Here is a 144,179-nt window from a genome sequence, read left to right as displayed (position 1 = left end):
AATCTAATGTTATATACAAGTTGACTGACTGCAATGCCCTTCGATTTCAATCTTTCAGAAAATTCAGAAAATTGTAAACAGTCTGAGTTTGGGCGCCATTAAATACAAATAAAAGCATAAATATTTTTAATAAATTGTGATTCAGCATGTATACACAACGTGACCGCCTTTCAAAGCTTAACAACAGAACAGAACAATTACTTCAGACGAAAAAAAGCTACAAAGGGAAGATCTTTGAATCCCACAAAATCAACTTTATTATATTTTAAAGAAAGTGTATTCAATTAATAACCGAGATGACATTTATGTTTTTTTTTATCAATATACTTTGAAAAGACTGAATACTGTATTATACTTAAAATATGAACTAATTTTAATGGACAACCTTTCTTATTTAGACATATTGGAACCTTTTTTGTAAGAAATAATACAGAAAGAGGGTTGCCAAAAATAATATTAAGAAGGAAAATGATATCTGGATACACAAAATGGTATGACTTTCAAGAGCATTACAAATCCAAAATCAAATTAAAGAAGTAAAAAACATTAAGTTCAGCCGGGCCGAACTTTCACTACCATCCACCATTAAGAAACCAGTAAGGAAAGCTCAAAGCTAAACAGCTATTCCTGTGCTCCATCTAATACCTGGTACCAAATATCACGGTTGTGGAGTGAATATTACGAATGTAAGGGACTAAAACACTAAATCGGATGAAACATATATATGGTTGCTATATCTATATCTGAACCGATTTTCACTAAATTTGATATACTTGCTTCTAGGTTGAATTTGGTCCGATGTACTAAAATTCAGTCCATTAGGACTTATATCGGCCATTTGGTGCACAATTAACCCGAAATCGGATGAAGATATATATGGGAGCTATATCCAAATCTGAACCGATTTCGATAAAATTACAAACAGCTATTTCTGGGCTGTATCTTTTATCTGGTACCAAATATCATTCTTGTGGAGTGCATATTACGAATGTGAGAGGCTTAAACACCAAATCGGATAAAACATATATATGGTAGCTATAGCTGTTTCTGAACCGATTCTCTCCAAATTTGTTGTATTTGCTTTAAGGCTAATCTCGGTCACATGTGCCAAAATTCGGGCCATTTGGGCTGATATTGGTCATTTGGTGGTCTATTAACCCGAAATCGGATGAAGATATATATGGAAGCTATATCCAAATCTGAACCGATTTCGATAAAATTTAAAACAGCTATTTCTGTGCTCCATCTAATACCTGGTACCAAATATCACGGTTGTGGAGTGCATAGTAGGAATGTGACGGACTTAAAGATCAAATCGGATGAAAGATATATATGGGAGCTATAGCTATATCTGAACCGATTATCTCCAAATTTGATATACTGGCTTCTAGGCCGAACTTGGTTGGGTGTGCCAAAATTCAGGTAATTTGGACTGATAGTGGACATTTGGTGCACATTTAACCCGAAATCGGCTGAAGATATATATGGGAGCTATATCTAAATTTTGACCGATTATCTCCAATTTCAATAGGGTTCGTCCTTGGGCCAAACAAATGATCTGTTGAAAATTTCATCTCAATCGGATAATAAATGCGACCTGCATTTTGTTCACAAGAATACATGGACGGACGGACAGATGGACTGACATGCATAAATCAAATCAGAAAGTGATTCTATGCAGATCATCAAAAGGAACTATGGGTCTATCTCGTTTCCTTCTCCATGTTACAAACAAATGCACAAAGACATAATACCCTTACCACTATTTGGTATAGGGTATAAAAAACAAAAAAAAAAAAAAAAAAAAAAAAAAAAACTACTTATACAGACTCTATTCAACCACTAGAGGTAAAACTCCTTATAAACTATTAATACCAAATTTGAAAGAATTCCGTTGGAAAAAGGGACAAAAGTCATCAAAATATTTTTAGGTTTTATTCTTTTCTGTTAAGAGGCCATTCCGAATTAATTAGTCAGTCCATTATCAGTTTCATTTACAAATATATTATACCTATTTTGCTATATATCTGATATCATGGTTATCTGCATCACTCTAAAGGTCTGAAGTGCCCTTCCAATGTATTTGGGACTTCGCTGGGATAAAAACTATTAGCGGTTTAGTGGAAATATTTTTTACATAAAAGTTATGATTTATTTTATCCGCTGAATATTGTCAGATGACCTATTTTGTTTGGTACGCTTCTGCTTAACCATAAACCCTATCTAAATTCCGCGTTGGTTGGTCTATAATTGGAACTGCAAATGCAAGAAATGTTTCTGTTTTAGGTCCTTTTCAACCTATTTTGCGCTATAGGCTTCTATTTTGGCATTAACTACACCACCATGCAAAATTTCTTAAGGATTCATAATTGTGAACGAATGGACACACATAGCTAAACAGTCTCAGCTAAATAGGAAGATTCATACATTACATCCGATATCCAGGACCAATATTTCGAGGTGGTACATAATTTTTGTCTCAACACATAGTGTTGTAGGTTATTAACATAGATTTTCAAAATTATATTTTCAAATTAAAACCAGTAAAGAAAGTCTTAAAGTCTACTTTATGATACCCTACACCACTTTGCTAATTTAGTAGAGCTCCGCATAACAATCATACATGCTATGATAATAATTTAAAGTCCAAAGGACTACATATGCCGAAGCATTTATTTTTTTTTTAAATTCGGACTTGTATTGCCCATTTGGTGCACAATTAATTTGAAATCGGATAAAGATATATATGGGAGCTATATCCAAATCGGAACTGATCTCGATAAAATTTGGCAAAGATATTTCTGAGCTGTATTTGATCAATTTCCCTGAATATCATTGTTACGGAGTGCATATTACGGCTGTGGGTAACAAATATAACAAATCGGATGAACAGTATATATGGGAGCTATAGCTTTATCTGAACCGATCTTCAACAAATTTGACATACTAGCTTTTAGCTTTAATTCGGTCGTAAGTGCTAAATTCCATCCCATTTGGGCAAACATTAGACGTTTGGTGCACAAAAAAAGCTAAATCGGACGAAGTTATATATGGGAGCTATATCTAAATTTTGACCGATTTTCTCCAATTTCAATAGAGTTCGTCCTTGGGCCAAACAAATGATTTGTGCAAAATTTCATCTGGATAGGGCAGTAAATGCGAACTGTATTTTGTTTACAAAAATACATGGACAGACGGACAGACAGACGGACGGACGGACATGCATAAGTCGACTCAGAATGTGATTCTATGCACATCATCAAAAGAAGCTATGGGTCTATCTCGTTTCCTATTGCCTGTTACAAACAAATGCACAAATACATAATGTCCTGACCACATTACAATATGTAAGATATTATTCGATTTGGAAAAAGTATCCATATATATAGAAAAGGAAAGAAAATATGAATACTATCAATAGCAATTCTCTATTTTTTCCGTTCTTAAGATTTTAAATTTTTTCCCAAAGCCGTTCACTTATTAGTCTTTTAAAATTCTTTTAATTGTTTTGAATTTGATCTGGATCTCGAACGATAATCAGAAAAATGATCCTCCTGTAAGACAAACCAATGCCGCACCACATTTATTCATATGTTTTATTCGCCACCATACATAGTATGGAGGGTATATGAAGTTCATCATACCGTATGTAACTCACCGAAATAATAATTAAGGATCCTACATATAATCTTGATCAGCGTAAAATTCTAAGACAATTTAGCCCTGTCCGTTTGACCGCCTGTTGAAATCACGCTAGAGTCAAAACGAATTATGATAGGAAGCTTACATTTTGGTAAGAGGTAAGTTAGTTTTGTCTGCAGGCAGGTCAAGTTCGATATCATATAGCCCCCATATAACGGTGCCGCCGATATTCGGTATTTTCGTGATGTTAGCGACATTATTCACCGAAATTGTTCCAAATTTCGTATTTGAAGTTCCCAATTCACTGGAATTATTTCAAATTTGGTATTTGAAATTCGTAATGGATACTATAGGCTATGACAGAAAATTGTCTGTGCAGGTCCAGATCTTCGTATAGCCCCCATATAATAGTACCTCCCCATATTAGGTATTTTGATTAGGTATTGTTTTAAATTTTGCATTTGAAGTTCCTAATGCGTACTACAGCTTGTGACAGAAAATTGTCGATTCAGGTCCAGGTTTTTGTGTAGAGAGAAAGTTCCTTCTGAGTTCTTTACCTCCTGGAATAGTATTCTCTATATAGGTTCAAGATATCGTATAGCCCCCATATAACGGTACCTCCCCTTATTCGGTATTTTGTTGACTTTATCGAAATTATTCACCGAAATTGTTTCAAATTTCGTATACGAAGTTCCTAATGTACTCATTATTACAGCCTGTGACAGAAAAATGTCTATGCAGGTCCAGGTTTTCGTATAGCCCCTATATAACGGTACCTCCCGGTATTCGGTATTTTGATGATTGTAGCCAAAATTTTCAATTAGGTTGTCTGAAAATCCACACAGGGGTTCTTTCTGAGTTCTTTACCCCCTGGAATAGTATTGTCTATATAGGTTCACGTTATCGTATTTTTATGATTTTAACGGCATTATTCACCGGTTTTTTTCAAGTTTCGTCTTTCAATATTGTAATAGCCTATGACAAAAGTTGCTTATGCTCGTCCACGTCCCCAAATATAAAAGCTACTTCTTATATTCGGTATTTTTAAGATTTTAAGAGAATTTTTAACGAATTTTATTATTTTGAAAATGTCCAAATGGTGGAGGGTATTAAAAATTCGGCACAGCCGAACTTACTGTTTTTATGCCCTACAACACTATGTGTTGGGGGTATTATAAGTTTGATTGGGCCAGAATTTATGTAACACCTCGAAATATTGGTTTCCCATATAGGAAAGTATATATGGATCTTCCTAGCACGCCGAGCTGAGTCGATCTAGCTATGTATGTCCGTCCGTCAGTCTGTCCGTCTGTCCATGTTAATTTGTAATCACTCTACAGGTCGCAATTATGGCCCGATCCTAACGAAGGTGGAGTAAGGGTCAGAATAGAAGCCTATTTCTTTTGGAGATGATCGCCATATGTTTAGGTGTTGAAATGGACCAAATACTGAAAAAATGTTGGATTTTGCAGTAGCTATACAGGTCGCAATTATAGACCAATCGACGCGGAATTTCGCATGTAGCTAGAGTTTAGGGCGGGGAAGAAGTCTACCAATTTGGGTGGTCATCGGATAATATTTAGCGGGTAAAATAGACCATATCTTTTTTGTTGAAAAAATTCAAAATTTTTCATTAAACCGCGAATATTTTAAATCCCGGCGAAATCCAAAGCCATGACAAGGTTACTTTTGATCTTCACATTGATGTTAAGATCAAACAAATCGGAGATATAGCAAAATATGAGCGATATATATGTCTATCAAAGAAGATATGCTTCAAAGATCTCATATATGTCGAGAACGGCTGAACTGATTTCGACAGTTCTCATTAATTCAGAATGGCCTCTCGGCAGGAAAGAAAAAACTTCTAAAAAATCGCTTAAAAATATCTCTCTAAAGATGAAAATATTGATTTTGTAATATTTTCTCATATTTTTTCAACTTTGTCATATTTTTGGCATATTTTCATTTTGAATTAAACATTTGGTAATATTTCTACAGCTAACAAAACTAAGTAGTTAGGATATCAGGATATCATATACAGATCGCATTTATGGCCCGATCCTTACGAAATTTTACATGGGGATAAGATTAGGGTCAGAATAGAAGCCTACTCTTTTTGGAGATGATCGCCCTATATTTAGGGGTTGAAATGGACCAAAAAACTGCAAAATTGTCAGCAGGTCGTAATTATCGCCCGATCCTCACGCACATTTGAATGGGGGTTACCGGACATTGCAAAAGCCAAGCAGTTTTGGATGGCCATCCAAAAATATTCAATGTGTGAAGGAGTTTGCCAACTTTTGTAGACAAAATACGAAAATGTCCATTCCAGTGACTTTTTGGAGAATTCACAAATACAGGAAAGGCGCACTTCTGACAATTTCGTTAACGCTGATTTCGTTGAAGAATATAGTCATATGTCTGTATCTCATATAGATGCGTTTCAGTCAAAAACCAATAACAAATGTTAATCTTTTGCCACTTCTGAGAGATTATAGGTCTTTGGGAAATATTGGTTCCAGATCTAGGAAGACCATTTAGTGCAACATCTACCAATAAATTAGAAATGAGCAAATTAGTTTAAGTTGCTATTATTCGAAAATTAGAGAACGAAACCTGATGGTTTTCTTTTATTATTTGTCACAATATCTTGTGGAATTCTTTCGAGTATCTCGCCTATATAAACTGTGTCGTTTATTATAGTGTTGTAGGGTATTCAACGGTCGGCCCCGCTCGACTGTAGCCTTTGCTTACTTGTTTTACTTGTTATACCTAACTATGTTGAAAAAGGTGTCTTTAGTTCATATATTAACCTTATTAGGAATTGTGTCATTTTTATGAGTTCAGTAACCTGGTTTCACAATAATTTTTTTTCAGTGTCACACGGAGTATGCGATCATGGCTTATTAATATCGCAAAAGTTAATTGGATAGTTTAATTAAATTTCGATCAACCATTGCGTGGTATTACTGAATCAAAATCATATCCCGGGTCAATTATTTGTTATATGCCACATACTATCCCATTTCAGACATTTTGAGGATTCTAACAGGATTAGCCACTAATATGTGTTTTGAGTACCCACTAGTACAACTTAATACCCCTCACATAATCATACCACGTCTTTTTTGGGGATTATAAAATGATTGCCTTAGTTACAAGCCACTACTATATCTTTCAGGAAAAATCGTGTCAGTCCGTTCATTTTTGTAATGTGTATTTCGTGGTAGAGACAGAAACATTTCTGCCGGACGAACTCCGTTTCCTTATATGCCTTATTTTAATTTTGTGGACAATTTAAGTGAAATTACCAAAAATATACCTCATATCCTAACTGCTCACATTTCAAAGTATTAGTTTCAAGTCTTACGAAAACACATAACTTTGCAGTCCATTCCGAAAAACATCGTCGGAGGGCAAATGTCAAAGTGTATAAAAACTATAAATTGGTTTAGTGCATCGGCATAATTTAAAACTACGCTTAAATCTGTTTTATCACACGTTGCTGGGCATAATGGCATGTACAGTACTTGACACCAGCTGTCACTCTGCAGTATACCTTAATTCCCCAGTAGCCCCAAAGCTGATGAGAGAATAAGTTTTCATATGTATGTGAGTGGTTGTACACGAACTAAAGGTATCCCGATGCTCTCCCCCTTCCTGGGTCATTAATGACGTAGATGTCCTGTGTCGAACGTTGCACTGGATGCTTTAGTCAATCGTTCATATTAATTCAAAATAAATTGATGTGTACTTGTAAATGACTTACAGCACTATGGCCGACCCTACAACACGATTACAAACGCAGGGACAATTATTTTGCTGTGGCTGGCATACATGAAAGATTGTTTCTGAAATGTTGACCACGTACATAAATAGCAACCCCTACAACAACATATTCATCTAAAGTAAAAATGTGTCATAGCACTGTGTGCATATGAAGGAAAATTATAGGGGGAAGGATTACACTGTGTTTACAAGCTGTAGGTCTATCAATACAACTTAGAATTATAACATTATTCTGGCTAGTGAAACAATTTCACATTATGGATCATTTCAACAGATCAGATTCAAAACAAATATCAATATTACTGAAAATATAGATATAATCGCAATCCTGACTTCATAAGGAAGAAAATTAATTATTGCCTACATTCCAATTTGAATGTGGAAATCCCTGAAGTATGAATTCTAGGTAGCAGATCGAAAATAAAGATGTCTTCCCTCTTCTCCTCTAAGAATATTAACGAGCCTAAAAATTGCCACTTAAGATCCCATTGACGATATTTAACTTTGACTTAATTGACACATTGATTTCCACTGAAGACGTATCATTGCCTAATCTGTTGATTAGCTTCGATTATATTAACGTGTTTGCTCATAGCCGTAGGCTCGTGGAGCGCATTAACTCATTTTGTTCGTGCAAACGCCTACTACAATTCTATGGAAGACAAATAATTTAATCAGTCAATATATCAATCAATATTGACAAATTAGTGGTTTGTGAGCAGCAGAACACACTTTTGTTGGGTTTGCAGGCGTTGTTGTTTCGAATGTTGACAACAATCCGTGGTTAAGTCGATGTTGGTTTTGCATCACCAATCAAATGTGCCCAAGGTTGTAATTAGGCATCGCACACAAATGACAGGATGGTGGGTGTGAAATCGAATACAAACAATATAAACGTAGATATTTTGATATTCGATACATTTTAATTTCCAACGGAAATTTGTTAAAACCCAAAGGACAGTAAGGTACTATTATTACTATTGAAGAAATAAACCGCAACCTTGATCCAAATGCGTAATGAATTTTACGATAACACACTATTGATAGGATTTTTTGTTACATCAGTACTGCTTAGAAACGGGTCCTCACTGTGTACAGTTATTTATGATTTAAAATTTAGTAGTAGTAGTAGTACTAGTAAGCATTTGGTGGAGGGAACAAAAATTTCGGTCGATTGAATTTAACTTCGCTTTGATATCCTCCATGATACTGGGGGTATATTAACTTTTATATTTCGGTTTTATAGACCAATCGACGCGAACAAAACTAAGTAGTTAGGATATCAGGATATCATATACAGATCGCATTTATGGCCCGATCCTTACGAAATTTAGCATGGGGATAATATGAGGGTCAGAATAGATGTCTACTCTTTTTCCAGATGATCGCTATATATTTAGGGGTTGAAATGGACCAAAAAACTGCAAAGTTGTCAGCAGGTCGTGATTATCGCCCGATCCTCATGCACATTTGAATGGGGGTTACCGGACATTACAAAAGCCAAGCAGTTTTGGATGGCAATCCAAAAATATTCAATATGTAAAATAGTTTGCCAACTTTTGTAGACAAAATATATAATATATATATATATAATATATATATATAATATAATATCCAGTGACTTTTTGGAGAATTCACAAATACAGGAAAGACGCACTTCTGACTATTTCGTTAACGCTGATTTCGCTGAAGAATATATGTATCTTATATAGATGCGTTTCAGTCAAAAACCAATAATAAATGTTAATCTTTTGCCACTTCTGAGAGATTATAGGTCTTTGGGAAATATTGGTTCCAGATCTAGGAAGACCATTTAGTGCAACATCTACCAATAAATTGGAAATGAGCAAATTAGTTTAAGTTGCTATTTTTTCAAAATTAGAGAACGAAACCTGATGGTTTTCTTTTATTATTTGTCACAACATCTTGTGGAATTCTTTCGAGTATCTCGCCTATATAAACTGTATCGTTTGTTATAGTGTTGTAGGGTATTCAACGGTCGGCCCCGCTCGACTGTAGCCTTTGCTTACTTGTTAACTACTCGAATTAATTACGTGAAACTCTACAAAATATATACATATATTCCTGATCAGTGTATAATGTTATTTAGAGATTCCCGCCTGGCTGCATGATTATTCGTCAGTCTATTGTAATCACTCTACAGGGTGGGATAAAAAAACTCCAACAAAGTCAAACTCCATAATATTTACATATTTTTAATTTTACTGAATGAAAGCAAAAAATTTCGGAAATAGCATCAAATTTTAGAATAAGCTTAGATTTGTTCGAATTGGTCACCTTTGGCACGAATTATGGCCTTCAAACGGCTAATGAAACCGTCACACGCTGCCCGAATTTTGCTCTGCGGTATTTTGTCCATTCCCGGCGAAGTGCTTGCTTGAGGTGACCGGCACTTTGGTATGTTTTAGCACACACATTTTCAGCTGTTCTCTTTGACAAGTAAACACGACCATTTTGTTTGTTTAAAAACAGGTGGACAACGAATGTTCTCTCATCGGAGAAAGCCAAATTCACCACTTACGGCCAAGCGAAGAAACCCTTAAGCTCTTCTGAGTCTATTTTCTTTCTGTTGCGGTGTAAGTTCTTGCACTTTTTGAAATTTCAATGGCTTTACCCCAAGCTGATTTTTAAATATTTGCCAAGTGGAATATTGCGATATGTTCAGCTCACGAGCAATTTTTCGGCCACTGCGACGCGGGTATCGATAAAGTCGCTTCATTACTTTTCGAACCATTTCTGCTGATGTTGCTGTTTTATTCCGTCCACTTCCTTGACGTCGGGCTACGCTTTTTTTCTGGAAAATTCTCTCCAAAATGCTTTTGTACGCTTGTGTCTATGATGGTTCTTATTGAAAATGAGATGTGTCGGCTCACGTTTTGGGATAGCCCCCATTTAACGATACTTCCCGATATTCGGTGTTTTAATCGTTTTAGCCAAATATTACCACCAATTTGTCTTAAAATTGATATTTGAAGTTCATTATGTATTTTTCTCTAGTTGCGGAACATTGTACATATAGGCCCGATATTCGGTATTATGATGATTTTTGCCACATTTTTCCACGGGTTTGTCTAAAAAATGGTATTTGTTGCTTGTAATGGGTTTCAGCTTCGGTGACAGAACATTGGTTACATAGGTCCACGTTTTCGTATAGCCCCCATATAAGGGTACCTCCCGATATTCACTATTTTGATGGTTTTACTAACATTTTCCACGGATTTATCTATTGTCGGGAAATTCCTGCAAACAATCTCGGACCTAATGCAAGGAGCTCTAGTCACCCTATCACGGTGGGCGCGTCGCAATGGACTAGGCGTGAACCCATCAAAGACAGAGCTCGTCCTTTTCACTAAAAAACGTAAATATCCTTCATTCACACCACCGAGACTAAATGGAGTCACTTTAAACCTCTCACCAGAAGCCAAGTACCTTGGCACAATCCTTGACCGCCAATTAAGTTGGAAGTGGAACACTGAACCCATAACAACCCAACTTTCCGCGGCATAGCTGTTTATACCGACGGTTCAAAGATGGAGTGTGGTACGGGAGCTGGTGTCTTCTGTGATACCCTTAATTTTTGTGAATCCTACAAGTTTGGAAACAACTGTAGCGTATTTCAGGTGGAAATCTTGCGGTCAAAAAGGCCACAGACCTGCTGGTCACGAGGAACACTTAGTCAGCGGTCCTGTTACTATATATGTCGATAGTCAAGCGGCACTGAAGGCCTTAAATTCCTTTACTACCAAGTCTAGGGCTGTTTTGAACTGTAGGAAAGCCTTGGAAAACACTCGGTTGTCCATCAAGCTCTGTTGGGTTCCTGGCCACTATAACATCCCAGGTAACGAGACTGCAGACGAATTGGCCAGGTTAAACCACCACTGTGCCATTTCTTACAGATCATTCACAGACATTACTATGAGAGAATCAAACAAAATTGGCTGGACGAAATGGGATGTACTATCTCCAAAAGAATCTGGCCCACACTCTCAGAAAAGAGAACAAGGTCGCTGATGTCATTGTCAAAACCTGATTTGAAACTTGTGGTGGGTATCATCACAGGTCATTGTAAGGTGAGGGCTATGACCTCGAAATGGGACAGCGACGACATTGACTACTGTAGGATCTGTCAAGATGAAGAAGAAATCGATACAGTTTAACACTTGCTCTGCCACTGCCCAGCACTCATTTATGTGAGACACAGACTTGTGGGAGAACTAGGGTCACATGATCTGTCTTTTTATTCTAACACTGATCCTATAGCCAGACGATTCAAGTGGCTAAAGACGACACGGCAAACTCCTCAGCTCTATAACTCTATCTGTTATCTTCATCTCTTCTACCAACCACTTTTTCCTCTTTTCTTTACACTCTTCTAGGATGAACACAATGGACCTATAGGTCTCCGAGTGGAGCAGTTGCCATATGGTAACCGCGCATCCTTTAACCTAACCTACGGATTTAACTAAAAATTGGTATTTGTGGCTCGTAATGGGTTCTAGCTCCGGTGGCAGAACATTGAATATCTAGGTCCACGTTTTCCTATAGTGCACATACAACTGTTCCATAGGATATTCGATATTTTTACGATTTAAGCCACATTTTCCAATAAATTTGTGTGAAATATGGTATTTGTACTTTATGATGGGTTCTACAACCGGCATCAAAACATTTTCCATATTGGTCTTAGTCATTCTAGTCACATTTACCCACGAAATTATGTAAAATTTGGTATTTAATAAAACTCGCAACAGATTACAATCGTTGTAGTATAAAATTGTCTATATAGGCTCGCGTTTTAGTATGGCCCCCATATAACGACTCCAACCATTCTCCTGTGGTTTCTCCAGTGGAATACGGTTGAATCCAGATACTTTTGCATAAAAGTATTTCCTTTACCCAATGATTGAGGGTATAGAAGTCCAGGCCGAACTTTTTTTTTAATTTGCCATTTACTTATGTTATCAAAAAATAAAAACTCTGAAGAAAACAATTTTGGCATCTTTAAAATATATATAAGATAGTAACTAAAATATACAGTCGGATGGAACAGCACATGCGCTACCCTATAAATATACACATGTTGAAACATACGTGTTGAAATTTTCAATTTAGCCAAATGCACAGTATTTCATAAAGTATTTGCCCATTGCCACGAGTACATGCCTCCTAGCGTGATAATGGATGTTCCCAACAACTTCGTGGAGTCTGGTATATACTTTGCTATAATAAGTTCCTTCCATATATAAGAGCGGATTTACAAAATTCTGTGAAATTCGACTTATAATTATTTGTATTTGTATTATATTAGAATCGACTTCGGAGCTACAAACCCATGCAACCCGTCGTGACAATTTTTATCTATTTGCGGCCATTTATATAATAATAATTTACATATGATGGGGCTTCAATATTCGACCATGGAGACATCTTCATCCTTGAAACCAGATCGTAGAAAAGAAAAACAAGTAAGCAAAGGCTATAGTCGTGCGTGGCCGACTATGTTACACCCTACAACACTACAATATGTTAGAAGCCCCCTTATGTCCAACTCCATATTGGAAGATTTCGCTTTTGAAATTAGGATTTTGACTAGAGACATTTGCCCAATATTTATGCACTCCGTCGGGCTGTTAGTTGTTGTGGTCTACTTTACAGCTAAATATAATCCAATGGTCATCCAAAATGCTAGAATTTTTCCCTGTCTTTAACTCTCTTCACAGACGTGTCGATTGGCTTCAATTGTGTGATCGGGAAAACATTTCTGTTTTTGTTTAATTTGAACCACTAAATATTTTGCAATCATCTCCAAAAGCAAGAAGCCCCTCTGTATCTCCAAATTTAGACTCATCTATATGATTTGCTTGTCTACGATATTTAACTACATTCGTTAATGAAATCAGCATAAAAAACAGAATTTCGCCTTTTGTGTACTTCGGATATCGCCTGTAAGTAATGCTGGCATTTTTTCACACAAAATTAGTGGTCCATTCTACCCGCTGTTCTGAACTCTAACTTTATGCGATATTTCGTGTCCTTTGGTTTCTATTTGTGACCTATATAACGGCTGCAAAATCAGGAACATTTTTAGTTGTTGGTCCATTTCAATCCTAATATATTGTGGGCATCTTTGAAACCAATAGGCCTAGCCCTTCTGAGCCCAACCCTACACTTGTGAAAATTTTCGTGAGGATCGGACGATATTTGCAATACTTATATAATATCCCCAACCTGAAAAAATAAAAAAATTTCACAAAATATTATAAAATCTATATTTACATCATTATTGGCATATTTTTATGCGATTTTTTTTAGATTTTATACTTTTATGTCAAGAGGGCATTCTGAATTGACAAAATTTGTCAAAATCGGTCCAGCCATTCTTGAGATATAAGCATTCTAACTAACATCCCCTTCCTTTGTATATACACTTTTTGTATATTTTGCTATATACCCTATATATTTACTATCGGCATCTACGTAACGGTCAGAATAGACCTGTTCGTCTATTTGTGATTTCGCCGGTATTAAAAATATTCGCGGTTTAATGAAAAATTGGACTTTTATTTAACACAAATGTTATGGTCTTTTTTACCCACTAAATATTACCCGATGACCATCAAAATTGGAAGTCTTCTGCCCAGCCTTAAGATCTAGGGTTCTATTCTGACCCTAGCTCCAACTCCATTCTAAATTTCGTGAAGATCGGACCATAATTGCGACCTGTAGAGTGATTACAAATTAACTTGGACCGACGGACGGACGGACATACATAGCTAGATCGACTCAGTTCGGCGAGATAGGAAGATCCATATATACTTTTCTATGTGGGAAACCAATATTTCCTGGTGTTACAAAATTTTTGGCCCAATCAAACTTATAATACCCCCAACACATAGTGTTGTAGGGTATAAAAATAGGAAGGTTCGGCCGGGCCGAAGTTTTAATACCCTCCACTATTAGGAAGAAACTTGAAAAATTTCAAAAATCTTGCAAAAACTACCACTTAAATGAAAACTGTTATATGGAGACTATACGAAGACGTGGATCTGCTTACGAAATTTTTGTCATAGGCTGTAGTACCCATTACGAACTTCAAATGCCAAATTTGTAACAATTCCGGTTAATAATGTCGCTAAAATCATCAAAATACCGTTATATGGTGGATATACGAAAACGTGAATCTATATACGAATTTTTTTGTCATAGACTGTAGTACCCATTACGAAATTTAAAAACGTGAAAATACCGAGTATCGGGAGGTACCATCATATGGGGGCTGTACGAAGACGTGGAGCTGCATACAAAATTTTTCTCATAGGCTGAAATAATTGAAATAATTCCGGTACATAATGTCGCTAAAATCATGAAAATACCGAATATCGGGAGGTACCGTCATACAAAAATTGCATTCATAAGCTGTAGCACCCATTACAAACTTTAAATAAAATACCGAATGTCGGGAGGTACCGTTATAAAGGGGATACACAAAAACATACACGAACTTAACCTTCCTACTAGTAAACTATGCATGTGTGCAAAATTTTAGCCTTCTATCTCAATTCGTTCGAAAGATAGCATGATTATAAAAGATGGACATCGCTAAATCGTCTTAGAATTTTACGCTAATCCAGAATATATATACTTTCTAGGGTCTAATATAAATATTTCAAGGAGATACAAACGAAATGACATTGTTCATATGCCCTCCATAGAATGGTGGAGGGTATATTGTAGCTCTGCTCGTTTTGGCATGGCCCCATAAAATATGCCAGAGAAAGATGACATTAAGCTGCAGATATATTAGCTGTCGTTAGGAACTCTGTATTAAGATGTGTTTGTTGCTGTGATGGCTGCTTCACCTGCATCTGTATTGGGTGAATATAAATAATAGCCGTTAGAGCCCTCGTATATGTAGTTGTCAATTGCCCCGCTGATGTATTGGAAACACATTCGGTCCTACGAATTGCTGCCATAGCCAATATTGATATTCTTGTATACTTGAAAATTATATTGTACATATATGTATATGTGTCATTAGTAACTCTAGTATTAGGCTGACAAACGATTAGAAAAAAACGGGCTTAGTTAGAGAACCGTATTCGTATTCCTCTAAAACAAAACCTTTTATTATTGTAGATGAAACAATGCCACATGATTTTACATTTCGTAATATAGGCTTTTTCTAAGTTGAAAACGTTCACGTTCAATTGAAAACGTTCACTTTTGCAGGCCAAAACTTTGTACACCCTCAACCATGCGAAAACTTGAAATAATTTTGCCTTTATTAAACAGGTCTGGCAGGACGTTTCCTACTATTTAGGCTTTAACAAGTAAAAAAGCTGTAAGTTCGGCCGCCGAACTTTGAATACCCTCCACCATTTGGAACGAATTTGGCAATTCTCAAAAACAACAACATTTTTTAAAAATTCTGTTAAAATCTTAAAAATACCGAATGTAGCTGTTACATTAGTGTCTATACGACGACATGGACCTGCATAGGTTACTTTTGTCATAAGCCATTACAATATTCAAACGCGAAACTTAAAAAAAATCGGTGAATAATGTAGCTAAAATCATCAAAATACCGAATATCGGTAGGTACCGTTATATGGGGGCTATAAGAAGACGTAGACCTGCATAGACAATTTTCTGACATAGGCTGTAGTATTTCATTTCAAACTTCAAACACCAAATTTGAAACAATTCCGGTGAATAATATCGCTAAAATCATCAACATATCGAATATCGGGGGGTACCGTTATATGGGGGCTATACCAAAACGTGGACCTAGATGGCCCATTGTCAATATCAATAGTCCTCACTATGTAGATCATACCTAACATGGATATTATGACTTTATAGAAGTTGTAATTTGAAATCAAGGGGAACTAATAAATTTCACGTAAATCCGACTCTGAATCGATTTCTACAAAATTTTAAAAAGGTATTTGTATTTCTTGTCTTTAATAACCTTTAAATTAAAACATATATATTTACAGCTACATCTGATCCGATTCTTCAAGTCTGAACTGATCTATATAAAATTTAGCAGACATATTTCTATCTGATAGCTGGCAAAAAATATCGTTGTTGCTGAGTGCTTTTTAAGGGAGGGGCTTAAATATACAATCGGATGAAATATAATTTCGGTCTGATATCAACCATTTTCTGCACAATGAACTTATAATTGCAAGAAGATATATATGGGAGTTATATCAAAATTTGGACTGATTGTTACCAATTTTGGGTTCGTTCTTGAGCCAAACAAATGATTTGTGGAAAATTTCATCTCGATAGGGCAATAAATTCGACTTTGTGTAAATGTGTATTTTGTTTACGAAAACACATGGACAGACGCACGTTTCGCTGTCAACATCTTCGGTTTGAACTATGATATAACCCTGAATCTATCGTGTTAAAAACGAACATTGCTTGCAAATTAGTGAATTATATAATCAAAATGTGTGCTCTGTTAAGAAAGATTATTATCGAAAATGTGTAGAAATACTCTTTCCAAATTAGCTATATTGCAACTTCAGAATTTTTAGCATCTTACAGATGGATGTCAAATTTTGACAACAATATTTGGGCATACCTTCTAGATTTATGATCTGATAACCAAGATCCGTCGACCAGACCTATCAAATATATAACTAGTATTGATTTGACTTATATTGTGGCCTCATAGATACATAGTTAAAGTGGATACTAAATAGACTGATAGAGAAACTGAGTTTGATTGAGAGATTGATTATAAATTCAGAGACTAGTCTATCAGTATAATAAAATAAATGTCCGGGATCAAAAAAATCCTGATTCTTGTAATTATACCTACCACCTTGGAAAGGAGGGTATATTAACTTTGTCATTCGGTATGTAACATCCTTAAATATTCGTCGTAGACCCCATAAAGTATATATATTCATAATCAGCATAAAATTCTAAGTCGATTTAACGATGTCCGTCTGTCTGTCTGTACGTCTGTCTGTTGAAATCACGATATAGCCCACATTATTTGACGTAGAGCGCCAAATTTTAGGAGAGCTATTTGCATTGTGTCTAGGATGGTTGGTATTGAAAATTAGATATATCGGTTCACGTTTTGGTGTAGCCCCAATGTAACGGTACCTCCCGATATTCGGTATTTTGATGGTTTTTGCCACATTTTTTCACGGTTTTGTCTGAAAATTGGTATTTGTTGGTCATAATGGGTTCCAGCTTCGGTGGCGAAACATTGCATGCATGGGTCCATGATTTGATATAGCCCCCATATAACGGTACCTCCCGACATTCGATATTTTGATGGTTTTTGCCACATGGTTTTCACTGATTTGTCTAAAAATTGGTATTTGTGGGTCATAATGGGTCCTAGTTCGTGTGGCGAAACATTGTAATTATAGGTCCACGTTTTGATATAGCCCCCATATAACGGTATAAAGGCAGTAAAGGTTTATTATTCAGTAACCATTTGGTAATTTTCATGCAGAAGTTATCAGTTCATATAATTACCACATTCAGTTATCAGTTTACCACAGTTATCCATAATTACCACATTCAAACAACTATCAAGTCTTAATTTCATTATTAATGTCATTTACTTTTGAAATTTAAAAAGATAACGAGTAAAAAACAGCTAAATTCGGCCGGGCGAAGGAATTTTGGAAGGGATTTTAAAAATTTTAACAAATTCCGAAAGATACCGTTTAAATGATGAGATTTACGCGGGGGCTTTACGAAGACGCGAACCTGCAGAAGTAATTTTTTGTCTTAGTGTGTATGTAGTGCCCATTAAGATCTTCAAATGCGAAATTTTATACAATTCCGGCGTATAATGTCGCTAAAATCATCAAAATACCGAATAAAGGGAGGTACCGTTATGTGGGATCTATACGAAGACGTGGAACTGCATACGAATTTTTTCGTCATAGGCTGTACTAAACGTTACGAACTTTGAATATGAAATTTGAAACAATTTCGATAAATAATGCCGATAAAATCATCAAAGATGTACCGTTATATGGGGGCTATACGAAAACGTGGACTGACATGGTCCATTTGCAAACTTAACCTGCCACTGGGTAAATACAATACACCAATACAAAGCTAATACAACACGTATTTAATGGTTAACTATAGAGAATGCATATAACAGATATAATTGTGGGCCCTATTTAGAAAAAAATCAGTCTCCAAGCCATTACAAATCTGTATTTATGAATACGTATGTAAACATGTTTTTTGTTGTATGTGTGAATGTGTGTTTGCAATAATGTTATTTATGCATAAATACAATACTTAAGAGCTTTTTACACTTATTCATACTCTTTATTTCCACAAAATGGATGATTTGCTACCGCATCTGCTTCTGTCCCATTTTAATTGCCGCAAATTGTTCATTTAATTAAACACCACACGATTCATTATAAATCAAAAGTTTTAAAGAAGCAACCATTACATGAAATATCATATGTGAAAGCGAGAGACCGCACCGGATACCGAATCGCTGCGTTACACCATATCCTGCTTTTTGTGGTGCAAAAAACTGGAAGTGAAAAATGGTTAGCGCTTTCAATGCAATACTTTTAATTAATGGTACACCATGGCTATTGAAACGCGTATTTGGCACATATGGGAATTGTACTCACTTAAATGACTGTAAATAATGAAAGATTAAAACGAGAACAGTTATCGAAAGTGTTAATTATTCAATCTGCAGATATGTAACTTATGGCTATAAGTACATTTTCAAATAGTCATGGTAGCTTAATAACTTACTCTGCAATAAAATTTAACACGTGTATGTTTTTGAAGGTTATATCAAAATAGAGAACAGAAACTTTAGAACTTAACACGATCTTACAAAAAGGACACCTTTGACCTTCACAAACATACGTTTACATATATACTCATATATCGAAGATAAAGAAACATTGGATACACGCCATAGTGCCTGCTCGTTTAAGTGTCCTGTACAGGGTGAGAAAACAAAACTGCAACAAAGTCAAACGCCATAATTTTTACATGTTTTTTAAATTTTATTGAATGAAAGGAAAAATTGTCCGAAATAGTATCAAATTTTACAATAAGTTTTGATTTGTTCGAATTGGTCAACTTTGGCCCGAATATTGGCCTTCAACCGGCAAATGAAACCGTCACACCCTGCCCGAATGTTGTTCTGCTTTCCAAAATACTCCAGACACAATAGTCCAACGGATTGGTATCCGGAGATTTTGGTGGCGATTGTGCGCGGGAAATGAAGCTAGAAACCTCATTTTGTAATCATTCTTGGGTGGCGCGTGTTGAGTGCCATGGTGCTGAGTCCTGTTGGAATGTCCAAGGTCTGCGGTCAAAATATTTGCGTGCGAAAATAATCGGAATTTATTCTGATGCTACGGTCGATTAATACGAGCGGAGAGCGACGATCGGCTGCTATGGCGGCCCACACCATCATCATGGCTGGCGCTTGAGTTCTGGTGGCCAACCGAAGGTGCACATTTTAAGCTGACCTCTTTTACAAGTAAACACGAACATTTTGTTTGTTTACAAACTGCTGGACAACGAATGTTTTCTCATCGCAGAAAACCAAATTCGCCACTTTCGGCCAAGCGAAGCAACTCGTTGGCACTTTTGAGTCTGTTTTCTTTCTGTTGCGGTATAAGTTCTTGCACTTCAATGGCTTTGCCCCGAGCTCAATTTTCAATGTTTGCCGAATGGGATATTGCGATATGTTCAGCTCACGAGCCATTTTTCGGCCGCTGCGACGCGGGTTTCGATCAAGTCGTTTCTTTATTTTTCGAACTATTTCTGCTGATGATGCTGTTTTCTTCCGTCCACTTCCTTGACGTCGGAGCATGGTAACGAGCGATGGTACGAGACACAAATTATTTGTTCACATTTGAATGCTAAAGTGCTCTAACGATAGCCAATTGTGGTTTTCCAGCCAAATATAAAGAAATCACGAATAGCCTTTTTCTGGAAAATTCTCACCAAAATGCTTTTGTAAGCTTGTAATGAGCTGTCACTGGAATAATTTTAACAGCTGTCGGACGAGTGGCTTAGAAATGACAACAGTCTGAAGTTGGTTGCTTCATCTTACCCTATATTACAAAAATCTCGTCGAATACTGAAATTATCTTGTTGCATTTTATCTATTCTTACCATTATACCTAACGCCATACAATGATACACGGTCTTCGTGCATTTGTTTGAAATAAACGAAATAGGCTCATAATTACCTTTGATGACCTTCATAGAATCACATTTTGAATCGATTTATGAATGTCCGTCCGTCTGTTTATGTATTTTTGAAAGCAAAGTGCAGGACGCATTTATTGTCAGATTGAGATGAAAGATTTGGATATAGCTCCAATAATATTTTCGTATGATTTCAATTTTATTTGTCGTCGCATTTGGGATGAGGAAAACGAGTGATTCATGAGAAGCAAATGTGGTGTAGGTCTGGAGCAATCATTGGACTCTACCCTTCACCCTGGAAAGGGATCCAGGAGTTCATAAAGTAATTTTTATTTGTTGAAACTGAAAGAGAAAGACATTGGTTTGAGTTTGATATTACCTTTTTATTACGAGAGATACTTATACTATGTTTATAATACGGTAAATAAAAATTATGCTAAACATCTTCGGTCCGGGATTGGAAGTGGTTCTTCAAGTCGAGACCTAGGTAAGCACTCGAGAAACGTACAAGGACACAGAGTTTGGGTGCTCAGGATTCGGGATGGATTCAGTGCGAGAGTCTGCATAAGTACACAAACAGGCTACAGGATATTCAAGGATATGGTAGCAAAAGACCTTAATATGTACTCAAACACTATAAGGTTCTAGGATACGGTTGCAAGAGACCTTAAGAAGTACTCAAGCACTACAAGCATATTCAACGATGATTAAAGGACTCACAAAGGATGTCTAAGGACTCCCACAGGATCCTTCAAGGACGTCGTCAGGATGGGTAAGGATATTTTCAGGATGCACAGGAATGTCAGAGGCTTCGATGCAATGTTGGTTTACTTACCGAGGTCGATGTTGTCACTTTCAAGGTCTGGCACTGACTGTCCCGATTCTGCCATTTACTGCCCTTTTATACCCGACTCCACCACGAGTTCACGGTGGAGTAACGGGAACTTGTTTACTAAAAATTTAGCTATCACAACAACATTATATGTGCTCATCACAGCCTATGGAGGTGATGTGGGATGATGTCTGTTGTTGTGATAACGGGTAACCTGAATTGAGTTAGAATAAAATGCAGCTCTTCATATGCTTTTATCACACTTATTTGTTGCAAATTTTGTACATTGGTGTAGGCAAAAATGACGAAGGATTTTTCGCCGTCACAGTATATATATTCATGATCGTCTGTCTGTCTCTCCGCCTGTCTGTTGAAATCACGATACAGCTCACATTATTTGACGTAGAGCCTTGAAATTTGGAACAGTAGTTTGCATTGTGTCAAGGATGGTTGGTATTGATAAATGAGATATATCGGTCCACGTTTTCATATAGCCCCCACATAACGATATCTCCCGAAATTAAGTATTTTTATGGCTTTGGTCACATTGTTCAAGGGATTTCCCTAAATTTGGTATATGTAGTTCGTTATGAATTCTAGCTACGGTGGAGGAACATTGTTTATAAAGGACCACGTTACCGTATAGGTCCCTATATAAAGGTATTTAGTATTTTGATAATTTTTGCCACATTTTTTAACGGTTTTGTTTAAAACAAGGTACTTGTAGTTGGGTTCCAATTGAGGAACATTGTATATATAGGTCCACGTTTTCGTATAGCCCCCTTATAACGGTATATCCCGATATTCGGTATTTTGATGGGTTTACCCATCTTTTTCCACGGATTTGTCTAATATTGGTATTTGGAGTTCGTAAGGGGTTCTAGCTCCGATGGCAGAACATATAATATCTAGATCCACGTTTTCCTATAGCGCACATATAAAGTTCGGATATTCGGTATTTTGACGATATAAGCCACATTTTCTAATATATTGGTGTGAAATTTGGTATTTGGACTTCATAACGGGTACTACAACCGGTGTCAAAACATTGTCCATATTGGTCCTAGTCATCCTAGTCACATTTACCCACGAAATTATGTCAAATTTGGCATTTAAGACTCGCAATAGAAAGTTTTCTATATAGCTCCAACAATTCTCCTACCGATCTTACTGTAATTTGTAGTTTAAAATGGAACACGGTAAAATCCAGATACTTTAGCATATAAATGTTTTTTTTTTTTTACCCAATGGTGGTAGGGTCTTAGAATTTCGGCCCGTCAAACTTAATGTCCTTTTACTTGTTTTTTATACCCTACACCACAAGGTGGTCAGGGTATTATGTCTTTGTGCATTTGTTTGTAACAGGCAAAAGGAAACGAGATAGACCCATAGTTCCTTCCGTCTGTCCATGTATTTTTGTGAACAAAGTACAGTTCGCATTTATTACCCCAACCAGATGAAATTTTTCACAAATCATTTGTTTGGCCCAAGGACGAACCCTATTGAAATTGGAGATAATCGGCAAAAATTTAGATATAGCTCCCATATATATCTTCGTCCGATTTGCCTTTTATTGTGCACCAAACCTGTAATATCAGCCCGAATAGTATGGAACTTGCTACATTTTATCGATATCGGTTCGGATTTGGATATTTCTCCCATATATAACTTCGTCCTATTTACCTTTTATTGTGCACCAAACGTCTAATATTTGTCCAAATGGGATGAAATTGGCACTTACGACCAAATTGAGTCTAGAAGCTAGTATGTCAAATTTGGTAAAGATCGGTTCAGATATAGCTTTAGCTTCCATATATATTGTTCATCTGATTTGTTATATTTGTTACCCACAGCCGTAATATACACTCCGTAACAACGATATTCAGGGAAATACATGAAATACAACTCAGAAATATCTTTGCCAAATTTTATCAAGATCGGTTCAGATTTGGATATAGCTCCCATATATATCAAATGGGCAATACAATAGAATTTTGAATGAAAAGTTGAACGCTAATATGTCGCAGGGATTACTGCTACTAATGTACCATAAAATATGAAACTTATCAATCGAATTTACATATTTTAAAGAATTTCGGATAATGTAAAATAATTTGTTTTTTCGACGTCTTCCATTCCTTCCGTCTCTCCGTCTAGTCCGGTCCTACCGTGACGAAATGTTGAGTCGGATTAGAAGCCTAAAATTATGATTTTTTTCTGCGTTTGCAGTTAGTCTACGGATTAGAAACTTAAAATTGTTAATTGAATGGGTCGATCTATCCCAACGTCACACCAGATCTTGTGTTGGTATAATTATTGGAACGTGGCAAGTTAGAAGTGAATCGTACTCTCTTTTCACAATTTTTAAGCGTTCATTAAAAATTATGACCCTTTGTGGGATGTGTAGTCCAATATTGTAAAATTTATTACCAGAATTTAAACATATAAATATTGGTAGAAGTTCAAGTAAAATCGAATGATCCAGTTTCTCTCTATGAGATAAATAAATTATTTGAGAATGTTGACATTTTGTGGGGTAGGGAAGAAGTGGACTGATATTGCCCATCTCACAACTTCATCTAAGTTTTACAATAATATTACGATGTACCAAGTTAGACCAAATCGGAGACTCCCGTCGAGACAGACCAACACCCCTAGATCGACTTTAAATGTCGTAAAACGGATAAACAAAGAGACTTGGGGTCTAAAACCGATATTTCGATATATTTGCCCGCATCAAACCATATACGCCCTGTGTATCCATATGCCTGAGGGTATAAAAATATTTATACGACACTCTTAATTCTAAAAAATATACAGGGTGAGATTATGAACTGCAACAAAGTCAAACGCCATAATTAATAACATAAAAGGTTTGCGTGCCCAAGGCTTTAATACACCCTCCAGAATATATTCGCAATAATATTCGCAATAATATTCGCAATTTATTCTGATGCCACGGCCGATTAATACGAGCGGAGAGCGATCATCGGCAGTTAGTGTTTTTTTTTCGTCCACTTCCTTAAAATCTGGCTACGCTACCGGTATCACGGCTACGAGCGATGGTACAAGACACAAAAGATTTATTCACATTAAAGTGCTGGAGTGCTCTAACGATAGCCACTTGTGGTTTTCGCTCGAATTCCATTACGAATAACTTTTTTCTGTAAAATTCTCACCAAAATGCTTTTGTACACTTGTAAACAATATAATGAGCTGTCACTGGAATAAATTTTAGCTGCTGTCGGACGAGTGGCTTAGAAATGACGGGAGTCTGAAGTTGGTTGCAGTTTTTTCATCTCACCCTGTATAATAAACCGTAGAATTCAAAACATAGAAATGTGAAATGCGATATGTTACTTTTTACGCTGCAACAGGACCAGTTGCAATGTCAATGATTTACCTTTGTGATTTTATGGGAGTGTGGGTTTCTAAATATTATTTGTTTAATATTATTTAAATTTATCCGAACGGAGGATCGTAACAATAATATCCGACATTAAGTTGAAATTTAGTGTGATATTTAGAACACACAAAAACTAGAATCCGACTTTGAAATTCGGAATTCAGTTATTCACCCAATTGTCTGTAAAGAATTTGTTCATTCTAATTCCGATCTGCAGAAAATTCACCTCAAAGTGGTTGCGTAAAGTATCACACGACCGACTCAGTCTGACTTGTTTTAATGTGAGATTTATTATTATAAGGTTTGCAACACATATACATTGTATTGGGTTTATTTCCAACTTCACAGAAAATTGTTAGCGAGTGCCTCTGGCGAAGTCTGTCTATTAAAATGATGATTACATTTAGTTCACACCTCATAAAACCTCTTAACAACTCTGAATGGTCGTTTTAACAACTGTTTCGAGTAGCATCTAGTGTAATTTTATGTTTGGCAAGGAATTGCAATGGAAAACACAAACAAACAATATTTAACTCCCTAGTCACGATGTTGGCAATGCATCACACGTACATCCTCTCACTCTATGCCACATTAGTTGTGTTCCAGTACTTTTTTAGTAGTAAAACTAGCAGAAGAGAGAACAGTTCGAAATGTCATTCTCATTTAGGTTTGCTCAAAAAATAAGGGAACGGAAAATTAGCAGAAATGCGATAAAATGTCAAAATTCAAAGTTCCAAAAGTAAACAGCCTAAACCGGACTGGTGAAACCTTACTGAAAAGGGCGCCAACATTTAAAAAAATGAGTATTGAAGACGATAAGTTAAAATTAATAATTTATAATAATAATTAATAATCTGATTCCTCATTCAGCCAGTCCTCTTCACTGCTGGAATCATCCAAAAGTGAATACATCAGTTGCTCCATATTTTCTCTTTTTGTTTTTTTGCACGACAAATATTAGTTTTTCCTTTAGTTTTCAAGTTGATCATTTTCTTTATTGAAATGTATCAATACATTTTTCAACCTTGTTAGCCCTGCCAATTAAATGTCAAATTTACAATATGCACATTTCTGCTCGGCCAAATTCATGTAGCTAAAACAAGCAGAAATGTGCACCACTCAGCGCCATTTTTTTCTCGAGAGAGCTGCAAGTTTTGCTAGTTTTTGGAGTACGGGAACGCGTTGTAGCAGAATTAGTGCTAATTAGTACTAATTTGCAGGTTCTGGAACACAACTATTGTTTCAATTGACATGAGTTTGAAAGCAGTCTTGAGAACAGAACTGTTGAACTGCATTGTTGGGAAAGAACTTATGTCTACCTACATGTGTGCCAAAAAAATAAAAATAACAATATTTTGAGCACATTTTAACAAGTTGGTTAGTAAGAAATTATATGCTTTCCTAGAAAAATATTTTCAATGCGTGAGGTATTTACAAATCGGTATCACCTTAAGATTTTTTTTAAGTTACCAGCTCCAAAATATAACAAAAACAAGTTAGCAAAGGCCATGTGATACCCTACAACACTCCAATATGTTAGAAATACCCTAATGACCAATCCATTTTGGAAGATTTCGCTTTTGAATTTATGTCATAGAGCACTGCCCAGATATTACCCTTACCTTTTTGACCACGGACATTTGCCAAATATATACGCACTCCGTCGTGCTGCTAGTTGTTGTGGTCTATTTTACCTCTAAATATAATCCAATGATCATCCAAAATGCTAGACTTCTTCCCTGTCCTTAACTCTGTCCTCATGCAAAATTCCGTGTCGATTGGTATCAATTGTGTGATCTGGAAAATTTTTCTTTTTTGGTTCATTTGAACCCCTGAAAACTTTGCGATCATCTCCAAAACCAAGAGGCCCCTCTGTATCTCTTACTTTAGACTAATCTATATGATTTACTTCTCGACGTTATTTGGCTATATTCGTCAATGAAATCAGTTCAGAATTCACCTTATGCGTATTTGGATTTCGCCTGTAAGTTATTTTTAAGCGTTTTGGTAGAATGGTCCATTCTACCCGCTGAACTAAACTCTTACTTCATGTAAGATTTTCTGTCCTGTGTTTTCTGTGACCTTTATAATGGCTTCAAAATCAGGACATTTTTTAGTTGTTGATCTATTTCACGCCTAATTATATTGCGAACATCTTTGAAAACAATAAGCCCAGCCTTTCTACGTCTAACCCTACCCTTGTGAAAATTTTGTGAGGATCGGACGATAATTGCAATCTGTATATAATAACCCCAACCTGTGTTGTAAAGTAATCTATATTAACACGATTATTGTAATCTTTTTATGCGATTTTTTTAGATTTTATTCCCTTTTGCCAAGTGGGCATTCTGATTTGACAAAATTTGTGAAAATCGATTTATCCATTCTTGAGATATATAGCATTCTAGCTAACATCCCCTTAATTTGTATGTATACATTGTATATATTTTGCTATAAATATCCGATATATTTACTATCGGCATCTACGTAACGGTCAGAATTTACATTTTCGTCTATTTGTGACTTCGCTGGGATTAAAAATATTCGCAATTTAATGGAAAATTTGGCTTTTACTTAACACAAATGTTATGGTCTATTCCTCCTCCATTCTAAATTTCGTAAAGATCAAGCCATAATTGCGACCTGTAGCATGATTGACAGACGGACGGACATACATAGCTAGATCGACTCAGCTCGGCGAGATAGGAAGATCCATATATACCTTCCTATATGGGAAACCAATATTTCGAGGTGTTATATAATTTTTCTGTTTTTGGTTCATTTGAAGCCCTAAATATTATGCGATAATCTCCAAAAGGCTTCTATTCTGACCATAACCCCAATATTTCGAGGTGTTACATAATTTTTGGCCCAATCAAACTTATAATTCCCCCAACACATAGTGTTGTAGGGTATAACAAAAAAATACGGAAGGGTGTAAACTACATTATACGGGCTATACTTGCAATTAATATTTAGCGGTGTGGGCTCACACGTGATTTAAAGAGATGGATATGTTTTTAAGTACATAATAATCTACAAATCTTTCACATATATATTTTAATACAATTGCTTTTTTCTTTGAAAAAGCTTAAATTTTCCTAAAAAATATTGGTTTGCAACTGCAGTCAATATGTAAAGTTTAGTAGCTGAACTTTCACATATTGGAGTCTAGATGATATCTTGAGTACATCTGTAAAAAATATATTTTGTATTTTATTTAACACAATATTGGTACCGACCGATTTTATGTACCTTCAACCGAATTACCACTAATTGGTATTTTAGGGTCTCAATGGATAAAAAACTTTCTACATCAAATAATTCAATAATTCATGGTACCACACAATCCGAAGATTTCTGAGGTTCTTAGAATGGATGTACCCTCATCAGTAGTATATATTTGCGGTATTTTCTGGTTTTCCATTCTCCGTTTATGAATTAGGTTCATGTTTCGGTATATGATAAGTAGTTTAATGGTCCTAATGACATTGCCACTCACAATTCTAGAATTCTAATGGGTATGACATGTCCACGTCACGGCCCAACAATTAAAATTGTAAAGGTCTTAGATAAGTTATATGCAATTTGAATTTTTAATATGTTAGACGAACATCCTGCAAGCTATTCAGTTTTGTGCCCCTCATTATTGACTTTGTCATTCTGTTTGTAAAACCTTGCTTAATGTTAACCTTAAGATTTTTTATATCGATCCAAATTTTGACATGCGTGCAGTGTAGCGGTGAAAACGTGGTATATTAGTGGTTTTAGTCGCATTTTCCAGTAGATTTGTAGTAAATATTTTTTAATTATAATACAAATGTCGTTCGTTGGTAATTGAATCAGTTTATAATGGCTGGACCGATGTTAATACAATACAATAGATTCACTTTCAAGTAATTGTTAATACACTTGTAGTTCGAATTTGTACAAACCTCCGTCACACCAACATTGACAGACATGCTAAATTACAATATCCTAGCTTCACCTGCTCTGACCCTAATTTAACTCTATTTTTATACCCTACACCACAAAGTGGTAAGAGTTTTATGTCTTTGTGCAATTGTTTGTAACATGGAGAAGGAAACGAGATAGACCCATCCGATTTGGTGATTAAATCTCCAACTTTCGGAATATGCACTCTGCCATAATCATATCAGATATCTCATAGAGCTCAGAAATGTCCAATATAAACCTTTCTTTTACGAGAGCTCTGCTAAACCTGCATAGTGATGTAGGTATCATAAAGCTTTCCTTTCTGGTTTCAAAATACATGTTTCGAAACTATTGCACTTAAATGGCTGCAACTCATGAATCAGCGATAACCGCAAAAATTCTCGCCTTTTTTTATATTTCTACATTTCCACTAAGAATTTTCAATTTTTCCATTTGAAACACTATTTCGGAACAATTCCACAAAAGATTCCAAACAAATTTCCGACATTCCAATCTTCCAATTTTCCGACATTTCACAAAATTGTCGTTCGAAGAATGAATGAAGAATACAAATTTTGAGTCAGATTTGAGTTCAGTTACTCTCAACTGATGTTATCACCAACAAATAGATATTTAGGATTGGAGGGACAGTGTCTCATAGATTAATTTTCAAATCGATATCTTTATTAATTTGGAAAATGTAAGGATTTTAGATTAATCGAAAAAGTGGACATGGTAAATATTTATTTCCATTAAATATGGCAAAAATATTTATTAAAATTACTTATTTTATTAAAATCGGTCAAGCCGTTCCTAACTCATTCCCAATTTAGTTGCTTATATCAATAGGCATCTTTACGACAAATACCAATACGCTGTGCAATACTGTGCTGATTTTCACTACGCCCCATGCTTTTATAACTTAATGTCACACACAAATTATGAGTTCAATCTTAGTTTTAATACATTTCACAAGACCCACATACTCTTAGTGTAGAAAATGTAATTCGGCCAAAATGATCCACATAACCATTATAAAGTGTCCAACATTTTCAATAAAACCACAAATTTCCGTAATGTCGATAATTATAATGTGAATGGCAGCCATAAAATTTAAACGCTTCTCTAATGCTGCTAGGCATGGTTGTTAGAAATGTTTGTGAAACTATTTCAGTAATTGTTTTTGGTCTTTACTAAATGCCAGAATAACAATCTATCAATGGTTATACCCATTAATTAATAACTTTATTCTGAATACCAGAACTTTACATTCCAATGATTGGTCATGGAATCCAAATTATTTAATATGGAAGGGTAGAAGACATTGTGGTAGGGTATGCCATTAATGGATTACACAAAATTACAAATTACTCAGTCTGCATCATTTTACATTGATGACAAATTGCGCTGGACAACATGTGTCTCATTGTTTGATGGCAGTTGGTGAAATTTTACTCAATTTATTTAAAGACAAAGTAAGTTTTGTTTTTTTTTCTATGTTTAAATGCTCTAGGATTTTAGCTTAAATTATATTTCGCTAAAGGTTTTCTACAAATTAGCGAAAAGCAATTGGTACAACAACTTGTAGTAGAATAATGCTATGTTTTTTTGGTACTCCTATTCTGTTAAAACATATACACATATGTCGTGTATATGAACAAAACTAATTTACATATCAGTTGTTTAACATGGGAAATAAATTTTGGAATTTTTCGATGAAACAATATTTTTTTGCTATCATGAATTGATTTTGGTTTACCTAAATTAGTGAAAATTGAAAATATGCAAAAAAAAATTGTATCATGATTTAAACACTTATGTGACAGAACAAAAGTCTACTAGAGCATTGCATTTTTATATCCTCCACCATACTATGAAATTTGTCATTTCGTTAGTAACTCCTTCAAATAGAACAACCATATTTTCTAATAGCCCCATACAACTGTACCTCCCGATATTCAGTATCTTGACGATTTACATCACATTTTCTAACAGAATTGTTTAAAATTCGGTACTTAGAGTTTGAAACGGATTCTACCTCCTTCGGCACACCATTGTCTATATAGGTCCAAATTTTGCTACAGCCCGCCATGTTTCAGTACTGTCCTATATTTGGTATTGTGATAATTTTAGCCACATGTGTAGAGTTTGTAATGGATTCTGTTGTCTGTGGCAGAATGCTGCTGTAGAATGTTCGTTAAATCTTTTGTTATTCATAAGGCGGTATCTCCGAACATTTAGTATTTTGGTTTTTACGTCTTTGTGCATTTGTATGTAACAGGCAAAAGGAAACGAGAAAGATCAATAGTTCCTTTTCAAGATCTGCTTAGAATCACATTCTGAGTCGATTTATGCATGTCCGTCCGTCTGTCTGTCCATGTATTTTTGTAAACAAAGTACAGTTCTCATTTATTGGCCGATCCAGATGAAATTGTTCACAAATCATTTGTTTTACCCAAGGACGATCCCTATTGATCTTCTTCGTCTATCTATCTTCGTCCGATTTGCCTTTTTTGTGCACCAAACGTGTAATATCAGCCCAAATAGTATGGAATTTTGCACATACAACAGAATTAGGCCTGCTAATAAGTATGCCAATTTTTATCGAAATCGGTTCAGATATAGCTACAGCTCCCAAATATATTATTCATCAGATTTGTTATTTTTGTCCTCCGCAGCCGTAATATGCACTCTGTAACAACAATATTTGGGGAAATATATCAAGTACAGCTCAGAAATATCTTTGCCAAATTTTATCGACATCGGTTCAAATTTGGATATAGCTCTTATATATATCACCAAATGGGCAATACAAGTCCGAATTTAAAAGATAAAAATGCTTCGGCATATTTAGTCCTTTGAACTTTAAATTATAATTATAATCATAGCGTGTATGATTTAATTCTCCCATAAAAACTTTTAATTGTTACGTGGAACTCTACTAAATTAGCAAAGTGGTGTAGGGTATCATAAAGTCGACACGCCCGACTTTAAGACTTTCTTTATTGGTTTTTAGTTGGTATTTTACACTTTGACATCCACTAACTTCCTGATGGTGCAGTGGGTTACATTATCACCCATTTAATGTTAATGGCTTATATCAATAATGAGACAAGCTAAAATAGTCATGTTTTTCTTTAATTAGAAATTGTGGTTTTGATGTTGTCATGGTTTAATATTTTAGTGCGCGGTCCCCTTTCTTAATATACTATCATTGAACATTATGGGCTACCTTCCGTCCCCGAACTTTGTCCAAAAATGTATACAATTTTGCATAAGCATTAAGGGAATGCAATTTCAGAATAACGTTCTTCCTCCATTTAATCATGTTTAAAATGTCGTGCTATGCAGAGACCTTTGAAGCACAGCACACAAAAACACACATTTTTTCCCAAAAAAAGGAAAATAGATGGGAACATTCAGACTACCTTTATTCTAATGTGTATTGGGTCTTTTTTACTTTTTGTACACAATTTTCTTGATTGCATTTCAAACTGTAATAATAATTCCCTCACACTCTGAATGACGAGAGGTAGCAAAGCGTGCAACGTTACAAAGTCAACCAAAGAGGATTCCCTCTTCGTTGCCATTCCCTTATAAGTTATACTTTCCACTAATGCATACAAAAACTATTCTAGAATGTGGATGGCGTTTGGCTGTGCGTGTATGTGTGTGTGGGTTCACGTACAATATATGAGCAGAAAATGTGAATAATTTATAAGTAATTTTCTCGGTAAATTTCGTTATTCCGTTCTTGGTTTTGAAAATTGCAATTTTTCTCTGTTTTTATGCTTTACGTATAAAACTTCTTAATTCAATGTATGCACACAAACCTAATGGGACTGAAGTGAAAAAAGCGAAAAACGAGAACTAAGGCTGTAAAAGAAAAATCCCAAATTACATTATAATTTACGCGTACTAAAACTTATTTTAAGAACATCAGAATTGGTGTCGTCGTGGTTTGCCAATATAAGCAAATTAATATTTTATGAAAGAATACACAATTTAAATTCGAAATATTGAATGAAATTGTGAACACGTTAAATATGGTTAACATCTTCAAGTTACCTCCTGATTTTGAGTATTTGTGCTGAATTTCGAGTTTTGTATCCATAACTTATAACTTATTATTACATATGGCATACTTACATACATGGTACAATACTTACAAAGTATGGCTGATTGATTCATTTTCAAAAACATAACCCTGTAACTAGAATCTTGTAACTTCAAATTTACGAATAACAAACCCAACATGTTGTTTTGTTTATCTGATTCTTTTCTCACAATATTTTAATCGTGAAGTAAAGTACCGGTTCCTTTAACATTGCGAATAAAATGAAATTCTGAAAATGGAAAGCCAGGTGAGATTGTCATTGTACCTCTATCTTCCATAAACAAACGAAACATTTGTAGCCTCATGGTTACATAGGGTATGTCGGTGTCTCATATAAAATGAAAAGAGTACCCGATATAGTCAAAACTCGGTCTGTGGTAATATTTATACCAAACTTGGGCTAGGAGTGGTAAAAATGTTGAATAATATTAACTGTAGTAAAGGTGTAATCAGAGTCTGTTTTTCTTCAAACTTACCATATCATACATAAAATGCGAAATGATTTCCCAGTTCTCTTCAAACTAGGTTCGGATATGCAGGTCCGAAAAGGTTATACATAAACAAGTGGTGAAATGTAGAGTCATATATCTGTCGGAACACTGACAAACTTGATTTAAACTGGTTCGAGATAGTAGAAAATATTAATAAATTGTTAATTTAGGTCCACTATCATCAAACCCCCTTAATTTTGAGTATCTCAAAGAATTCTAAAACATTCCCAACCAAATTGGCTGCTGTTCGGTGATCCGTACTCTTAGCTTGGCGAGCTTTTACTTTCCTTTAGTTACATCTCATGTCTGAATAATGAAGTTAATATAAATTTTTATTTTCCAAGGAATGAATAGAATTTTTTGGATGTTTGGGTCTTCAATTGCTGGGTAACTGTAAAGATCACCCACATTAGATATGCATCGACTGTGAAAATCCTGTTTCAAAATATGTGCATTCAATGTATGTAGGCGTGAAGTTACATATCGATTTATTACATGTCCGTCTGTTGCAAGGAATTGAAGTAGTTGGAAAAGGTTTAACACATATGTATATTTTGCCACACATAGGTCAAGATGAATTATGTGCACGATAATTGGGTCTACGTTTTGATGTGTCCCTCATATAACATCACGGCAGAATTTAATACATTTTATATTTCATGTTTCGTCGAAACTGCCAAGAATTTGGCTTATGACAAAAATATTTTTTCCGCTTGACATCGCTATTTTGAAGACTTGATCCACATTCTCCTGTCTTGGAACTTACCCTCCACCTTGTAGAGGAGGTTATATTAACTGTTTCATTCCGTCTGTAACATCCCTAAATATTAGTCGTAGACCCAATAATATATATATATATATATATATATATATATATATTCATGATCAGCCAAAATTCTAAGTCGATTTAAAGATGTCTGTCTGTCCGTCTGAAATCACGATACAGCCCACATTATATGACGTATACTACAAAATAGTATATGTGTTTAGGATGGTTGGTATTGAAAATGAGATATATCAGTCCAGTTTTGGTATGGTCGCCATATAACGGGACCATCTGATATTCGGTATTTTGAATGATCTCGCCACATTTTTTTTACGGATTTGTCTAAGAATTGGTAGTTGTAGGTCATAATGGGCTCTAGCTTCGGTGGCGGAACATTTTAGGTATAGGTGTTCGTTTTCGTATAGCCCCCATATAACGGTACCTCCCGACATTCGGTATTTTGATTATTTTTGGCAAATTTTTCCACAGATTTGTCGAAAAATTGGTATTTGTAGTTCTTAATGGTTATCGCTCAGGTGGCGGAACATTGTGATAAAGGCCCACCGATATCCGGTATTTTCAGAAACCTAGTCACATTTACAAATAAAATCTATATTCATATCTAAAATATTTTCTTACGACGAGTGCAGATTTAAACAAAAAATATTAAATATTCTTTTTTTCGGTAATCCTTGGCACATAAATACAGTTATACGTTCCATATCTTTGAAATACCAAGTTTATTTATTTATCTGTTCTTGGTCTTAAACGTATAAAGACAAAGGAAACGTTTTCTGTGATTTTAATTCTTGTGTAGGCCTCGAATGAGGGTTTACTTTACCCGCCTTAAGGGTTAAATCCTCAGAATTATCAACTGAAAATGTTTCCAAGTTCTTTACAATATCTGTTGTATAAATTCTGTACTCAAACAAAAACTAATGTTGACAATCTCTTGTGACGAAGTTAATACCAATGTGACTAAAAATGAGGCATGACAATCTTTTAACAGTACTTTGGCAAACAAGTAGTGATATTGTCTTCATACTTCTCCTAAGCGAAACCAAATTGAACCATTCCATAATTGAATCTTACATGACTTATCAGACGAATATTTTAATTTTCTTCCTTGATTTTTTACCCTGTAAAAGGCGAGAAATTTCCAAAAAATTTGGTCTGAAATAAATTAAAAATTCTTTTCAGCTTTACGCCCACATTTAAGTAAGAACTACAAAATATAAATTGACGATGAAGGGACATGAAATAAGAAAACTTCGTATGATAGCATGAAATTACGTGGGTAATTGTGCTATATTTTTACTAGGGACATTCCCATCTCCTTTGTAATATACATTCTTATACAAATAGGACTTTCTCTTAATTGGATGTAATAAAATCTAATCGAAGCGGTACCATCCATCCCGTTCCATTTTATAAAATGTATGTTAGACATTTGTATGAGAAGAAGTTTGGACAGAAAACTTGGATATCAAATAAATGATTGTCATTTGTGATAAACTAAGCATTTATTATTAAATGCGATCGATTTGATTGATGTTAAATATTGTATTTTCGACATTTTCCATTTATTCACTAAAATGGAATTTCCCGTTAATGATAATGGACATTGTAGAAGTCTGAACTTTCAATTTATCATTGTTCCTGACTGATTTTTTTCTTTTATGGCATTGAAGAAACTTGGAATGACCGACATTTCCTATTTATCATAACTGTTGAAGTATTAGCTTTGAACGAATGTCTAACAACAACAATGTTTTTTTTTTTTTGTTGTTGTCATTACTAAACTTTGACATACAAAACTTAAATATTGACCAAACTATTTCTCTAAGGAAAACATGTTTTTTGTTTTAAGTAATAAATAGCCTACACCATTTGCTAGCTAGGGGGGAGTTTGAGAGTCATTATATCTAGTGGTCGCCATTAAAACCCTAGCACGGGGGCAAACTTAAGCAAATCAGCGACAGTGTTTTTAATAAAACACTTTTTGTGCTAACCACCCTTCCCGAACGGTGTACTTTTACAGTTACACACAAACATAATCACATAAATTGCTTACGGATTACTTTCTACTACATACTATGTCCTGGCATTCTAGCACTCACTTCTACCACCGAGTATACTGAATAAACTCAAGGCGTGTTTGGAATACACATTACAAGAGTTTTGTATGTGTCAGATACACTGAAAATTTAATGGTTAAAGCATACAAATTATTCCTTCTTTGCATGATTTTTTCTATTTTGATGAAAATAATCTGAGCTACGTAGTTCATGTTGCAATGAAGGGAAAAATAATCTATATATAAAAGAAAGAACTCAAGAATCGCTGGTCTGATTTTAACGATTCATACAAATTCGGAATTGTCTCTTGGCAGAAAAGAATGAAATCCAAATCGCTAAAATGGGTGAAATTTGAATATTTTTATTTTTGACTTTTGGAATGAACAATAGCAATGTTTTATTTTGCATGACTTTTTTCATTTTGACTTACTATTTTCGAATGTACACTTATAATGTTTTTATACCCTACACCATAAGGTGGTCAGGGTACTATGTATTTGTGCATTTGTTTGTAACAGGCAAAAGGAAACGAGATAGACCCATAGTTCCTTTTGATGATCTGCATAGAAGCACATTCTGAGTCGATTTATGCATGACCGTCCGTCCGTCTGTCTGTCAGTCCATGTATTTTTGTAAACAAAATACAGTTCGCATTTATTGCCCTATCCAGAGGAAATCATTTGTTTGGCCCAAGGGCGAACCTCCCATATATATCTTCGTCCGATTTGCATTTATTGTGCACCAAACGTGTAATATCAACCCGAATAGTATGGAATTTTGCACATACAACCAAATTAGGCCTGAAAATAAGTATGCGAAATTTGATCGAAATCAGTTCTGATATAGCTATAGCTCCCATATATATTGTCCATCAGGTTTGTTAATTTTGTCCTCCGCAGCCGTAATATGCACTCTATAACAACAATATTTGGGGAAATATATCAAATAGAGCTCAGAAATACATTTGCTAAAATTTATTGAGATCGATTCAGATTTGGATATAGCTGTCATATATAACTTCGTCCGATTTCCTTTTTATTGTGCACCAAACGTCTAATATTTGTCCAAATGGGATGGATTTTGGCACTTACGACCGAATTAAAGCTAGAAGCTAGTATGTCAAATTTGGTGAAGATCGGTTCAGATATAGCTATAGCTCCCATATATACTGTTCATCCGATTTGTTATATTTGTTACCCACAGCCGTAATATGCACTCCGTAACAACGATATTCAGGGAAATAGATCAAATACTGCTCAGAAATATTTTTGCCAAATTTTATGGAGATCGGTTCAGACTTGGATATAGCTCCAATATATATCTTTATACCATATTATTAAATGCGGAGCTCTACTAAATTAGAAAAGTGGTGTAGGGTATCATAAAGTCGGCCCCGCCCTAATATGATGTGTAGTATTTTTGAAGAGTATAAAGCGACAAAGGACAAAATTGTTATTTGCAGATTTTATGTATTTATTGGGTAAGTGGAACTATACGAATAAAATAATTTCAGATAAGGGGAAAAGCTATGAACAAAAAAAGTAAGCAAAGGCTGTAGTCGTGCGGGGCCGATCATGTGATACCCTACAAAACTACAATATTAAAGAAATCCCCTTATGTCCAAATCCATTCCGTGTCGATTGGTTTCAATTGTGTGATCAGGAAATTTTTCTGTTTTTGGTTCATTTGAACCACTAAATATTTTGCGGCCATCCCCAAATGCAATGGGCCCCTCTGCATCTCCAAATTAAGACTCATCTATATGATTTGCTTGTCTACGATATTTGGCTATATTCCTCAACGAAATCAGTATAAAAAAGCCAGGAGTTCGCCTTTTTTGCATTTGGATAGTGGTCCATTCAACTCGCTGCCCTAAAGTTTGGTTTCTATTTGTCACCTTTATAACGGTTGCAAAATCGGGAACATCTTTAGTTGTTGGTCCACTTGAACCCCTAAATATATATGCGAACATCTTTAAAAACAATAGGTCTAACCCTTCTAAGCCAAACCTTAACCTTATTAAAATTCTCGTAAGAATTGGACGATAATTGTAATCTTTAATGCATAGTTTTTAAAGCACAATAATTCACAAATCTGGCTCACATAAGTAGTACAATTTTTAGTAAAAATGATGACTCGATTAAATAGAAATAAATACGTCTTTCAAAAAAGCTGATCCTATTTTTCTAAATAATATAGCATATATATTAAAAATATACATTAATTGTTTATAATAGGCCCACATTTTAAGTCAAATCGATTCGAAAATATAATCAAAACCAAATTTTTCTTAACATAAATAAATGTATAAAATCTCTTCCCAAATTTTATTTACAAAGGTTGCTTTGCTGCCATTGTTAAAAGCTATTAGATCGTTTGTATTTAAAGAATCCAATAGGGCTTGACCCCTTTTATTAGTATTAGAGCTATCCCGCGCAATGTGGTGTGAGTTTGCGTCGCTACCTACTAGTACTTCGTTTCCTGTTTTTGTTGCTTTGCTCATCAACCCCTGTAGTAGCAGGGGTTTGCATGCGCGGCCATATTAAAGAACATTTTATAGTTCTTAATGCTGCTGCTCATGATAATAATTGGATCACAGCCTTCCAGAATGTGGTCCAAAATTGTATTGCTGACCATTTCCACTATGGTTTCCAAGTGGTCTTTCGGTAAATAACCTGAACCATCATTGGTGTCGATCAATGCGTAGTGCGTTTCGTCCCTATAATATTTTTGGCTGTTTCGTCGTAAAGTTGTGGCTTCTTACCCGTTTCCTCATCCGCTTCCTCTTCTGTCAGGTCCGGGATTTCTTCTAAAAATCCCCAGGCTTTGCAGTCGATTTCGAGGCCGAACTCACCTTATAAATATTGGAAATAACTTTGCCCCCCTCTTTCGAAGAATTCTTGGGACAGATTCCTTTGCGAGGTCCTTGACTGGGCTTTCTAAGAGCATCTGAAGATGGGAAGCTCTTTTCCTTTAAATTCGCGATAAACTATAATAAATACATAAACTATAACAATTCGCGATTTTAAAACGATTAATCGGCGCCTTCGACTAAGTTAATAAAAAATCATCTCCCTATGTGTATACAGAATTTGCTTGAGTTCTATTCTAAAATAAATAAAAGCTCATTTATATCCGTCAAAAGATTTCGAAATTAAACATACTAATGCATTCATAGTATCACCCACTAATGAGTATAAATGCGGCCGTAATAAATCTTTCATTGGTTTTAAGCAATTTTTCATTTGCTAAATGACATTCACACATACACTAATAATCTTTTTTTAGACATTTGGTCGACTTTTCCCATCACTGTCATTAACGTTCACGACGTCATCATTCGTGTCATATGCGTACACAAAGTGAGAGTGATATCAATTATGATCCGAAGACTAGTCGGTTTCGGGGGAAGAGATGGGTGTATGAGAAATCCAAACAATTATCCATTCATTCGAATAGAATTGTTTACACACGGATATTGTTATTGTGACAGTGTGCTCCGATTTATTCATTGTTCTCTGTCGTTTCTGCTGGTTCTCATTATTGTTTCTTTCTATATATGTTTGTTTAATATATGTATGTGAAGAGTTCCACGAGTACTTATTTCCATCGCTCAAGTATTGAGAGAGAGATGAAGAAAGTCTTGAAATCTTTAATGTTTTCATTTATTTATTACTAGCTGGCCCGGTCCGCGTTGCCGGCCCGTAGTTTTTGTCTATTATGCATATTTTCCCAAGCATAATTATTCACAGATATGACTGATATAAGTGTTCACGTACTGGTCGATTAAAAGTGTTTTGAAATACCTGTGCCCATTTTTAAGCCGTGGGCTTTCATATTTAAACCGAGGGCTTCAAATGTGTGGATGTACAAATCTATTAAAAAGTATATATTAATCGTATCCCCATGTAAGGGATTAAATTAATTTTTAGTGTGGTAAAAATCGTAGCAAAATTTTCCAGTCAAATGAGCAGTAATTTGGAATTTACTGTATTTTCTACACCTCATAACTGAGGGCCGAACGATTTAAGAATAGCCAAAGTTAATTACTTTTTTAAACCCAGTAACACCTTACATTGTGCATTAGAGTCCTCATAAGTCCCACTAACTATGTCTGTCTGTTTTTCCGCCAAAAGGTGAACTTGAGGGGGTACTATTACATGGAGAAAATTCTAAAATTTTGTAGATATCTTGAAATTTTTGTGTAAGATTTTCACCCCGCAAATACACATTTTTAGCCAAATTCTTAGAAATATGGTAAAATCAGGAGGTACCTTTATATGGGCACTACTCCGACCTACATCGACCTACATTGAAAACTTTCTTCTACCTCTTATAATCCAAGATGACAAATAGAGGCCAAATCAAAAACATAGCGGAACAGCATAGCATGTCAAACTGAAAAATTCGAGTGATTTAAATAAGTAAAAATAGTTTTATCCACCTCATAAATGAGGACAGAATGATTTCAGAATAGTCAAATATAATTACTATTTTACACCCATTACCGTAAGATGGGAATTAATTTTATTTGCCATTTAAATTGTAAGTTGGAGACCCCATAAAGACCATATTTTTCATCATAGTATAATTCAGTGACGACTCAACAAATATTTGGTCCCGTGCTACTTTCTTATATTTGTAATTTGTTCATGTTTTCACAAATTATTTCATATAGATCTACATCCCAAATCTACGTTCCCAACCAATATTCTCTTGGGGGTTACAAATTCAATAGAATACAATATTTTCTTTTCTGACCACACATTAGATGTGAAAGTGGACTTGGGGATACTCCAATATGGGGACTTTACTTAAATAAATTCCTATGTGGCACTCTGTATGATGGTTCCCCACCCCAGGGTAATATAAGTACAATTTTTTAGCCAAATCAATTGATGATTGTGGTCAAGACAAATATGGGCCTTATTCTAAAAATTTCAAATTTTATGCGGAGAGGTTCTCTACCCCCTTAGAAACAAAGATGCCAAATGAGGGCCAAACAAAGAAAAAAGTGGCCATGTCCGCAAAAATATCTTAAATCATACGGAGGTTATATAAATATGGGTTAAATAGGGTTGTACCCTTATCCGAGAATTATGATCGATATCATGACCTGCAAAGCGATTTAAGGTATCTTGAATGTTTGGAAAGGATAGAAATCCTTTTCTTACTAAAAGTCCCATTCGCTCTACTATTTTGCACCCTTTATATTTAGTATTTTACTGATTGCACTCCCAAAGAATTTTGCATTTTGAGCTCTCATTGGACGGATTATTGTCACATGAAAGAAGTAGGTCCAGGCTTTGAAATGAGCCCCATTAGGTTTTTTGGTCATTTTTGTTTGTTTAAATGTGTTCGCATCTTCCAGCTGAAAAACGGTGTAGGCCCTGGAGTTGAAAGGTAGATGTCAGTTTACATAGTATTTCGCACTTATTTCATTTTTTTGGTAAAAATTATATATATTGAAAAATTATTCTTTAGTTTGTTCACAAAAAATTCCATTGAATTCAATATGATAATACAAAGTGAAAAAATCTTCAACTTGTTCGCTGATTTTTTACAGCAAATGTTTAAAGATCCTTGTAAAGTTTGTCAATAGAATGTACAATTATTTTTAAATTCGATTCCATTGATTTTTTTAGATTTTTTCCCGATTTGAGAATTTTTGCAATGAGATCTCTTTTTTGTGATTTTTTAGCGATTTTGAAAAAGTAATTATCTTTTAACTTTGGTGTGAAAGCGTTAAATTATTTCGATATTCCATTTCGCCACCACATAATTCGGCACTACACTTCCATGTAACCCGCCATCAATATCAGTTCTCAAGAAATCAAGTCAATTTAAATTAATATTCGATTTCAAAAATAAAATACAAAAAACACTACAAATGTACATTAGAAAAAAGTAAGTCAAAATGGAAAAAAATCATGCAAAATAAAACATTACTATTGTACATTTCAAAAGTCAAAATGAAAATGTTAATATATCACATTTTTACGCGATTTTTTTGGATATTATCCTTTTCGGAGAGGAGACAATTCCGAATTTGTGTGAATCGTTAAAATCAGTCCAGCGGTTCTTAAGTTATAAGCGTAGTAACTAACACAACTTTCTTTTATATATATAGATTTATTCATCGCATTCATTGAGAAAGCATTAAAGAGTTTTTATTTTTTAATTATATAAAAGTGTTCTCCGTGGATGGATTTTTATATTGTATTTTTCATAAAAAAAACAGCTGTAATTAAAAAAATCCGTATGGGATTTAGATAGTTTGTTGGAAATTCAAAAGCTTTATATAACTTTTATTTGAGCTACTTCCTATCCGGAAAAAGGAGTATGTATTAAGTAAATATATGAGTGACGACCGATTTCAATACACATCGAAATTTAAATACAACCTTGCATATGATAAATTCGTTCAGTTAAACAAAATCTCTTTTAAAAAATTCTAAAAATGGGAACAAAGGTATATGTAACTACGTGTTTTTCTTCCTTTGTAAAAAATAAATCTATTTGATATAAATTTCACAGTGATCTTAATACCAAAATGCACAATTCTAGCCTCTTTCCTGCTCTATGTAGTACATTTGGTGTCATTTATGACTTTCAAAGTTTATATTTTCAGTTCTCCTTTTACTCTCCCTACCGAATTTAGTGCTTCTCGTACACTATATAGCACGCATTTCCAAAAACTGTCCCTTGTCTAGACCACAGTTACCCTCATAGCAGAATTCCTGCGCATATATAAAAGGAAGTATCATTTAGTTCTCTTCGTACATGTTATGAGTTTCTTAATTCGTCTCTTTGTTTAAAAGCTACACAGTCAGAATGACCGCTTATATTCTCATATCTATTCCATATGCTATATTTTATACTTTTCGCACACTTGCTGTACACCTTAGTGTCCCTAATACCACATTTAAGATTTCCAAATTTATTGCATTTTAGTGCACTTAAGGTTCGTATTTCTAAAAACCAAGTCTATCAATTTATCGCTGGGACCCCAAAAGTATATATTCTTGGTCAGAGTTAAATTCTATGTCGCACAAATTACATCCGAAAGCCTATACGTCCACTTTTCGAATGGTCAAAATCAGTCCAGTCCTTCTTGAGTTATAAGCATAGTAAAAATTCACTTTCTTTTACATATAGATTTTTTCGATAATACATATTGAGAATATTTCATTTGAATGCCGACAGGGACACTTTTCCACTGAATTATTCTATATTTGGTATTTGATATAAGAAATAGATAACAGCCCCTATAGAAGAAAATTTTTATCTTATTTCAAACTTTGATGGAGCAACCAAGTATAGGTAACTGTAACCGCATTCTCCCACCGGGGGGAAAATGTGGCCGAGTGTACGATCAAAATTGAAGGGTCTATTTTGTTATAGTTCTAGACAAAATACTTCAAAATTTTATTTGGAAGCAGGTCTGGCCGACTGGTTCCGCACAAAATTTGTAACAACCATTTTCTAATACAAATAAAAAAACTAGCTTGAAATTAATATAAGGAGGATAGATTAATTCAAACAGCCTAGTCGAAGAAACTCAATACGAAATAAAAACACGAATTCTAAGCATATATTTTTCAAACATTAAAAAAAACACATAGACGGTGAGATGAAAAAACTGCAACCAACTTCAGACTGCTGTCATTTCTAAGCCACTCGTCCGACTGGCTGTTAAAATTATTCCAGTGACAGCTCATTATATTATTTACAAGTGTACAAAAGCATTTTGGTGAGAATTTTCCAGAAAAAAAGTTATTCGTGATGGAATTCAAGCGTGATTATGTGATTTCTTTTTATCTGGCTGGAAAACCACAAATAGCTATCGTTAGAGCAATCCAGCATTTAAATCTGAATAAATCTTTTGTGTTTCGTATCATCGCTCATTACCGTGATACTGATAGCGTAGCCAGACGTCAAGGAAGTGGACGGAAAAAAACAGCAGCATCAGCAGAATGGTTTGACATGTAAAGAAGCGACTTGATCGAAACCGGCGTCGCAATGGCCGAAAAATGGTTCGTGAGCTGAAAATATTGCTTCGCTTGGCCGAAAGTGGTAAACTGCCGAATTTGGTTTTATCCGACGAGAAAACATTCGTTGTCCATTTAGTTTGTAAACAAACAAAATGATCGTGTTTACTTGCCAAAGAGGTCAGCTGAAAATGTGAACATTTGGTTGGCCACCAGAACTCATGGTTAAAAAATGAGGCTCCTCGCTTCATTTCCAGCGCACAATGGTCACCAAAATCTCCGGATACCAATCCGTTGGACTATTATGTCTGGAGTATTTTGGAAAGCAAGGTTGGCACTAAAAAATACCAAAGTGTCGATCACCTCAAGCAAGCGCTTCGTCGGGAATTGACCAAAATACCGCAGAGCAACAGTATGTGACGGTTTCATTGGCCGTTTGAAGGCCATAATTCGTGCCAAAATGCCAACTTAAATAACGCTGTAAAAACTTAGGAAAATGTGGCCGAGTGTACGATCAGAACGTCAAAATTGAAGGTTTACCTTGTTATATTTCTTAGCAAAATGCTTCAAAATTTTACTTGGAAACAGGTCTGGCTGACTGCTTCAGTACAAAAGTTGTAGCAGCCATTTTTTTTATACAAATAAAAAAACTACCTTGAAATCAATGTATGGATGACAGATTAATTCTAACAGAAACACGAATTCTAGGCATATTTTAATAAACATTTAAAAAACACACATATAGAATATATGTTTATCCCTAAATATTTAATTGAGATAGGAGCAAATATTTTGTACACATGCACCTTTTCCGATCTAAATTGACGGCTTTTTACAAACGTTTTTTCAAAGGCGTGTCACCTGAAATAAGTAGTCTATAATTTTTATACCCTACAACTCTATGTGTTGGGGGTATTATAAGTTTGATTAGGCCAAAAATTATGTAACACCTCGAAGTATTGGTATCCCACATAGGAAAGTATATATGGATTTTCCTATCTCGCCGAGCTGAGTCGATCTAGCTATATATGTCCGTCCGTCCATCTGCCTATCTGTCCATGTTAATATGTAATCACTCGACAGGCCGCAATTATGGCTCGATCTTCACGAAATTTAGAATGGAGATGAGGCTAGAGCCAGAATAGAAGCCTATGATCGCATAATATTTAGGGTTCGAAATGGACCAACAACTGAAAAATTTCCTGATTTTGCAGTCGCTCGACAGGTCGCACTTATAGACCAATAGACGCGGAAGTTGGGGCTAGAGCCTAGGGTTGGGCATAAGCCTTCCATTTTGGTGGACATCGGGTAATATTTAGTGGGTGAAATAGACCAAAACATTTGTGTTAAATAAAAGTCAAATTTTCCATTAAACCGTGAATATTTTCAATTCTGGCGAAATCACAAATAGACGAACAGGTAAATTCTAACAGTTACGTAGATGCCGATAGTAAATATATCGGATATATATAGCGAAATATATGCAATGTATAAATACAAAGGAAGGGAATCTTAGCTAGAATACTTATATCTCAAGAATGACAAATTTTGTCAATTCAGAATGCCCTCTTAGCATAAAATTATAAAATCTAAAAAAAAGCATAAAAATGCAAATAATGATTTTAATACATACATTTTTTAGTATTTTGTGACATTTTTTTATTTTTTCATATTTTTTATCGCATGCAATTTTTTTAATTTGACTTATAATATTGAAGTGTATATTTTGTAATACTTTTTCACCTTACAACACAGGTTGGGGTTATTATATATACAGATTGCAATTATCGTCCGATACTCAGGAAAATTTTCACAAGGGTAGGGTTTGGTTTATATGGGCTAGGCCTATTGTTTACAAAGATGTCCGAAATATATTTAGGGGTTGAAATGCACCAACAACTAAAAATGTTCCAGATTTTGCAGCCGTCATAAAGGTCATAAATAGAAACCAAAGGACGCGAAAACTTGCATAAAGTTAGATCTTAAGACAGTGGGTAGAATGGACCACTACTTTTATGTGAGAAAATACCAACATTACTTATAGGCGATATCCGAAATACACAAAAGGCGAACTTCTGGCTTTTTTATGCAGATTTCGTTGACGAATGTAGCCAAATATCGTAGACAAGCAAATAATATAGATGAGTCTAAATTTGGAGATGCAGAGGGGCCTCTTGCTTTTGGAGATGGTCGCCAAATATTTAGCGGATAAAATGAACCAAAAATAGGAAAAATTTCATGATCACCCAATTGAAGCCAATCGACACGCCTGAGAAGAGTTAAGGACAGGGAAAAATTCTAGCATTTTGGATGACTACAGGATTATATTTAGCTGGCAGTGCTCCGTGGCATAATTTCCAAAGGGAAATCTTCAAAAGTGGAGTTGGACATAAGAGGACTTCTAACATGTTGCAGTGTTGTAGGGTATCACATGGTCGGCCCCGCACGACTATAGCCTTTGCTTATTTGTTTATAATTTACGTTTTACCCTCTATTAGCACTTATTTTTCTTTCCTTATTAGACAAACTCGGTACATTTTCTTAGAAAAATAAGTTTAAGTCCAACCAAATATGTAAAGGCTTTTATTATTTTTGGTCGAAACCTTTTATTGGGAAAACACATTAGGCCTATTGCTACATACTGATTTCAGAAATAAAATGGAACGTTAAAAAATATTTTCAAAGTTATTAACTAAACAACGTGACATGTGTAGTATTATCTTATTAAATTTTATTTGTTCTGATTTAGAGAAATTATAAATGACACGCAAAAATATACATTCAAAGCGAACTCAAATAATTTTAATATTACTTAAAAAATATTTTTCCGTTGTGTTCTATTCGGATTGAAACCTGCATTTTTTGGGATATTATTGGATAGTACTAGCCATGATATATTTTTGAAACAAAGATTCAATATTTTATATAGCCATTTTATATATATACTAGCTGGCCCGGTCCGCGTTGCCGGCCCGTAGTTTTTGTCTATTATGCATATTTGTCAAAGCATAATTATTCAAAGATATGAATGATATAAGTGTTCGCGTACTGGTCGATTAAAAGGCTTTTTAAATACCTGTACCCATATTTAAGCCGTGGGCTTCAATATTTAAACCGTGGACTTCAAAGGTGTGGATGTGCTATACAAATCTATTAAAATGTATATATCAATCTTATCCCCATGTAAGGGATCAAATTAATTTTTAGTATGGTAAAAATCGTAGCATAATTTTCCATTCAAATGAGCAGTAATTTGGAATTTACTGTATTTTGTACACCTCATAATTGAGGGTTGAATGAATTAAGAATAGCCAAAGTAAATTACTTTTTTAAAGCCATTAGCACCTCAGATTGTCCATTAGAGTTCTTATAAGTCCCTCTAACCATGTCGGTCTGTTTGTCCGCCAAAATGGGGACTTGAGGGGGTACTATTATATGGAAAAAAATCCTAAAATTTGTAGATATGTTCAAATTTTTGTGTAAGATTTTCACCCCCAAATACACATTTTTAGCCAAATCCTTTGAAATATGGTAAAATCAGGAGGTACTTTTATATGGGCACTACTCCGAGACATCGACCTATATTGAAAACATTCTTCTAGCCCTTATAATCCAATATGAAAAATAGAGACCAAATCAAAAATATAGCAGAACAACAACAACTGAAAAAAATTTCGCGTGATTTAAATGAGTAAAAATAGTTTTATCCACCATATTTTTCATCATAGTATAATTCAATGACGATTCAACAAATATTCGGTCCCGTGCTAATTTCATATATTTGTAATTTGTTCATGTTTCCACAATTTATTTCATATAGATGTATATCCCAAATATACGTTTCCAACCAATATTGTCTTGGGGGTTACAAATCCAATAGAATACAAAATTTTATTTTCTGACCACACATTATATGTGAAAGTGGACTTGGGTATACTCCAATAAATAAATTCCTATGTGGCAATTATCTGTATGATGGTTCCCTAACCCCTTAGAGACAATGATGCCAAATATGGGCCAAGCAATGAAAAAAGTGGCCAAGACCCCAAAAATAGCTTAAATCATATGATGGTTATATAAATATGAAATCGGGATGTACCCTTATCGTGAGTTATGATCGATATCATGACCTGCAAAAGTGGTTTAAGGTATCTTGAATGTTTGTGAAGAATTTCTGGAAGGATAGAAATCCTTTTCTTACTAAGAGTCTCATTCGCTCTACTATTTTCCACCCTTTATATTTGGTATTTTACTGATTGTACTCCCAAAGAATTTTGCATTGGACGGATTATTGTCACATGAAAGAAGTAGGTCCACGCTTTGAAATGAGCTCCATTTGGCTTTTTCTGTCATTTTTGGTTGTTTAAATGTGTTCGCATCTTCCATCTGAACCACGATGTCGGCCCTGTAATCGAAAATTAGATGTCAGTTAACATCGTATTTCGCACTTATTTCATTTTTTTTTTTTGGTGAAAAATTGTATATAGTGAAAAATTATTCTTTATTTTGTTCATAAAAAATCCACTGAATTCAATATGATAATACAAATTGAAAAAAAAAAAAAATGACAAAAGAAGAATAACAAATTGAAAAAATCTTCAACCTGTTCGCTGATTTATTACAGCAAATGTTTAAAGACCCTTACTATCATTTTAAAATTCGATTCCACTGAAAATTTTTTCGATTTTTTCCCGATTTGAGAATTTTTGCAATGAGATCTCTTTTCCGTGATTTTTTTTAGCGATTTTGACAAAGTAATTATTTTTTAATTAATAATTATCTTTCTTTTGGTGTGACCGCGTTAAATTATTTCGATATCATCTATTCCGTTTCGCCACCATATAATTCGGTACTACGCTTCCATGTAACCCGCCATCAAATAAAATATAAAAAACACTACAAATGTACATTAGAAAAAAGTAAGTCAAAATGGAAAAAAATCATACAAAATAAAACATTACTATTGTACATTTGAAAAGTCAAAATGAAAATGTTAATATATCACATTTTTACGCGATTTTTCTGGATATTATCCTTTTCGGAGAGGAGACAACTCCGAATTTGTGTGAATCGTTAAAATCAGTCCAGCTGTTCTTAAGTTATAAGCGTAGTAACTAAAACAACTTACATTTATATATATAGAAGATATATATTCAGGTTTTTCAGCTCTTAATGTATAGGTACTATTTGGAATATGCTAATACGATTTCAATGTTAGTACTGCTTCAGACATAACACCCTTTTAACGGTAATACCTAAATTCCACACCTTCCAGAAAATTTTCAAATTTTTCAACATTATCGAAGTTAACGCCTTGTTAATTGATTAACTCTTACAGAAGTGAAATTTAAATATATGGCGCAGTTGGAAAACCATATGCCACAAATGCAAAACTTTGTGAGGTTAATATTCAATATTATATTTTTATCTAATCGGGGTTGCTCTTCCGCTGCCTTTCATAAAATTCATACTTATACTTTGTTTCAATAAATGGTGTACTTCTCTGATAAAAATAAAAAACAGCTTACAGAATATCTCAAATTCCCCAATAACCCTCTAAAAATTCGTACAGCGAAATGTTAAAGTATAGGTGTAAGATGAATATGGTCGTAATGCTGGCTAAATGAAGGCGTATACAAACACCCCACACAAGTCTGAGCTCTAATTTGATCGTCACCCCTGCCGACAATAGTTTTATTCGTTTGAAATAGTTTCTGTCAAATTATATTTCTTCGACAAGAATTCTTTCTTACTTCTAGTCCACCAATATGTACCCTGTTTATATGCACTGTCTTGTAATAGTGCAGAATAACTTTTCGTCCAGTTTTGTTATAATTATCTGTAATTGTTGTCATTATTTTTCAGGAGCAAGCAAGTCTCATTCTGGACTTTTTCCGTTTGACAACCCAGTTTGTAAATTTGAACATTGCCGAATACCAAATATTGAGGTAGGTATGAATAAATATATGTGTGGATTTCAATATTATAAATGCAATTTTTATCCCAGTTTTCATTTGATAAGAAAGTTGTATGTATGTATTTTTACATATAATGTACCTATGAATGTCGGCAAATATTAACCTACAATTTGAATGGTATTATTTTGCCACAATAAAAAGTCAAAAGCCTTCAACCGCAACAAAATAATAAAACCCCATTGAAGAATTTATTGTAAAGTGATGATGATATCCATAGGATTTTCCGTTTGAAAGCAGAACCATCAACGTTCTCCCCCACACTATATGCGCGTATTTATGTATGCACAATAAAGCTGGAGACCGGCAAGCAACATATATAAACAATTGAGCACTCGCGCTCTCACCAACTCTAGTCTAGTTAGTCATTGTTTAAATTTTGTTCCAACTCAATTTTCATAAACATTCCGCCTGAATTGTCTGGCAATAGTGTTGTAATTGTCTTGGTATGCGATAATGAGTACTCGAATAGAATATTTTGTACATAACAAATGTGCAGCTGTTTTCTTTTTTCATTACGAGTGCTTCACGCCGCTCTTGTCGCCTCTGTCGACCGAAGAGCAATCCCTCCTTGTCTTAGAATTACGAATGCACGACATTCATCTCACCTGTTGTTATCAATTTCGATACATTTAGAAATAAAATACAAACAACCGACATATTACTAAAATAAAAATTGCTATATTCATAAAATAGTATGGAAGATCTTACAAAAGTATACATTATTTTGTTTCTAAATTTATGAGGGGGGAGAAATGATAATCTAAGCAGAGTTAAAATTGACGCCCTTTTTATACCCTCCACCATGATATATAATGTCATATTTTGATATAATCACTATCCCTTGTGAACTCCTTGTGTGGATTTTAAGAAAACTCCATTGAATATCGGGAGGAACCGTTGTATCGGGAGGAATCGTTGTATGAGGGCTATACGATATCGTGGACCGATATAGTCCATCTTCGAACTTGACCTGCCTGCAGACAAAAGACTGATCTGTGGAAAATTATAGCTTCCTATCTTTATTCGTTTTGAATCTAGAGTGATTACAACAGACGGACAAAAGGACAGACGGACGGACGGACAGACGGACGGACAGGGCTAAATCGTCTTAGAATTTTACGCAGATCAAGAATATATATATATATTGTTATGTCTAAAATGATTATTTCGATGAGTTACAAACGGAATGACGAACTTAAAATACCCTCCATACTATGTATGGTGGAGGGTATAAAAATTGAAATAAATGGTCTTAGCTAAACTATCGTTAAGCGAAATATAAAAAAATACGTTTCATTGCCTCCTCCAGGAATTTGAAGTTCTTTTATTTCTACTAAAATTTTCAACCCCTTTGTAACTAGTTAACTACAGAATTATCGATAACGTTAATTAACGAAAATTGTCAATAGGTTAGCGACCAAAATTAATTTGGCGCTTATTGTTACAATTTACGTGAAATATTTGCGTTTTGATTTTACTGATTTTTGTCGTTAACTACCGAAAAGAGTTCCGAATTACACTTAACGAGTACCTCAGAATTTCCGGAAACCGGTTGCACCCAAATAACGAGTAATCAAATTTAACACAAGACCTTTCCATCCACCAATTCCATTTGCGTATTGGAAAACTGAATCTGCATATAGTCCAATCGTCTGTCAATACTGTTTGTGACTTTTGCCATGGAACAAACACACATACTTGCGTGTCTTGCTGGGCCAAGCAGAAAGTAGGTATGTCGGCAAACTAAGAGCAACATATAAGCAGAGAGAGTAAAATAGACTGCGACGACATTTAGTATTTCATTTCACATATAGATACATACATACGTATATGCGTATGTTTGTACATACATAACACAACCTGCCGCTGGGACAGTGTGCGTGGTATGGCAGAAGATACAGAATTTGTACCTCATAAATTGGAATAAGTACACTGTGTTACTTTTCACCGCAATTCTCGAGATGTTTAAGTTTTGCAATTAGTTCTCGGCTAGAATTTCCCACGAAACGTTGGCGGTTTCGTGCTGCTACTGTCATATTCATTGCCGGCTACATGGATCATTCGTCATACGCGGTGCACGTGCGGTTTACGAAAAACTTTGTTTATTTCCAATTGTTGATTTCTTTCGTGGATTAAATTTGAAAAGTGAATAGCAAGAAAAACTGCGATCAACAGAATGAGTTTTATTCGGGCAAATTTTATTTTGAAATATAATTCAGAAAAATATCAGTGATACATACAGTGATTTGGAATATTTTATAAAAATAAAAAATAACGTACATGTTTAAACAGTGTTAAATTAAAAGCGACATACATAGTATCTTTATAGAGGTACGCAAATAATACAAAACACCGTTAATTAGTTCCCATAAATTCACATCTTTGGCACTAATATGAACACACATATACTTATACCGCAACTGCGCCTGAAATCCAATTAGTTAAATTTTGCCATACTCTTTCCAACATTGTATCCAGCATTTCAGGAATGAATGCTACAATGTTTCTTCCAATGCGTCAATTGAAGCTAGACATAGGTTTAAATAAAAGGCATTTAATCACAAGATCTAAGCGGCCAATTGACCGGTCCCGAACGTGACATAAAATGTTCACAGAACTCGCCGTCTTGTTGAAACTTCATATCATTCAAATTAATCTCTTGCATTTTGGGCAAAAAAAGTTGGATATCATCTTACAATAGCGCTCATCATTCACAGTTTCGTTTGTAGCGTATTAGAAGAAATACGGTCCAATGATGCCACCGGCCCATAAACCGCAACACTGAAAGAAAAATGCTTTTTTGTATCAATGAACCGGTTTTATAATTTTTTTTAATGAAAAGCTACATTAATGTAATAAATATTTTGTTCATGCAATGAAAACTTACGTTGCTTTAAAATTCAATGATTTTTGGTTTCATTGAATATATGAAACGGATTTCATTAATGTTACGAAACTACTTATTGTTACAAAATTCAGCAAAAAATGTGAATATAGAAATGATACATAACCGCGCTGTCTGACACAAACAAGTACGCAACCAACGTATTTATAATTAGAGGGAAAATTGTAATAATTGTTATATTTAAATTTGTGCGCCAATTTAATGAAGCAGTTTCATAACATGAATTAAACGTTGCAATATGGAGTTCGTTCTAGGCCAAACAAATGATGCATGGAAAATGTCATCTCAATAAAAGGCGACCTGCATTTTGTTCATAAAAATACGTGGTCAGACTTACTGAAATTCATAAACCGATATCGAAAAATTTTAAAAATCTTTCGAAATATGCCACTTAAATGAAAACCGTTATGTGTGGATACGAAGATCTCGACCTCAAAAGTATTTTTTATGTCATATGCTGTAGTATGAATTTCAAATACGATATTTGAAGCAATTCCATTGAAAAATGTGAATATACGAAGACATGGACCTATATTAACAATCTTCCGCCACAACAGCTAGAACCCATTACGAACTACAAATACCAATTTTTGGACAAATCTGTGGAAAAATAATCAAATGATGCATATCATTATATTAATGAACAATTACGTTTATGAAACTCAGTGAAACTTTTTTCATTCAGTTAATGAACCTCTACGTTGGTTCAAAATCAATGACAAATTTCATTGACGGAACGTAGGAATTCATTTATGATATGAAGCTTTCTTTGCCTTCAGTATATAGAATTTTTTCAAAAATAAAAAGCTGTAAGCTCGGCCGGGCCGAACTTTGAATACCCTCCATCATTAGAAACAAAGTTTGCAATTTTCAAAAAAAAAAAAAATAAAATAAAATCCGTTAAAAATTCTGCTAAAATCTGAAAAATACCGAATTTAGCCGTTATATTAGGGTCTATACGACGACGTGGACCTGCATAGGCAACTTTTGTCATAAGCCATTACAATATCTAAATGCGAAACTGGAAAGAAAATTCGGTAAACAATGCAGCTAAAATCATAAAAATACCGAACGTGGACCTGCATAGACAATTTTCTGTCATAGGCTGTAGTATCCATTACGAACTTCAAATACCAAATTTGAAACAATTCCGGTGAATATCGTTATTAAAATCATCAAAATACCGAATGTCGTTTCCTCGTTTCCTTTTGTCTGGTACAAACAAATGCACAAAGACATAATACCCTTACCACTATGTGTGTAGGGTATAAAAGGTTGGCATCGCCAGTTCCTCCGACGCCGAACTTTTAATACTTTTTTAGCTTTTAATATCGAATATCGGGAGGTACCGTTACATGGGGGATATACGAAAACGTAAATCTGCATACCAAATTTTATATCATAGGCTGTAGTACCTATTGCGAATTTGTAATACAAAATTTGTTACAATTTCAGCGAATGACGTGGCAAAAATCATCAAAACACCGAATATCGGGAGGTACCGTTATATGGGGGCTATACGAAGACGTGGGCAAGCATACGATTCTTTTGCCATTGATTGTAGTACCCATTACGAACTTCAAATACGAAATTTGAAATAATTCCGGTAAATAATGTCGCTAAAATCATGAAAATACCGAATATTGGGAGGTACCGTTATATGGGGGCTATACGAAAACGTTTACCGACATGCCCCATTTATCAACTTAGCCTGCCTGCTGGTAAACTATGCATGTATGCAAATGTTTAGCCTTCTACCTCAATTCGTCGAAGGATAGCGTGATTACAACAGACAGACAGAAGGACGGGCATCGCTAGATTGTCGTAGAATTTTACGCTGATCCAAAATATATATACTAAAGGAATGACAAAGCTAATATACCCTCCATAGAATGGTGGGGGATATAAAAGTATATATATTCTTGAACAGCGTAAAATTCTAATACGATTAAGCCCTTCATCTTAAGCAGTCCATCTATCCGACTGTTGTACTCACGCTAGAGTCAAAACGAATTAAGATAGGAAGCTACATTTTTTCACAAATCAGTCATTTGTCAGCAGGCAGGTCAATTTCGAAGAGGGCTATATGGGTTGTATAGCCACCATATCACATAGCCCCAGCCACATTTTTTAATGGAATTGTCTGAAATTCCACACAAGTTGTTCTTTGTGAGCACTTTACCCCTGAATGATAATTTTCCATATAGGTCTACGATATCGTATATCCCCCATTTAACTGTACATCCCGATATTCGCTATGTTGATGTTGATGAATTGTCTGAAAATCCTTCTGAGTACTTCAACCCCGGGAAGAGAATTGTCTGTATAGGTTCACGATATCGTATACAACTTTACCCCCCGATATTCGCTATTTGCATGATTTTAGCGACATTTTTTACCGGAATTGTTTCAATTTTCGTATTTAAGGTTCGCAATGGCTACTTCATCCTATTACAAAAAATTGCGTATGCAGGTCCACGCCTTCGAATTAACCCCATATAAAGATACCTCCTGATATTCGCTATTTTGACGATATTAGCCACATTATTCACCGGAATTGTTTCAAGTTTTAAGATATTTAAAGTTTTATTGGCTAATTATGCAGGACCACGTTTTCGTATAGCCCCCAATAGAACTTTTTTCCGTTGAGCGGTATTTTTCGACAGAAATTCTATGGAAATTTTTCAAGTTCCTTCAAAATGGTAAGGGGTATTAAACGTTCCGCCGGCCGAACTTAGCTGTTAGCTTTAAGTTTTGTTACAAATTTGTCTAAATTGATAACATGATGTATCTTATAAGTATTAGATTTTGCGTGAATTATGAAAAACATATCAATCTTTTGGTCAAAATATATGTCATATGTGAACTTTCCAGTAAGTGTAGGTTGATTATTTTGCAAATACAGCCTGCTTTATCAAAATACCCAGCTTCAGGAAAAAAAATCACAAAAATATAGGAACAAATTATTTCTATGTCAACTCCTTCAAGAATACCTCGGGTTCTGGCTTGAATAAAGGTGCTTATGGCTGAAAACCGAGTGATTGTTGTTGACACATTAATCTAAAACAGCAATCAGCAACAGTTTTTTGCTGTGACATGTCTTGCACACAAGGAACGGCTATATCATTCTAATTCCACTACATGGGTGATGATGATAGATACAGAATAACTACCACCAACAACGAACAAAATGGGGAAACATAACAATGGAAAAGAAAAATTGCACCAATAATAAAAACAAAGCAAATATATAAATTAGCATTTGTTGCTATAAATGGATTACAGGCTGTGTAATAACATAAAATGTTGTTGTAGGGATTATGTGAATGTCCCTACAAGCACGAACGTAAGCAAAACTATACATATCGCGCAGATATAGTATTTACCACAATTCACAATCACTGTCATGACACTCGAAACCGCAAACTAAAGGTGTATTGGAATCAGCGAGCGTATATGTTTGTATGGGTGCTCGTATGCATGTGTATGTCACAAGTGTGCGATTTAATCCAGTGATATCACTTAACGGGGCACTGCCTTGTTTTCAGTGAATAATGCTTAGTCAATTGCAACACAGGGTGAGTGGAATGATTTATGGACTACAATGATAACATTGAATTCATTCTGCCAATGGCAACAACAAACGTCAGCTGAAATTTGAGAAAAACAATGAACAAAGAATAATCGTGTGGAAGCAGTGTTTGGTTGTAATTTCCAAACACTACTATTTGTATAGATCAAAAACATTGAAAATTGAATCAATGCAATGAAATTTAAAATTTCGGAGTAAAGTGCCTGCTAAAAGTTAAAAGCATAGCAAAAACAAGTAAGCAAAGGCTACAGTCGAGCGGGGCCGACCGTTGAATACCCTACAACACTATAATAAACGATACAGTTTATATAGGCCATATACTCGAAAGAATTCCACAAGATATTGTGACAAATAATAAAAGAAAACCATCAGGTTTCGTTCTCTAATTTTCGAATAATAGCGACTTTAACTAATTTGCTCATTTCCAATTTATTGGTAGATGTTGCACTTAAATGGTCTTCCTAGATCTGGAACCAATATTTCCCAAAGACCCATAATCTCTCAGAAGTGGCAAAAGATTAACATTTATTATTGGTTTTTGACTGAAACGCATCTATATGAGATACAGCCATTTGACTATATTCTTCAACGAAATCAGCGTTAACGAAATAGTCAGGAGTGCGTCTTTACTGTATTTGTGAATTCTCCAAAAAGTCACTGGATTAGACATTTTCGTATTTTGTCTACAAAAGTTGGCAAACTCCTTTACACATTGAATATTTTTGGATGGCCATCCAAAACTGCTTGGCTTTTGCAATGTCCGGTAACCCTCATTCAAATGTGCCTGAGGATCGGGCGATAATTACGACCTGCTGACAATTTTGCAGTTTTTTGGTCCATTTCAACCCCTAAATATATGGCGATCATCTCCAAAAAGAGTAGGCTTCCATTGTGACCCTCATCTTATCCCCATGCAAAATTTCGTAAGGATCGGGCCATAAATGCGATCTGTATATGATATCCTGATATCCTAACTACTTAGTTTTGTTAGCTGTAGAAATATTACCAAATGTTTAATTCAAAATGAAAATATGCCAAAAATATGACAAAATTGAAAAAAATATGAGAAAATTTTACAAAATCAATATTTTCATCTTTAGAGAGATATTTTTATGCGATTTTTAAGACGTTGTTTCTTTCCTGCCAATAGGCCATTCTGAATTAATGAGAACTGTCGAAATCAGTTCAGCCGTTCTCGACATATAAGAGATTTTTCAAGCATATCTTCTTTGATATATATCGCACATATTTTGCTATATATTCGATTTGTTGGATCTTAACATCAATGTAATGATCAGAAGTAACCTTCACGGTTTAATGAAAAATTTTGAATTTTTTCAACAAAAAAGATATGGTCTATTTTAGCCGCTAAATATTATCCGATGACCACCCAAATTGGTAGGCTTCTTCCACGCCCTATACTCTAGCTACATGCGAAATTCCGCGTCGATTGGTCCAAAAGTGCGACCTGTATAGCTACTGCAAAATCCGACATTTTTCAGTATTTGGTCCATTTCAACCCCTAAACATTTGGCGATCATCTCCAAAAGAAATAGGGTTCTATTCTGACATTAACCCCACCTACATTTTAAATTTCGTGAAGATCGGGCCATAATTGCGACCTGTAGAGTGATTACAAATTAACATGGATAGACGGACAGACGGACGGACGGACATACATAGCTAGATCGACTCAGCTCGGCGAGCTAGGAAGATCCATATATACTTTCCTATATGGAAAACCAATATTTCGAGGTGTTACATAAATTCTGGCCCAATCAAACTTATAATACCCCCAACACATAGTGTTGTAGGGTATAATAAATTTTTTTATTTTTATACCCAACACCACATAGCGGTAAGTCTTTGTGCATTTATTTGTAACATGGAGAAGGAAGCGAGATAGATCCGTAGTTACTTTTGAGGATCTTCATAGAAACACTTTTTGAGTCACTTTTAGCATGTCAGTCCGTCCGTCCATCCATCCATGTGTTCTTGTGAACTGAATGCAGGTCGTATTTAATATCCGATTAAGATGAAATTTTGCAAACAATATTTGTTTGGCCCAAGGACGAACCTTATTGAAATTAGTGATAATCGGATCAGATTCAAACATAGCTCCCATATATCTTCAACCAATTTCATGTTAATTGTGCATCAAATGGCTAATATAAGACCTGTATTTTGGTACATTCCACTAAATTCAGTCTGAAAGTAAGTATATCAAATTTGGAGAAAATCAGTTCAGATATAGATATAGCTCCCATATATACGTTTCATTCTATTTGGGATTCTAAGTCTCTCACATGCGTAATATGCATTCGGCAACAATGATATGATACTGCTCGAAAATACCTCTATCAAATGTTATCGAGATCGGTTCAGATTATATCCTAATCGGCTCCCATATATATCTTTATCCGATATCAGGTTCATTGTTCACCAAATGGTTAATATCAGCCCAAATGGACTGAATTTTGACAACTACAATTGAATTCATCCTATAAACCAGTACTTCATATTTGGCTATAGCACCCATATATATGTTTTATCCGATTTGGGGTTTAAGTGTAATATGCATTCGATAACAATGATATTTTTTTGGTGCATCCGACCGAATTCAGTCTAGAAGCAAGTACATCGAATTCGGAGAAAATCGGTTCAGATACAGCTCGCATATATATGTTTCATCCGATTCGTAATATGCATTCGACAACAATTATACCTGATATCTTATAGAGTTCGGAAATTCCTTTCCAAATTTTATCGAGAACGGCTAAGATTTGGATGTAACTCCCATATATACCCTTAATCCGATTTCAGGTTTATTGTGCAAATAATGGTTTATATCAGCCCAAATGGAGTGCATTTCGGGACATACGTTTCCATTTTGTGCAACTCGGCTCCGATATATATTTTTTAATATAAACCTTCTTCAAGTGATATCATGCAGCCTATAGCAAACTATAATTGCTCTAAAGCCAAATAGGTGGTATCATCACTTGAAATAAATTATTTTGTTACGTTAAATAATTATGTTATTGTAATTATCATAAATAATAACATAAGAATCTGTGAAATACCCATCGTGCTGCTCACATTTACTGGGGAAATATAGCCATGATGAAAGTCACTATACATATACATTATCATATAATGTAAAGGAAATACATATATACAAAAGTATACAATATATGAAGTTTACTTTAAACTATTTAAACTTAATTCAATAGCTTTTATCTCTTCAATTTCAATGCATTTTGCGTTTTTATACAATATGAGAATATTAGTTAAATCTAAATGCTCTTGAGATAGTTTGTCTGCTGTTGACACTCCGATTATTGCTAAAGAGAACACCAGAAAAGAACATCGTTATGTGTGCTGGAAATTGCCATGTATTTAATATTAATGGCATTTGGATCTGATAAATTGTGTTTTCATATCCGACATGCACACACACACACACACATACATACATTTGTGATACAGACTTCATGACAGTCCTACTCAAATAGATACATGGTCCTCCGGAAGACATTTTCTGAAGCTGTTAGTAATGTAATAGGACACACGATTATAGTATTTAGTTCCAATGAAAGAAATGCATATGTACGTATGTAGTTTGTATGTTTAATTCCTTTTTTTTCAAAAATATATTGACAAGAATTATATCAAATCGTATGTAGATAAATGAAACCTATAAACTCCATAACATTCAGCATAAATAACACATTTCAGTAGATTGATTTTAATGACGAAAGATTCCAAAAAGTCAATGTTCTTGATCAGAGGAATTCTATTTAGCAAAGTCCGTCACGTTGTAATCACGTTATCTTTCCAACGAATTGAAATAGAAGGATTAATTTAAAAATGACCCATATTGGTCCACATTTCGCTCGGTTTTAGGTGTTTTGAAGTTTTTTGCACCCATATAACAGTACACCCCTATATTCGGTATATTTTACGTGTATCAACGGAATTGTTTGCAATTCGGTATATATATATATATATATATATATATATATATATATATATATATATATATATATATATATATATATATATATATATATATATATATATATGTATATAACGGTACATCCCGATATTCGGTATTTTGATGATTTTTGCCACACTTTTTCACGGATTTGTCTGAAAATTAGTATTCATTGGTCATAATGGGTTCTAGCTCCGGTGGCGAAACTTTCACGTATGTATATGTTCACGCTTTGGTATAGACCCCATATAACGGTACCTCCCGATATTCGGAATTTTGATTCTTTTTACCACTTTTTTCACGGATTTGTCCGAAAATTGGTATTTGTACTTCATAATGGGTCCTAGTTCGTGCGCCGAAACATTGTATGCATAGGTCGACGCTTTTGTATAGCCCTATATAGCGGTACCTTCCGATATTCGGTATTTTGATGATTTTTTTCACGAATATGTCTAAAAATTGGTATTTGTGGGTCATAATTGGTTCTAGTGTTTCCATTACCCTAAGGTGGAGGGTATTAAAAGTTCGGACCGGCCGAACTTAATGTTTATTTACTTGTTAAATTAAAAGTTATATAACGGCTACATTCGGCATTTTTTAAGATTTCAACAGAATTTAAATGGATTTTATTTTATTTTTTTTTTTTTTTTTTTTGAGTATTGTTAAATTCGTACCAAATGATGGAGGGTATTCAAAGATCGACCCGGCCAAATTTATTGCTTGTTTACTTGCTTTTAATTTGTATGGCTTATTCTTGCAAATGTGTGTTTGTAAGAATTTTGTTCGAAAATATATCAGTTGGAACAGTGTTATTAAACAGTCTTTAAACCTATATCCTTGTCCTTTTATTTAACTTTCGTGTTTTTTTTTTTCTTTTCGCTGAAAAGTCAAACAAACAAAAGAAATTGTTCTGATGATAAAAATGTTTTACTCGATGTTTACTATAACACATACACACTAATTCGATTATGTTCGTCAATATCTAGTATTTTTCCAAAGCAATAAATGCTAACAATTTCTGACATTATGAAGAAAGTAACAAACCAACAATGGAGAAATGGAAAATAAACGAATGTATAGAATTTTGAGTTTTGCAGTTTTTTTCCGCAATTTTTTATTTTGACAATTAATACATTGTCCTTTTTTATAAACACGGGGTAAAAATCAAATTGCATTATGTTGAGAGCTACAGTCAAGTCGGTAGACCTCAGTAGCTCCTCAGAAATTGCTTTTTAGACTCACAGTATTTATCGCTCATTTACTCAAAGAGTGGCATAACTCAAAAAATACGTTTCTTGAGTCAAGTAAAATGTTCATGTTAAAAAAAAGGAAAACTAGTAAGCAAAGGCTATTGTCGTGCGGGGACGACCATGTGATACCCTACAACACTACAATACTTTAGAAGCAACCTTACGTCCAAATCTATTTTGGAAGATTTAGCTTAAATTGAAATTATCCCATAGAGCACTGCCCAGATATTACCCTTAGCTTTTTGAACAGGGACCTTTGTCCAATATTTACGCAGTTCTTCCCTGTCCTTTACTCTCTTCTCATACAAAATTCCGCGTCGATCGGTTTCAATTGTGTGATCAGGAAAATTTTTTATCCCTCTGTGTCTCCAAATTTTGACACATGTATATGATTTGCTTGTCTACGATATTTGGCTATATTCGTCAACGAAATCAGCATAAAAAACCAGAAGTTCGCCTTTTCTGTATTTTGGATATCGCTTGTAAGTAATGATGGTATTTTTTTCCCACAAAAGTAGTGGTCCATTCTACCCGCTGTCCTAAAATCTAACTTCTTGCGAGATTTCGTGTCCTTTGGTTTTTATTTTTATTTATAACGGCTGCAAAATCAGAAACAATTTTAGTTATTGGTCCATTTCATCCTCTAAATATATTGGGGACATCTTTAAAAACAATAGGCCTAGCCCTTCTGAGCCTAACCCTACCATTGTGAAAATTTTCGGACGATAATTGCAATCTGTATATAATATCCCCAACATATGTTGTAAGGTGAAAAAATATTACAAAATATACATTATAAGTCAATATTATAAGTCAAATTGAAAAAATCGCATGCGATAAAAAAATATGAAAAATAAAAGTATGTCGCAAAATACTACAAAATCTATATTAACATCGTTATTGGTATCTTTTTGTGCGATTGTTTTTAGCTTTTATACTTTTATGTCAAGTGGGCATTCTGAATTGACAAAATTTGTCGAAATCGGTCCAGTCATTCTTGAGATATAAGCATTTTAGCTAAAATCCCAATCCATTGTATATATACATTGTATATATTTCGCTATATTTATCCGATATATTTACTATCGGCATTTCTATTCGTGATTTCGTCGGGATTAAAAATATTCGCGGTCTAATGGAAAATTTGACTTTTGTTTAACGCAAATGTTATGGTTTATTTCACCCACTAAATATTACCCGATGACCATCAAAAATGGAACGCTTCTGCCCAGCCCTAACCTCTAGCCCCAAGCTGATTTCCTCGTCGAATGGTCTATAATTGCGTCCTGCAGAGCAATTGCAAAATCAGGAATTTTTTCAGCTTTTCCATTCTCTAGAGTTCTTTTCTGTCTCTAGCCCCACCTCCATTCTAAATTTCGTGAAGATCGGGCCATAATAGCGACCTGTAGAGTGATTACAAATTAACATGGACAGATGGACGGGCGGACATACATAGCTAGATCGACTCACCTCGGCGAGATAGGAAGATCCATATATACTTTCCTATGTTGGAAACCAATATATCGAGTGTTACATAATTTTTGGCTCAATCAAACTTATAATACCCCCAACACCTAGTGTTGTAGGGTATAAAAACTTTTTAAGTTAAACGGTTTTATGTTAAACATACATTGCAATGTTTAAGATAAATGTACTAAAAACCAAAAATAACAAAATAGATACAGTCGTGGGAATTATAAACATATGCATAGACTAGACTAAAATAAAACCGTGGGGCACGTCAATTGTCTACAAATTATCGACTTAATGTGCGATAGATAGTTTTTATTTCGCATTCTGCTTAATTCATTTAGTGCTTCATTATATCAAGGTTTCTTGCCCGTTACTTTATTGCAGTCCAACTCCTCTATACGTAGTCCCTGCAAAGATCTTACTCTACTAAAAGTCACATAGGCTTGACCTTCTTCAAAATTAAAGGCGATGTTCTTCTTTCAGCTGTCCCGTAATTGTACTTAGGTGGAAACTGTATGGCTTTCGGGTGTATAAGATGTACTCCGTCTCTTGCGAAATCAATTCGGATGGAGGTACATCTGGGGTATACCCTAACGCTTTGTCTATTGCAAACTCATCACTCGTGTCTTGAAGAAGTCTTTCCATTAAAATACTAAAATGTTGGGTTGTTAGCTCAACGACTTTCAAATCATTCAAAATATCGTCAAAAGTCTGGTCACCTTGCAGACGCATATTTTCAGTTAATTCACGTAGCGTGAATAAACTCCAGAGATGTGTAGCTGGTTGGAGATGTTCTGGCTGTTTGCAAACAGGTGTTCCTGATCGTTTTATAGGAGGCAGTGGTAAAATATCACTGAAAAGTAATAAGTTTGCTCCTCCAAAAAACTCATTTTCACAGTTCTTATTTTACCGATTAAGTCTATCATGCATAATATTTGACAAGACACCAAAATTCTGTCTGATGCCATTGTTGCCTAATTATTCGCAAATAGTTTCCGGACAGTGGTGACATACCTGTTATACTTTTCTTTCGTTTTTTGAAGCCTTCGTTTAAGTTTTGTTGCAGTTTCTGTTTTATATGTGTTTGTATTTTTTATATTTTTTTACCATTTTATTCGTACGAGTACTGGACATTTTAACGGTCGACCCCCCTCAGAGGTCCAATAAAGGGGCAAGGCTATGTACAACAAGATGAGCCTGGGTCTTGAGGGGAAAACGCTATCGACATATCACTCCACCCCAATGTCAAGCAGTTCTCGGCGCGTTTTAACCGTTCACCTTAACTTGGGTGGTGTACCGCTAACGACGCATCATTTTTAGCCACCCTAACGCCACGCAGTTCTCAACACGATACAAAATCTTGACTCGGGTGATGGATTTAGGCTGGTTTAATCAGATACCTAAATTACAGATGCAATTTCTAAGTTTAAATCTTATTATTTACGCCATTTAGTGGCTGCGCCCATCTTAAATATTGAGGTTGTTCAGTGCACTGTATCCTTCTTGTCAAGCCCTTTTATTTGTTACCCATATTGGGGGAATTGATAAAACCTAAATTATCTGCCATTTTGTAGAGGCCGCCATCTTGGATTTATAATGATATAATAATGAATAAACATAATTGTATTGTCACCAAAATCACAAAATTTCAGATTAATCGGTTAACAGGAAGAGGGTAAAATTTGTATTACTAAATTTAATCCAAGAACAAATCTATATATATAAAAGAAAGTTGTGTTAGTTACTATGCTTATAACTCAATAACCGATGATCACATTTTAATGATTCAAACAAATTCGGAATTGTCTCTTGGCAGAAAAGGTTAAATCCAAAAAAAAAAATGTGAAATTTGAACGTTTTCATTTTGACTTTTGAAATGTACAATGGTAATGTTTTATTTTGCATGATTTTTTCATTTTGATTTACTATTTTCAAATGTACATTTGTAGTGTTTTTTTTTTTAATTCTAATATTATGTGTGGTTTTTTGGGGAGTTAAAAGCGGCAACTGAAAAAGCTGGTAGTTATAGATTTTATGTATTTATTGGGTAAGAGAAACTATACGAATAAAATCATTACAGAAGAGGATAAGCAATGAACAAAAAAAAAGTCAATATTTTATTGTGTACGAACGGTTTTTCAATTCGATGATGATAGATGATGTCGAAATAATTTAACGCGGTCACACTAAAGATAAAGTATAATTACTTTTTCAAAATCGCTAACAAAAAAGAGACTACCTTTTTGCAAAAATTCTAAAATCGGGAAAAAAACGAGAAAAATTTTTCAACGGAATCGAATTTCACAATCATAGTACATTCTATTGACAAACTTCGTAAGCGAAAAAGTTGAAGATTTTTTTTTAATTTGTTTTTCTCTTTTAAAATGAGCAATTCGATGTTACATGACGATCTCTCCTACATGGTGCTTCAGTTGGAAGATGCGAACAAATTTAAACAAACATAATTGACCGACAAAGCGTTATGGGCTCATTTCAAAATGTGGACCTACTTCTATCATGTGACAATAATCCGCCCAATGAGAACTCAAAATGCAAAACTCATTGGGACTGCAATCAGTGAAATGCCGAATATAAAGGGCGCAAAATAGTAGAGCGAATTGGGCATTTAGTAAGAAAGGGATTTCTACCCTTTCAGAAATTCTTCCTAAACTTTCAAGATACCTTAAATCACTTTTACAGGTTAAGATATATGTCATAACCTCCGTATAAGGGTATTACCAAATTTCAAGTATATTTTACATGTTAACCATATTTTTAATACTTATTTCTGCAAATGTTGCAAAGAAACCATCCGATCACGGTTTGGTACCACCATACTATGATTTAAGCTATTTTCGGGGTCTTGGCCATTTTTTGTCTATATTTGGCATCATGGTTTCTAAGGGGGTAATCGCATAAAATTTTCAATTTTCGGAGGAGGGCCCCATCTTTGTCTTGACCACATTCATTAATTGATTTGAATAAAAAAATTTATTTAGGCAACCCTGGGTTATAGATAATTGCCCACATATGCATTTATTTAAGGGTAGTCCCCACATTACTGTACCCCCAAGTCCACTTTTCCAACCAATGTGTGGTCAGAAAAAAAAATTTGTATTCTATTGAATTTGTAAATGTTGAATGCCCATTTGGTTGAATACTCATTCAGTCGGAAATTGTGGCAGAAACATGAAAAGATACGATTATAAGAAAGTAGCACAGGACCGAACATTTGTTAATCGTCATTGAATTATACTATGATGGAAAATATGGACTTTTTTCTGTCCAAACGCACAATTTAAATGACAAATAATTAATTCCAATCTTACGGTAATGGGTGTAAAAGAGTAATTGTCTGTGACTATTCTGAAATCATTCTGTCCTCAATTATGAGGTGGACAAAACTAAATACCACACAGCATGGTATTCTAAAATATGGAAATGCAAAGTCGAAATAACAGTTAATTTGAATGGAAATGTTGCCAAGCTTTTTACCACAAAAAATACCAAAAATTGAGCTGGGTTTTAACCCGGGCCAATTTTAGATGTTCAATATCATATAGGTTTTTAACACTCAAATTAAAGCCTATGACTGAAAAATAAGATCAGGTTATTCAAAATATTTAAAACCGACGGTAAACGAACATCTATTATAATTTTGGCCATGAATACTTATTGTGCTTTAAAAAATATACGTTAAATACTTAAAGTACCGGCAGGCAACGCGGACCGGGCTAGCTAATCTATATATATAAAAATCAATTGTTGTTCGTTGGTAATGGAATCAGTTGAGAACGGCTGAACCGATTTGCATAATTTTTGTACAAACGTTCGTCATACCCCGAGTTAGGTTTTTAAAGAAAAAATATTGACCACGCCTACTTTTACGCCCATTATTTCGATTTATCTAAAATTCTTATATATGCCAAATAATGAAGATATCGGTTTTAAAATAATTACACGACATACTGTTGACTTTCCCTCCAATCCTAACGCCTACTCTTTAATCTATATATAAAAAAAATTGTTGTTCGTTGGTACTTGAATCAGTTGAGACCGGCTGGAACTATTTCGATATTTTTTTTAATGTTCGTCCTACCCCGATTTAGGTTTTTATGCAAAGAAAAAGTGACCAATTTTGAGCCCATTTTTTGGATTTATCTAAAATCCTAATATTTGGCAAAATCATGAAGATATCTGTTCCACAGTTAGTATACGACGTAATCTTCACTTTCTACCCGCCCTAAACGCAAGGTATCTGTTTGGGTCAGAGGATCTAGCCACACCTACTTCTGTAAATTTATATGTAAAAAAATTGAAAAAATATACGGCTGGGCCGATTTGACTCAAATTTTCTTGTTGTTATTTGTAATTACAGTGAAAACGTTGTCATGAAAGAAAATGTTGAGAAAAATCGCGGAACTGAAAAAATTGACTGTTCTATTGTGATATGAAATTTTGTGTGGAATAATTTCAGAATGTCTTTTGGAATTGAAAATTCTTATTGAGAAAAACCGAAAAAATCGAGAAAGTTAGTATATTTTCTATGCATGCTGGTATATGGTTGCCATACCCAAATTTTCAATTTTGATTAGATATGGAAATAATCCATCCAATGAGAACTCAAAATGCAAAATTCATTGGGAGTTCAATCAGTGAAATACGAATATGAAGAGGCACTGTAATATGCGAACTATACAAAATAGTAGAGTGAATTGGAAATATAGTAAGAAAAGGATTCATATACTCGGAAAGTTCTTCCGAACCCTTAAAAGTAACCTCAAATCATAGGTAACACTATAGAGCACTATGCTCTATCGTCAGTAATTACACTGCGCCGCAGATAATCTTGGGGTTAGACAATTTTTCGGTTGGTAAATAATAATTCCAAAAGAGAGGTTCCCGGATCTATTTTTTTAGAGTTCATTTTATATAGCTTAACTATACACAAAGGGCCGCAAATATTTTGCCCTATAATCCGAAAAGTTACGATAAAGTTTTAAATTTGATACAGTCCTAGGGGTTGCATGAGGAATCATTTGTACAAAATATGTATCAGGTTGGTCTACATTGTAATATAGGTGTAAAAGTACCTCCTGATTTTAACTATTTCGATGGTTTTGATTATATTTTCGGATCGATTTGACTTAAAATGTGTGTTTAGGCCACTTTGGGGTTAGAGAACCGTTTTACATGGGCCTATTATAAACAATTAATGTATACTTTTTAACATATATGCTATATTATTTAGGTTTTAAACTCTCAAACTAAAACCTCTTACTGAAAATTAGGATCAGGTTTTTTGAAAGTCGTGTTTATTTCTATTTAATCGAGTCATCATTTTTATTAAAAATTGTACCACTTATGTGAACCAGATTTGTGAATTATTATGCTCTAAAAACTATGCATTAATGACTAAAACTACGGGCCGGCAACGCGGACTGGGCCAGCTAAATATGTATGCAGAACTCGTGAAGCTACAGCTATTTTTCTTAAGATTGGCACTTAAATATGAAAGAATTAAATATTAAAGTTCATGCTTGATCTTAAAGATAAATTTAGCTCTGATGTCTGGCGAACTCTTTGCATATAATTCTATGTATTTATAACTTTTGCGTTTTAATATTTTTAAAATTTACATATTTTTGAAATTCAAATAAAATGTGTTTTCTCACTTTTGAGTAAAATTCTTGATCATATTCTGGATCAATATAAAATTCATGTCCATCCGTCCGTCTGACTGTCTGTGAAAATTACTCTCGCATCCGAACAAGATAATATTAAATATTTTTATAAGACCGTTTTCTACCTGATACGAATACCAAATATATCTAGATTTTTAAAAGTAAGGATTGTGAGGCGTATTTATATTAAGCCATTTCAAAAGTTGAGTTCAAAAATTTTAACTTTTCCATTCCGTTTGTAACTCCTCGATATAAGCATTTTAGACCCCACAGAATATATATATTCTTGATCAACATGAGATACTATGTCTAATTAGCCATGTCCGTCCCTTTGTATATCTGTACGTCTGTGGAAATCACTTTTGCTTCCGAAGAAAATGAAGTATAGGTTGATTTTGTAGAGATCTATTCTATATCCGTAGAATTTTTGATATGGAAAATGGGCCAAATATGTCCATATTTTAATATACTCCCCATTTAACTGAACCGCCAGAATTAAGGTGTTTTGGCTATTTTAGTCATATACCTGAAGAAAATTGCTGTATATGGGAAATTTGTGTTTCGTATATGTAGAAAACATCCTTGAAAAGCACATATAAGCATATAAATCCAAGTTTGGGTATGGTCCCCATGTAACTGAACCCCCTGTGTTCGGTTTGTCACAATTTTCACCGGAATTGAATTTAATATTTAGAGTTAGTAATGAATATTACCTCCAACGACTTAACACCACGTCTTCGTATAACGCCCATTGGACGGTACCTCCCTATATTCGGTATTTTGATGATTTTATCTCCACTTTATCTGCAGATAATTGGCTATAGAGGTCCACATTTTCGTATATAGCGATATAACACCGCATATTAGGATTTTTAAAATTATAGCGGCATTTTTCAGCAATTTTTTTTACACTTTACAAGTTCCTTCCAAATGGAGGAGGGTATTAAAAGTTCGACTCAACTTCAAAAGAAAAAAATGAACCCCTATAGTGGCGTTATATCCAAACATGGACTGATGACCATTTCCAACGCCAATCCTCTCAAGGAAATATAGAGTGGACCCAGAAATTTAGGACGGATTTGAACCTTCGTTAGCCACACACCACTGAAAGTCCACATAAATACAAACACTAATATTATCTTGTATTCATTTATTCATAATAAAGGAAAGAAAACACATATGTATTTATTTACAAGCTAGGGACTTAGGACATGGAGAATCTTTGTTCTGATTGCAACTGATTCTTATATAAAAGGAAAAGGAATGGAAGAACTGTATCGGTATATGCACTGGCAGAGCGACGGATATGCGCGGGAGAATTATGATCTAAAAAATGTGCTAAACACAGCTGTAAACATTGTAAATTACATCAAAACAAGATCGTTTGCTCAGAAGTTTTGTGAAGAAATGGGTGGTCTTCATACCTCTCTTCTTCTTCATATATTATCCAGAGGAAAGGTACTGACACGATTAGTGGAACTACGGCATGAAGTATCAATATGTGGTGTCCGTTGGAATTGCAATCTTCGAATTTCGAAAAAAGGAAAGTTGTGCTGAATTGTGCTAGGTTTGTGCTCAAATGTGCCGAAATTTTTTCAATATCTCTTACCAATTCCGAAAAAAACGACAATTTCGAAAGTATGTCAGAATTGCAATTTTCGAATTTCGAAAAAATAAGAGTTGTGATGGGTTGTGCTTGATTTGTGCTAACTTGTGTCGTTTATTTTTTCTCAATATCTTCAACCGTTTTCAAGATATGGCAATTTCGAAAAAACCAGTATTTTTCAGAAAAATTGCTGTAATTTTTGTAAAAATTCAAATATCGAGATGCGCTGAGTTGTGCTCATTTAGCACATTTTTTCGTCCATACATAACGAATTTCCAACTTAACTCGTTACTCGCTAAAAATTAAAAAATATATATAACTTTTGTAATATGTGGAATTTTTGAAATCTGCTGAATTGTGCTCACCTAGCACAACTTTTCGTCCATACATGGGAAATTTGTATCTCTACCCCTTTAAAAAAGTAAAAATCAAAATCGCATATTTAGAAACAAGATATCGAAAACTAAAAGTTGTGCTGAATTGTGCTAACCTAGCACAATTTTTCGTCCATACATTGAAAATTTGTATTTCCACTCGTTACTAGTTAAAATTGGAAAAAATACATATATAACGAAAAATTGCTGTAATTTTTGTAAAAATTGTAAAAAATAAGTGAGCACAACTCAGCACAATTTACCACATCTCGATATTTGAATTTTTAAAAAATTACAGCTATTTTTTTGAAAATAACTGTTTTTTTTCGAAATTGCCATATTGAAAACGGTTGAAGATATTGAGAAAAAATAAACGGCACAAGTTAGCACAAATCAAGCACAACCCAGCACAACTCTTACTTTTCCGAAATTCGAAAATTGCAATTCTGACATACTTTCGAAATTGGTAAGAGATATTCAAAAAATTTTAACGGCACAAATGGGCACAAACCGAGTACGACTTAGCACAACTTTAATTTTTTCGAAATTCGGAAATTGCAATTCTCTCGGATTTTTTCGAAAAAAAAATCTTTTTTCGAATATCTCAGAAATTTTTTCGAATTTAGAAAAAAATTTCGGCACAAACCTAGCACAATTCAGCACAACTTTACTTTTTTTGGAATTCGAAAATTGCAATTTCAACGGACACCACATAGTATCAATAAACTAAGAAGGATGAATATTTTAAACATTTACAGTACGAAGAATTCCTTCTTAAATTAACATTTTTGGAGGACATTTGTTTCAAGTTAAAAAAAAAATAACTTGTATCTCCAAGGTTCAAAGGAATCAGAATTTTGAATTACTTTCAATCCCAATGTAGAAAACCAAGTACAATCAAAGATGAACATACTTTCTGTAAGAAATAACTTTGAGGTCAATTTCGGTGAAGAGCTTGAATTTGAATTGGATATGTAGCCCATTTCTGATGTAAGTACCAACTTATATGTCGACAAAAGAAAAGACACTTCATTGAGAAATACTTCCAATCGCAAACAATTACAGAAATTCTGCATTCGATTGCTGGGAAGTATCCTTGCTTGTTTGATGAAGTTATCAAAGATCTCCATCCCTTTACTACTTCATACTTATATGATGCCGGATTTTCGGCTATCGTCAAAGTAAAATGTAAATAACGAAATAAATTGAATATACCAAACTAACTGCGACTATAATGACAAAAAAGAAAACAAACCCGTCTTTGCCATTGACACAACTTGTTTGAACGCTATTTTAGTATTTATTAAAAAGTTACTGGTATTAACAGTATGTATGTGTTTTTTAAAACAGATAATAGGTGAGTCGAAATATTTTAAGTTTTTCGTCAGCAAGTTTGGGAACACTATTCTAGATATAGACTTCTTTAAATCGACTAAAAAATATTTATCAAAAGTTCATATTTCTATGTATTGCAATTGGAATGGCACAATTGTTATACCCTTCATCTTATGCTGTTGGCTGCTTCTACCACCAGCGTCATTAACTTTCAACTCTTCTTAATCGATTCCAATCCCAATCAATAAGATTTTCATAGGTGGTATATAAATAATGCTGTCGTGAATAAATGACACAATTTAGACGAATATTAAAAACCATGAAGCACTCCTAATGATTCTGGTCAGCAATGAATTGATATTATTTTTAATTTTTCTTCTCATTTCAGATATTAAAATGAATCTAGGTTTCACATTGGATGCTTAACAAAAACACAGTTCTTGACCACGCAATTTTCCAAACTATGTTCGAGCCTGCCGCATTTTAATCAGGTAAATGTATATTCCATAAATGACAAATTTGTGAAAAAAATCTACATCATAAAAATCAAATCTTCCACGCATTCAACATTTTGTAAAATTATGTTCAGCAAAACAGCTTCTTCCTTTGTAGGTGAAATGCTTGCGTTCTCAAATATTTTGTTAAGAATGTGTAAACATATACTTAGTATTACTCAATCAAAGAAACTTACTGAGTAAATTCTGTGGAAAATATAATGACTCAGATATCGTTAAACTTAAGAAAGTATACATTTTATATTTCCTATTATGCATATCTTTTTATATTATTTTCTTAAACTTCTGATGTCCCAATTAAAATATCGTAAATAAATTGAACAATTTTGATAAAAAACTAAGTTAATCTGCAACAAGGAACAATATGGACATTAGCTACCAGTTTTTCTCATTAGAGTAAAATACGTTCTCTGCAATTGAACCGCGGCCATAGACTGAGGTTCGAGGGAAACATGTAAAACACCATAATTGCGTTTTCAATTAAGAAATACCAAACAAAATCATTCAACTAACCGCCGAACAACAAACCACGGCAGTCAACCATTTCAACCACCACCGACCCGCCTGAACAGCGCGGTGTATTGCCTGGAACATAAGTGGCATACCAACTGCAAATGTACAATAAACTTTTTAATAACGATGTAAACAAAATCCCAGTGGGTGTCCAGGGAGGGGACGCAAAGAGAATGAAAATCAGCGCCAAGTGAAAGGACAAGTAACAAACAGTAGGAAGATAAACTTTAAACAATTTGAAAGGAAATCTAATAATTGTATTTAGACCCCTCAATTTCGTCAACAATTTTTTATAACCTGCACCCCACGCTGTGGGTGTGCAACACATAGAGGGAAACTGGATGGTCTCATAAATCATAATCGCTTTTGATAATTCACTCATTTTGAGTCCATTTATGCCTCCGATAACTGTCTTATATTGAATATACATACATGCATATATGCGTATGTACATATATGTATGTACGTGGATACGTTTGTAACAGGCAAAAGGAAACGAGATAGAGAGTTCCTTGTAAGTACGTTCTCACCTGGAAGAGAGTTTTTTTACTTGTTTCTCAGTAGATATAATATTACGGTACCTCTTAATATTCGGTATTTTGATTAGCGACATTAATTACTGGAATTGTTTAAAATCTCGTATCGGACGATCTTAATGGGTTCTACAAATTATGACAAAAATTACTTATGCAGGTCCACGTTTTTGTTTACCCCCCATATAACAGTACCTCTAACTATTCGGTATTTTTATGGTATTAGAGATACTACAGATCGGAATTTCGAACTATAAATACGAAATTTGAAATAATTCCAAAAATTGCGTATGCCTTCGTTTAGCCACCACATAAAGATACCTCCCGATATTCTGTATTTTGATGATTTTAGAGACATTCATCACCGGAATCGTGTCAAATTTCGTATTTGAACGTTCTACAGGGGTGCTACAGCCTATAATAAAAAATTGCGTATGCAGGTCCTCGTCTTCGCATAGCCATCATATAACAGTTTCCATTTAAACGGTATTTTACGACGAAATGTTCTTAACTTTTGCAAGTTGGTGGAGGGTATTGAAAGTTCGATCCGGCTTAACTTACTATTTGTTATGCACAAAATAAATACATGCACAAAATTGGCAGCAGTCGGGTACACTTAGAAAAAAAGTTGTAATCAGCTGGTAGCTCTACCTTGTACCATGGTTAGAGCTACCTGCTGATTACAATTATTATTGATTCTAATACTTCTGCCAATTTTGTGTTTGTATTCTGTTTTTTTATTTTGAAGAATAAAAACAAAACATTTTTTAAATCGTTGATTGGAAGAAATGAACATGCTGGGCTCGCATCAAGGATATTAACCAGTTTTACCTTGAAAATCCACATATTTTATTCATCTTTCGGCTTTTTATTTCTTTTTAAGAATCAGGAAAAAATTAGGTAAATACAAACAACTGGTTGCATCTAGTTTTAAATAACCGGGTATAGCGCCAGGGTCATGTATCAGTTTGAGTGTTTGTGTAGGCAACATTTGTGAATGACATTTTATTTAATAACATTTCAATTATGATAAAACATAAAACTCACAATATCTTACTTTAATAAATCAGTAACAACTTAAAAATAACTAACAATTTACAACAAAGTAAGTTTATGGCATAAAGTTGGCAGACTCGTAAATTTTCGAAGTCTGCGTTATTGCCTTCTTTCAATATACAATCAATCTGCATTATTGGGCTGTTTTATTTTACAAGTCAATTTCGACTGTCACATTTTCTCGGCAAACACATAAATACTAAGGAATTTTGTTTATTTACGTGACTGCACGAAATTGACATCCATTAATCAAATATCTGTCATTTACGATGAAATATGATTCATTCATTATATTAGGCAGGGAATAATGTAGTCAGTTTTATTCTTTTAAATGGAAAATATATTTGTATTTACAGTCAAATCTGAGTAAATCGCACACTGTATAAATATAAAAAAATTCAGAAGCATGGTGTGAAACTTTACAATGCTGTTTAATAGCATTTGGTGAGAAGGACAAGACAAAAAATTTTCTTGGAATGGTCATATCTATAATTTCTATTGTTTTCATACCCTACAACACTATGTGTTGGTTTGATTGGGTCAAACATTATGTAACACCACGAAATATTGGTTTCCCACATAGGAAAGTATATATGGATCTTTCTATCTCGCCGAGCTGAGTCGATCTAGCTATGTACGTCCGTCCGTCTGTCCATGTTAATTTGTAATCACTCTACAAGTCGTAAGATCGGGCCATAATCTTCACGAAATTTAAAATGGAGGTGGAGATATGGCCAGAATAGAACCCTATTGTTTTTGGAGATTATCGCATAATATTTAGGGGTTGCATTGATTTTGCAGCCGTTATAAAGGTCACAAATAGAAACCAAATGTCACGAAATCTCGCATGAAGTGAGAGTTTAGGACAGCGGGTAGAATGGACCACTACTTTTGTGTGAAAAAAAAAAAAACAAAAAATTAAATTCTACCGAAACGCTGAAAATAACTTACTGGCGATATCCAAAATACACAAAAAGGCGAACTTCTCGCTTTTTATGCCGATTTCGTTGACGAATATTGCCAAATATCGTAGATAAGCAAATCATATAGATGAGTCTGAATTTGGAGATACAGAGGGACGTCTTGCTTTTGGAGATGATCGCAATGATGAGAGATGATCGTTCAAATGAACCAAAAACAGAAAAAATTTCCTGATCACACAATTAAACCAATCGACACGCCTAAGAAGATTGTTAAGCACAGGGAAGAGTACTTGCATTTTGGATGACCATTGGATTATATTAAGACGTAAAATGGACCACAACAACTAACAGCACGACGGAGTGCGTAAATATTGGGCAAATGTCCCTGGTCAAAATGCTAAGGGTAATATCTGGGTAGTGCTCCGTGACATAATTTCAAAAGCGAAATCTTCCAAAATTTGGACATGAGGGGGCTTCTAACATATTGTAGTGTTGTAGGGTATCACATGGTCGGCCCCGTACGACTATAGCCTTTGCTTACTTGTTATATTTACCAATATTTGTTATAGACTTTACAAATAGGAATGTCGATCTTATGGCCAAAAGAACCTGAAATATTAAATTTGTCTAAAAAATGGGGCCTAAATCTAAAAAAAGCAAAAATTACCTTTATATGGGGAGCTATACCAAAAATTGGACTTACATCTAAGTTCAGCCAGGCCGAACTTTTAATACCTTCCACAACTTGGAAGCAACTTGCAAAATGTTAACAACATTTCGTCGAAAAATAACGTTTAAATAAAAACCGTTATATGGGGGCTATAGGAAGACTAGGGCCTGCATACGCAATGTTCTATGATTGACTGTGGTACCCATAAGAACATTTAACAAGTAAAAAAGCTGCTCCACCATTTGGTACGAATTTAACAATTTTCAAAAAAATAAAGGGATTTTAAAATTCTGTTAAAATCATGTAGCAGTATATTAGAGTCTATATGGCCACGTGGACCTGCATAGGCAACTTTTGTCACAAGGCAACTTATATCACAATATTCAAATGCGAAACTTGAAAAAAATCTGTTTATAATGTAGCTAAAATCGTCACAATACCGAATATAGGGAGGTACCATGGTGGTTATAAAACGTGGATCTGCACAGAAAATTTTTTGTCATAGGCTGTTATATCGAACTTCACGAACTTCAAATGCGAAATTTGAAACAATTCCGATAAATAATTTCGATAAAATCATCAAAATACCGAATATCGGGATGTACCGTTATATGGGGGCTATACGAAGACGTGGACCTGCACAGACAATTTTCTGTCATAGGCTGTAGTATTCATTACGAACTTCAAATGCGAAATTTGAAACAATTCCGGTAAATAGGTTCGCTAAAATCATGAAAATACCGAAGATCGGGGGGTACCGTTATATGGGGGCTATACGAAGGCGTGGTCCTGCACAGACAATTTTCTGTGATAGGCTGTAGCATCCATTACGAACTTCAAATACAAAATGAGAAACATTTCTGGTAAATAATGTCGCTAAAATCATGAAAATACTGAATATAGGGGGGTACCGTTATATGGGGGCTATACGAAGACGTAGACCTACATGGCTCATTTTCTGTCTTAGGATGTAGTATCCATTACGAACTTCAAATACCAAAATTGAAGCAATTCCGGTAAATAATGTGGCTAAAATGATCAAAATACCGAATATCGGGGGGTACCCTTACATGGAGGCTATCCATTTTCAATACCAAAAGTCCTGCAGACATAGTACACATTTGAGTAAAATTTTATCAACCTACTTCATTTCGTTCGGAAGCTAGAGTGATTTCCACAGACGGATAGACGGACAGGCGGACGGACATTGATAAATCGACATAGAATTTTATGCTGATCAAGCCTAAAATGTATATTTCGAGGTGTTACAAACGGAATGACAAACTTAATATACCCTCCATACTATGGCGGAGGGTATAAAAATGAGATTTAAAACAATTCCGTAGAGTAATGTCGCTAATATCGTCAAAATACCGAAAAAAAAGAAGGTACCGTTATTTGGGGCTATACGAAAACGTGAATCCTCCATCATACTATGGAGGGTATATTAACTTTGTCACTCCTCGAAATACTCATGCCGGACCCAACAAAGTATATATATTACTGATCAGAGTAAAATGCTAAGTCGATTGTGCGATGTCCGTCTGCCTGTTGTAATCACGCTATCTTTCGATTGAAATAGAATGCTAAAATTTCCCACACATGTTCGTTCCAAACGGCCGAACTTACTGTTTTTTAACTTGTTTGTCATAGTTTTTTTCGGGTACTAACCCATTAAGATCTTTAAATAGGAAATTTATATATATAAGAAAAACATTTACTATAAGAAAACATGGACCGACGTGACCTATTATGGTGGAGGATAAAAAATTACAATAGAAACATGACAATATCAATTTCTTTTTTTAAAAGACAAGTCATTTTATTTTGACACAAGGAAAAAATATAAGTAAATAATTCTCTACAAAAAGATTGTTCATTCGATTTAATTTCAGTTATGTAATCTTAGATATGAAATACAGGTTCAAAGTTACTTCCTCATTCTTCGTAGGATATTAATCAGCAATTCATCACCCCAAAACTCAGAATCACTTAAATATAATTTTTATACCCTCCACCATACATAGTATGGAGGGTATAGTAAGTTCGTCATTCTGTTTGTAACTCATCGAAATACTAATTTTAGACCCAACAAAGCATATATATTCTCCTTCCGTACGTCTGTCCGTCTGTTGTAATCACGCTCAGTCAAAACAAATTAAGATAAGAAGCTAAAAGATCTGTTTTGCAGGCTGGTCAAATTCGAAGATGGGCTATATCGGTCCACGATAGCGTATAGCCCCCATAACGGTCCCCTCCGAATATCGATATTTTGATGAGTTACGTTATTTAGGTTATTTTGATGATGATAGGTCCACGATAGCCCTAATATAACCGCCATATAACGGTACCCCCGATATTCAGTATTTTGATGAGCCACATTTTCTAACGGAATGGTCGCAAAATCCACACAATAAGTTCCTTGTGAGTACTTTATACCTCGGCAGAGAATTATCTGTATAGGTCCACGATATTGAATAGCCCCATATAACGGTACCCCCGATATTCGGTATTTTGATGATTTTAGTCACATTTTTCAATTGAATTGTCTGAAATTCCACACAAGGAGTCCCTTATGAGTATTTCACCCCCTGAAAGAGAATTGTCTATATAGGTCCACGTCGTATCGTGTACATAACGGTACCCCCCGATATTGGGTATTTTGATGATTTTAGCCACATTTTTCAACGGAATTGTCTGATAACCCATACAAGGATTTCCTTGTGGGTACTTTATCCCTTGGAAGAGAATTATCTACATAAGTCCACGATATCGTATAGCCCCCATATAACGGTACCCCCCGATATTCGGTATTTTGATGATTTTAGCCACATTTCCCAATGGAAGTCTCTAAAAATCCACACAAGGAGTTCCTTGTGAGTACTTGACCCCCAGACATAGATTTGCCTATATAGGTCCACAATATATTATACCCCCCCATATATCGGCACCTTCCGATATTAGGTATTTCAAAGATTTTAACAGAAAAAAATTTTTCTAATTCGTTCCAAATGGTGGAGGGTATTCAAAGTTCGGCCTGGCCGAATTCACTGCTTTTTTACTTATTTGTACTAAAACGTATCACAAGACTAATTGTCTGAACTGTGTTTTTTCCATTGTCTGCCGTTGTCTACTCAATAATGTGCTGAGTATTTGATCGGTATTGGCACACAATAACATCGCCCATTGTAACTCGTGTGTAACATTTCTTAAGGTTCGATTGTGGCATAACTGACTAGAACTTTTGCATGGTATTTAAACGATTTTAACCACATTTTCCAAATTTTTAAACTCTATATTTATGTTTTGTAATCGAATCCACAGGGTGAGATGAAAAACTGCAACAAAGTCAAACGCAATAGTTTTTAAATTTTATTTCTTTTAATTTTATTTAATGAAAGCAAAAAGCGCGAAGCGCTTGCTTGATGTGATCGACACTTGGTATTTTTTAGTGTCAACCTTGCTTTCCAAAATACTCCAGACACAATAGTCCAACGGATTGGTATCCGTAGATTTTGGTGGCCATTGTGCGCTGGAAATGAAGCGACGAACCTAATTTTGTAACCATTCTTGGCGCGTGCTGAGTGTGATGGTGCTGAGTCCAGTTGGAATGTCCAAGGTCTGCGGCCAAAATGTTTGCGTCCGCAAGGCTTTAATACATCCTCCAGAATATTTTCGCTATAATATTCGGAATTTATTCTGACGCCACGGTCGATTAATACGAACAGAGATCGACCATCGGCTGTTATGGCGGCCCACACCATCACCATGGCCGGCGCTTGAGTTCTGGTGGCCAACCAAAGGTGCATATTTTCAGCTGAACTCCTTGGCAAGTAAACACGATCATTTTGTTTGTTTACAAAACTGCTGGACAACGAATGTTTTCTCATCGGTGAAAACCAAATTCGGCTGTCCACCACTTTCGGCCAAGCGAAGCAAGAGCTAAACTCTTTAGAGTCTATTTTTTTCTGTTACGATGCAAGTTCTTGCACTTTTTGGAATTTTAATGGTTTTACCCCGAGCTTGTTTTTCAATATTTGCAATATGTTCAGCTCACGAGCCATTTTTCGGCCACTGCGACGCGGGTTTCGATCAAGTCGCTTCATTACTGTTCGAACCATTTCTGCTGAAGTTGCTGTTTTCTTCCGTCCACTTCCTTGACGTCGGGCTACGCACCAGTATCTCGGTAACGAGCGATGGTACGAGACACAAAAGATTTATTCATATTTAAATGCTGGAAAGCTCTAACGTTAGCCACTTGAATTCGCTTGAATTCCATCACGAATAACTTTTTTTCTGGAAAATTCTCACCAAAATGCTTTTGTACGCTTGTAAACAACATAATGAACTGTCACTGTAATAATTTTAACAGCTGTCGGACGAGTGGCTTAGAAATGACAGCAGTCTGAAGTCAATTGCAGTTTTTTTCATCTCACCCTGTAGAGAGCATGATATGACTTCCGTATATAGAAATATAGTTATATAGGGTCTCTACGAAGACGTGGACCTGCATAAGTAATTTTTTGTCATAGGTTGTGGTTTCCATTAAGATATTCCAATGCGAAATTTGAAACAATTCCGCTGAAAAATTCGCTAAAATTATCAAAATACCGAATATCGGGAAGTTTCGTTATATAGGGGCTATACGAAAACGTGGACCGAAATTACCCATTTTCGACCTAACCGGCCTGCTGTCAAAATGCACAAAATGCTGTCACATGCAAAATGTTAGCGTTCTATCTCATTCGTTCGAAAGATAGAATGAATTCAACAGACAGACAGACGGACAACGCTAAATCGACTTAGAATTTTACGCTGATCAAGAATAGGTATACTTTGTTGATCCTGAAATGTGTATTTCCAGGATTTATAAACGGAATGATAAAGTTAGTATATCCTCAATAGTATGATGGAGTGTATAAAAATAAATCGGATGACTTGAAGCTTCTTACGTACTTACACCTTTAGAGTGAGAATGGAAGCCTATATTTAGGGGTTGAAATTGAAAATTTTCTAATTTTGCAGCTGCTCTACAGCCTTACAGCTCGCAATTATAGACCAATCGGCACGGAATTTAGCATGGGTCCAAAGTTAAAGTACGGTCAATAAAACAGACCAAGTAAAAAAGCAGAAAGTTCGGCTAGACCGAACTTTGAATACCTTATACCATTTGGAAGGAATTTGGAATATTTCAATAATTTAATTTTAATATTATTTGTTAATAATATTAATAACGGTCAGAAGTGACCTTAACGTGTATTTGTGATTTCGCCAGGATAAGAAAATATTGGCGGTTTTATGATCATCCATTCATGAATCCCCATGCAAATTTCACGTCTATTGCTCCATAATTGTGGCATGTACAGTAACTGCAGAATTAGAATTTTTCTCTTTTTGGGCCACATTATCGCGATACTCTCCAAAAACAGTAGACTTCTATTCTGGCCCTATCCATACCTCTATCGACAGGATCGGGCCATAAATGCGACCTGTGGAGTGATTACAAATTAACATGGGAAGACGGACTGGCGGACACATATAGCTAGATCGATTTAACTCGGCGCTATAGAAAGATCCAAAACTTGCGTGAAAAATAAGAACCCATTGTGCTCTACAAATTACACAAATCCCATTTTATCACTAAACAGAATTTGACATCAAGTAGTTGTTAGTACCTCACAAAAGCTAATGAATCTTCCAAGGTATAATCAAGTTATGCCAATAACTGGTGAACAGTTAGTTAGAGAACAGTTGTTCTTCGATTTGTTGTCTGTACCCATCAATTCGCCAAATTCATACTACGAGTTTGTACGGGAAAAATGAAGAACTGCGGCATCAATAATGTGAGCCTGCCAAGTACAGATTATTATCCTTTGTAATGACACATTTTATAACCAACGTAATTACCCATCATTATTCTAGTACACAAAGCACACACATAAACACAAAAATAAGCCACAATGTGTCTTAATTAGTTAATAACTGAGCTATCAAATTCAACCGACCATAAAAAAACAAACTCCGTGTAGACGGTCAACAATAATACACTCCTGCGGCCTAGGTAAACGCTGAGCACCTGATAATTTAATTGCTTTGTTTGAAGAAATTTTGCTCACATCCACACATTATTATCCAACCAAGCCTGCCATTCAAGCGCTGCTGATGCTACGTACCAGCGCCCACAATTAAGACAAACAACAATCGGGAATCACGAAGACAAACAAAAATTCGGTTAGCCAGTAACACAGAGTCATTATGACTAAAATGCCCATGAATTAAATGAGCATTCGCTGGAAATTGTGCTTACAGATGAAACTTGTCTGGGTTATTGCCATCACACACATACACATTTATACGTTTCATCAGAACTCCGTTTTCGGGATTTAAATTGTGCAAAATCGTTTAAACCATTTGAAACAAAAAAGGTTTGGAAATGCAATAACACTTTAAGGTGGTAATAAAGTGCAAAATAGATTAATTATTGATTTAAAGGGTTCATCTTTGAATTTAAAAGATGTTAAAAAATAAATTGCAAACACCCGTCAGAGAAAAAAAAAAATAAAATTATGCGAACCCGCTTTAGTATACCCACTGTCATGAAATGATGATAGATGCCGTATTATTATTTTATGTAAAACTTTGATGTTTAGCAACATTTTGTTTTGACATGTATAATCCTAGCTATTTATTAAACCAAACTAGATGAATAAGGTCTTATATAAGAACTTATTTATTCTACCTTTAGCAGAAAAAAAATTAAAGTTTGTGGCTTCTGTTGAAGTATAGAGTTTATTCCCGGATTGATAATGAGCATTTTTGCTGCGTATGATCTATTTTCAATTATAGTCCACGTTTTGATATATGGGGCTACAAAGCGATATAAGCTGCATAAAATCTTAAAAGGTAGAACCAAGGTTGCGTGGTAAAAGCCGGATTGGAATCGAACCATTCAGCTCACGTCGGAGTCTGAATCGAAAAAGATAACTCGACTTTAGAAAATAATATTTTTTTATACACTCTACCATACTATGAATGGTATATTAACTTAGTCATTCCGTTTGTAACCCCTCGAAATATACACGTCAGACCAAATAAAGTGTATACATTCTTTATTGGCGTAAAATTCTAAGCCTATTTAGATTCCGTCTGCTTGTGTGTCTTCCTGTCTATTGTAATCACGCTAACTTTTGAACAAATTGAGATAGATGGCTGAAATTTTGCACACATGTGTATTTTGTTAGTAGGTACCATAAACGGTATCTCTTAATATTCGGTATTTTGATGAATTTAGCTACACTATTCACTGGAATTGTTATATATTTTGTATTGGAAGATCTTAAGGGGTACTGCAAAATATGAGAAAAATTACTAATGAAGGTCCACGTTTTCGTATAGCCCCTTAATAACGATTGAGAAAAAATCGGAATTGTTTCTTGGCGGAAAAGGATAATATCCAAAAAAAAAAAAAAAACCATAAAAATGTGAAATTAAAACGTTTTCATTTTGACTTTTGAAATGTACAATAGTAATGTTTTATTTTGCATGGTTTCTTTTAATTTTGACTTACTATTTTCGAATGTACATTTGTAGTGTTTGTTTTTTTTTTTTAATTCTAAATGTTGTGTAGTCTTTTTGGGGTGTTAAAAGTGGCAACGGTCAAAACTGGTATTTATAGATTTAATGTATTTATTGTGTAAGTGAAACTATACGAATAAAATCATTTCGGAAGAGGAAAAGCTATGAACAAAAAATCAATTTTTAATGTGTACGAACGGCTTTTTCAAATCAATTAACTTTGTTTAATTGTCTCGATTTCTTGAGAACAGAAATTGCAGGCGGGCTACATAGAATGTAGTACCGAATCATGTGGTGGCAAAACTGAATAGATGATGTCGAAATAATTTTACGCGGTCAAACAAAGGTCAAAGGATAATTACTTTTTCAAAATCGCTGAAAAATCAAAAATGAAACAAATAACTACCTCATTCTAAAATCGGGAAAAAATCAAGAAAAAAATTTCAATGCAATCGAATTTCAAAATTATAGTACATTCTACTGACAAACTTCGTAAGGACCTTTAAACATTTGCTGTAAAAAATCAGCGAACAAGTTGAAGCATTTTTTTTAAATGGGTGCGCAATACAATTTTAAGTGGCGATCTTTCATGTCTAAAATTGGAATCCAGCTTTTAACTCCAGGACCTACATCGTGCTTCAGCTGGAAGATGCAAACAGATTTGAACAAACAAAATTGACCGACAAAGCGTTATGGGCTCATTTCAAAACGTGGACCTACTTCTTTCATATGACAAAAATCCGTCCAATGAGAATTCAAAATGCAAAATTCATTGGGACTGCAATCGGTGAAATACCGAATATAAAGGGTGTAAGTAAGAAAAGGATTTATATCCTTCCAGAAATTCTTCCTAACTTTCAAGATACTTTAAATCGAATTTGCAGGTTAAGATATGGGTCATAACCCCCGGATAAAGGTATAACCCGATTTCAAGTATATTTTAAATTTAATACTAATTTCGGCAAATGATGGTAGTAATTTGCGAAGAAATCATCATCAAGTTTTGGTATCACCATCATATGATTTAAAATATTTTCTGGGTCTTGGCCATTTTTCAGCCAATGGCTGAAAAATAAGATCAGGCTATTCAAAATATCTAAAACCGACAGTAGGTGAACATCAATTATAATTTATGAATGAATATTTATTTCTTTTTAGAAATTACTATGGAGTCAATACTTATGATAAAAATTGTGCCACTTACATAAGTCAGATCTGTGCTTTATTATGCTCTAAAAGGCTTAAAGTACGGGCCGGCAACGCGGACCGGGCCAGCTAGTTTTATATAATGTAGGATGTTTTCTTTTCAATTTCACTTATCATATTGAATTCAATGGTTGGCATAATGATTCTCACAATTTCGGAATGGTCTCTTGGCAGAAAACGATAACATCAAATCCATAAATCCATAGCGTAAAAATAAGCCAGTAAATATGTGAAAAAAATATTTTTGTGATATATACTTTTATATTTTTTTTCAATTTGACACGTTAAATGGATGTGTAAATTTTTGTTGTTTTGAAATCTAAACGAAAGATGAAGAAAACAAAATTAGTACGATGTTAAGTGTACCTACTTTTTTCATATGGCAATAATCTCTCCAATGTGAACTCAAAATTCATAGAGACTGCAATTAGTGAAATGCCGAATGCAATATGTGGACTATACGAATGGTAGAACGAATTGAAAATTTAATAAGGATACATATCCTTCGAAAACTGTTCCGAAACCTTCAAGATACTTAAATCGCAGACAAACACATGGGCATTGTTTAATCGTGATTGAATTTCACTATGAAGAAGAACATAGACTTTTTGGAGACGCTAATGCACATTTTGAGGTGCTATGGTAATGGGTGCGAAATCGTAATTATCTTTGACTATTCATAAATTATTTTTAATAAAATTTGTGCGCCTTTATGAGTCAGATTTCTGAATTATTATGCTATACAAAATTTGTATTAAAGACTAAAAATACGGACCGGCAACACGGACAGGGCCAGCTAGTTTAATATACATAGATAATTTATACTTTTGATATTTACAGTGAATTATATTTACCTCAATATTTCAATGGATTATTTCCTGATAGGTATAGGCGTTTAAGGTTCGCCTTAAAGGTATTGTAGTGTAGGATGTAAATTTACATTTTTTGCCCCCCACCTTTGAATGAATAATTGATTCAGAACTTAATTATCTTTTGATAGAACCCTCGAACATTTCGACTGGATTGATTTGATCCATTGATAGCTTTGCGTAAATACTTAACAACGTCTACTGGCTGCAAATTGCAAAGCCTTATAACACTTACACTTCATAATGACGTTAATAATGTAAGGAATAGTAAACTATACCAAGCCAAATCATTCACTCTTGTGCCAACACGCTTTTTCTGTGGTAAATGGTAAACAAATATTTCATTATATCAAAGTGTACAGCTAGCATTTTTAGCGGGAAAGAAACCGCGATGAGGCCAACATGGCAATGGCTTTTGAACTTTCTGCAATGTGCTGTGCATGTGCCCTTGGCGGACTCCCACAACTTTGGACTACTTTAACGTTACAGCCGGGCAGAGCACACAAAAACAATATGATGAAATACTTTCCACGGCAATTACGTTGTCCGGATCAACTCGAAGTAAAGAGCAACACGATGAAGCGAATATCCTATTACCATAATGGTTAATTACAGAACAATCCTCAATTAATGAAAATCTTTGTTTAGTTAGTTAATTACTGTTCAAAGAACACGAAATCGTGTAATCTTTTTTCGAAGAAAACTCAATGAAAGCATTGGTTTACTGTTGAAATAGTCTGGTAGAAATGTATATAATTATGTAACAACTGCAAAGAGAACTTTCAGCCCGTTCTTGTTTAGGAATATACTTTTACGCGAATTGTTTGTATTCAAACGATTTGATTTATTACAAAAATAGTCCATTTCAATAACAAAGAAATGCCCATTCTCATGAAGATTATTTGCAGATAAAAGCCCTATTTTATTTATATTTAAGACCAGCTGACACCGGTTTCCGCCTCGCAACCCCAACTAAAATTAAGTACTGATGCATTTTCAATCCCTACACCACATAATTAGTCGCATACCAACTTTGTCATTGATTATTACAGTTATGTGCTGAGAGTTATGCGAATATCACCGGAAAAATCGTAACTTATATTTGGCGAAGTTGAATTGTTCTTTTGATCTGATTTGCTGCCCATTCTTAAGGTCACTGAGCTAGAGTATACCAAATGTAGTCTTTTCACTTTTCCGTCTTTAAGCCCTTTTTTACACAGAACATGTTTTCATAAAACTCGTTATTTAGATAGACAACTTCTTTTAATATACGGCAAATAAATGACGAATCTTCGTAAAACGTGTAATTGAAGTGTTGGTGTAAATAAGACATTAAATTAATATTTTTTTTCCCGTTCACAACATTTAACTTTCAAAATTAACAAATAAAGAAAAATTCGTCCGTTTTACCGACAAATCTATACCCCAAGAGAAATCTTTAGGCATACCAATTTCAAAAAGATTCGCTGTATTTTTTCGCATATTATAAGAGCTAAAAACGAAAATTGTGATATCTTGTGGGAAGGTACGAGAAGGAGTGAACAGATATATCCCATATTCACACCAGATCATGTGTTGGCGGAAGTATTGGGATGTGCTAAATTTGTAAAGGGTCGAATTTTAATTTCGCAGTTTATGAGTGTTATGGTTATTCAAAATTTTGAATCGTTGTGGGGGAGGTACCAGAAGGAGTCGTCTGATATTTCCCATCCTTGAAATCGACTTAATTTTATGAAAAATAATGCGACAGAACAATGTCGTTTATTCGGGATACCATAGTATTTATGCCCTACACCACATAGTGGTAAGGGTATTATGTCGTTGTGCATTTGTTTGTAACATGGAGCAGGAAGCGAACATGGATCTACCATAGTTACTTTTGAGGATCTTCATAGAATCACTTCCTAAATTGATTTATGCCAAAACAGAAAAATTGATTGATTCTGCCACAATTATAAACCAATCCGCGCGAAATTTTGCATGGAGTTAGAGTTTAGGGCTGGACAGAAGCCTACCAATACGAATATTTCCACTAAACCGCGAATATTTTTAATCCCGGCCAAATCACAAACACATTAACAGATCACCTCCAACCATTACAGTGATGCTGATAGCCAAGGGATACATAGCAAGCATGAGATATATAGCAAAATAAGTAAAATATATATGTCGAAGAAATAGATCTCAGATTTGATTATAAGTTAAGAACCGCTGAACTGATTTTCACAATTCTCATCAATTCGAAATGGTATCTTGCCAAAAAAGTATAAAATCTAATAAAGTCACGTATAAATATAACAATAAAAAAGCCAATTTTTTAATTTTTTTTTTTTTTCAATTTTTGTCATATTTTTTATTGTATGCGATATTTTAATATGACTTAGAGTTTCGAATTGTACATTTTCTAAAGTTTATCTACACCCCGCACGAAATTCCCCACAAAATTTTGCATGGGAGTAGGGTTAGGGTCAGAATTAAAACCTATTGTTTTTGAAGATGTACATTTAGGGTTTCATGAGAAGAGAGTTAAGGATAGAGAAGAATTCTATTATTTTTAGATGACCATTGCGTAAATATTGGCAAATGTCCCCGATAAAAAAATATGGATAACATCTCTATGACATTATTTCAAAAATAAAATAGCCATTGATTACTTGTTTATATTATTAGATGATTTGTTTGCCTGATTCGTTTTTCAAATACTAATGAGCAACACTGTGTGAAACTAACATACAAAAATTGTACACAAAAATTTTAAAAATCTGGCCGAGGCGAAATTTTAATATTTTCCGCCGTTTGGTTAAAAGATTTGTAAAGAAAAGTATCTGAATTAAAGCGTGTCCCACTATTAACTTCAAATGCCAGTGAAATCGGTTGTAGAATGTTGCTTATATTGTCAGAATACAATCAGGTGGGTGGAAACGTTACATATGTTCATACCAAAACGGAAACATATATATGTACAGTTTTCTACTACAAGGATTGTAGTCTCAAACGCCAAATTTCAAACAATTCTGTGGAAAAATGCTAGGATCATCAAAACACTAAGTATCGGTGGGAACCGAGGAAATAAAAATGAATTCCGGTGAAAATGTCCCTAAAATCATTAGAATACCGAATATAGGGATGTGCCGTTATATGGGGGCTATACGAAGACGTAGACCATTAGGAACTTCAAATTTTAAATTTTAAGCATTTCCGCTAAAAAATGTGACTAAAACAAAAAAAAACTGAAATCTGTAGGTATAGTTATATGGGGACAATACCAAAACTTTTTTCAGTACCAAAAGTCCTTAGCCCATTTTCAATACCAAAAGTCAAATCCCGTCCAAATTTCATTAAAATAAAACATGCATATCGTATTTGGTGCCTCAAAAAACGAAATCGGTCGAAAATATATTTGGGAGCTATATCCAATTCTGAGCCGATTTCAATATAATTTTACAAATGTATGTTCGTTTTAAATTCCGTTACACATTCTAAATTTCATTGAAATTAGGGATACATAGCGTGTTTGGTGCATCAAATACATGAAATCGGTCGAATATATATATATGGGAGCTATACCCAAATCTGAACCGATTTCAATATAATTAGGCAAACAAATTAGTTAGACAAATTCCATCACACATTCCAAATATCATTGATATGTGGTGTACACAGCCTCTTTAATGCATGAAATACATGAAATCAGCCGAATATATATATGGGAAATATATATCCAACTCTGATCCGATTTCAATATAATTTGGTCAATTTATTTCTGTTTTAAATTCCGTTGCGCATTGTAATGTATTTGTAATCGACCAATAGATATCTTCTTCTATATCTATAAAAAAGGAAAATGTTTGCACGTTTGTTTGTTTGTTTGTAATTTATGGACTCGAAAACCGCTGAACAGATTTTCCTGAAAATTTCAAAGTATACTACAACATCGCCTGAAAGTAACATAGGCTTTACATATTTTTGAAATTCCACTCGGGACCGGAGGTATAGCGTCAGAATCGGAGGTACCTCCCAAAAATTTGGATTTTATATGCACATATCTATTGATCGATTACAGATACATTCTGCAAATTTGGAATAAATGACGAGATTTGATTAGAAAATTTATTCGCCATTTTAATGGAAATGGGTTCAGATTTGGGTATATATATATTTTCGCCCGATTTCATGTATTTGATGCATTAAACACGCTGTGTATGTTCGATTTCTATGAAATTTTAAATTTGTGACGGGATTTGATCAGAAAATAAATTTGTCAAATTATATTGAAATCGGTTCAGATTTGGATATAGCTCCCTTATATATTTTCGTCTGATTTCACATATTTGATGCTCCAAACACGATACGTATGTCCGATTCCAATGAAATTCGGCATGAGTGACTAAATTTGGTACAAAAAAAAAAAAAAAAAAAAAAAAAAAAAAAAAAAATATATATATATATATATATATATATATATATATATATATGATTTTATTAAAATATGATTTTATTAAGATGCACTGACCCACAACGCCTTTGCAATGGTATAAAGCTAACAGTAAACAAGTAAAAAAGCTGAATGCCCTCCACCATTTGGAACGATTTTGGCAATTTTCAAAGAAATAGAATCCGTTAAAAATTGTTTTAAAATTTTAAAAATACCGAATGTATACGAAGACGTGGAACCGCACAGACAATCTTCTGTCATAGGCTGTAGTATGCATATCGAACTTCAAATACCAAATTTGAACCAATTCTGCGAATAATGTCTCTAAAATTATCAAAATACCGAATATCGGGAGGTACCGTTATATGGGGGCTGTACCAAACGTGAACCTACATGGTCCATTTTCAATACCAAATGTCCTGCAGACATAATATACATTTGAGTGAAAATACCGAATATCGGGAGGTACCGTTATATGGGGGCTGTACCAAACGTGAACCTACATACTCCATTTTCAATACCAAATGTCCTGCAGACATAATATACATTTGAGTGAAATTTTCTCAACCTACTTTATTTCGTTCGGAAGCTAGAGTGATTTACACAGACTGACAGACGGATGGACATCGCTAAATTAACACAGAATTTTATGCTGATCAAGAATATATATACTTTGTGGGGTCTAAAATGTATATTTCGCGATGTTTCAAACGGGATGACAAACTTAATATACCCTCCATACTACACAAAAATTTAATTGAGGGTATGATTATTATTGGAAATAAGTTCCTACCTCGAATCTTCTAAATTCAACTTCAAAAGATTGCAGTTTCCAGCACGCTTGGCATTTGCTATGAAATTAATAAATCCGAAGGACAATCCCTTCGTGTATGCGGACTAAATTTTGCACGTTCCTGCTTTTCTCAAGCTTTTTTCCTGGCATGTTCACGAGTTGAAAGACCGAGCTATTTGTTTGTTTACGCATTAAAGTATTACAATAATAATGTTTTTAAAATTTATTTTATTTATATTTTTTAACCAACAAATATTCATATATAATATTTTGAATGCATATAAAAGGGAAAGGAGTAGCGAAACGCGCCGGTTTCAGCTAGTGTGCATATAAAATCTAAATTTTTGAAAATTAAAAAAATATATATATAGCCTATGTTGTTTTTAGGCGATAGTATACATGGAAATTTTCAGGAAATCCTGTGCATTGGGTTTCGAGTCCATAAATTACAAAAAACAAACATACACACATTTTCCTCTTTTATAGATATATATTGCTTTCCTTTATAAAAGTTTTCATTTCACACTTCAAAGAACCGGAATTGAGCAGCAGATTTTCATTTTTTTTTTTAATTTTATCATTTAATTAATTTATATCATAATTTAACCAACCAGAAAAACATCATAAACATGATGTACTTAGTCGTACATTTAGTGTACTGCTACACAGTGTTGCCACTAGCCACACTGCAACCTAATGGCCATGCCAATCTATTTCACTTTAATTGAACATGACATATCAATTATAAAAGTACAAAAGGGTCCCTACGTCAATTTTGCAAATGTCACAAACTACGAAGCAAAGTAATAAGCAGTTTGCATAAATGTTGTTGTATCGGTGTGTAAATGTGAAATAACAGAAAGCTAAAAATATGAACGATTTTTGTGAGCATTGAGATTGTCCTTAATGAATAGTATACACATTTTATTTACTTTTTTAATGACAAATTCTAAAATTACATACCAGCCTCCTCGAATTACATGTTAAATTGTGTAGTACATGTAAGCCCAAAAATAATCAAGATTGTGTTGTGCTGACAAATGATGTCAAATGAACTTTTTGATAAAACTTTTCTTTGCTGTCATATGCACAAACATGCACGCACTTGTATTTAAAAATATGTATGTATGATGTGTGCCCTTTGTGAGCTCATGTTCAAATTAAAATTGAAATTTATTGGAAATGAAATTTTTGCCGAACTTTCCAATATCGTACACATACTTGCCATGTATTGTTGGCATACACAAAATAAATCGAACACACATATCTATCTGCCTACAGAATAATACTTGGAATGAAAATGATTCTTTCATTGAAAAGAGAAAACAATAGTTATTTTACACAAACCACAAACAATTAAATCGAAAATTACAAACTTTATCATGAGGTTGAATGCTCTTCGCATAATAACATAAAAAATATACTTATAAAGAATAAGTCGTATTAAAATTTGATTTTTTAAATTGCTTACACAAATCCAAAAGCCATACTCTGTAAAATCTCACAATCAATGTCTATATAAGAAAGAACCAGTAAAGAAAGTCCTAAAGTCGGGCGGGGCCGATTTTATGATACCCTACACCACTTTGTTAATTTAGTTGTGCTCCACTTAATAATTAAATGTTTTTATGGGAGAATTCAATCATACACGCTATGATTATAAAAATAATTTAAAATTCAAAGGACTAAATATGCCAAAGCATTTGTATTTTTTTAAATTCGGACTTGTATTGCCCATTTGGTGCAAAATTAATTTGAAATCAGGTAAAGATATATATGGGAACTATATCCAAATCTGAACCGATCTCGATAAAATTTGGCAAAGATAGTTTTGAGCTGTATTTGATATATTTCCCTGAATATAGTTGTTACGAAGTGCATATTACGGCTGTAGGTAACAAATACAACAAATCGGATGAAGAGCTATAGCTATATCTGAACCGATCTTCACTAAATTTGGCATACCACTTTCTAGACTCAATTCGGTCGTATGTACCAAAATCCATGCCATTTGGACAAATATTAGACGTTTGGTGCACAATAAATGGTAAATCGGACGAAGTTATATATGGGAGCAATATCCAAATGTGAACCGATCTCGACAAAATTTAGCAAAGGTATTTCTGAGCTGCATTTGATATATTCTCCCAAATATTGTTGTTACAGGGTGCATATTACGGCTGCGGAGGACAAAAATAACAAATCGGATGAACAATATATATGGGGGCTATAGCTATATCTGAACCGATTTCGATCAAATTTGGCATACTTATTTTCAGGCCTAATTTGGTTGTATGTGCAAAATTTCATACTATTCGAGCTGATATTACACGTTTGGTGCACAATAAAAGGCAAATCGGACGAAGATATATATGATTTTACCGATTATCTCCAATTTCAATAGGGTTCGTCCTTGGGCCAAACAAATGTTGTTTGCAAAGTTTCATCTCAATCGGATAATAAATGCGACCTGCATTTTGTTCACAAGTATACATGGACAGACGGACTGACATGCATAAATCAACTCAGAAAGTGGTTCTATGCAGATCATCAAAAGGAACTACGGGTCTATCTCGTTTCCTTTTGCCTGTTACAAACAAATGCACAAAGATAATACCCTGACCACATTGTGGTGTAGGGTTTAAAAAGAAGACTTCTTTTGACAACACACTTAGTACTTGTTACACTATTGTGATTTGACTTTCTTCTCGATTCCGTTAGAAAATAAGAAAAAGTGGGGCTCATGTTCTGACAAAAAAGTTAGAAACCGTCTTTGAAACAATTTCGTTTGAAAATTTGCCTAAAATCTTAAACCAATGAATAAAGCCAGGTACCATTATATGTAGGCTATAGAAAACATGGACCGACATGGCCCATTTACGAACGTAACTTTCCTTACACATTTGTGCAAAATTGTTTCCTTCTAACTATTTCGTTAGATAGCTTGGTAACAACAGATAGCGTGTTTACAACAGACGGATGCACATCACTAAAACGACTTAGAATTTTAAATTTTGAGAAATTGGAAAAATATACCGTTGTTTTTATAACCTACAACACTATGTGTTGGGTTTATTATAAGTTAGATTGGCACAAAATGTTTGTAACGCCTCGAAATATTGGTCCTGGACATAAGATGTCATATATAGATCTTCCAATCTCGCCGAGCTGAGTCGATCGCATGGTGGTAGGGGTGCGGTCAGAATAGAAGGCTATTGTGTTGGAAGCGATATTGTTAGAAGTTGAAATGGACAAAGGCCACAATTATAAGCCATTATAGGGTTGGAGTTTATGGATAGACTGATAATGTATAAAAGTGAACTAGACCATAACTTTTGTGTAAAAAATACAAAAATTTCCTTTAAACCGCTAATATTTTTAATCACATCGGAATCAAAAATACACGTTAAAGTAATTTCTGACCCTTACACTATTGATGATAGGTAGATATCGGATATACAGCAAACTATGTACAATCAATGGCCCGTCCTAATATATTTCCTTTGTAGTCCACTTTTGTTATCACATTATCGGGTTCACATTATTACATCCTTCCTTTAAAAAATATATGCATTTTTTACAGAGACATGGCAATTTTTTTGCAAAAGTAACTGTGAAGTAACATCTTCATTTTATTTTGAAAATTTTAAAAATCAATTTGTAATTAATTTCGTGAAATAAATTAATAATTCAGTTATTCAATATGAAAGTGCCAATTTTGCTTTCCAAAATATTCCACACACAATAGTCCAACGGATTGGTATCCGGAGATTTTGGTGGTCATTGAAGCGAGGACCCTCATTTTGTAACCATTCTTGGGTTGCGCATGCTGAGTGCGATGGTGCTGAGCCCTGTTGGAATGTCCAAGTTCTATGGCCAAAATGTTTGGGTGCCTAAGGCTTAATAAACCCATAATATTCGGTATTTATTCTGATGCCAAGGTCGATTAATACCAGCGGAGAGCGACCATCAGCTGTTTTGGCGGCCCACACCATCACCATGGCCGGCGCTTGAGTTCTGGTGGCTAATCGAAGGTGCACATTTTCAACTGACCTCTTCGGCAAGTAAACACGATCATTTTGTTTATTTTCAAAGTGCTGGACAACGAATGTTTTCTCATCGGAGAAAACCAAATTCGGCAGTTCCCCACTTTCGGGCAAGCAAAGCAACTCTTAAGCTATTTTGAGTCGATTTTCTTTCTGTTGCGGTGTAAGTTCTTGCACTTTTTTGAATTTCAATGGCTTTACCCCGAGCTCATTTTTCAATCTTTGTTGAATGGAATATTGCGATATGTTCAGTTCACGAGCCATTTTTCGGCAGGTGCGACGCAGGTTTCAATTTTTTACTTTTCGAACCATTTCTGCTGATGTTGCTGTTTTCTTCCGTTCACTTCCTTGACGTCGGCTACGCTACCAGTATCACGGTAACGAGCGATGGTACGAGACACAAAAGATTTATTCAGCCCATTTTGTTTTTCCAACCAAATATAAAGATAGAAAGCGTGTGCTATCACGAATAACATTTTTTTTTTGGAAAATTCTCACTGAAATGCTATTGTACGCTTGTAAACAATATAATGAGCTGTCACTGGAATAATATTAACAGCTGTCGTACGAGTGGCTTAGAAATGACAGCAGTCTGAAGTTGGTTGCAGCTTTTTCATCTCACCCTGTACATTGAGTTTAGTATACGAAAACTCTGGTTCGGAATATATGTGTGCCGCTAGCAGTACGTTAAATTCGTAAAACTGTTCTGATATAACCTCACCGTGGGGCTCTTTCTGCTTCATTTGACTGGGCTTGTATATCTTTTTTAAGAAATATGATACTTGTAGCTATAGTGAGCTTTCAATAACCAGTAATCGTTGTAGAACATCGGACAAAATATTATTTTCGAACTTGAGGACCTGATTACATAGAGACAAACCAAACCAACGGTCTGGGGGTAAAGAAATACGGAAATGTATTCACTAATTTTATTAGGATCTAGGCGATATCGCACTAAAGTGGTATTATGGATTATATTATGGGAATTATTATACACCACCATTCCATGGAATATATACATATATATATATATATATATATATATATATATATATATATATATATATATATATATATATATATATATATATATATATATATACATATATATATATATATATATATATATATATATATATATATATATATATATATATATATATATATATAAAGTTCTAAGCGATGTCCGTCCGCCTGTCCCTTCTATTGTAACCACGCTATCTTTCCAAAGACGTTTCGTTTACCCCCACATATCGGCAACTCCCGATATTCAGTATTTTGATGATTTTAGCAACATTACTCACCGACATTGTTTCAAATTTTGTTTTTGAAGATCTTAATGGATCCTATAGCCTATGAAAATGTTCAAATTCCTTCCAAATGGTGGAGGTTCAATCCGGCCGAACTTAACTGCACTTTTACTTGTTTTATACTTTATTAAAAACACTAAAAACTTTTGTCGGGCCATATCTACCATTTTTTTTGGTATCACGTTATGAAAAAATTTACACACATCGACCCCCTGAAGTTCCTTGGTTTGTTTGTCGGTCGCAAATGTTATGGCGGATTCATTTCACTTAAAAAAAAATAAACCTTAAATATCTACCTATGAATATTTAAGGTTTATTTTTTTAAGTGGAATGAATCCGCCAGTTGTGTCAATCTAATTTATAGGTCAGCCACCAGTTTCTAAACGTATGGGTAATTTCATATATTTCATATCACTCATACGCGACAAAATACAAACTATTTAATGTGGCGTTTCCACTACACTTGATTCGCTCTCTATTCGTTATTTGACCATTAACTACGAAAAAAACTACTTAATTCATCACACAAAATTTCCTGAGCGAACACTCATATTTGTACATGGTTCAAATCAAATCACTCTCAGAACAACGAAAAAATATGTCCCATCCCTAACAAAGCATTTATCGAAAAAATAAATTACGACATTTAAAAATTAAGACTAGAAAAATTTGATGAAATTTTAAAAATTTTTGGGAAGACTGAAAATTATGAATAGCGTATGTACATTCAAACGAAAGTACACTTTGTTTTCTCTCACATTCGAGGTACGCATTTTGTCCACGAGTTGAAATTTCCACAGAAAACTGCAAACAAAAGAGGCAATATTTTCAAAATGTTTGTATTGGCAGAAAAAAATGTTTGACAAGTGTCTCTTCAGCAGAATTTAAAAATATAAAAATACAATACAATACAAAACATATGTTCAAAATTTTAACATTTACACAAAAAGTTGAAAACGTGAATGAAAATTGTAAAATTAATTATATAATTATTCCCTGGAAGAAAAACAATAATTTCTCCTATTCATATTAGTGAAAATTTCATGTATTTTTGTATAAATTCCAATCAAAATCAAAAAACAAAATTTTTTGAAAAAAAGAATTATTTTACTATGAACTACGAATCCGTATGAACGGTTAATTCGTGTACCTAATTCTGAGAGCGAACAACGTGATTGAAAGTGTAATGAGAACATTGTATAAAGGAGTAATACTGTTAATAAAATAAACAAGTTGCCACTCCAAAATTTTTGAATTTAAAAGAAAACCAGTAAAGAAAGACAAAAGTCGGGCGGTGCAAACTTTGTGATACCCAACGCCACTATGAATATTTAGTATAGTTCTATGTGACATCTCGAATCAAATATGATTTCTATTGAGTGCATGTTAGGACTTTCAGAATACTTAAATATAAATCGGAACTTAAAACAACTTAAGAGGACAAATTTTGCGACCCTTATTAGAAGGAAGTATATACGGGAGATTAGCCAAATCTGAACCGATCTCGACAAAACTTGGCAAAGGTATTTTTGTGATATACCTAAATTATTGTAAAATCTTTGTTACTGGATTCTGGGGATTCAGATATATAATCGGATGAAGCATATATATGCGAGCTATAGCTATATCTCAATCGACTTTCACCAAATTTAATAGGTTGAATTGTATTACGAATTTGGTGCACAATAAACCAGAAATCGGGCGAATAAATATGTGGGAGCTACATCTAAATCTGTACGGATTATCAACAATTTCAATAGCATTCGTCCTTAGGTCTAACAAATAAACTGTGCAAACATTTAAAATCGAACAATCGAATGAACAGGCGGACGGGCGGACATTCATAAACTTATTCAGAATGTAACTCTATGACGATCATCAAAATGGACTATAGGTCTATCTCGTTTCCTTTTACATGTTACAAACAAATGTACAAAGACATAATACCTTGTACCACAGTGTGGTGTCGGGTATACAAACAAGTTAAAAAAGATCAGTCGGTTTTGTGACAAATGTATACCCTCAGCCAATGTCCGTATATTAAAATATACTTGACTGTCGTTATAATTATTCGAAATCTTGACACATTATGGTCCCAATATTTTCCATTTCGTATATGGCCTAAGCCTGATATAAATATTAAAACGTGTCCGATTTGGATTTTATCGATTACTTCTTTCACTTAATATGTGATAATTTTTGGAGATTGTTGAAAAATCAGTGAGGTACCGAATTGTCTCACTATCTAACACTGATAAGATTATATGTACGATTGCAATGAAATTTGGAATGTGTGACGGGATTTGATCAGAAAATAAATTTGTCAAATAATATTGAATTCGGATTTGGATATAGCAACCAAATATATTTTCGTCCGAAACACGATTGTAATGAAATTTGAAATTTGGTACCAAAATAAATTTGCCAAATTATATTGAAATCGGTTCAGATTTGATATAGCTCCCATATACATTTTCCGATTTGGCAATATTTTGTGCACCAAACACGGTATGTATGACCGATAAAACCAAATGAAGTAGCGAAGCGCACCGATTTCAGTCAGTTGTTAATAACAATGTGGGCCTATTGTGTGGGAGGTACAAGAAGGTGTCGGCCTATAAATACCATATTCACACCAGATCTCTGGTTGGAGAAATATTTACTTATACCAAATTTGAAAAGAATCGCTGATCTGTTTCGCATATTTATTTGTTTGATTATGAGAATATCGAAAAGTTTCACCCTTTTTGGGGCAAGTAGCAGAAAGGGTGAGCCGATATCTGTAATCCTTATGTTAGTAAAAATATTGTGATGTGTGAAATTTGAAGAGAATCGGAGTCTTACTTCGCATTTCATGAGCGTTTTGCTATTCAACAACAGAGAAAAGTTTCGCCCTTTTTGGGACAAGTACCAGAAAGGGTGGGCCGATATCTGTCATCCTTATGTTAGTAAAAATATTGTGATGTGTGAAATTTGAAGAGAATCGGAGTCTTACTTCGCATTTCATGAGCGTTTTGCTATTCAACAACAGAGAAAAGTTTCGCCCTTTTTGGGACAAGTACCAGAAAGGGTGGGCCGATATCTGTCATCCTTATGTTAGTAAAAATATTGTGATGTGTGAAATTTGAAGAGAATCGGAGTCTTACTTCGCATTTCATGAGCGTTTTGCTATTCAACAACAGAGAAAAGTTTCGCCCTTTTTGGGACAAGTACCAGAAAGGGTGGGCCGATATCTGTCATCCTTATGTTAGTAAAAATATTGTGATGTGTGAAATATGAAGAGAATCGGAGTCTTACTTCGCATTTCATGAGCGTTTTGCTATTCAACAATTTGGTCCGTTGTCGGGAAGGAACCAAAATTAATCGTCTTTTCTATCCGTTCTTCTTACCAGATCTTGTGTTAGTAGAAATATTGAGATGAGATAATCGGACTCTTATTTCACATTTTACAAATGTTATAATGTGGGGAATGTACTTGATGGAATGGGCCAATATTATCCATTTTCACACCTTAATTTGCACTGATAACAATATTAGGGTTTAAATAATCCTCTTTTGTTCAATAAGGTAAATTGTTTTCTGTGAAAATGTTGACTTTTGCGGAGGAAGTACCAGATGGATTGGACCGATATTGTCGATCTCCGAACTCGATCTAAGTTTAATAATAATATTACTCCCCTCCAGAGTTATAGTGCTCATAATTCAGTAGACAGATGGACGGACGGATATCGTTAGATCGAGTCCAATTAAACGGTTTTGGTCCAAAGAGAAGATCTAAACCAGTTATTTCGATGAGGCAAGTTTTGGTCATATCAAATGATACATACCCTCTGTAGCCGAGATAAATTTTTTTTTTTAGACTTAGGACATGCGGAGAATAAGATGAAATTAAAACCGTTCTTATTATACCCTCCACCATATATATTAAGTTTATCATTCCGTTTGTAACACCTCGAAATATACATTTTAGACCCCACAAAGTATATATATTCTTGATCAGCATAAAATTCTATGTCGATTTAGCAATGTCCGTCCGTCTATCCGTCTGTGGAAATCATCCTAGCTTCCGAACGAAATGAAGTAGGTTAATAAAATTTTACTAAAATGTATATTATGTCTGCAGGATTTTTTGTATTGAAAATGAGCCATGTAGATCCACGTCTTCGTATAGCCCCCATATAACAGTACATCCCGATATGCGGTATTTTGATAATTTTAGCGACATTAAAGTTCGTACTAGATACTACGGCTTAAGACAGCAAATGGGCCATGTCGGTCCACGTCTTTGTATAGCCCCCATATAACGGTACATCATGATATTCGCTATTTTAATGATTTTAACGACGTTATTTACCGGAATTGTTTAAAATTTGGTATTTGAAGTTCGTAATAGATACTACAGCATAAAACAGAAAATGGGTCATGTAGGTGCACATCTTCGTATAGCCCCCATATAACGGTACCTCCCGATTTTGGGACTTGGATGATTTTAGCGACATTATATACCGGAATTGTTTCAAATTTGGTATTTGAATTTCGTAATGGATACTACGTACTAAGACAGAAAATGAAATAGAAATAGACCCACGTCTTCGTATAGCCCCCATATAACGGTACGACCCGATATTCGGTATTTAGATGATTTTAGCGACATTATTTACCGGAATTGTTTCAAATTTCGCATTTGAAGTTCGAAATGGATACTACAGCCTATGACAGAAAATTGTCTGTACAGGTCCACTTTTTATAATCCCCATGGTACCTCCCTATATTCGGTATTTTTATGATTTTAGCTACTTTATAAACAGATTTTTTTTTCAAGTTTCACATTTGAATATTGTAATAGCTTGTGACAAAACTCGCTTATGCAGGTCCACGTCGTCCTATAGACCTTAACAGATTTTTTTACGGATTTTATTTTTTTGAAAATTGCCAAATTTTGTACCAAATGGTGGAGGGTTTTCAAAGTTCAGCCCGGCCGAACTTACAGCTTTTTTACTTGTTGATATTAAATTCTGTATTTTTATATATTTGACCATAATTTAAGGTGCACAAATTTTGAGCATGACTGCATTTATATCGGGTTTTGCTTACTTAGTTAAACATTGAACTTCTTCGAAGTGTTAAAAAAAGTTACAGTAAAATCTCAATCAGGCAATTACAAATATCTCCCATATCAAATGTCGGAACACCCAACTATTCCGTTTCAAATGCAATGTGCATTGCAACTCCACAACAATATCTTTGTATTCATCTCAAAATCACAGAAGCGAAATGGAAGCTCTCACATACAACATACTTGTCCCTGTCACACATTTTAATTACTTTTTTGTGTTTAGGTAAAACTTTTCTAATTTGGGTTGGCTTAATGGACATATTTTCGCATCAAACATCTTCTTGATTGATTGTCCTGTCGGTGTCTAGATTTTTAATGAAAATGTACTTTAAGAAAATTAGAATAGTTACAAATTTCAATAATAAATCTTAATTTAATTTACGTAAACTTTTAATCAAGTTTTACTAATAATTATTTTAAAACGAAGTGATTACAAGCAACGTTTGAAATGTGTGTATGGCTGGTTACTTTCCCAGTAAGATTTACACAGTAACCTTTTGCTGGGGTGTAAGTTCGCTCAATTGAAACTACAGTAAAAAGTAACCAAACGACTTTCAATAATATCTATTAAGCAATCGGCTGCACACATTTGCAAGGTTACAATGACGGATCTGAATATGACATATGCTATGTTTACGCTTGCAAACTTTGCTGAGGACAGAATAGAGAGTATAATAGGTTAGATATATAAACATTCCATTCAGATTCGGTAATTTTGAGGATAATACCTTTCTTTAGAAATGATTAAGGAACTTTTACACCTTTTTCGTATGTAATTCGAAACATTTTAATTGTAATTTGAGAATTATATTTCTAATTCGAATCATTACGTCCACGTTTTGATATAACCCCCATATAACGGTACCTCCCGATATTCGGTATTTTGGTGATTTTTGCCACACATTTTAATGGATTTGTCCATAAATTGGTATTTGTAGTTCATAGTGGGCTGTAACTCATGTGGCGAAATAATGTATGTATAAGTACATGTTTTGATATAGCCCCCATATAACGGTACCTGCCGATGTTCGATATGTGGATGATTTTTGCCAAATTTTCCCAGGGATTTGTCTAAAAATTGGTATTTGTAGTTTATGATGAGTTCTTGTCCGGTGGTAGAACATTGATTATTTAGTTTCGCGTTTTTCTATAGCGCACATATAACGATACCTACCGATATTCGTTATTTTGATAATCCTAGTCACATTTACACACATAATTTAATTTAAAAACAGAAGTGACATTAGTGGTTAATGGTAAAATTGGTAGCAGTTCCTAATAGGAGTTAATATTTTTGCACCACCTTGTACAATCGGTGTCTAAATATTGTCCATATTAGTTCACAGTTTTCATACAACGATACCCACCGATTCGGTATTTTAATGATTGTCCTCGAAATTGTTTTTTGGTATTCGGAGTTTTTAACGGGCTTTTCTTCCAGTGGCTGAAATAGGTCCACGTTTTATTAAAACCCCTTTTATACTTGTACCTTCGGATATCCGTTATTTTGACAATTTAAAGCACATTTTCTAATGACATTTAGTGTTTTTAATGGGTTTTACTTCCTGCGGCTTAACAATCTCTATATAGATCCACGTTTTCCAAAAGTCCCACATTTTTTGTCGGATTTGTTTAAAATGCAAGGTTTGCATTTCATAATAGGTTCTACAATCGGTGTCCAAACATTGTCCATATTGGTTCATAGTTTCTATACAACGATACCCACCGATTCCGGTATTTTAATGATCCTATCCACACTTTCCAGGGAATTGTTTCAAATTTGTATTTAAGACTCGCTATAGATAACAATACTTGCAATAGAAAATTCTATCCCCGTTCTGTTATTGCGTTGATACGACAGTTCTACCGAATATTGAATCCAGATACTTTTAATCGTTGATCTCAAATTGGATTTTAAAAATTTTATTAATATTGCAATGCACTAGTTGAGGCCTTTATTAAATATTTTTCTAAAACATGTTCAATCATGTTTAAGACATTTCTTCATTAATGATGAAAAAGATAACGCATTGTGTAGTTGTGGCATGAAACTTTAAAATATCTACATATTATACAAAATATGAACGTTGATGAAAGTGTTTTTATACCCTCCACCATACTATGGAGGGTATATTAATTTTGTCGTTCCGTTTGTAACTCATCGAAATAATGATCTTAGACCCAACAAAGTATATATATTCTTGATCAGCGTAAAATTCTAAGACGATTTAGCCATATCCGTCTGTCTTTTGTAATCACGCTATCTTTCGAACGAATTGAGATAGAAGGCTAAAATTTTGCACACATGTTTCTTTTGCCAGTAGACAGGTTAAGTTCGTAAATGGTCCACGTTTTTATATAGCCCCCATATAACGGTTCCTCCCGATATTCGGTATTTTGATGAATTTAGAGACATTATTCGCCGGAATTGTTTCAAATTTGGTGTTTGAAGTTCGAAATGGATACTACAGTCTACGACAGAAAATTGTCTGTGCAGGTTCACGTCTTCGTGCAGCCCCCGTATAACGGTACCTCCCTATATTCGGTATTTTGATGATTTTAGCGTCATAATTTACCGTAGTAGTTTCAAATTACGTATTTAGAGTTCGTAATGGGAAATGCAGTCTGTGGCAGAAAATTGCCTATGTCTGTGACAGAAAATTGCCTAATCTGTGAGAGAAAATTGCCTATGCAGGTCCAGGTCTTTGTATAGGCCGCATATATCAATCCCTCTTTATATTCGGTATTTTGTCGATTTTAGTTACAATACTCACCGAAATTGTTTGAGATGTCGTATTTGAAGTTCGTAATGGAAGCTACAGCCTGTGACAGAAAATTGTCTATGCAGGTCCAGGTCTTCGTAGTTTCGAATTTGAATATGGTAATGGTTTGTGACAAACAATGCTTATGTAGGTGCACGTCGTACAGGCCCTAATATAACGGCTATATTCGGTATTCTTAAAATGTTAACAGAATTTGTGGCGAATGTTATCTTTTTCGAAAATTTTCAAATTCGTTCTAAATGGTGGAGGGTATTCAAAGTTCGGTCCGGCCAAACTTACTGCTTTTTTACTTGTTATTCACTACAATGGCATGTCGTCGATAGTAAACATTTACCTGTTTCAATTGGTTTTGGAAAACATAACGTTGGCGTGGAATGATAACTAGGTATATTTCCAACAAGGATATACCAACGTAAATTAAGTAATGTATATACATGTGTATTTTCCAAAGGGTGGATGTAGTGAAAAACATGCAAGATGATAATGAAAAATATCTAGCATTGTATGAACAGAATAGCTGCATTTTACTTGTTTTGATATTTGTTCATACGTCGTTATGACTATAGAAGGTATATGTATTCATTCTGTATGTAAAACCCGCATTTTTTTCATGATGAACTCATCTTCAATTTATCTATTTATCACAAAAATAGAAATGATAATTAGGTAAGTACCCGGTAAACCACTTAGAAGGAAATACCTTCGGACAGGTTGATATGCATTTCTTACAACTCATTCTTGAAATATAATTGCAACATTTTGTCGAGATCGGATCTATTTTTAATTTTTTTGTGCATCAAATATTTAACATCAACTTAAACAAGAAAATCTAATTATGTGAAATCGGTTGAGGAAGAACGATAGCTCCCATATACATATTTCATTCAATTTGATATTCAAGTCTCTCACAGCTATAAAATTGCATTGATATTCAGTGCAAGATATTAAATACAGTCTAATTAACTGGATTCATTTTTGTTGCAGTTGTTCAGTGTTGTATTTTTACTCTGCGCACGATAACTCTCATCCATCCATCCATCCAGTATTCAATTTGGTCCAAACTTGGTACATCCCAATATTTTTGTCAAACTTAGAACGAGTTCGGAGTTGAGCAATATCGGTACCTCTCCTCCACTCCTTGTGGTACATAACACCCCCCTACCCCGAATTTTCAAAAAAAAATATTTTCTGCACAGAAAGAGAGACGGTAATCCGATTTTGCTCCAACTTTGCTAATCCTAATATTTGCGTCAATGTTATGTCAGGTGCGAAAATGGACAATATCGGTCCACTCCATCAAATTTCACACATCCCGATATTTTATCAACCCATGATCTGGCGTTAAGATGGAATATATCGGTCCCCTCCTTCTGGTACCTACTCCACAAAAGGTCGTAATTTGGAATATCCATTAAGCTCATAAAACGCGAAATTAACATCCGATTCCATTTAAACGTGGCACATCTGAATATTTCTATCAACACAGGATATATTATAAAAATGGTAGAGATCGGACCTTTCCTTCTGGTACCTCCCCCACAAAGGGTCAAAGTCGAATAACAAAAACGTTTATAAAATCCGAAATAAGCATCAGGTTCTCTTTACATTCCACACATTCCATTATTTCCACTGACAAAAGATCTGTTGTGAAGAAGGGATATATTTGCATACTCCTTTTGGTACCTCCCCACAAAGGCGCAAAATTTTGAATATCCATGAAGCTCATAAAAAGCCAAATTAACATCCAATTCCATTCAAGACTTGGTACATCTCAATATTTCCATTAACACACGATCTTTTATAAAGATGGTGATCGGACCATTTATTTTGCTTGCTGCCCATATAGGGTTCAAGATTTTGAAAAACAAAACTCTCAAAGAAAGCGAAATAAGCATTCAACATTTTTCAACTTTCACACATACAAACATTTTTCCTAATATTGTGCAGATGATATATATCTGCGAACCTTTTCTGGTACCTCATCCATAAAATGTCACAATTTTCTTTACAACTTGCTATATCAAAATATTTCTCTCAACCAAAAACCTCTGATGAATATGGAATTTATGATTTCGCATAAAATTGGATATAAATATTCGATTTTCTTGTAATTTTGTCCATATCAATATTTTTATCTGTATTAGATGAAGTATGACAAGTAAAAAAACATTAAGTTCGGCCGGGCCAAACTTTTAATACCCTCCACCTTAGGGTAAAAGAAATATTAGAAGAAATGTGGCAAAAACCATTAAAATGCCGATTATGGGGAGGTACCGTTATATGGGGGCTATACCAAAACGTGGACCTATAATTACAATGTTTCGCCACAGGAGCTGGAACCCATTATGACCCACAAATACCAATTTTTAGACAAATCAGTGAAAAAATGTGGCAAAAACCATCAAAATACCGAATATCGGGAGGTACCGTTATATGGGGGCTATATCAAATCATGGACCCATGCATGCAATGTTTCGCCACCGAAGCTGGAACCAATTATGACCAACAAATACCAATTTTCGAACAAATCCCTGAAAAAATGTGGCAAAAATCATCAAATTACCGAATATCGGAAGGTACCGTTATATGGGGGCTATACCAAAACGTGGACCTAAATTACAATGTTTCGCCACCGGAGCTGGAACCCATTATGACCAACAAATACCGATTTTCAGACAAATCCGTGAAAAAATGTGGTAAAAAAACTAAAATACTAAATATCGGGAGGTACCTTTATATGGGGGCTATACCACAACGTGGACCTATACATGCAATGTTTTGCCACACGCTCAGGGACCCGCTATGACCTGCAAATACCAATTGTAAGACAAATCCGTGAAAAAATGTGGCATAAATCATCAAAATACCGAATATCGGGAGGTACCGTTATATGGGGACTATACCAGAACGTGGACCGATATATCTCATTTTCAATACCAACCATCCTAGACACAATGCAAATAGCTCTGCTAAATTTTGGAGCTCTACGTCAAATAATGTGGGCTGTATCGTGATTTCAACAGACAGACAGACGGACAGACAGACAGACAGACAGACAGACGGACATCGTTAAATCGACTTAGAATTTTATGCTGATTATGAATATATATACTTTATGGGGTCTAAAACGAATATTTAGGGATGTTACAAACGGAATGACAAAGTTAATATACCCTCCTTTCCAAGGTGGAGGGTATAAAAATGGAATACTTCGGTTGACTGTATCTGGTATCTCACGCACATGTTAACATTTTCTGAAAATTATCATATGTGTCATGTAAAGTGAAGGAAGTTAACAATATAGTCCAAACCTGGCACGTCGCAATATTTATGTCATATTTATTTAGGTCCGATACGAAATGGCCATTCCTTCGGAACCTACTCCAAGGGGGTTAAACATTTGAATAAGCATAACAGAAGTAAAAAAATATATTTAAATAATCGAAACTTGGCTGAGGGTATACATCTGTCGGCAAACCCGAATGATATTTTCTAACTTGCTATGTTGAAAATAGAAGAAAATAACGTAAATATTTGTAACTGAAAAAAAATAAATATTTGGGTAATACGAACATACAACAAAGTTTATCATAGTATGAAGTTGAACGTTTGTGTACGCTATGTCGAATCCACGGTAGAAGAATACAGGTAATGCACCAACGCTTTGGAACATTGATATATCAAACATTTTTAAATATTTCTTCAAAAATAAGTAGATTTGTATATGTTCTCCTTCCCGACGCCAATCGGAGGTCGTTGTGATATGAATTTTTAAACAATTTTTATAAATTCTAATAATTTTTTGTTCAAATATTACCATTCCAAAATTTTCTGGACAGTTCAGAGTCCCAACAGCTGTGTGGATGCGTCTACCTCTATTTTTCTACCATGGTGGAATTGTAGCTAACGCTTTAGTGCGGTGACATTTTATAAATTTTAAATTCCGATGCTACTGCCGATGTTCAGTTTACGACATCCATCTGTTCTCTGACATTCACATTTTTAATACGTTGAAGGCTTCAGCCACAATTACAAAGAGACTTGATAGTAATTTGTCATAAGCTCAGCCAACAAAATATTTATCATCTTTATACAAATAAGCCCTTGATCTAAAAACCGTCCTCAAGGATTATACAAATTAACAATATTTACCATATATTTACGCATGCTTTTGTTTATAATAACATATGATTCCGACCTCATTCTAATTTAAAAAAATATATGAAAACCCATTCTTAGCATAAATGCACATCAATTGTATGCAACTGCAAAAAACCAAAATAAATAAGTACGAACGTAAACACATACATTGAAAGGTAAAAAAATGTTATAGCGCGTAATGTAATGTAACTTGCAACTACTTCACTCGTAGACCTTTCGGTAGACCTGCGTCGAAAGAAGAATTATAAAGACATAATGTATTTAAAGCTTTGAAGGAGATTTCACTGACATTTGCAGTTTTAAATGGATCTCGTTCGAATATCAAAACCATATACTTTCATTTTTCAACCATGAGGGGGGAAGGTAGTAAATGTTTTTAACGTCTTTTACATAAATATCGCAAGTATTAGTGTTTTTTTGTTTAAATTGCCGATTCTTGTGGTGATAAACACCAAAAAGTTAAACAATTGATATTGTTATAGAAAAACGGGAATTCTTCAGTCTAACTAAAAATTACCAAGAGCTAACTCAATGTATCAGAACGGATCTATTTCTGAATCCTCATCGCGTCTAGGTGATATTCATATTGAAGCTGTCGTCGTTTACGGAGTCACTACTGAAGCTGAAGCAAGTTTGTTGTCTTTTCGAAAAACAGAAATTCTTCAGTCTAACTAAAAATTACCAAGAGCTAACTCAATGTATCAGAAGGGATCTATTTCTGAATCCTCATCGCGTCTAGGTGATATTAATATTGAAGCTGTCGTCGTTTACGGAGTCACTACTGAAGCTGAAGCAAGTCTGTTGTCTTTTCGCTGATCTACGTCTATAACTGTCAGCCGATTCAATAATATATTAAGCATATGATCTGATATGAATATTTACAAAGTTTTAGGCAGATCCGTTTTAGCCAAACCAACACTTTGATACAACAACAGCTACACTAACGACCTTCATGCAGTAAATCGTCCATCCTACTGCTGTGAGTCTAAAATCATATGCATGTTTGTTCAAATTCGATATATAATACCAATTTACGAATAAAAAAATCTGATAACTTTGATATTCAATTACTTTTGAATATAAATCACATATTAAATCCAAATCCTTCCTCGTCACACATGGCAAAGACGTCTGTATTTGATTACCACACATAATTACTTTCGCGAACTTCAATAAAAAATTGTAAATCTAACTAAAAAATCTAATACAATACCCGTCAAAATGTCAACACAATCGCCTGCCTGCCTACGTACTCTTATACGCCCTTTAATTCATATTTGTGTGTGCGTGAAACTTTTTGCAGTTATGCTTTTTATTATTTCAGTGAATACAATACCCATACCCACTCCTTAATAATGATGTACATACAACAACTGGGAGGAAGCGCACAGGAAATGGCTATTTACATATACATATAACCGTCAGATTACATTTCACACATTAGGCGTGAATTAAATCCACAAATGTTTACACAGCAAGTACACCTTTCTCGTTTATGAATGAATGAAATCATAATTAAAACGACGGAGAGTGGTGCCTCGAATGCCCAAAGCTCAACAACAATTAACAATGAATTAGAAAATATTTATTCTAGTTCACAGAATGTTTATTAGGGTCGTAACCCAAAAAAATACTCCCCAATATTATGCAAGAAATATTATCTTATAGTGCCTTTACATCAAGAATTTCATATGATTTGAAATAATAAAATACAAAGATATTACCACGAAATTTAGACAATTAAAATTGAACTCAACTGGTGTTTGTTTTCATGCACACTGTACACACCTGAGAACATTATTTTAAATTAACAAAAAGATAATAATCAGATAAGCATTTGTTATGATACTGTCCATTTTGGTATTTAAAACTCGTAATGGATAAGAGCACTGAAGCAGGCTTTACTATATTTTGAAGATTTTTTACCAATTGATTGGTAAAAATTTCAGTGGAACTAATATTCAATCCCGATGATTTATTTTATAGATATACTCTACCTCCAAAATTTAAAGGTTTCCTCTACCTCTTCGGAAACTTACAGTCTTAGCGAAACATAAAATTATAGAGACTAGACAAGCCTGATGTTATTATAGGTATTTCGTTTAGTAAAAACTCTTACATTTTTAATTTTTTCCAGTGGTAGGTATTTGCACCCGCATAACCCGATTCTAATCGGTTCATTAAAATTATGTTTTCAATAAAAAAAAAACTTTAGTTCGCGTAGCCGATGTTGGACATACAAGAGGGGAAAATATCAAGCCGCGGGCTATACGAAGATCTGGACCTGCATACAACATTTTTTGGCATAGGTTGTAGTACCCATTAGGATCTTCTAGTATGAAATTTTAAACAATTCCGGTGAAAAATGTTGCTGAAATCATCAAAATACCGAATATCGGGAGGTACCGTTATATGGAGCTATACGAAGACTTGAAGCTGCATACAAAAATTTTTTTCATAAGCTGTAGTACCCATTACGAACTTCAAATACAAAATTTGAAATAATCCCGGTAAATATTGTCGCTAAAATCATGAAAATAGGGAATATCGGGTGGTGCCGTTATATGGGGGCTATACGAAAACGTGGACGGACATGACCCATTTGCCTACTGGTAAACAATACATGTAAGCAAAATTTTAGCCTTCTATCTCAATTCGTTCGAAAGATAGCGTGATTACAACAGACAGACGGACATCGCTAGATCGTCTTAGAATTTTACACTGATCCCGTATATATACTTTGTATGGTCTATTATGAATATTTCGAGGAGTTACAAATGGAATGACAAAGTTAATATGCCCTCCGTAGAAAAGTGGAGGGTATAAAAACGTTAACATCATACCCAGGGGATAATATCTCAAGGCCCTGCTACTTATAAAAAAGTATCAAATTTAGAAAAACTTTGGTTCAAGAAAATTAATACTAATTTTTAAGTAGAACATATAATATTCTTTGTAAGCGCGGCTTAAAAATTATATTGTATGTTTAACTATGTTTGTGACTTAATTAGAAATTAATGGTATCTATTCAATTTATTTAAACAGACGAATTTCCCAGAAAAAGTCACTAAAACAGTGACGAAACGTCGGAAATAATATGCAAATTAAATAATTTTATTTTACTTTGTACATGAAACACACAACTTCGAAAATTTATTAAAATTCAACAGTTTATTTAATACTATTTTACAATAGTATCAAAGGCTATAGTAAGCAAAGGCTATAGCAGGGCCATGTGATACCCTACAACACTACAATATGTTAGAAGCTCCCTTATGTCCAAATCTATTTTGGAAGATTTCGCATTTGAAATAATGTCACGGAGCACCGCCCAGATATTACCCTTAGCATTTTGACAAGGGACCCCGCCGTGCTGTAAGTTGTTGTGATCCATTTTGCAGCTAAATATAATCCAATTGTCATTCAAAATGTAGAATTTTTTTTCTATTTGTGGCCTTTATAACGGCCGCAAAATCAGGAACATTTTTAGTTGCGGTTAGGCCTAGCTATTATGAGCATAACCCGATAAAAAGTATGAAAAAAAAAATAAAAAATGTCACAAAATAGATTTCTTTCTTTGATGCCAAGAAGCCATTCGGAATTGACAATTTGTCAAAATCGGTCCAGCCATTCTTGAAGTATAAGCATTCTAGCTAACATCCCTTTCCTTTGTATATACACATTATATATATATTTCGCTATATATATCCGATATATTTACTATCGGCATCTACGTAACGGTCAGGATTGACCTATTTGTGATTTCGCCGGGATTAAAAATATTCGCGGTTTAATGGAAAATTTGGCTATTATTTAACACAAATGTTATGGTCCACTTTAGCCACTAAATATTACCCGATGACCATCAAAATTGGAAGGCTTCTGCCCAGCTCTAAGCTCTATCCCCAAGATAACTTCCGCGTCGATTGGTCTATAATTGCGACCTGTAGAGCAACTGCAAAATCAGGACATTTTCAGTTTTTGGTCCATTTCAACCCCTAATTATTACGCGATCCAAAAGCAATAGGCTTCTATTCTGACCATAACTCCACCTCCATTTTCAATTTCGTGAAAATCGGGCCATAATTTCTACCTGTAGCTAGATCGATTCAGCTCGGTGAAATAGGAAGATCCATATGTACTTTCCTATATGGAAAACCAATATTTCGAGGTGTTACATAATTTTTGGCCAAATCAAACTTATAATACCCCCAACACATAGTGTGTGGGGTATAAAAACATACATTTAAATTTCTTTTTCTTCTTCTAAAGTTTCTGCCTGAAAGCAGCATATTTTAGCATATTTTAAAAATTCAGAAAATATATCTTTGCCATTCACGCTGGACCACCGTAAGAATATGTAATTTTGTTTTAATATCTGTTAAAAATAGCTTTCGACGGCTATATTTAGGCAGCGAAGCCTTAAAGTCCTCCATAGGCCTTCATTTGTATAAGCGCGGTACCCTGTTTGAGGGTTCACAAAATCCAATGAATGATTCACCTTATGGTGGGTATACGCCTCCTCCGACAGTGTGCCATAAGCCTATAAAATATATACACAAATATTAGTATTTGTATTTTAATGGATATTATAAAAAACATAATTTCCAAACATTCTGAGAATATAGAAACTCTCGGAAAAATATATTTTTAATGAGGATCCAATAAAAAATTAATTGGATCTTCTCTCCACTCCTCCACTGTCCCTCTACCCAATGCCCTCTGTTGAATTTTCGTCTTCTAATTTTACTTTCGTCTATTTTCACAATTTTCTGACCAAAATTGTCTCACTGCATCCTGAAACGAACTGAAAACAACCACTCCCCTACAGAAGTTATTCAAGTCAGTTCCGGGTTGCGCACCTATAATAAGTCGCATTTTAATTTGCCCTCTGGTGGCAACATACAAATCATATAGATCATATATTCATTATACCCTACATCATATAGTGATAAGGGTATTATATCATTTGTTTGTAACATGGAGAAGGAAGCGATATAGACCCATAGTTACTTTTGAGGATCTTCATAGAATCACTTTCTAAATCGATTTATACATGTCATTCCGTTGTTCCATGTATTTTTCTGAACGAAATGCGGTTAACATTTATTATTTATTCATTTACTATTAAAATTAAATTATCCAAACTATGTTTATTTGGCACAAAGACGAATCCTTTTGAAACTGGCGAGAATCATTTCAAATTTAGGTATAGCTCCCAAAGAGGGTGAGATAAACAAAAAACTGCAACAAAGTCAAACGCCACAATTTTTTACTTTTTTTTAATTTTATTGAATGAAAGCAAAAATTTTCGGAAATATCATCAAATTTTAGAATAAGTTTAGATTTGTTCGAATTGGTCACTTCTGGCACGAATTATGGCATTCAAACGCCAAAGAAACCGTCACACGCTTCTGCGGTATTTTGGCTTATTCCCGGCGAAGCGCTTGCTCGAGGTGATCGACACTTTCTTATTGGCAGTATTTCTCAGTGCCAACCTTGCTTTCCAAAATACTCCAGACACAATAGTCCAACGGATTGGTATCCGGAGATTTTGGTAGTCATTGTGCGCTGGAAATGAAGCGAGGAACCTCATTTTGTAACCATTCTTGTGTGGCGCGTGCTGAGTGCGATGGTGCTGAGTCCTGTTGGAATGTCCAAGATCTGCGGCCAAAATGTTTGCGTGCCCAAGGCTTTAATACACCCTCCAGAATATTTTCGCGATAATATTCGCCATTTATTCTGATGCCACGGTCGATTGATGCGAGCGGAGAACGACCATCGGCTGTTATGGCGGCCACACCATCGCCATGGCCGAAGCCGGAGTTCTGGTTGCCAACCGAAGGTGCACATTTTCAGTTGACCTCGAACGTTCTGTTGGTTTACAAACTGCTCGAAAACGTATGTTTTCCCATCGGAGAAATCCAAATTCGGCAGTGAGTCTATTTATCTATTTTCTTTCTGTTGTGATGTAAGTTCTTGCACTTTTTGGAATTTCAATGGCTTTACCCCAAGCTCATTTTTCAATATTTGCCGAATGGAATATCGTGATATGTTCAGCTCACGAGCCATTTTCGGCAGGTGCGACGCAGGTTTCGATCGAGTCGCTTCTTTACTTTTCGAACCATTTCTGCTGATGTTGCTGTTTTCTTCCGACAACTTCCTCGGCTACGCTACCAGTATCACGGTATCGAGCGATGGTACGAAACACAAAAGATTTACTCACAAATAAATGCTGGAGTGCTTTAATGGTATCCACTTGTGGTTTTCCAGCCAAATATAAAGAAATCACACTATCACGCTTGAATTCCAACATTAATAACTTTTTTTCTGGAAAATTGTCACCAAAGTGCTTTTGTACGCTCGTAAACAATATAATGAGTTGTCACTGGAATGATATTAACAGCTGTCGGATGAGTGGCTTAGAAATAACAGCAGTCTGAAGTTGGTTGCAGTTTTTTCATCTCACCCTGTATATATCTTCGGGTTTTTTCGCAGTTTTTTCATCTCACCCTGTATATATCTTCGGGTAAATTCTGCACCAAATTACCAATATTAGTCCAAATAACCTGAATTTAGTCTAGCATCAAGTACATCAAATTTAGAGAAAATCTGTTCAGATGTAGCTATAGCTCCCACATATATATTTCATCCAATTCGGTTTTAAAGTCTCTCATATGCGTAATATGCACTCCCAACAATGATATTTGGCAACATCTGTCAAGTTTTATCGGGATCGGATCAGATTTTTATGTAGCTTCGAATTCGATTGAGTTTTACTCTTTGTACAAATTCTAGCGGATTTTTCAGAGGTCTTGTTCGTTCATATTTCCCACAAAATATGCCATTAATTATAGCTACTACGTCTTTCTTCAGTTTTAATTTTGTAATACCGACGTTATTTGGTGTTTATAAATGTTATTCTCAGGGGGGAAATGTGAAATGCTCAGGATCAATAAATTAGGTTATCACGTGGTTCGACACGACTGACTATAGCACTTATCTTACTTATTTCATCAATTGTCCTATTTTGAAGTCAAGTATCGTAAAAATGTTTGATCTTCTTTAATTTAACAACTAAAAAAGCTGTAAGTTCGGACTGGCCGAACTTTGAACACCCTCCACCATTTGGAACGAATTTGGCAATTCTCAAAAACAATAAAATTCGTTAAAACTTCTGTTAGAATTTTAAAAATACCGAATGTAGCCGAATGTATTATATTAGGGTCTATCTATATGTTTATAATGTAGCTAAAATCATCAAAATGCGGAATATATGGAGGTACCATGGTGGTTATAAAACGTGGATCTGCAGAGACAATTTTCTGTCATAGGCTGTAATATCCATTACGAACTTCAAATGCCAAAGTTGAAACAATTCCGGTAAATAACGTCGCTAAAATCATCAAAATACCGAATATCGGGAGGTACCGTTATATGGGGGCTATACGAAGACGTGGACCTACATGACTCATTTTCTGTCTTAAACCGTAGCATCTATTAAGAACTTTAAATATTAATTTTGGTACAATTCCGGTAAAAAAATGTCAATAGAATCATCAAAATACCGCATATCGCGAGGTACCGTTATATGGGGGCTATACGGAGACGTAGACCTTCATGGCCCATTTTCAATCCCAAAAGTCCTGCAGACATAGTACACATTTTAGTAAAATTTTATCAACCTACTTCATTTCGTTCGGAAGCTAGAGTGATTTCCACAGACGGACAGACGGATAGACGGACGGACATTGATAAACCGACATAGAATTTTATGCTGATCAAGAATATATATACTTTGTGGGGTCTAAAATGTATATTTCGAGGTGTTACAAACGGAATGACAAACTTAATATACCCTCCATACTATGGTGGTATGTACATTTTCAAGCATAATATCTACCCAAACAACAAGTATGATTAGCATTAAATATAAATGCACACATAGATTATTCGTCAGTTACTACAACAAAAATTATTGCAACAAGTATAATAATTATTGTTTGCGTTGCTCCTTCTCGTTACAGGTCAAATGAATGGAATGCAATAGATACCCATCGTGACTGTCTCCAACACAAAAATGACACCTGCTGATCAAACGATGTTAACTAGCCCAACCACTGTCGCAGCCACAAGCAACACCTCCGCAGTTCCAATCACAAGCGCCAGTATTTCCTCAGTGCTGAGCACCGGAGTCACAACATCAACAACATTAGATAACGTTAGCTCAATTTACGTGGGTATAATAGGGGGCAATAGTACAGCTTACGATGTCACATCCTTGGCGGAAAGTGGATGTGTGGCGCAAGAGGAGGAGTGGCATGACAGCTACTTTGGTGTCAAATTGGCCGTACCAGAATGGGAGGCAATACTCACAGCTATCGTACTGTCCATAATAATTGTGCTGACAATTATTGGCAACATATTGGTTATTCTGAGCGTTTTCACATACAAACCTCTGCGCATCGTTCAGAATTTCTTTATCGTCTCGTTGGCAGTCGCCGATTTAACCGTTGCATTGTTGGTGCTCCCATTCAATGTAGCCTACTCCATCCTGGGCCGATGGGAATTTGGTATATATTTGTGTAAGATGTGGCTAACGTGCGATGTCATGTGTTGCACATCTTCGATATTGAATTTGTGCGCTATTGCCCTAGATCGGTATTGGGCCATTACGGACCCCATCAACTATGCTCAAAAGCGGACAGTTGGCAGAGTTTTGCTGTTAATAGCTGGTGTCTGGATTTTATCGCTACTCATCAGTTCGCCACCGTTGGTTGGTTGGAATGATTGGCCGGAAGAGTTTACCAGTGCCACTCCTTGCGAACTAAATTCTGATCCTGGCTACGTAATTTATTCTTCACTGGGATCATTCTTCATTCCATTAATCATAATGACATTGGTTTATATAGAAATATTTGTTGCTACCCGGAGACGACTACGAGAAAGGGCGCAGGCGGCAAAGATAAACACAATTGCCGCACGATCTCTCAGCGCTGATGTAGCAAGCACTACTGTGACGGCAAATCAAACGGGAAATGGCACCATATCCATTTTGTGTTACAGCGTCATTTGTTGCTGCCGCAACTCGACGCCATTCTCTACAACGCCGATGATACAAAACGACCAAGAGTCCGAAAGTAGCGAAACAAATGCCAACAACGAAAGTACAAGAGTTCAAAATCAAACAGATACCAAGCCAACTGTGGCTTCACAGCGAAAAAGGACCCGAAGAGCCAAAATCAAAGACTCCATTAAACATGGAAAACTAAAGGCTCGGTCAGGTCATACATTTAACGACCACCCAGAAGTACAGAAATCTAAGGAGATAGGAAGTGGTGCGGAAAGTCTTCTACTGACACCCAATACCAAAGGCACAGAAAATGAAAATCAAGAAATATCTACTGAGAGCGGCAGCGACGCAAAAGATTGCATGCAAGTGTGTGGAAGTCGGAACGACGCCAATGAAATCTCAGCCGGTGACGGCGAGGAGGAAAATGTGTCTCTGAAAATTACCCCACCCCAGTCGTCTGTAGGCGCAACGTCGTTGCAAACAGTTCCATTGCAAAAGAAACCGGGGGGCGTATATCAGTTCATCGAAGAAAAGCAAAAGATTTCATTGTCAAAGGAGCGAAGGGCAGCACGAACTCTCGGCATTATAATGGGCGTTTTCGTCATATGCTGGTTACCTTTCTTCCTTATGTACGTCATTTTGCCGTTCTGTTCGACGTGTTGTCCCACAGTGAAATTTAAGAACTTCATCACATGGCTAGGTTACATAAATTCCGTGTTGAACCCCATTATATATACAATTTTCAATTTGGACTATAGACGAGCGTTCAAAAGACTTCTAGGTATGAATTAAGCGCACCATATGAAAACACATACACACACTCACAACATTAGTAGATAAATTCATAATTAAGTTAATATTAGTTATATCTATGTATACATATGTAATATCTAAGATTTCGATGAATATAAGAAATTAAACTTGCAGTGTTAAGGATGTACTGTAACTAAATAAGTAGATAATTAATATATTTTCCTTTTCTATTAAAAATATTAATAAATTGTTCTTATAGAATTGTAATTGATATAATCGAAAAGTTATGAAAGGACATTACTCTGCATTTTAGAGTTATCATGGAAAATATTACTTAAGAAAAAATGTAAAAATATTAAATTATACAACTCAATTCAGACCAAACAACAGAAGTCTCTCATGGCAAAACTACAATATTTTTAATTTATTTGCTTATACTGGAGATTGTAACGTATAATGATGGTTTGTGGAAATGTGGATTTTTATAAAAAGCACTAAATAATTTGGTAAAATGATTACTTCTTATAGCGAAACGCGAATCGAAGAACTATATAGATTTAAAGTCGAAAGCGTTTTTATGCCCGAAATATGAAATGGCCAAATCAAAACTTGATTTAACATTATTTTAAACCAGTCAAATATTCGAAACCTAATCATAATTTAACATTTTAAGACATTGAAGCAGATACACATTTATCAGTTGAAATAAGTTACACTATTTTAGTCTGTCAAAATAATATGTATCTTTATCTTGGTGGTCTAGAAAAGCTACAAGCGATTCAAAGGAAATGTAACAAAGTACTGGCTGACGACAACCCGATACCAAATAATTTTATTTTGTTTCAACTATTTTCAATTTATTTAATGTTGAACCAATTTGTTGTTCTCCGGATCAAGTTCATGAAGACTTTTTAAATTTGCTGAATCAAATAAAGTGAACGTGTTTAACCATGCTTAACCTTTTAACTTTAAAGATATCAACAAATCAAAAATTGTTCGAGAAAAACAGAAAAAAATAAAAAATTGTTTCAAAATTTTGACCCTTTTTGGGGAAGGTACCAGAAGAAGTGGGCCGATATATCCCATCTTCACACCAGATCTTGTGTTGATAGAAATATTGGAATGTGAGAACTGTGAAAATAATCAAATTCTTAGTTCACATTTTAAAAGAGTTATAATTATTCAAGATTTCGACGCATTGTGAGTGTACTTGATAGAGTGAAACGATATTGTCCATTTTCCCACCGGAACTATCATTAATTCAAATATTAGGATTTGCAAAGCTTGAACAACATCGGATGACCTTCTCTTGTTTTATTTTCTGTGGAAATGTAGACCTTTGTGGGGAGGTACCAGAAGGAATAGATCGATATTGACTATTTCCGAGCTAAGTCTAAGTTTTATAATAATATTACAATGTACCAATTTTAGACCAAATCGATGGACGGACAAACAAAAGTAAGTAAGTACGGATACGTGGTAAACCTCACTGTCGAAATTATAAATAAATCTATTACACCCTTCACCGTTTTTTAGTATAGGGTGTCTGTCTACTTATTATCATAAAACTAGAAATGCCAGTTTAACGCAGTTACTAGGAAAAATGGTTGTCTATCAAAAATCTATCCTCGCTCTAACGTTCACATCTGTTCTTATTTTAGAGCTAACATCAAATTATTTATCTTTATAATTTTAATAACAAATCCGCCTTCAATACTTAAATATAAGCTAAACCTTGATCTGATATACTTTCTTTTATAAATTTTGAAAATTAACATTCTTATAAAATATTCTATTTTATACCATAAGTGGCGCGGACGGACAGATTTGGTAGGTCCTAGTAAGCTTGGACAAAAATAGAAGTCGATTCCAAAGTCCAATTTAAATGTGTTAGACAGACAACGAATTCCAACCTTAGTCTTCTCTTGCTGCCAAAAGTATGTTTTCGAGGAACCTAAAAAGGAGAGTATTGATCTTATTTGCTAGACTCCTAGCAAAAATACTTTTGACAGAGAAGAGAAGGATAAACATAAATAAATGTTTCACAAATTTTAAAATTAAATGTTGTACCAGTATTTTTCGCGAAACAGAGATTTTTATTCTCTTCACTATGAAAGGGAGGGTATATTTAATTTGTCATTCCGTTAGTAACACCTCCAAATATCGGATCTAGGATGATTGTTCTTTTTTCTTTTTAATGCTTATTTTTCTATTAAAAAAAGTGTTTTTACAACAAAAGAAGTGAGCAACTGACCTTGTGTCGTCAAGTAATTACAACTTATTATTGCCCAAGGTTAATAAAACTTGGTATAATTGTGCTCCGGAACTTTACTACACTTTTCCATTCATTGCTCGAACACAGTTCCTTTATCCGAAAAAGTAGTAACATTTTTCAGCAAGACAACTTACATAAGTAAGACGTCACTTTACTTGTTTTTACATGATGAATTTGACAATTACTTGATAATTTAATGCCTTATATATTGGAGGGAGTACGGGAACGCAACATATGTTTTGCCGATTATACTTAAAATTACAAAACTTTGGACCTATCTAATTCAAATTCATGATGGGTTCTCGCCTAACTGTTGCAAATATCGGTTCAGAGTTGCAAAATATTGGATATTTGGATCATTTTAGCCACTTTTTTCACGAGGCATAACGTTTGAGTCCAGATACTTTTATATAAAAATGTTTTCTTTAACTAATGTTGGAGTGTATTTGAAGTTCAGCCTAGCCGACCTTAATATTTATACCCTACAACACTATGTGTTGGGGGTATTATTAAACCCTACAACACTATGTGTTGAGGGTATTATAAGTTTGATTGGGCCAGAATTTATGTAACACCTCGAAATATTGATTTCCCATATAGGAAAGTATATATGGATCTTCCTAGCTCGCCGAGCTGAGTCGATCTAGCTATGTATGTCCGTCCGTCCGTCTGTCCGTCTGTCCATGTTAATTTGTAATCACTCTACAGGTCGCAATTATGGCCCGATCTTCACGAAATTTAGAATGTAGGTGGGGCTTGGACCAGAATAGAACCCTATTGCTTTTGGAGATGATCGCCAAATGTTTAGGGGTTGAAATGGACCAAATACTGAAAAAATGTCGGATTTTGCAGTAGCTATACAGGTCGCAATTATAGACCAATCGACGCGAAATTTCGCATATAAATAGAGTTTAGGGCGGGGAAGAAGCCTACTAATTTGGGTGGGCATCGGATAATATTTAGCGGGTAAAATAGACCATATCTTTTATGTTGAAAAAAATCAAAATTTTTCATTATTCCGTGAATATTTTAAATCCCGGCGAAATCACAAAGCCATCACAAGGTTACTTCTGACCTTTACATTGATGTTATTATCCAACAAATCGGATATATAGCAAAATATGTGCGATATATATGTCTATCAAAGGAGATATGCTTGAAAGATCTCTTATATGTCGAGAACGGCTGAACTGATTTCGACAGTTCTCATTAATTCAGAATGGCCTCTTGGCAGGAAAGAAAAAACGTCTAAAAAATCGCATAAAAATATCTCTCTAAATATTGATTTTGTAAAATTTTCTCATATTTTTTCAATTTTGTCATATTTTCATTTTGAATTAAACATTTGGCAATATTTCTACAGCTAACAAAACTAAGTAGTTAGGATATCAGGATATCATATACAGATCGCATTTATGGGCCGATCCTTACGAAATTTTGCATGGGGATAATATGAGGGTCAGAATAGATGCCTACTTTTTTTGGAGATGATCGTTATATATTTAGGGGTTGAAATGGACCAAAAAACTGCAAAATTGTCAGCAGGTCGTGATTATCGCCCGATCCTCATGCACATTTAAATGGGGGTTACCGCACATTGCAAAAGCCAAGCATTTTCGGATGACCATCCAAAAATATTCAATGTGTGAAATAGCTTGCCAACTTTTGTAGACAAAATACGAAAATATCCATTCCAGTGACTTTTTGGAGAATTCGCAAATACAGGAAAGACGCACTTCTGACTATTTCGTTAAGGCTGATTTCGTTGATGAATGTAGTCAAATGTCTGTATCTCATATAGATGCGTTTTAGTCAAAAACCAATAATAAATGTTAATTTTTTTCCACTTCTGAGAGATTATAGGTCTTTGGGAAATATTGGTTACAGATCTAGGAAGACCATTTAAGTGCAACATCTACCAATAAATTGGAAATGAGCAAATTAGTTTAAGTTGCTTTTATTCGAAAATTAGAGAACGAAACCTGATGGTTTTCTTTTGTCACAATATCGTGTGGAAATCTTTCGAGTATCTCGCCTATATAAACTGTATCTTTTATTATAGTGTTGTAGGGTATTCAACGGTCGGCCCGGCTCGACTGTAGCCTTTGCTTACTTGTTTTACTTGTGTTTAACTAATGGCGGAGGGTATTAAAATTTCGCCCAACGGAACTTAGCTTTAGGTGGCAAGTTCTACTGTTCAGTTAAATGTTCGTAATGTTCAGGTAATGCCAATTTTTTCAGGATTTTTTATTTTATCACATTCAAAAGTCTGAATATTGCAAACAAAACGTTTTAAATAAAGTTATTTGAAACAATGATGACTGCCTTTGTTGGGGATTTTAAGACAATTTTTTGTTTAACAATTTTAGTTTGCACAAGGTGGGTGATATAAAAAGTATGCTTCGGCCCCTTTTACTTGTTGCGATTCAAAATATTTCTGTGAACTAGTAATACCCTGGTCTCAAATAGAATTTAACAAAAGTATGCATGTATAAGATATAATGTTGTCCATATGTCTAATGTAGAAGAATAAATTTTATAAAACATAAAATGTCAAATAAGTTATTTAAAACAACTATTTTACAAGTTAACAAAAAGAATATAATAATTATTCACACTTTCTAATATTTATAGATATGTATGTGAATACATGAAAGGTTAATAACTTTTTGGTTGTGGTTAAAACTATGGTGCGCAAAAAAACGATAGAAATTACGATCTTCTCACTTGAGCTCATTTTGGGATTGTATTGACGAACGTTCGTTCAACAAATATTCGCAAACACTCGTTCTTTGTGTTGACGATAGAAATCATTTTTGACAATCGCTCACCAATGAAAACGAACGTTCGCGATTGATTGCGATCGCTCATTTTGCCGGTTGTGCGCGAATTGTTTACTGCAATTATTTTTAGTATATATGGGGGGTATTGGAGGTATTATTAGTTTGATTGGGCCAAGAATTATGTAACACCTCGAATAATTGGTTTTCCATTGGTCTTATCTCGCCGAGCTGAATCGATCTAACTATGTATGTCCGTCCGTCCGTCCATGTTAATTTGTAATCACTCTACATTTAGCAATTATGGCCCGATCTCACGAAATTTAGAATGGAGGTGGGGCTAGAGCCAGAATAGAAGCTTTTGGAGATTGTCGCATAATATTTAGGGATTGAAATGGACCAAAAACTGAAAAATTTCCTAATTTTCAAAGCAAAGCCTTCCAATTTTGATGGTCATCGGGTAATATTTAGTGGGTGAAATGGACCATAACATTTGTATTAAATAATAGTCAAATTTCCCATAAACCGCAAATATTTTTAATCCAGGCGAAATTACAAATAGACGAACAGGCCAATTCTGACCGTTACGTAGAAGCCAATAGCAAATATATCGGGTACATATAGCGAAATATATACAATGTGTATATACAAAGGAAAGGGATGTTAGATAGAATGCTTATATCTCAAGAATGACTGGACCGATTTTAACAAATTGTTTGTAAATTCGGAATGCCCTCTTGGCATAAAAGTATAAAATCTAAAAAAAATTGCATAAAAATATGCCAATAATGATGTTAATATAGAATTTGTAAAATTTTCTAACATTTTATTATTTTTTATCGCATGCAATTTTTTCAATTTGAAATATAATATTGAAGTATACATCTTGTAATATTTTTTCACCTACAGCACAGGTTGGGGTAATTATATACCGATTGCAATTATCGTCCGAACCTCACGAACATTTTCACAAGGGTAGGGATAGGCTCAGAAGGGCTAGGCCTGTTGATTTCAAAGATGTCCGCAATATATTTAGGGGTTAAAATGGACCAACAACTAACAATGATTTTGCAGCCGTTATAAAGGTCACAAATAAAAGCCAAAGTACAAATAGGACAGCGGGTAGAATGGACCACTACATTTGTGTGAAAATATACCCACATTACTTACAGGCGATATCCGCAATACACAAAAGGCAAACTTATGGCTGTTTTATGTTGAGTTCGTTGACGAATACTGAATATATCGTAGACAAGCAAATCCTATAGATGAGTCTAAATTTAGAGATACAGAGGGGCCTCTTGCTTTTGGAGATGATCGCAAAGTATTTAGGGGTTCAAATGAACCAAAAGCAGAAATAATTCCTAAACACACAATTGAAGCCAATCGACTTATCTGAGAAGAGAGTTAAGGGCAGGGAAGAAGTCTAGCATTTTGGATGACCATTGGATTATATTTAGCTGAAAAAATGGACCGCAACAACTAACAGCACGACGGAGTGCGTAAATGTCCCTGGTCAAAATGCAAAGGGTAATATCTGGGCAGTGCTCCGTGATATAATTTCAAAAGCGAAATCTTCCAAAATGAATTTGGACATACGGGGGGTTCTAACATATTGTATTGTTGTGGGGTATCACATTGTCGGCCTGGCACGTCTATAGCCTTTGCTTACTTGTTTATTTTGTCAATTTATTTATTTTTTTTATTTTTTTTTACTATAAATTAAATTTTTTTTTATCTATATCTCTATGTTATGCAACACTTGAAGTGAAAAGATATTTTTTTATTGAAATGTAAATTGACATGTTATGTGTTCACGCAGGTTTTAATATCTTTTATTTTACAACCTGGTGTATTTCATTGGACTTGGGCGATTGGAAAAGAAAAGTTTGCTGCATTTTAAAAGGTACCATAATTATGTCCCGTCAATAAAACAATAGGGTACAGAATTAATAAGCAGTAAAAAATCAATATCGTAAACAGTATCATAAAACGTTCTACCTGTTCATGAACAAATGCAAATATGTATTTTTAATCGATCGTGAACGATTAAAAAACGATTTTCTAGTATGAGCTCATTTTGAGCGTAGTGTTGGGGGGTGTGAAAATGTAGAAAATTTACAATTCAAAATTGTAAATCAAATTGAAAAAATAGCATGCAATAAAAAATATGAAAATTTAAAGAATTCGACGAAAGATATTCGCTTTTTATTGGTATATTTTTCCACGATTTTCTTAGATTTTATCGTTTTCTGGCAAGAGACCATTCCGAATTGATAGGAATTATGAAAATCGGCCCAGCGGTTCTTGATATATAAGCAGAATAAATAAGATCAATTCTTTTATATATATATTGTACCTATTTTGTTATATATCCGATCTCTTGGCTATTAGCATCACTGTAATGGTCAGTGATCTTTTAATGTATTTGTGATTTGGCAGGGACATTTTCCTATTATCTTACATAAAAGTTAGGGTCTATTTTACCCGCTAATTATTGTCCGATGGCCGCCCAAATTGGTAGGTTTCTGCCCACTCCTAAACTCTAACTCCATGTAAATTTTTGTCGATTGGTTTATAATTGTGGCCTATAGAGGAACTGCAAAAAAAGGAATTTTTTTTCTGTTTTTGGTCCATTTCAACCCCTAAGTATCGTGCTATCATCTCCAAAAACAGGGTTCTATTCTGACCATAACCCCACCTCCATTTTCATTTTCGTGAGGATCGGTTCATAATTGCGATCTGTAGCTTGATTACAAATTAACATGGACAGACGGACGGATATACATAGCTAGATCGATGGACTCATCTCGGCGAGATAGGAAGATCCATATATACTTTCCTATGTGGGAAACCAATATTTCGAGGTGTTACATAATTTTTGGCCCAATCAAACTTATAATACCCCCAACACATAGTGTTGTAGGGTATAAAAACGAACGTTTGCGAAAGATCGAATCGACGAAGCTCGCAGCGAAGTTTTATTGTTCGTGAGTTTTTCGTTCAATTCTTATGCTTGTGAGAGATTTATCGCTCGCGATAAATTGAAAACAATCGTATTTTAATCTTTCTTTGCACCCTGGAAGAAACTTTAATTTGATTAAAAGAGTCTAAAACTGAAATCGCTGCCATAAAGGAGAATTTCGAGTTGGTGTACTCACGTTTCAAAAAGTTTCGAAATATGTAGTTAGATCACCAAAAAGATGAAAAGCTTTAGCAGGCACTCGAGATGACAATTTAATTAATTAATCGTGACTCCGCTATGAGGCCTCGCTAAAAAACGTTCAATGGAAAACCATCTTGCTCCTTCAGCACCAGAATCGTCGCAGTGAAATGTAAATGAAAGTATTTGTGCTTCTCCCTCCGAAATCTTGTTTTCTGATGTCAAACTTAAGTTTAACGTACATTTGTATCATAGCTTACTTCTAATAATTGTTAGAGTCCCTACAAGGGTAACTTCCGCTATTGAACTAAATACTTCTGTTTTAATTAATTGTGATTATCCCCAGAAAAACTATAACGGCTTATGTCGAATGAAAGAAGTTGACAGTGGATCTTATCTTATTATCTCGCCGAGCTGAGTCGATGTAGCTATGTGTGTCCGTCCGTCCGTCTGTCCATGTTAATTTGTAATCAAGCTACAGTTCGCAATTATGGCGAAATTTAAATTGGAGGTGGGGTTAGGCTCAGAATAAAAGCCTATTGTTTTTGCAGTTGTTCGCAAAATATTTAGGGTTGAAATGGACCGAAAACAGAAAAAATCTTGATTTTGCTGTTATTCTACAGGCCACAATTATAGACCAATCGACGCGAAATTTTGCATGGAGTTAGAGTTTAGGACAGGGAAGAAGTCTACCAATATTTAGCGGGTAAAATAAACCATAACTTTTGTAAAAAAATACGAAAATTTCCACTAAACCGAGAATATTTTTAATCCCAGCGAAATCACAAGTACATTAAATGGTCACTTAGGACCATTACAGTGATGCTGATAGCCATGACATGGGATATATAGCAAAATAGATACAATATAAATGTAGAATAAATATATCTTAGTTATTCCGCTTATAAGACAAGAACCACTGGACTGATTTTCACAATTCTCATGCCAAAAAAGGATAAAATCGCGTAAAAATATAACAATACAAAAGTGAATATTTGTTGTTAATTTTTTTCAATTCTTGTCATAATTATATCGCTTGAAATTTTTTCAATTTGAATTACAATTTTGAATTGTGCATTTTGGAAAGTTTTAACACTCTACAGCGCTATTATCGTTATGGGGGTAGGTTAGGTCAGAATTATTGTTTTTGAAGATGTACACTTTGGGGTTCAAATGGACTAAGAACAAGTAAAAAAGTGTCGGTCGGTTTTGTCGACATATGTATACCCTCAGCCCTCTTCACCCTCTATGGAGTGGGTTTTGAAAGAATGGGTCAATATTGTTCATTTCGTATCGGACCTAAATAAATAGGGTATAAATATTATTATAGCAGATGGATAAATAAATTATAAAGAATCGCTGAGTTGTTTCGCATTTATGACACGTAAAAATATTGAAAATTGTGTCCCTTTGTGGGTGACGTACCAGCAGGTGTTCGCAGATATATAGAATCTTCACAACAGATCTGGTGTTAGCAAAAATGCTTGTATGTGTGAAATTTGAAGAGAGTTGGATCCTTATTTCGGTTTCTTTGAGCGTTATGTTTTTCAAAATTAGATTATTGCTTCCCTTTCTGTGCAGAAAATATATATTTTTCAAATTTCAACCATTTGTGGGGCAGGTACCAGGAGAAGTGGACCGATATACTCTATCTTTACACCAGACCTTGGGCTAATAAAATGATGGGATGTGTGAAATTTAAAGACAATCTGAGTCTTACATCACATTTTATGAGAGTTGTAATTATTCAAAATTTTGACCATTTGTGGGGGAGGTACTTGAAGGAGTAAACCAATGTTGTCCATTTTCGCACCAGACCTAGCACTGATGCAAATATTAGGATTTGCAAATTTGAAGTAAAATCGGATTATCCTTTCTCTTTCTGTGCAAAGAATATTTTTTTGCAAATTCCAACCTTTTGTGGGGGAGGTACCAGAAGCAGTGGACCGATATTGCCCATCTCCGAACTCGATCTAAGTTTGACAAAGATATTACAATGTACCAAGTTTGGACCAAATCGGATACTCCCTTCGAGAGTTATCGTGCGCACCAGCCAGACAGACAGACAGACAGACAGACAGACGGACGGACGGACATCGCTAGACTCCAAATGTTCTGAAACGGATTTGGTCCAAAGAGACCTAGGGTCTAAAACCGTTATTTCGATTAGGCGCGTTTTGACCGTATCAAATGATATATACCCTCTGTAGCCATATGGCTGAGGGTACAAAAATTAATATTTTCCTGATTATATAGTCGCTCTACAGGTCAAAACTTAAAACCAATAGACACGAAATTTAACATGGGGAGAAAATTAAGGATAGGGAAGAAGTCTAGAATTTGATGACCATTGGTTTAGATTTAGCTGTAAAATGAATAGTTAACAACACGACGGAGTGCGTAAATATAGAACAAGTGCCCCGGTCAAAAACATAAGAGTAACATCTGGGAAGGACTCTACGGCATTATTTCAAAAACGAATTGTTGACTTACAAACTTGGTTGTATGGATTTTAGCCCGAATGTTCTTATGTTAGATGTCATCTTACTCACGTAATTAACCTCAAGTAATATTGTTCCAAAAGTATCGAAAAAAAAAATTCTGTGCCGCTTGAAGTACCTCAAGGTAGTCACCATATTATTGTGATTTTTTAATAAAAGTGGTAAATATGGCTTCTCTGACACATATGTTACAAATCAAGTTTATGCGGCTCTTGTGAGATCAATTTTAGAATATTGTTCTATTATATAAGACCAATATGATGCAATTTTAATTGTAACAAGTAAAAAAACATTAAGTTCGGCCGGGCCAAACTTTTAATACCCTCCACCTTAGGGTAAAGGAAACATTAGAAGAAATGTGGCAAAAACCATTAAAATGCCGAATATCGGGAGGTACCGTTATATGGGGGCTCTACCAAATCGTGGACCTACACATGCAAGGTTCCGCCAACGGAGCTAGAACCCATTATGACCTACAAATACAAATTTTCAGACAAATACGTGAAAAAAGGGCAAAAATCATCAAATTACCGAATATCGGGAGGTACCGTTATATGGGGGCTATACCAAAACGTGGACCTATAATTACAATGACTCGCCACACGAACTGGGACCCATTATGATCTACAACTACCAAATTTTCAGTGAAATTCGTGAAAAAATCAGTCAAAAATCATCAAAATACCGAATATTGGGAGCTACCGTTATATGGGGACTATACCAAAACGTGGACCTATACATACAATGTTTCGCCACACGAACTAGGACCCATTATGACTCACAAATACCAATTTTTACACAAATCAGTGAAAAAATGTTGCAAAAACCATCAAAATACCGAATATCGGGAGGTACCGTTATATGGGGGCTATACCAAATCATGGACCCATACATGCAATGTTTCGCCACCGGAGCTGGAACTCATTATGACCAACAAATACCAATTTTTAGACAAATCCGTTAAAAACTGTGGCAAAAATAATCAAAATATCGAATATCGGGAGGTACCATTATATGAAGGCTATACCAAAACGTGGACCTATATATGCTATGTTTTGCCACACATACAGGGACCTATTATGACCTACAAATACCAATTTTCAGACAAATCCGTTAAATAATGTGGCATAAATCATCAAAATACCGAATATCGGGAGGTACCGTTATATGGTGACTGACTATACCAGAACGTGGACCGATATATCTCATTTTCAATACCAACCATCCTAGACACAATACCAATTGCTCTGCTAAATTTTGGCGCTCTACGTCAAATAATGTGGGCTGTATCGTGATTTCAACAGACAGACAGACAGACGGACAGACAGACAGACGGACATCGTTAAATCGACTTAGAATTTTATGCTGATTATGAATATATATACTTTATGGGGTCTACGACGAATATTTAAGGATGTTACAAACGGAATGACAAAGTTAATATACCCTCCTTTCCAAGGTGGAGGGTATAAAAATAGAATCTGTTCAGAGAAGATTTTACTTTTTGCTCTTCGTACCTTTCACTGGAATAGTTCTTTTAAGCTGCCATCGTATGTGAAACGTTGATTAAATTAGTTATATGATTTTTAAAAGTTTTTTCCCCAGCGCAATGACATAAAACCGCCTCTTAGAATATATCGACTCATCGCTTTAGCACTTAAAGTTTACGACATACAACATTATGTAAAAACAGCAACATAACATGTATAAAACAATTAGGTATGATTGTATATAAATATTATGTATGTATAGAAAAAATGTACCCAATTCAAAAAAAAAACTAATCGGATATTAAATATTCATATACAAATTCAAATAAACACAAAATTCAACACATACACAATACGTATGTACTTAGTTGTAAGTAATCAAAAAGGATTCGTACAACGAATCGAATTATACTCGAATACCATATTTACGCTTGGAAGCCGTAGATGTTTACTTCTACCACAACTACCACTACTCATACAAAACAGTAACTTTAAGAAGCATTACAACTACGTAATATACATGCATATATACATAGATGTGAATGAATGTGGTTGTATTCATGTCCAAATGTTTTACAAAAAGAATAAAATATGTCCCTAATGTTAAAATGTGAAGTTTGTGCTTTTTAATTGTAATCCGTGGGTATGTAGTAGATCATTCTACGAAATATATAGGTAAGTTGCATTTTTTGTCGATGTATGCCATGCACAATATCCTACCACAACAGACTTCCATATATGTGACACACATACTTTGCAAGACTTTCATATTCTGTCCAGTCTGCTTTAATGAAATATGAAGTTGTTAATTGGTAATGGTCCCTTTGGCAGAATATTGTCTACAGCGGTTCTAGTTTCCGTATAAAATGTATACCACAGTACACCCGATGTTCGGCATTTTGATATGTCAGTACACGTCTTCGTATGGGCCCCAATATAACGGAAACTCCATACATTCGCATTTTTATACCCTCCACCAAACAAAGTATAGAGGGTATATTAAGTTCGTCATTCCGTATGTAACTCATCGAAATAATCATTTTAGACCCAACAAAGTATATATATTCTTGATCAGCGTAAAATTCTAATACGATTTAGCCCTGTCCGTCCGTCTATCCGTCTGTTGTAATCACGCTACAGTCTAAACGAATTAAGATAGGAAGCTAAAATTTTGCACAGATCTCTCTTTTGTCTGCAGGCAGGTCAAGTTCGAAGTTCGGTACCCCCGATATTCGGTATTTTGATGATGTTAGCCACATTTTTCAATGGAATTGTCTGAGAATGCACACAAGTAGTTCCTTGTCTGTAATTTATGCCTCGGCAGAGAATTATCTATATAGGTCCACAATAATTCCGATGAAAAATGTGGGTAAAATCATAAAAATACCGAATATCGGGGGGTACCGTTATCTGGAGGCTATACGATCCAGATAACGGTACCCCCCGATATTCGGTATTTTTATGATTTTACCCACATTTTTCATCGGAATTGTCTGAAAATCCACACAAGGAGTTCCTTGTGGGTACATTATACCTCGGCAGAGAATTATCTATATAGGTCCACGATATCGTATAGCCCTCATATAACGGTACCCCCGATATTCGGTATTTTGATGTTTTTAGCCATATTTTTCAACGGAATGGTCACAAGGGGTTCTTTGTGAGCACTTTACCTCCCGACAGAGAATTCTCTATATAGGTTAACGATAACGTATAGCTCCCATATAACGGTACCCCGCGATATTCAGTATTTTGATGATTTTAGCCACATTTACCAATCGTATTGTCTGAAAATCCACACACGGCGTTCTTTGTGAGCACTTTACCCCTGAAACGGAGTTGTCTATATAGGTCCACAATATCGTATATCCCCCATATAACAGTACTCCCCTATATTCGGTATTTTGTATTTATTGAAAATTTTCTCATAAACTGGATTTTCTTACACTTCCACTTTCATTAACAAAATTATTCACTCATTTGTATGGTTTAATAAGCATTTATTTAAATCTGTTAAACAATTGCTTAAGAAGTGCCTTGGTAAATATATCTGCCAATTGATCACTCGTTGATACATAAGTAATTTCAAATCCTTCAAATACATGCCGTATGAAATGGTATTTAACTTCAATATGTTTGCTTCTTTTATGAAATTGAGGATTTTTTATGAGTTTGATCGAACTTTGATTATCTAAATGCAGAACAGGAACATTTCTATTTTCTGGTAGAAGCTCTTGAAACAACCGTTTGTCCCATATAAGCTCTTTAATGCCTTCACTCGCTGCCACATAATCTGCTTCAGTGGTTGATAATGCAACTATTGACTGTTTTTCAGATGACCAAGAAATTGGACCACATGATAGCATAATTACATTACCATTTGTCGAGTGTCTTGTTTCACAATCTCCTGCGTAATCCGAATCTGTATTGCAATCTAAATTTAATTTATCCGTTTTATTAAACAGAATGCCTTCGTTGGAAGTTCCTTGCAAATATATTTAAAAATTCACATTTTCCACGTTATACGAATCAAGAAAACGACTTGCATGCGAAACAATGTATGCTAAATCCGGTCTTGTAGCTAAAGCTAGATACATTAAAGATCCCACGGCTTCTCTGTAAGGAAATTTGATTTCTGCCGGTTTTTGAGTCCGTTTATACGTTTCTGCTGGCGTTGCTACGCATTTCGAATCTTGCATATTGAATTTTCCAAGAATTTTCTTTATATATGTTTTTTGACAAGCAATCTTCCCTCTTCTTGAAAAATGTCCATACCTAGATAGTTTAACGATTAAAATACTTTCACATCGAATTCACCATTCAAATATTTAATGAGTTTCTCAGATGCATCTTTTGATTTTGTCGCAATTATTCCATCATCTATATAGATTGCCAGAATAATCTTCTTGCCGTTTTCACCAATGAAAACACAAGGATCTGAATCACTCATTTTCAAATTAAAATTTTTTAACATATCGGTGAAACGCCTGTTCCAACACCTGGAAGATTGTTTTAGTTCATAGATGATTTTCTTTAACCTGCATACTTAATCACTACCATCATGGTAACCTGGCGGTTGCTGCATAAAAATCTCTTCATCCAAATTCCCATTTAGAAAAGCAGTTTTTATGTCAAATTGAGTTAGATTATAATTCAAAGACGCACTAATGGCAAAAATCATTCTTATGGAAGTAAATTTAGCAACGGGACTGAAAGTTTCCTCATAGTCAATTCCATATTTTTGAGTGAAACCCCTTGCAACTAATCTTGCTTTATACCGTTCCATTACACCCATTTGATTTCTTTTAATTTTGTAAAACCATTTTTTAGTAATCGGTGTCTTTCCTTCACTAAACTCCACGTATAATTTTCAACTAAAGACGTAAATTCTTCATCCATAGCTTTCTTCCACTGCTTACTAACATCGCTATTTATAGCTTCTTCATAATTTCCGGGTTCGTCAGTAAGGAACATACAGTAGTTCGCGTCATTATTATTAAATGGTCTTGCCACTGATCGCAAAAAATATCTATTTTTGGCTACTTGATTAGGGATATCTCCATCTGCCATGGTATTAGTTTGATGTTCCAAACTGCTTTTACACTCCGCATCCTTAAATTATTAGATTCTAAAGAACTTCCCTCATAGTCAGTTATTTCCTTGATAATATCTATCATTGAAATCGTTTCTGAATCCTCTTTTATAATAGCATTCTCGCTATTTCAATTCTATTTTCTTGAGGAATCCAAATTCGATATCCTTTGCAATTATCTTGGTATCCAACAAATATGCCTTTCTTTGACATGGCATCCCACTTCTTGCGCTTTTCGTCAGGTACATGAACAAAAGCTTCTGAACCAAAAACATGTAGCGACGATATATCTGCCTTTTTACGAAACCATAACTCATACGGATATATTCCTTCATGTGGGCTTTTTCCTGTTCTATTCAGTGTATATATTACATTATTTACAGCTTCTGCCCAGTATCGTAAGCTTAATTCTTTAGCATATATCATAGATCTACCCAGTTTGATAACAGTTCTCATGTCTCGTTCAGCTTGATTTTCTGTTGTGATATTTTATGTTTACGAAAAATTAAACACACCTCCCTATTACAGTACTCTGAACCATTATCAGAACGCACTACTTTCACCTTCGAGCCTGTTTCAGTTTCCACAATATCTATATATTTACTTATTACTTCAGGAACTTCAGATTTGGCTCTAACACAAAATACGTGCCGGTAATTCTAGTAATCATCACGAAAGAGAACCATATATCTTGAGCCGTCAAAAGACACTTCCTGCATCGGACCGCACACGTCTGTATGGACTAAATCACCAACTTTATCGGCTCTGTTTTTGCTCCCCGAAAATGGTATTCTTGTTTGCTTCCCCATTAAACAGCCTTCACAAGTTGTTTAGTTTTAATATACAGGTATATTTTATGTTTTGTTGATCCAAAACTTCTTTTACATGGAGCTTGTTTTGATGACACATATGCTCATGCCAAATTTTGAGAGATTTTTCTGAGACTGCCGTATTAGCTTGTTCAAATGAATTTAATGCTACCTCAATACTAATTTAAAAAGTTTTGAATTTTCCCGAACTCCTTTAAGGAATATTTGCCCATCACATTTCAATACACAATAATCTGCTTCAGCTTCCATTACATACCCCGTATCAAGACAATCACTTGTTGAGAACAGATTTAGCTTAATATCCGGTACATATACTATTTTCTGGAGATTTTACATATTGGATAAATTGCTGTTGTAGAAGATGTATAGACGTTTTAGATTTTTGTTCATACACACTTTCCAGAAATGTCCATTTTTCCGCAGCGGTATCACAATTCATGATGTGAAGCATTAGTTCTTCGCCCATTGATATTACTAAAACTCGCTGAGCTTTAGCATCTGCAGAAAGCCATTCTTGCAATTCCCTGCCAGATGTATTAGGTTTCTTTGTAGTTACATTTGCGACACTACCATTACTTGAAACTTCCAAAGAGTCCATCCTTCCGAACCTTCTAGCTTAGATATCTTAAATTCCTCCGTTGTGATGTCCGTTGTCCGTAGTCCAAACTCTTTCCCGTTATGGCTCTGGGCCCATAACCTTTTAGCAGAGTAAATGAAACGACCAGCAGTTCTGATGGAACAATAGCAACTGACAAAAATTATGTATTTATTGAAAATTTCTAATAACAAATACAAGTTCTACATTCTTCAGTGACTATTTTGTCATAAACTGGATTTTCATAAACTGGAATTTGATTCGAAAATAAATTTTGCCAAAATATATTGAAATCGGTTATGATTTGGATATTTTTTGATGCACCAAACACGATATGTATGTTCGATTCCAATGAAATTCAGAATGCGTTACGGGATTTTGATCAAAAAATAAATTTGCCAAACACGATGCGAGTGTCAGATTCCAATGAAATTCGGCATAAGTGACTAAATTTGGTACAAAAATAAATTTGTCAAATTATATTCAAATCGGTTGAGATATGGATAAAGCTCTCATATACATTTTGGGCCGATTTTACATATTTGATGCACCCAATGCGATATGTATGTCCTATTCCAATGAAATTCAGACAGAGAGACAAAATCTGGTACCAAAAAAAATTGCCAAATTATACTGAAATCGGTTGAGGTTTGGGTATAGCTCCCGATTTTACATATTTGATGCACCAAACACGATACGTATGTTCGATTCTAATGAAATTCGGCATGAGTGACTAAATTTGGTACAAAAATAAATTTGTCAAATTATATTCAAATCGATTCAGATATGCATATAGCTCCCATATATATTTTGGGCCGATTTTACATATTTGATGCACCCAATGCGATATGTATGTCTAATTCTAATTAAATTCGGACAGATAGGCGAAATCTGGTACCAAAAAAAATTGTCAAATTGTACTGAAATCGGTTGAGGTTTGGGTATAGCTCCAATATTTCGGCCAATTGGTAGACCGAGCTATTTGTTTGTTTATGCATTAAAGTACTACAATTATACGTGTGTCTGGTTACCCTAAAATTTTTAACAATTGTTACAAATTGTTGCTGGAAGTCGTCTGCTCACCCGAAATTTCCGAGCGGTTGGAGAGAGAAATTTGCTGGATAAATTTCTCTTCTTCTTCTCATTCATCGACATTCAATCAGATGTTTTCTATTGTTTGTTTATTTATTTTTGTGCTTTCAACTTGAAAATATATTTTTGGAATTTTAAAAACTAATTTTTTTTGAAGAACAACTTTACAGAATGTGAAAAACGTAAATATTAATGTGTAATAAGGAAATTAAAAGACTATTTTTAACAGACTCTATTAGCAACACGTTTGAAGGATTCCGGGGATAACATCAAATCGACTTTTCTTTTATTGCTCATATTTGTATTTTATTGCTAATTCCTCCACCATACATAGTATGGAGGGTATATTAAGTTTGTCATGCCGTTTGTAACTCATCGAAATAATCATTTTAGACCCAACGAAGTATATATATTCTTGATCAGCTTAAAATTCTGATACGATTTAGCCCTGTCCGTCCATCTGTTGTAATCACGCTACAGTCTAAACGAATTAAGATAGGAAGCTAAAATTTTGCACAGATCTCTCTTTTGTTTGCAGACAGGTCAAGTTCAAAGATGGACTATATCGGTCCACGATATCGTATAGCCCCTATATAACGGTACCCCCGATATTCGGTATTTTGATGATTTTAGCCACATTTTCTAACGGAATGGGGTGAAAATCCACTCAAGAAGTTCCTTGTGAGTAATTTATCCCTTGGAAGAGAATTATCTATATAGGTCCACGATATCATATAGTCCCTATATAACGATATCGTATAGTCCCCATAGATTTGTCTATATAGGTCCAAATATCGTATATCCCCCCATATATCGGCATGTTCCGATATTAGGTATTTTAAAGATTTTAACAGAAATTTCAATGGATTTTTTTTTTGAAAATTTTCTAATCCATTCCAAATGGTGAAGGGTATTCCCGGCCGAACTTACTGCTTTTTTACTTGTTATGTATAAAACCTTCAAAATTTGTGGTGCTTCCTTTCTTTTAATTAACAAATTGGTTTGATTAGTTGCAAACTTTTGCAGGAATATCGCCTGTTTACTTTTCGCATTTTCCTTGCAAAAGGGAATAAAACTACCTTAAACTCTCAGAAAGATGTTGCTGGAAAATTCCTGCAGGAAAAATAACAAGACAACCTAATTACGTTTTTAAAAATTTTGAATTTGTTTTATTTTTTTTTTTTAAACCTACAAATATTCGTATATAAAATTTTGAATGCATATAAAATCAAAAGGGGTAGCGAAGCTCACCGGGTTCAGCTGGTCTATCTATGTATGTTTTAATCCTATTACTTTTCCTTCATTCTGATTTGTTCCTCATCAGCCAGTCTTTCGTCGCTTAAGGTCTGTTCCCAAACTCCTGTTTGAGAAATTGCAAAGGCCCTTTCTTGTAAAAAATGTGACACTTGGCAAATGCGTCTCAGATTTTTTGTGTCATAGAATTATTAAAAATTCGACACACAAGATAAATACATGTAAATAGAAGAATGTTCACGAAATACGTCGAGCGTACCAAATTCGAAGTTGACCAATTTCAACGTTGGTATTTGAACATGTTCATACCCTCCACCATACTATGGAGGGTATATTAACTTCGTCATTCCGTTTGTAACTCCTCGAATTACTCATGTCAGACCCAACAAAATATATATATTCTTCATCAGCGTAAAATTCCGAGTCGATTTAGCGATGTCCATCTGCCAGTTGTAATCACGCTATTTTTCGAACAAATTGAGATAGAAGGCTAAAATTTTGCACACATGTGTATTTTTCGAGTAGGCAGGTTAAGTTCGTAAATGGGCCATGTAGGTCCACGTTTTCATATAGCCCCCATATAACGGTACCTTCCGATATTCGGTATTTTGATGATTTTAGCGACATTATTAACCGGAAATATTTCGTAATGGATACTACAGCCTAAGACAGAAAATTGTCTTTGCAGGCTCACGTATACGCCACGTCGAATTTTAGGTAACGCTATAATATCCGCGCAATCATGTAAACACACGGATGACTAAATGTATAAAAGTTACACTTATCATATTTTGGCATGTAGTTGTAGTGACGAAATAAAACTAGTCGCTTACACCTTCCGATAGAAGCAATGTTGTCAAAATTAACTTATTTTTATACCCACACCACAAAGTGGTCAGGATATTATGTCTGTGCATTTGTTTGTAACAGGCAAAAGGAAACGAGATAGACCCATAGTTCCTTTTGATGATCTGCATAGAATCACATTCTGAGTCGATTTATGCATGTCCGTCCGTCTGCCCATGTATTTTTGTAAACAAAGTACAGTTCGCATTTATTGCCCAAATCATTTGTTTGGCCCAAGAACGAACCCTATTGAAATTGGAGATAATCAGTCAAAATTTAGATATAGCTCCCATATATACCTTTGTCCGATTTGCCTTTTATTGTGCACCAAACGTGTAATATCAGTAGGAATAGTATGGAATTTTGCACATAAAACCAAATTAGGCCTGGAAATAAGTATACCAAATTTAATCGGTTGAAATCGGTTCAGATATAGCTATAGCTCCAATATATATTGTTCATCCGATTTGTTAGTTTTGTCCTCCGCAACCGTAATATGCACTCTGTAACAACAATATTTGGGGAAATATATCAAATATAGCTCAGAAATACATTTGCTAAATTTTATCGAGATCGGTTCAGATTTGGATATAACCCCCATATATAACTTCGTCCGATTTACGTTTTATTGTGCACCAAACGTCTAATAGTTGTTCAAATGAGATGTAATTTGGCACTTACGACCGAATTGAGTCTAGAAGCTAATATGTCAAATTTGGTGAAGATCGGTTCAGATATAGCTATAGCTCCCATATATATTGTTCATCTGATTTGTTATATTTGTTACCCACAGCCGTAATATGCACTCCGCAACAACGATATTCAGGGAAATATATGAAATACAGCTCAGAAATATCTCAGCCAAATTTTATCAAGAGCGGTTCAGATTTGGATATAGCTCCCATATATATATCTTTATCCGATTTCAAATTGATTGTGCACCAAATGGGCAATACAATTTGGAATTTGTAATGCTTCGGCATATTTAGTTCTTTGAACTTTAAATTATAATCATAGCGTGTATGATTGAATTCTCCCATAAAAAACTTAATTGTTATGCGGAGCTCTTCTAAATTAGCAAAGTGGTGTAGTCTAAAGACCGGCGGAGCCGACTTTATGACTTTCTTTACTGGTTTATATCCAAATGTTGGGTTTAAAGGTTACCGATTTTTTTCGATAACTCAAAAAATTAGTTAGAGAATCGCACAACTGGTATCCAATATAACAAACTTTGCAAATCATAGGATATTATTTTACAGCGTTACTTACATTATTTTATAGCGTCACCACACAAGTAAAACACATGTATATTTATGAAAGTTACCCAAATACTTCTTTTTTGTATGTTGAAATTAAAAACCATAGTACAATAAGGAGGTGGAACAACTTTCTAAAACTACAGAAATACTGCTCTGAGGCTATGCCAGTTTAAGATTGTAAAATTTAAGATATGAACCTAGAGTATTTGGGTAATGCGGACGTACAAAAAAATGTTACCATAGTGGGAAGTTAATGTGTTTGTTATGTGGCGTTTCCACTGCACTTGATTCGCTCTCTATTCGTTGTTTGACCCTTAACTATGAAAAAACTACCAAATTCTTCACACAACATTTCCTGAGCGAACAATCATAGTTGTGTTCCAGAACCTACAAATTAGTACTAATTAGTGCTAATTCTGGTACAACGCGTTCCCGTACACCAAAAACTAGCAAAACTTGCAGCTCTCTTGAGAAAAAAATGGCGCTGAGTGTTGTACATTTCTGTTTGTTTAAGTTGTGTTCCAGTACTTTTTTAGTAGTAAAACTAGCAGAAGAGAGAACAGTTCGAAATGTCATTCTCATTTAGGTTTGCTCAAAAAATAAGGGAACGGAAAATTAGCAGAAATGCGATAAAATGTCAAAATTCCAAAAGTAAACAGCCTAAATCGGACTGGTGAAACCTTACTGAAAAGGGCGCCAACATTTAAAAAATGAGTATTAAAGACGATAAGTTAAAATTAATAATTTATAATCTGATTCCTCATTGAGCCAGTCCTCTTCACTGCTGGAATCATACAAAAGTGAATACATTAGTTGCTCCATATTTTCTCTTTTGTTTTTTTGCACGACAAATATTAGTTTTTCCTTTAGTTTTCAAGTTGATCATTTTCTTTATTGAAATGTATCAATACATTTTTCAACCTTGTTAGCCCTGCCAATTAAATGTCAAATTTACAATATGCTCATTTCTGCTCGGCCAAATTCAGAACCTTTACAAATGACAACATATGTAAAGAAAAAAGATAAACTTAAAAACTAAAGAAAAAGTAATATTTGTCGTGCAAAAAAAAAACAAAAAGAGAAAATATGGAGCAACTGATGTATTCACTTTTGGAGTGAAGAGGACTGGCTGAACGTGGAATCAGACGAAGAAAACGTATTGGAAAACAGTGCAAAATAGTGAAAGGTAAATTGAAAAATTAAGCTTAAAATCAAAGATGTTTGCTTATTACTGCGAACATTTTCTTTTTATTTTTTAGGTTGGCTGTCTTCCCAACTTGCGGCATTAAGTCTTCTAGCAGATTTAACATTAATTTAAACTCCAAACACGTCAGCTTCTCCGGGGTTGGGATTTGAGAGAACCTCTAAATACTCTTCAACGCATTCTCAAAACAAAACTTTCTAAATAAACAGCATTCAAAAATAATTATTAATTTTAACTTATTTTCAATACTCATTTTTTTAAATGTTGGCGTCCATTTCATTTAGGTTTCACCAGTCCGATTTAGACTGTTTTCTTTTGGAATTTTGAATGTTGACATTTTATCGCATATCTGCTATTTTTCTGTTCCCTTATTTTTTGAGCACACCTATATGAGAATGGCACAACTCATATTTGTACATTGTTCAAATCAAACCACTCTCAAAACAACGAAAAAATATGTCCCATCCCTAACAAATAAATTATGTAAATTATGACATTTAAAAATTAAAAATAGAAAAATTTAATGAAATTTTAAAAATTTTTGGGAAGACTGAAAATTATGAATTAAAACTACAATGTTGAATGGCGTATGTACATTCAAACGAAAGTAAATTTTGTTTTCCCTCTCATTCGAGATACGCATTTTGCCCGCGAGTTGAAATTTCCATAGAAAACTGTAAACAAAAGAGGCAATATTTTCAAAATGTTTGTATCGGCAAAAAAAAAATTGACAAGTGTCTCTCCAGCAGAATTTAAAAATAGAAAAATACAAAAATATGTTCAAAATGTCAACATCTAAGCAAAAAGTTGAAAACGTGAATGAAAATTCTAAAATTAATGATATAATAAATCTCAATAAATCAATAATTTCTTCTATTCATATAAGTGAGAATATCATGTATTTTCATATAAATTCCCATTAAAATAAACAAACAAAATTTTTGAAAAAAGGAATTATTCTACTATGAATTACGAATCGTGTCGTATGAACGGGTTAATTCGTGTACCTAATTCTGAGAGCGAACAACGTTATTGAAAGTGTAATGAGAACATAGCATTACTCTGTTAAGTACCCCGTACACGGTCAAAATGCATGACATGCAATTTTGTGATGATGCATCAAGCAAAATCATAATCTCATATTGCATATTCTCATTTGTGACGTTTTTTAATGTGAACAAGTAAAAAAGCAGTAAGTTCGGCCGGTCCGAACTTTGAATAACCTCCACCATTTGAACGAATAAGAAAATTTTCAAAAAAATAAAATCCATCAAAACTTCTTTTAAAATCTTTAACATATCTAATATAGGAAGGTGCCGATATATGGGGGGATATACGATACTGTGGACCTATAAAGAAAATTCTCTTTCAGGGGGTAAAGTGCTCACAAAGAACTCCTTCTGTGGATTTTCAGACAATACGATTGGAAAATGTGGCTAAAATCATCAAAATACCGAATATCGGGGGGTACCGTTATATGGGGGATATACGATATCGCTAACCTATATAGAGAATTATCTGTCAGGGGGTAAAGTGCTCACAAAGAACCCTTTGTGCACAATTTCGGACCATTCCGTTGAAAAATGTGGCTAAAACCATCAAAATACCGAATATCAGGGGTACCGTTATATAGGGGCTATACGATATCCTGGACCTATATAGATAATTCTCTGCCGAGGTATAAAGTACCCACAAGGAACTCCTTGTGTGGATTTTCAGACAATTCCATTGAAAAATGTGGCTAACATCATCAAAATACCGAATATAGGGGGTACCGTTATATAGGGGATATACGATATCGTGGATCTATATAGACAATTCTCTCTCAGGGGGTAAAGTACTCACAAGGAACTACTTGTGTGGATTTTAAGACAATTCCATTGAAAAATGTTGCTAACATCATCAAATTACCGAATATCGGGGGGTACAGTTATATGGGTGATATACGATATCGTGGACATATATAGACAATTCTTTTTGAGAGGTAAAATTCCCACAAGGGACTCCTTTTGTGGAATTTCAGACAATTCCATTGAAAATGTGGATAAAATCATCAAAATACCAAATATCGGAGGTACCGTTATATGGGCGCTATACGATATGGTGGACCTAGATAATTCTCTCTAGATAATTCTCTGCCGAGGTATAAAGTACCCACAAGGAACTCCTTGTGTGGATTTTCAGACAATTCCGATGAAAAATGTGGGTAAAAACATCAAAATACCGAATATCGGGGGGTACAGTTATATGGGGGATATACGATATCGTGGACCTATATAGACAATTCTTTTTGAAGGGGTAAAATGTCCACAAGGGACTCCTTTTGTGAAATTTCAGACAATTCCATTGAAAAATGTGGCTAAAATCATCAAAATACCGAATACCGTGGGGGTACCATTATATGAGGGCTATACGATATTGTGGACCTATATAGATAATTCTCTGCCGAGGTATAAAGTACCCACAAGGAACTACTTGTGTGAATTTTCAGACAATTACATTGAAAAA

The 144,179-nt window shown here is 34.6% G+C and overlaps 1 protein-coding gene across 1 annotated transcript; it reads left to right on the top strand.

Moving 5' to 3' along the window:
• The first annotated feature begins 50,131 nt into the window (after positions 1–50,131).
• Positions 50,132–119,710, top strand: LOC101899423 (tyramine/octopamine receptor). The gene is made up of 3 exons (XM_020037494.2): positions 50,132–50,214; positions 72,849–72,951; positions 116,992–119,710. Exon 3 carries the CDS (start codon positions 117,045–117,047, stop codon positions 118,827–118,829), a length of 1,785 nt encoding a protein of 594 aa, XP_019893053.1. The 5' UTR covers positions 50,132–50,214; positions 72,849–72,951; positions 116,992–117,044; the 3' UTR covers positions 118,830–119,710.
• Positions 119,711–144,179: the final 24,469 nt, after the last annotated feature.

This window comes from Musca domestica, unplaced genomic scaffold (genome assembly GCF_030504385.1).
Source record: "Musca domestica strain aabys unplaced genomic scaffold, Musca_domestica.polishedcontigs.V.1.1 6, whole genome shotgun sequence".
Lineage (NCBI taxonomy): Eukaryota > Metazoa > Arthropoda > Insecta > Diptera > Muscidae > Musca > Musca domestica.
Note: the sequence above shows the minus strand (reverse complement) of the source record. Positions and strands in the feature narration are given on the sequence as shown.

Bases quoted from the DNA above. Each gene is read 5' to 3' on its own strand.
- LOC101899423 (XM_020037494.2), top strand. From the start codon at position 117,045: ATGACACCTGCTGATCAAACGATGTTAACTAGCCCAACCACTGTCGCA.